At 37.9% G+C, this 144,179-nt stretch overlaps 7 protein-coding genes and 1 long non-coding RNA gene across 19 annotated transcripts; 6 read left to right on the top strand and 2 right to left on the bottom strand.

Annotated features, from left to right (window-relative positions):
- Window positions 1-739: 739 nt before the first annotated feature.
- LOC129428083 (17-beta-hydroxysteroid dehydrogenase type 6) lies at window positions 740-5,654 on the bottom strand. Its single transcript, XM_055184982.2, has 5 exons — window positions 5,356-5,654; window positions 2,816-3,130; window positions 1,865-2,123; window positions 1,618-1,781; window positions 740-1,233 (listed from the first exon to the last, which is right to left on the bottom strand). The coding sequence occupies exons 2-5, from the start codon at window positions 3,126-3,128 to the stop codon at window positions 1,022-1,024; spliced, it is 948 nt and encodes a 315-aa protein (XP_055040957.1). The 5' UTR covers window positions 3,129-3,130; window positions 5,356-5,654; the 3' UTR covers window positions 740-1,021.
- Window positions 5,655-7,936: 2,282 nt separating this feature from the next.
- Window positions 7,937-25,624, top strand: abcb11b (ATP-binding cassette, sub-family B (MDR/TAP), member 11b). Of its 2 annotated transcripts, none has more exons than XM_055183331.2 (29): window positions 7,937-8,138; window positions 8,242-8,325; window positions 8,421-8,439; window positions 8,542-8,571; window positions 8,655-8,718; window positions 8,849-9,093; window positions 12,901-12,988; window positions 13,087-13,220; window positions 13,373-13,544; window positions 14,279-14,403; window positions 14,491-14,665; window positions 14,738-14,851; window positions 15,203-15,313; window positions 15,406-15,531; window positions 15,616-15,819; window positions 15,907-16,077; window positions 16,151-16,352; window positions 19,261-19,342; window positions 19,530-19,650; window positions 19,734-19,895; window positions 19,980-20,084; window positions 20,645-20,806; window positions 20,910-21,113; window positions 22,917-23,158; window positions 23,234-23,390; window positions 23,702-23,899; window positions 23,977-24,183; window positions 24,413-24,559; window positions 24,641-25,624. In XM_055183331.2, the coding sequence occupies exons 2-29, from the start codon at window positions 8,250-8,252 to the stop codon at window positions 24,839-24,841; spliced, it is 4,044 nt and encodes a 1,347-aa protein (XP_055039306.2). In that variant the 5' UTR covers window positions 7,937-8,138; window positions 8,242-8,249; the 3' UTR covers window positions 24,842-25,624. The 2 variants fall into 2 exon arrangements, with proteins under 2 accessions (XP_055039306.2, XP_055039307.2); XM_055183332.2 differs by having other exon boundaries at window positions 8,237-8,325.
- A 7,924-nt stretch (window positions 25,625-33,548) lies between these two features.
- On the bottom strand, window positions 33,549-66,673 carry mast3b (microtubule associated serine/threonine kinase 3b). Of its 8 annotated transcripts, none has more exons than XM_073875917.1 (28): window positions 66,370-66,673; window positions 61,076-61,162; window positions 56,808-56,890; window positions 54,820-54,895; window positions 54,569-54,589; window positions 53,880-53,958; window positions 51,630-51,787; window positions 51,068-51,143; window positions 50,770-50,979; window positions 45,388-45,489; window positions 45,126-45,258; window positions 44,967-45,037; window positions 44,797-44,885; window positions 42,225-42,433; window positions 42,001-42,139; window positions 41,788-41,920; window positions 40,678-40,842; window positions 40,453-40,555; window positions 40,253-40,375; window positions 40,010-40,122; window positions 39,538-39,710; window positions 38,770-38,891; window positions 38,322-38,522; window positions 36,569-36,795; window positions 36,366-36,488; window positions 36,110-36,246; window positions 35,842-36,023; window positions 33,549-35,713 (listed from the first exon to the last, which is right to left on the bottom strand). In XM_073875917.1, exons 1-28 carry the CDS (start codon window positions 66,411-66,413, stop codon window positions 34,689-34,691), a joined length of 4,404 nt encoding a protein of 1,467 aa, XP_073732018.1. In that variant the 5' UTR covers window positions 66,414-66,673; the 3' UTR covers window positions 33,549-34,688. The 8 variants fall into 8 exon arrangements, with proteins under 8 accessions (XP_073732018.1, XP_073732019.1, XP_073732020.1 ...); XM_073875918.1 differs by having other exon boundaries at window positions 54,820-54,892; XM_073875919.1 differs by lacking the exon at window positions 54,569-54,589.
- Window positions 66,674-70,392: 3,719 nt separating this feature from the next.
- il12rb1 (interleukin 12 receptor subunit beta 1) lies at window positions 70,393-81,366 on the top strand. Its single transcript, XM_055184964.2, has 15 exons — window positions 70,393-70,802; window positions 71,180-71,306; window positions 73,103-73,275; window positions 73,453-73,589; window positions 73,672-73,705; window positions 73,889-74,026; window positions 74,272-74,351; window positions 74,445-74,667; window positions 74,898-75,035; window positions 75,113-75,211; window positions 79,030-79,173; window positions 79,330-79,479; window positions 79,622-79,706; window positions 80,217-80,292; window positions 80,577-81,366. Exons 1-15 carry the CDS (start codon window positions 70,748-70,750, stop codon window positions 80,916-80,918), a joined length of 2,001 nt encoding a protein of 666 aa, XP_055040939.2. The 5' UTR covers window positions 70,393-70,747; the 3' UTR covers window positions 80,919-81,366.
- A 1,827-nt stretch (window positions 81,367-83,193) lies between these two features.
- Window positions 83,194-104,555, top strand: homer3b (homer scaffold protein 3b). The gene is made up of 9 exons (XM_073875916.1): window positions 83,194-83,755; window positions 87,542-87,694; window positions 87,784-87,915; window positions 90,548-90,655; window positions 98,680-98,795; window positions 99,672-99,828; window positions 102,886-102,993; window positions 103,104-103,184; window positions 103,266-104,555. The coding sequence occupies exons 1-9, from the start codon at window positions 83,747-83,749 to the stop codon at window positions 103,449-103,451; spliced, it is 1,050 nt and encodes a 349-aa protein (XP_073732017.1). The 5' UTR covers window positions 83,194-83,746; the 3' UTR covers window positions 103,452-104,555.
- Window positions 104,556-106,748: 2,193 nt separating this feature from the next.
- Window positions 106,749-113,342, top strand: LOC129428162 (uncharacterized). The gene is made up of 9 exons (XM_055185095.2): window positions 106,749-106,877; window positions 107,066-107,619; window positions 110,828-110,922; window positions 111,013-111,113; window positions 111,284-111,408; window positions 111,789-111,892; window positions 111,978-112,173; window positions 112,401-112,489; window positions 112,732-113,342. The coding sequence occupies exons 2-9, from the start codon at window positions 107,115-107,117 to the stop codon at window positions 112,870-112,872; spliced, it is 1,356 nt and encodes a 451-aa protein (XP_055041070.2). The 5' UTR covers window positions 106,749-106,877; window positions 107,066-107,114; the 3' UTR covers window positions 112,873-113,342.
- A 2,807-nt stretch (window positions 113,343-116,149) lies between these two features.
- Window positions 116,150-124,239, top strand: arrdc2 (arrestin domain containing 2). Of its 2 annotated transcripts, XM_055184051.2 has the most exons (9): window positions 116,150-116,267; window positions 116,352-116,623; window positions 121,567-121,636; window positions 121,742-121,889; window positions 121,981-122,083; window positions 122,170-122,426; window positions 122,509-122,671; window positions 122,758-122,912; window positions 122,992-124,239. In XM_055184051.2, the coding sequence occupies exons 2-9, from the start codon at window positions 116,365-116,367 to the stop codon at window positions 123,043-123,045; spliced, it is 1,209 nt and encodes a 402-aa protein (XP_055040026.1). In that variant the 5' UTR covers window positions 116,150-116,267; window positions 116,352-116,364; the 3' UTR covers window positions 123,046-124,239. The 2 variants fall into 2 exon arrangements, with proteins under 2 accessions (XP_055040026.1, XP_055040025.1); XM_055184050.2 differs by lacking the exons at window positions 116,150-116,267; window positions 116,352-116,623 and adding an exon at window positions 120,368-120,925.
- A 2,869-nt stretch (window positions 124,240-127,108) lies between these two features.
- LOC141369461 (uncharacterized) lies at window positions 127,109-141,009 on the top strand. Of its 3 annotated transcripts, none has more exons than XR_012373170.1 (3): window positions 127,109-127,212; window positions 140,481-140,575; window positions 140,825-141,009. It is a non-coding gene; the product is annotated as an uncharacterized lncRNA (long non-coding RNA). The 3 variants fall into 3 exon arrangements; XR_012373172.1 differs by lacking the exon at window positions 127,109-127,212 and adding an exon at window positions 139,359-139,438; XR_012373171.1 differs by lacking the exon at window positions 127,109-127,212 and adding an exon at window positions 140,008-140,133.
- The last annotated feature ends 3,170 nt before the right edge of the window (window positions 141,010-144,179 follow it).

Here is a 144,179-nt window from a genome sequence, read left to right as displayed (position 1 = left end):
CGCGGATCGTTCTCTTCCATGAAGCCGATGTAAACATCTAAGAATATATGATAATTTCTTAGATTTATTACCTTTGTGGATTACAAATGCAAGTTGATGTCATACTGCGATTGCTTGGTGAAGATAATTTACAAACATGAGACCGGATGGATTATGACTTGCGCACAATTTTTAAACAAAGGTATGTTGTCCCGTTTCGATTTTTCATGTTCATTCTATATGCACTGTCAGCTATGATGAAGTGTAATGAATCATTGCGCCGCCAACTACAGTCCTGCGACGTCAGATATGTCTTGTCTATTTTTTACAAAATAGAGTAACGCGAGTAACAAACTCATTTAAATTTCAGTAATTGTAATTGCGTTACTTGATTTAAAAAAATAGTGAAGTTACAGTAACGCGTTACTCCCATCACTGATAGTCACTTATGATGCCAATAGTCAGTTAATAAGTTAATAACAGAGTAATAGTCATAGCGCCACCAGCTGGTAACAGGAAGTAACATGTTTACAATGATAATACTCTCTCTCTCATGCTATCTTACACGATGCTACCTCGCTGTCATTTGTAATTAGCAACAGGAAATGTGGCACATTATACTACACTTTTAAATGGTTCACCTATGTTTACATGCTTAAATGCCTATTTACTACTGTTCCCTTTAATTCTTCTCATGCCACAGCGTGGCGGTGTCATGTGTGCGAGGGCCCTTCCATCACTGCTTGCAGTTTTAATTGCAATATGTTATTGGAATTCAAGCTTAAGTGAATACGGCAAAAACAAAACTAAGGCGTGAATATTAGTGCATTTTCAAGGCAACACGTTTAAACTTGTTTGTAAGTGTGACTAATCCCGACGGCATGAAGTCAAAATAATGTGCGCCTCTACTTATAATTAAACCAGTTAATGTTTGAGAAAAGTCATCTTTGTGCCAAGTTATACCAAAAAATCTAAAAAAAAATAGTGCATGTTAGGAATGTAAAATAGCACCGCTGACCATGTTGCTAGTTGGTAGAAGGATTCATTTGGCTGATCTAATAGCTTTATCGAGCAGCAGGTAGTCAGAGATGCAGGTGGGGAGGTAAGAAAGAGGCAACCAGAAGAACTTTGCATCCCACCCTGGAGAATAACGGGTACGGGGACGGACAGCCGAGACCGCGTGCTCCATGCAGTTCACCACTTTCATCAGATCACTGTCTAGTGTCTTGGAGTACTTCTTCATCACATTTTCAACTGATTGAGAGTCAAACAATTAGGAGAAATTAAGATAATACACATCATAGCCCAAAGTATGTAGATACCTGTGAAACTGTTTACTTGCATTATTAGAAAACTGGGTCTCCGCCTAACACAATAATAAGAAGAGGGTGTCCACACGCTACTTTCGGATAACATATTGCCATCTCAAGTTCACTTATAAAACAAAAATATATACTGATCAGCCGTGCTCAGATTGTAAAGAAATTTAAGGGGAATGGTGAGGTTGAATATATTTTGGTGTGGGACGAGGTGCTTGTCATGTAGCTACATTTATGCACATTTGCAGACGCAGAATTGATTTACAGTGCATTCAAGCTATACATTTTATCAGTATTAAAAAAGTATTACAGCAACTACCTTTCTGAATATAATCATCTCCATATTCCTCTTTGACCTCCACCGGCAACCTTTCCCAAAGCTTCTTCATACCCCTCAAATGGACGTCCATGTTTGCCACTTGGGTTTTGAAGAATCCTGGTTCAATGCACAAAACTTTCACACCAAAGTGATACATGTTCCTCCTAAAACAAAACAAAAACGCAACAAAACATAAAACAACACAATGCATCGACTCTTTAGGTCCTACCACACTTTTTTGCTTTACCTGAGAGAGTCATTGAATGCCTCCACACCATATTTAGAAACAGTGTACGGTCCACTGGTAGGACTGATTCTTCCAACCACGCTTGATACGTTCACCACACGACCTCTGGCCTTTTTTATGAGTGGCAGAACGCTTAGGGTCACACCAATAACACCATAAAGGTTAACATCCAGCGTGGCTTTATAGTCTTGCAGTGTCAGCCAATCAGCAGGCGCTGATGCTACAGATATACCAGCATTGTTCACCAAAGCCCATAAACCTGCCAAACAGACAGTATAGTTTTGCTTTTATTTCAAATAAGTATGTTTCTATCATTTTAGCCAAACAGATATTAAAGGGGCCATGGCATGAAAATCGGATTTTTCCATGTTTAAGTGCTATGATTGGGTCCCCAGTGCTATCAACCTAGAAAATGTGAAAAAGATCAACCCAGTAACTTAGTTTTGGTAAACCATTCTCTACAAGCATGTGAAAAAATAGGTAGTTGAAATTTGGCTCTCCTTATGATGTCATAAGGAGCTCTTATTATAATAATACCACCCCTTAATCTGCACTATCCAATCACAGCACTGCCAATTAGTGGAGAGAAAAAGAGAGAACGAGAAAATAATTCACAGCACAATTGAGTTTCAATTGCAACAAACCACCATCATTGTGATCAATGTTTGCACTTCGTCCACTCATTTGCATTTTAAAGGACACACCCAAAATGGCACATTTTGCACACACCTACAAAGTGGCAATTTTAACATGCTATAATAAATTATTTATATGGTATTTTGAGCTAAAACTTCACATATGTGCTCTGGGGAGACCAAAGATTTATTTGACATCTTAAAAAAGTCTTGTGCCATGGCCCCTTTAAGTAGCAGATTTTTAAAGTAAAATACACTCAATTCTTTAGTTACATCAGTGTTTTATTTCAATACCAGGCCCAATCTAATTCCTTACCTTTCTCGCCAACCAGATTTTTAATAAACCTGGATGCTTTTTCAATGCTCTCAGAGTTTGTGACATCCAGATGGACGGTAGACAGTCGAGACGAACACGACTTTTTCAGCTCCTCCTCTCCCTTCTCTGTCAAGCACGCTGCCACGACGCAAAATCCACACTTATCCAGATGCCTTGCGAGAAGCTCCCCGAAACCAGAATCGCACCCTGTGATAAAAACGTATTTATTCCCTCTGTCTGGAACTCGATCCAGCTCCCTGTACCATCTCACGATGTAATACAGGACCACCAATCCAAAAATGTAGAGAAACATAGCTGTTAAAACATAAAGCAGAGAAGAAGTGACTGAGGGGTCCTGAAGGGTACGCAACACTAAACTGATCAAATTTGTAACGCAGTTATTCTTTCACAACTTTCTGATGTCATGCTTTCATTAAAAGGATTGACAACTACAATGGATTCACTGCAATGGTTCATATTGTAGGAAAGGCGAAGTGACTAAAGAAACGTTAACAGCAAGATGGTGTAACGCTGTGTTTCCTGTCAATTACCACCCTTGTGCTACTTATACAAACCACAGAGATAAGCACAGTTATGATTTTCAAATATGTGGGAGAATATGAATATTTAATATATTGAATATATATATTTCAATAGGCAGCACATGAATTAAATGAAATCCAAACAAACATAAACAAATTTATAATGATATTTTTACTTTTATATTGATTTTAGACATAATTGGGTGACCCTGTCTCTCATTTATGTCACCGTACGGTGAGTGTTGGCTGTAACAATTACAAGAATGAAGTAAGATGATTGTTTTATTAAAAACAGTGTATGTTTTCCGTACAGATAACAGTTAATAGGGAGGGAAGTAGCGGCTCATTTGCATTTATAGAAAGACACACAAAAACACTTTTTCCTGCACACCCAAAAAGGAGCAACATGGTATAATAAATGAGTTTTTAAAACTTAATACAGGATTTTAATATATTTACAGAAAGTAAAGGACTTAATGTTAATCTATGCCTTTGTGTTTTCAAGATTAGATTATTGCAACTCACTTTATGTCAGTGTTTTTCATTCAACTTTAAATCATTTACAAGGAGTACAGAATAATGCTGCAATACTTTTGACTGGAACCTGTAAATTCGATCATATTTCCCCTATTTTAGATTCTCTCAGCTGGCTTCCTATTTCATTGAGAGTGGATTTTAAACTTCTTTGCTTTGTTTATAAGTGTTTAAATGGTCTAAATAATCTTCCACTCCATATTAGATCTGCCCCCACATTAGGGTCTTTTAAAAACTACCTAAAAATTCACCTCTCAAGTGGAGAATCTGTGAGTTGAGATTGTTGACTCATGTGTGCTTCTCTTGTATACTATTTTGTAATGTTTTATTATGCTGTGCTGTTTTATGATGTTTATGCTGTGCTGTTTTTGTACCCTTTTATTTATTTATTGTTGTATGGGTGTACAGCACTTTGGTTCAACTTCCTGTTGTTGGAAATGTGCTCTATAAATTAATAAATGAAATGAAATAATGGACACTTCATAATTTTGAGACAGTGCAGTAAGATGAGAGATGGTAACACTCCATATATTGTAAGCGTAAAAAAACATGATCTTAAGTTCTAAATGTTATTTTTACTGATTTAAATTGATAAAACATATAGGCTACAGGTCAGCATAACAGCAGTGCATACCCAAAACAGGTGCCGGGATTTAAGCTCAAAGGATCCGGGCACAAATTAACCCCTTCAGGTGATTTGTGAGAACCACCACACGCATTAACAGTGCTGAATTTGTTTAAAAATGACTTTTTAGTGTGGACAAGCACAGAAATAGGCGTAAGATCATCTAAACTAATAGCCCCACAGCGTCCACTGCACTGAGCAATTTACTTTGTATTTAAATTAAGTCTGAATGGGTGTAGGGTATATTTACAGAGTTTAAATGGCATATTTACTTATACCACAGGGCTGTTAAATGCTTCATTATCATTGGTTGAAAAACATTGTATGTGTGTGCATTATTTTTCAGTAAATGCACATCTATAAAGTAGTTCCAGGTCTGTTGACTGCATTACAGTTCACTACACCAACTTTAAATGAAATAACATATTTATTCAATTTTAACAAATAAAACATAAATATATGTGTGGTAGCGAAATAAATGAATAGAAAAGAATGAATGAAATAATAAAAAAGAAAAAAACATGAATACAGTAAATTAACACGGATTACACTCTAAATATGCTGGGTTATTTACAAAAAAAAAGGACGAACCCAGCCTGTTGGTTTGTAATTTAAAGGTATAGTTCACCCAAAAATGAAAATTATGTCATCATATGTCACACTCTCATGTTGTTCCAACCATGTATAAATTCAAGTTCAAACACGGAGGACTAACCCTTACCCTTAGGCTACATATAAATCCTATAAATATTTTATGTTGCGTTTTGTTATTAATTTTTTAAGATTGACACAAGCCCAAGAAAACTGAATTTATATATTAGAGAATAAACCATATCCACCTGTCAAATTATCCTTGGAGAGTCAAGCCTTCCCGATGTGTTCAACTGCAGAAATCTTGCAGACTGTTAACATGTAGTGAAATATTCAAGCAGCTTTTAAAGTAATTTTAGGAATGCGGTTTTCAGGAATGTCCACATTCATATCTGATGTCCCAAACCCTCTCAGTGTGCGTACAGACCGATCGACGAATGACAAGAGTCCCTCTGCTCAGCGCTGCATGAAGTTCATTTAAAGGTCTATACTGTAATCAAAAACTTCTCACAGACTGAGCTGCGATGACGTATAGAAATATATATATCTGTGACGTCATGGTTGTTTTAATACGCATGCGCGTAAAAGCGGGGTTTTTTTGGGACGCTCAATCTCATGTGTGGCAGCAGAGGGCGCAATTGTACAAGAAACTGTTTTAAAGACTTCGCAAATTAATTAAAAGTCATCCGTGGCAACAGATGAATGAAATAAGAAAATAATAAGTAGATGCGTTCCTTAAAGTAGCACAGAAACTCGTCGGTTATAATGTTTCTTAAATGCATTTATATGAATGGTCAAGGTTGCTTAAATGTTGAAATCATTATAGCATTTCTAAGAAACCCAAATAAAACACTGTAGTATTTTACAAAGCTGAATTTCTTTATGGATGTGTCCTTATTTACCGCTTGACCCATCCCTGCTGCAAAAAAACTATAAAACCATTACAGAAAATTCTAATGGTTTCCATTAAAACATCAATAGGAACCATTAGCTTTTACCATTAAAACCACTACACTGTAGTGTGTTTTGGGCCATATTGCATTAGAACCAGTAAAATTCCCAATAAAACCATTAGAATTTTCTGTAATGGTTTTATTGTTTATTTCAGCAGGGATATGATAAAGTTATTTGGAAATGTTTGTTTTAAAGGGGACTTATCACGGAAATATGACTTTTTCCATGTTGCTGCCTTCACGTGCTATCGTAATTATGGTAAATACCAAAATCTCACTTGGAAAATGCACATGAACACCCCTCATGTGCTATTTTCCACTGGGCAAAATATTTTGATGCCCGAGTTGCCGAGATTAGATTACCTTTGACCTTTTCAAAATGGCGGAGAGCAGCAGCAACGTCGTGAATGGTTGAATGACAACAAAAGCAATGGTAAATACCAGTTCACAGATGGAAAATGCACTTGAACGCAGCAAACTGGTAAATTTTAGTTCACAAATGGAAAATGCACTTGAACACAACACGCTGGTAAATACCAGTTCACAAATGGAAAATATCATCTTTCCCATAGCACGTGAAGGCAGCATAAGTGCTATAATTGGGTCCACAGTGCTTCTATCAACTTAGAAAATGTGAAAAAGATCAACCCAGTAACTTGGTTTTGGTGAACCATTCTCTGCAAGCATTTGAAAAATAAAGATGTCAAAAGGCGATAATACCGCCCCTCAATCTGCACTATCCAACCATGGCAGTGCCATTTAGTGCATAGATCAACTCATTGCATTTTAAAGGACACACCCCAAAATGGCACATTTTCCCTCACATCTACAAAGTGGCAATTTTAACATGCTATAACAAATTATCTATATGGTATTTTAAGCTAAAACTTCACATACATACCCTGGGGATACAAAAGACTTATTTGACATCTTAAAAAAATCTTGTGAAATGTCCCCATTAACTACTAAATGTAGTGTCCAAAGTCATTATTTTATTTTTAATACCTTGATAACAGAGTTTGACAGTATCAAGTTTGATATAAACATTGAGTAGCAAAATACGTCACACACACAATTAATAAAGAAAAGTGAAGAATAAATGATTGAATATTACATTTTATAAAATACATTTATCACGAATTCTGTGTAATTAAAATAAATAAATAAATAAGGCTACTAACCAACAGCACTACTTTGTATAATTTAAAATGTTTTGTTTAATTACAATTTTAAGTTTTAGAACTGGGTTTTGTCATAAAAAAATTTTTTGGGGGGGGGGCGCAAAGGTACACATGGGGGGGCCGCATGCTGAAAAAGTTTGAGAACCACTGTTGTAAAGTAATTGCACACACTCCTCAGATGTACTTGACTATCACCCACATCATCATATTTATATTATTAACATAGGCTACAATATTACATTTTTTTGCAAGGTTTGTTTGTAATGCTCACAGGGGAAATAATAAAGTTCAAGTAACTTCCAAACAAAGTGCATGAAAGTTTAATTATGTTCCTGCAGGACAGAAACATGGTAAGGGCAATGACCTAACAAGCCTTTACCTTACTATAGTCTATCAGAGAAATCTGGTCACATTTAGACATCTACCATGGCCTGTAATATTATGGAAAATTGATATATTACATATAAAGTCACTATGGCTTGATCAGTTTCATCATAATTTAGTTATAGAAATAACAATTGCCCTTTATGACCATACACTTTAAAGACCCCGTGAACCATGTGGCTGAATAGTTCACTTTATTTTTTTGCTACAGTTATCTCGTGCCAGTGTTTGTATAAGGGGTTCATTCACCCTTTGTAGCAGAACAAACCTGCAGGACAGTTACCTTAACCAACCACCAAATTTAACTACACACATACTATACTGTTGGTAAAGACCGAGAGCTTTTCCAGTGCATATCACTCCAGTTCATTCTGGGAGCTCAATCCAGATTTCTTCAAGAACATGCCTGGATTTTAGGAGCATCCTGAGAAACTTTTTCACAGCAAGATAATCTTTTCAGCTGTACCAGATTTGGCACAGTTCCCTAAGAAGTGTCACATTTGGATCAAGCAGGTAGGTTTTGATTTGAGTTGAAATTTGAAACGATACATGTGATGATTTCTGTAACATTTGTCACTTTATTATGGCATACATTTCTTTACAATTTGGAGAATAGTGAAAACAATGCCAGGCACTGTAAAGCTGCGCAGCGTCAAGAAATTGGGACAAGAAAATGACAGCTATGAATTTTCAGATGAGGGTAAGCTAATCTTCTGTTTTAGTTTTGTAATCTTCAAATATATTGTCAAATAATTCATGAAACGCAGAGAATAATGAATGTTTTTTGTGTTACAGAAAAGAATGACGATTATATGTACGTTCGGTTTTTCAACCTATTCACATTTATTTACTGATAGTTTGTTTCTTTTACATTTTTATGTTTCTTTAACTAAATGTTTTTTTTTTTTTAATACAGGACAATGTCGTCGTCTAGCAAGGATAAGAAGTATGATACCTTTATCTTTTCATGATTGAAGTTGGTTGATTTCTCACTTCTTATCTGAGCAACACAAACTATTTCTTTTACAGGTCCAAAAATGGCAAAAAAGAAGAATCTGAAGAATCTGCCATTCGTGTTGGCTTCTTTCAACTGGTAATACTTCTCACCTAAAGTTTAATCATTCATAAGGAGAATAGACTATACCTTTAAATAATCTAAATTCATTAGGTACAATGTTTTGTGATTGTTCTATTTGAGGAATGATATTGTTCCTCTCCTGTAGTTTCGCTTTGCCAGTGGCAGAGAGATCTGTATGATGGTCTTGGGAAGTGTGTGCGCTGTTTTGCACGGTTCGGCCCAACCGCTGGTGCTGCTCGTGTTCGGCCTGCTGACCGACACCTTCATCGCCTATGACATTGAGCTCAATGAGCTTAAAGACCCAGAGAAAGAATGTCGGAATAACACCATTCAGTGGCGAAACCTGACAGAAGAAGAAAACTTGTCTCTAAACATGACCACAACATGCGGGTGAGAGAGTACGATAAAACAAGGTCAAATGTCACACACTTTTAGCACATTTTATTTCATTAGATAGTATCACTTTATTTTTCATATTCACGGCTACTAGTTTTAAATGGTAAGAACTTCATCCCCAAACAATAACATCCATCATGTATTACCAAGAAACAATACTTTTTGCAGCATTTATGTCCCCGAGTTTATAAATAAAAAATAATATATATTTTACTGTTTACTGTTAATGTTTGCTTATAATGCATTAAGTTAATTTAACAAGATTATTCACGGGTTTGCTTTAACATTTAATCAATGAGATAATATGATAATGAAGCATATTTGGGGGGAGTGCTTCGAGGACTCCCCTGTCTTTAACTGGGATAGATGTACTAGCTAAGAGTGATGCAACATGATCCCATGGAAAGTTGTGTTATAGTCACAAAAAATTTTATTAATTTATTTGTGTCCATGGCACGAAATTCTGCTTTTTTACGTGCCTTGAGCATGAATGTCTTTTTCGTGTCACTTTCTTTCGTGTTGAATTTTTATAAATAGTTTTTCATGTCTGTGGCACGATTTGGGGTTTGGTTTAGGATGTACTTTTATGTATTGGTTTCTACATGTTTTTTTTCCGAGTTTATAACTATTCTCGCCTGGAGTTGGGGTTAGAGTTGGGGTTTGGATGTCTAAAATTGTAACAAAAAGTGATCTAACCCAAAGCACCAATGGTAAAAAATAGGAAAAAAACAATGAGAAAACAATACATAAAATGACACGAAAAAGAAAATTGTCCCACGGTCACGAAAAACTATTTATAGAAATTTGTGCGACTGATGCGAGAAAAACATTTGTACTCAAGGCACGTAAATAACTATTTATAGAAATTTGTGCGACTGACACGAAAAAGTCATTCGTGCTCAAGGCACGTAAAAAACAATTTATAGAAATTTGTGTGACTGACACGAAAAAGACATTCGTGCTCAAGGCACGTAAAAAATATTTTTAGAAATTTGTGCGACTTAAACGAAAAAGGCATTTGTGCTTGAGGCACGTAAAAAAATTATAGAAATTAGTGTGACTGACATGAAAAAGACATTCGTGCTCAAGGTACGTAAAAAACTATTTCTAGAAATTTGTGCAACTGACACAACAAAGACATTCGTGCTCAAGGCACGTAAAAAACTATTTACAGAAATCCGTGTGACTGAGACGAAAAAGACATTCGTGCTCAAGGCACATAAAAACTATTTACAGAAATTTGTGTGACTGACACGAAGAAGACATTCGTGCTCAAGGCACGTAAAAAATATTTTTTGAAATTTGTGCGACTTACACGAAAAAGACATTCGTGCTCAAGGCACGTAAAAAATATTTTTTGAAATTTGTGCGACTTACACGAAAAAGACATTTGTGCTCAAGGCACGTAAAAAATATTTTTTGAAATTTGTGCGACTTACACGAAAAAGACATTCGTGCTCAAGGCACGTAAAAAACTATTATTTATAGAAATTTGTGTGACTTACATGAAAAAGACATTTGTGCTCGAGGCACGTAAAAAACTATTTACAGAAATTCGTGCGACTGACACGAAAAGACATTCATGCTCAAGGCACTTAAAAAACTATTTACAGAAATTTGTGCGACTGACACGAAAAAGTCATTCGTGCTCAAGGCACGTAAAAAACAATTATTTATAGAAATTTGTGTGACTGACACGAAAAAGACATTTGTGCTCAAGGCACGTAAAAAACTATTTACAGAAATTTGTGTGACTGACACGAAAAAGACATTCGTGCTCAAGGCACATAAAAACTATTTACAGAAATTTGTGTGACTGACACGAAGAAGACATTCGTGCTCAAGGCACGTAAAAAATATTTTTTGAAATTTGTGCGACTTACACGAAAAAGACATTCGTGCTCAAGGCACGTAAAAAACTATTATTTATAGAAATTTGTGTGACTTACATGAAAAAGACATTTGTGCTCGAGGCACGTAAAAAACTATTTACAGAAATTCGTGCGACTGACACGAAAAGACATTCGTGCTCGAGGCACGTAAAAAACTATTTATAGAAATTTGTGCGACTGACACGAAAAGACATTCGTGCTCAAGGCACTTAAAAAACTATTTAAAGAAATTTGTGCGACTGACACAAAAAAGACATTCATGCTTAAGGCACGTAAAAAAATATTTATAGAATTTCGTGCTAAGCAGACAAATAAATGAATCAAATATTTTGTGCCTATAACACGACTTTCCATGAGATCAGTATGGAGTGAGGCGATGGGGTGGAGGAGGGATGCTGCAAAAACTGTCACTAGACAGAGGCGAGGGACGGCTAAATATAGAGACCTCTTTGAGCTGATTGCTCCTCCCCAACATAGTTAAATAAGCTTAATTAAATAAAAAAGCAAAAGCATTTACACTCAAAAACACTGTAAAAATTTTGTATATGGGCTACTAATAACATAGTGTGAATAAATACATTAACACTAAGCCAATTGTATCATCACAGGTAATAATTTGTTAAAATATGCAGTGGCGGTCCTGGCTAGATTTACGCCCTGGGCGAACCATCCCTTGGCCGCCCCCAGAAAAAAAGAATTACCCCCAAATCCTGCCACCAACATGTATTATTTTATTATATATAATCTTAAATACAAAAAGGTAACAAGAACAGAGAAAAACAAGATAAATACATGTAATACAGTATATAAACACACACACACCTCATCAGACTCCACAACCATGTCTGTGGCGGTTGTGGAAGTATCTGACTCCTCATTTTGGCCAGTGGGTGCTCTAACTCAAAAATATTTCAGAAATGCCCCTGAATTTACAATTAATATACAATATGTAAGTTAGATACACTTACATCAAACATGCATCAGTTACCCAATTAAAATGACCATAACACACATTTTATTAGTTTATAGGATGTTAACAAATGCTAAGCATACACTACAAATTACTTAAAAAGCTATATCACTGTGTAGCTTACAAAATGGCATGTCAATTTTTATTAGAAGTTATTTAAGTTCACATATAGCGTATAGCAATAAAAAATGACACAGTCAGGAGGTCTGTGTGAGTTTGCACTTGTTGTGTTGCAAACACAAACTAGACTGTGTGTTGCCTATGGGTGAATTTAGTTGCATGACATGGTGCCTCAATTCTAATAGTTGCTAGTTCAGCAAAACTAAAACAAAACAAAAAACAGTCGTGTTCTGTGGCTAATAGCAACATATTAGCAAGAGAGCGAGGCTAATATAAATAACATTAGCTCGTAGAAATCGGCATACCTTTATCTTTTGCCCATTTTTCCTCATCTTCTTTTCTTATTTTTCTGATCTGGGCAACTTATGGCTTTTTTGGTCTTTTAATTTGATCCATGGCAGGATGATGATGAAGACTCGACATCATTAACTTTGCATTACATTTTGCCAACAACAACGTCCGTTCGCCCGTCAATCAACACGTAGATGACTCTACAGATTTTTTTTCTCACAAAATCCAATTGATAACATGTTCGTAGGTATATGGGTCTATGTTAATGGTGGTTTCCCCGCCCCTTTCTCCCGTGCCTCTTCTGACACGCACACAACCTGTGTATGACTCTCAGCACTAACTTGACATGGAAATGAGCGTTTGTCTAAAAAACCGCTTGGATTTTTTTTTTTTTTTTTGAGTGCGCTCGTGCGCCCTCACATAGATTGCGCCCTGGGCGTTCGCCCACATTGCCCATAGCAAAAACCGGCCCTGAAAATATGTCTACAAAAACGCATGTATTAATGATGGCATATTCTTCTATTTCAGGGTTTTGGACATTGAATATGAAATGACCAATTTTGCCTATTATTATGTTGGCATCGGGGCGGCCGTTTTTGTTCTTGGATACCTTCAAGTAAGTTTCCTTTTGTATTGTTTTCTTTGAGGGTGGTTTTTTTACCTTTACATGACCTTACAATATTGCTGAAGTAGTAAAACTGTGGTTTGGCCCAGATATCTCTGTGGGTAACTGCGGCGGCACGTCAGATTCAGAACATCAGGAAGATGTATTTCAGAAAGGTCATGAGGATGGAAATCGGTTGGTTTGACTGCACCTCTGTGGGGGAGCTCAACACACGCATGTCTGAGTACGTATACATCATGTGTGCATTGTGAAGAGTGCCATAAAATATATAACCGACTTGACTTCACTTTACACAATAAAACCTTCAACATTAACATAAAATAACTGCTGTTGTAGCTTCTCATGCCTGCCTCTGTATTATAATCTTGCCTATAGTGACATCAACAAGATAAATGACGCTATTGCGGATCAGGTGGGGATTTTCATCCAGCGATTCACCACATTTGTGTGTGGTTTCCTCTTGGGCTTTTTGAGGGGCTGGAAGCTAACGCTGGTTATTGTCTCAGTGTCTCCTCTGATCGGGATCGGAGCTGCTCTCATGGCTCTGGTGAGAAATAACATGTGCTAGAAACATGAGTATAAGTTAGGATCAGAAAGAAATATGAGTGTATGTAAACATGTACACCTTCACACCAAAGGAGTTCATATTAGTACCTCAGATATTAGGGGTGGAACGGTACACAGAAGTCACGGTTCGGTTCGTACCTCGGTTCAGACATCACGGTTCGGTTCAATTTTGGTACAATGGAGGGAAAAGCAAAACAAAGTAAATATAGTCCCCTTGGTTACTTTCAATAGCAGAAGACTATTTTCGGGCAGTGCGTATTATCACTACGCCTCCTGCAGCCATGTTACAGCAGCAAAGTCCTTGATTATTACGCCAGTTTAAGAGTATAGTTCCTAGCAGTATCTGCCTGGAAGGTCCCAACTTTTGATTTTCCGTCTGTCTCGGTGCACGGTGTAACTGCAGAAGAGTCAAGTTTCAAATAGGAAAATATTAAAAACTTTTTAGTTATGTTTTAGCGTGATGCTAATGGTCTAATCAGATTCAATGGATTGAGCTAAGCTATGCTAAAAGTGCTAGCACCAGACCCGGAAATCAGCTGAATGGATTTCAAAACGGTAAAAATCAAATGTTGAACTCTAGAGGAGCTGGAAAATTAGCTTTTTTTTTTTTTAAAGTGGAGAGTCCCTTTAAATAGGGCTACACATGGATCATTGTCTATATTCGTATTGAGATGCTTATATTTTGACATTAACTGTTAACATGTGCTTGCCCAGTTTGTGGCAAAACTAACAGGAAGGGAACTGCAGGCGTATGCTAAAGCAGGTGCAGTGGCCGATGAGGTTTTGTCCTCTATACGAACAGTGGCAGCATTTGGCGGGGAAAGGAAAGAGGTGGAGAGGTACCTTACACTCATCTTTATACCTTTCATACAGTTAATTGTAATCGTGTGCTGTATATTACCTTTTTCTCGTATTTCTTTCTGCAGGTATGATCGTAATCTGATCTCTGCCCAGCAATGGGGCATCAGGAAAGGTCTGATAATGGGCTTCTTCACAGGCTACATGTGGTTTATCATCTTCCTCTGTTATGCATTGGCGTTCTGGTATGGATCCAGCCTAGTGCTAAATAGTCAAGAGTACAGTCCAGGAACATTACTACAGGTAAACACTTGTTTGGATTTCCTCAAAACCGTCTGCGTGTAAGCAATCACATGTGTTTTGCGTGTACTTCAGGTGTTTTTTGGAGTGCTCATTGCTGCTATAAATCTGGGCCAAGCATCTTCTTGTCTGGAGGCGTTTGCTGCTGGAAGAGGAGCTGCTACCATTATCTTTGAGACCATAGATCGCGTAAGAATCCCACACACGTACTGAAAACACGTACAAAAAACTGGATTGATGTTATAAACATAATTAGGTGTCATATACTGTACAGTGGTGTCTAAAATTTGGAGGCAAAATAATACATATAATAGCAAGGCCTCTTGGACCACTCTCTATGCAAAAAGAACAACCCTAAAAGATAGCAGACCACACAAAGATGGCAAAAAAGTGTAAGAAAATTTAAAAGTTAAAAGACTCTCTGCAAACTAAATAGAAGAGAATATAAGAAAACAGCTGTATTATTGCATGTCTGACACCACAATCTATACGAGACCTTCTCATGGTGATGGATTGAGAAGAATATTGTCTGATTTTCAGGAACCAGAGATTGACTGTTTCTCTGAAGCTGGATATAAGTTAGATAAAGTAAAGGGAGATTTGGAGTTTCATAATGTGACATTTCACTATCCATCCAGACCTGAAGTAAAGGTAACATTTATTCACACCAATACAGTCCCATCTGCTCTTTCACCGTCTGGTCCAGATGGCTCTCTGCAACTCTTCTCACCTCCTTTTCACAGATCTTAGATCAGCTCAGTTTACAAGTCAAGTCAGGAGAAACAACGGCATTTGTGGGTCCCAGTGGTGCCGGCAAGAGCACGACTGTCCAGCTCATCCAACGCTTTTATGATCCGAAAGAAGGCATGGTATGAAAACTCACTTCTGCTTGACATATAATTGATGCATACAAGAAGTCGTTGACCTGTATGGGTTTTTGTTTTTCAAATCAGGTTACATTAGATGGTCATGATATCCGAGGTCTGAACATCCAATGGCTTCGATTTCTGATTGGAATTGTGGAACAGGAGCCGGTTCTGTTTGCGACCACCATTGCTGAAAACATTCGGTATGGGCGGCCCGGGGTCTCGACCGATGACATTATCAATGCAGCCAAAGAGGCCAATGCTTACAACTTCATCATGGACTTACCACAGGCAGGAGACCACCTTACATGTAAAAACATCTTTAAAAGGACCATTTTGAATGTTAGAACTTGTTTTCTGTAAATCTGCTCTTTTTAGAAATTTGACACTTTGGTAGGCGAGGGTGGAGGCCAGATGAGTGGCGGGCAGAAACAACGAATCGCAATAGCCCGAGCGCTGGTGAGGAATCCCAGAATCCTCCTTCTGGACATGGCCACATCTGCTCTGGACAATGAGAGTGAAGCTGTCGTACAGGAGGCTTTGGACAAGGTCAGCATCACAATCAAACATGTAAACAGATGCGGATGAATGTGAATTTAGACTAGTCAATCCTCTGTTGAAGGTCCGATTGGGTCGCACCACCATCTCTATCGCTCACCGCTTATCGACTATAAAAAATGCAGACGTGATCGTGGGATTTGAGCACGGCCGTGCTGTGGAACGTGGAAAACACGATGAGCTGTTGGAAAGGAAAGGTGTCTACTTCACACTGGTTACTCTTCAGAGCCAAGGAGACAAAGCACTCAACCAGAAAGCCAAACAAGGTAAATCCCTCTTGCTCCTCAGCTTTTGGTCCTCGAGGTAAAGCCGTTTCACATGAATCGTGTCAATGTTCTCCGATACATTGAACTCTGTGGATCGAAAGCTACAATGTTTAACAAATGTCAACTTTGACCTTGTTTGCCACTTTCGAGGCTTATAACTGGACAATTTGTATCTGTCCTTGCACTGACTGAACCGACTTTAAGCCCAATTTTGTAATTTGTACCTCACAAATTATATCTTTTAGGGGTTCTCAAATTATATCTTTTAGGGGTATCAGCCAGGGGGTTTCAAACTTTTTTGTCACCCCCTTGACCTAAATGATTTAGTAAAAGTACCTTCTGATATTTTAAGTAAATATTTCAATAATTTAATCATTTTAGATAGCAAATCAAATTTATAAATACATCTTGAATGCCTTATTTTCTCTATTTAACATCTTGTATAAATTGTTAAAGTCCTTTTTTTTAAAGTCCAACTTTACTTCCATATTTTTATGTATTTCCCAATGAAACAGAATCTCAAAGTGAAGAATAGTGGGTGTGGTTTGTGTTTCCCACTGTGAATTGATTGGATATCGGAAAGTAGGCATTTTATGCAGAAATAGAACTCGCAGCAGACTAACAGTTGATGGGGGCGGGGTTAACGGATGCTGACATCATCAGAGAAGAATCACCATAAAGGGCCATTCACATTATAACGATAACTATAACGTTAACTATAACTGTCCGTTCACACCAGCCGCGGTAGAGGCGCCAAAAATGCACTATTCACGCGTAGGATGCTTGAACATTTTGAGTTTACTCACTTCATTCGCGCGGGAAATTCTAGCCATTCGAGACATTCACGTGGAAATTCGCGTCATGGGAGGGGATTCTTAGACTCCGCTCGCTCCCTGTAATCACGTTAACTCCTGATTAGTTAACGTGCCGTGAATTTCTACCAAAGTTCAGAATTTTTAACTCGCGTGTTTTCCGCGCCATTCGCATCGTGCCATTCGCGCACATCGCACAGCAGGATGCCTATTTGCGTCTTTGCATTGACTTAACATGTAAATCACATAACGATAACTATATTAGCGTCCACATCACTGGACAATAATGATAACTTTATGCGAATTTGCTCATGTGTCCGTACTTGCTCAAATCACTAACCTTTAATGGCATTAACTAATACTGTATATTGCTTGTAATAAAAACTTTTGCAATTGTTTATATGTCACTGAATATGTAAATATGTTGTTCTTGTTGCATTTACACAGCGGGTAACCAGCAGATGTCCTCAACACGCTGCATTTTGCGTAACTAAACAGTGAATCTAGTAGTTTGTGCAATAATATCTTACCTTTTGGTGTAGTCAATGTGGTAGTAAAAAGCGCTGGATACCTGAAGTAATTTTATGTTATAAACCTCAGCAATGAGCTTCTCCACTGTCATTTCAAGTGCGCGTGCACTTGAAGTTCAAATAGATTGATTGGCTGGAGTTTATCGTTCATCAGGTGGGGAAAAAAGCTCAGAAAGTGATCCCAATGATTTCATTCATTGTATCGTTATAGTTGTGGTGTGAACTCTGCTATTCTCTTTAATATAAAAAAATTTAAACTTTATTTTTTTATAGTAGTTATCTTTATAATGGGAACGGCCCTTAAAGGAATATTCCATTTTCTTAAAAGAAAAATCCAGATAATTTACTCACCACCATGTCATCCAAAATGTTGATGTCTTTCTTTGTTCAGTCGAGAAGAAATTATGTTTTTTGAGGAAAACATTGCAGGATTTTTCTCATTTTAATGGACTTTAATAGAGCCCAACATATAATACTTAACTCATCACTTAACAGTTTTTTTAAACTTAACAGAGTTTCAAAGGTCTACAAACAATCCCAAACGAGGCATAAGGGTCTTATCTAGCGAAACGATTGTCATTTTTGACAAGAAAAAGAAAAATGCTCTTTTAAACCACAACTTTTCGTCTAGGTCCGGTCCTGCGCAACGTAACGTAAATGCGTAGTGACGTAGGGAGGTCACGTGTTACATATATAAAACGCAAATTTGCGGACCATTGTAAACAATAAACTGACACAAAGACATTAATTAGTATCAGTTGACATACAACAACGTAGGAACGGTCCTCTCTCAACAAACTTGTAAACACTGGGGCGGAGTTTCGCGTTCGTTCTCTGTGACCTCTTGACGTGATGACGTATTGCGTGGGGTCACGCTGGCGCATCACGACTGGATCTAGACGAGAAGTTGTGGTTTAAAAGTGGATATTTTTTATTTTTCTCGTCAAAAAATGACAATCGTTTTGCTAGATAAGACCCTTATGCCTCGTTTGGGATCGTTTATAGACCTTTGAAACTCTGTTGAAAAAAACTGTTAAGTGTTGAGTTAAGTATTAAATGTTGGGCTCTATTAAAGTCCATTAAAATGAGAAAAATCCTGCAATGTTTTCCTCAAAAAACATAATTTCTTCCCGACTGAACAAAGAAAGACATCAACATTTTGGATGACATGATGGTGGTGAGTGGATTGTCTGGATTTTTCTTTTGAGAAAATGGAATATTCCTTTAAGAGTATTATGTTTTCAGCTTTTATTTTTTTTGTGTTTATTAGACTAAAAATAATGACCCACCAGATAAATTGTGTATAATGAACAGTGCAATATTGTTTTAAAAATAAGAATTGTCAGTTTTGATTTCATGGGGACATTCTGATCTTTTATTGTAATCCAATGTTAGTTCGGCCTTCTGAAGCTCAGATACAAATGTAAAATCATTTATCAATCTGCAAAATATTTCAGATTAAGGTCAACATGATGACTGACACCTCGCCTTTAATCCTATTTTAATACATTATTATGCAAATAAAGAATCAAATAAAATTTTCAGTTTTCCACTGATTCTTCTCAGAAATGGAGGAAGCTATGAGCAGTGATCCAGATGCAGAGAAGAAGAGCCTCAATAGAGCAGGAAGTTATCGTAAGAGCTTGAGGTAAACGTAAATAAAAATGCATTTCTTCCTTACATTTGTGCCATTTGCACTTCAAAAGCAAATTACAGTGCATTCAGGCTTTTTACGTTTCTTCAATAGATGCACTTTCTAAGATTCAAACCCATAACTGTGGTGTCGCTAGCACTTCTTCATCTCTTCACTTTCCCCCCTTATCTTTACAATTCAGGGCCGCTGTTCACCAAAGATCTCGATCTCAGTTGTCAAACATTATACCAGAATCCTCCATGGCTATTGCTGGAGAGTTGGGTCCTCGCTCGTACTCTGAAACCCGTGTTCCCGATCTCAAGGTTAGCATTCAACAACACACCACGATATCATTTAATATTACAGACGACCACGTGAGCATCTGTTTGTATCTGTGACTATAAAGGACATACTCCCTGATGATGAGGAGGTTGAACCAGCACCCGTGACCCGTATACTTAAATATAACATCCCTGAATGGCCCTACATGCTCTTTGGAAGCATTGGAGCGGCTGTGAACGGAGGGGTGAACCCGGTATATTCTCTCCTCTTTAGTCAGATCCTGGCGGTGAGTCTTTGTTGTACTTTTCTCATCTCTTCTGCTCAGTTTAGACATCTTCAGGTGTGTGATTTTTATCTGTGTCCCTTCTAGACCTTCTCTATGCCTGATCCTGTTGAGCAGAGGAGGGAAATCGATGGGATCTGTCTGTTCTTTGTGTTTGTTGGTGTGATTTCGTTTTTCACACAAATGTTACAGGTATGTCTTCTCAAGATAGTTATTTGAAAGGGATAGTTCATCCACATAGGATTTATTCACCATTATGCCATCTCAGATACAGTATGACTATACTTTCTACATGAAGTCACAATGTTATTTTTTATATGGGGGTCAACATGGTGAAGCTCCAAAAAGCACATCCATCCATCATTAAATTAATTTAAATGAATCTAGAGGGTTAATAAATGTCTTCTAAAAAAAAAACACAATAGTTTTTTTTGTGATGTTTTATCTTATTTAGTGATCAATACATTGCATATCCATGAAAGCATACAGATTAGCACAGTAAGTTTTAATATGGTGGCATGTTGATAACGCCAAATCTCATTGGATCTTGTGTGTCATGTGACCAAACATGCATATGATAACTAGGCATGAGATACACAATAACCATTGAGTTAAAAATCACTAAGTTTTTGTTCATGTACAACTGAGACCTATTTCTTTAAAGGGCCCATATTATACAAAATCCACTTATACAATGTGTTTGGACATAAATGTGTGCTGGTAGTGTGTGAACTTAAAAACTTTTTTTTTAGGGTTATTCATTTTCTAAATCTGGGGAGTTGCTAACTCGCCGATTGAGGCGACTGGGTTTCCATGCGATGTTGGGTCAGGAGATCGGTTGGTTTGATGACCATAAAAACAGCCCAGGTGCTCTGACCACAAGACTTGCCACAGACGCCTCACAAGTTCAAGGAGTGAGTAAAAATTATTAGCATTGACTTGTCAAACTGATTCTTCATTACAAATTTCAAAATGAGGCTGAATTGCAGTAAAACTCTGACCGTTCCATCATCCCAGGCCACAGGTTCTCAGATCGGCATGATCGTGAATTCTATGACCAACATCGGTGTGGCCATTATCATCTCCTTTTACTTTAGCTGGAAGCTCACGCTGGTCATCCTATGCTTCTTGCCCTTCCTGGCTCTCTCTGGAGCATTTCAGGCTAAGATGCTCACCGGATTCGCAAAGCAGGACAAAGAGGCCATGGAGGTGGCAGGGCAGGTGAACCCACACTGACCTGCACTGCAAATAATGACTTTCTTAGTTAGTATTTTTGTCTTGTTTTCAGGAAAAATATCAAAAAATTCTTCAATTAAGATGTATTTTCTTGATGAGCAAAATGACATAGGAAAAAAAGTCTAGTTTGTAGACAAAAAATATAAACTTTAAGGGGCGGTTTCCCGGACAGGGATTAGACTAGTCCTAGACTAAAATAAATAAAAGAGTTGTCCAAACTCAAAACAACTTGCACTGGCATATCTTAAAATACATCAGTGCCCTTTGTTTTGGCTCAAAATGCACATAAGTAATGTTTTTAGTAAGGTATGTTTGTTAAAACAAGTTATATTTCCCAATTAAACTCAGGTCTAGTCCTGGCTTAAGATAATCCCTGTCCGGGAAACCGCCCCTAAAGGATTAGTCAATTTTCTTAAAAAAAATAACAGATAATTTACTCACCACCATGTCATCCAAAATGTTGATGTCTTTCTTTGTTCAGTCGAGAAGAAATTATGTTTTTTGAGAAAAACATTCCAGGATTTTTCTTATTTTAATGGACTTTAATGGACCCCAACACTTAACACTTAACTCAACACTTAACAGGTTTTTTAATAGAGTTTCAAAGGACTTTAAAAGATCCCAAACGAGGCATAAGGGTCTTATCTAACGAAACGATTGTCATTTTTGACAAGAAAAATAAAAAATATGCACTTTTAAACCACAACTTCTCGACTTCCTTCTTTTGTGTGACGCGCCAGCGCGACCTCACGTAATACGTCATCACATCAAGAGGTCACGGATGATGTTTCGAAACTCCACCCCAGTGTTTACAAGTGTGGAGAAAGAGTACCGTTCCGACGTTGTTGTATGTGGAATGATACTAATTAATGTTTTTGTGTCAGTTTAATGTTTAAAATGGTCTGCAAATGTGCGTTTCATATATGTAACACGTGACCTTTCCATGTCATTACGCAATAATGTGAGGTCGCACTTGCGCGTCACAGATAGACGAGAAGTTGTAATTTTTTATTTTTCTTGTCAAAAATGACAATCGTTTCGCTAGATAAGACTCTGATGCCTCGTTTGAGATCATTTACAGTCCTCTGAAAGTGCAATTTTAAACTGCATTAAAACTGTTAAGTGTTGGGGTCCATTAAAGTCCATTAAAATGAGAAAAATCCTGGAATGTTTTCCTTAAAAAACATAACTTCTTCTCGACTGAACAAAGAAAGACATCAACATTTTGGATGACATGGTGGTGAGTAAATTATCTGGATTTTTTTTAAGAAAATTGACTAATCCTTTAAGTAAATTAGTGCTTAAAACAAGCAAAAATAAATCTGCCAATGGAATAAGATAATTGTTCTTGAAATTAGTGTACTTTTTTTAATAAACACTTAATTCAAGAAATTTTTTCTTATTTCACTGGCAGATTTTTTGCTTGTTTTAAGCACAAATTCTCTTCAATTTTATATTTTTTTTGTCTAAAAACTAGACTTATTTTCCTAGGTCACCAAAAAAATGTATTCATTTTTTATATTTTTACTCAAAACAAGACAAAAATAATACGCAAGAAAGTAATTTTTTACTGTGTGGTGTAAAATGGCTAACTTGTATCATACTGTAAAATACACACTGTAAACCCAAACAGTACCATGTACTCAACTGTACTCAAACCTGTTAAGTTTATTCAACTTAAAAATGTTGAGTTGGTTTACTTCAATGTTTTTAGGTTATCGGTTTCCAGAAAAGTTTTGAGTACTCTGAAGTTGTCGTGCATTTGAATGCCTTTCTCTCTGTGTGTAGATATCTGGGGAGGCTTTGAATAACATCCGCACCATCGCCGGCCTAGGGAAAGAGCGTGATTTCGTGGACATGTACGAGGCGCAGTTGGAAGCCCCGTACCGTGCGGCAAAAAAGAAGGCTAACGTTTATGGCGTCTGTTACGGTTTTGCCCAGTGCGTGGTCTTTATGGCAAATTCTGCATCCTATCGGTTTGGTGGATACCTGGTGCGCCAAGAGGGGCTACACTTCAGCATGGTTTTCAGGTAGGATGTACACCAAACAGGACATTGGTGATTTACATAGTGTGGAGTTTCTAAGAGTTGTTTCTGTCACCGCAGAGTGATTTCAGCCATCGTAACCAGTGGAACGGCTTTGGGTCGAGCCTCATCATATACACCAGACTACGCCAAAGCCAAGATCTCCGCTGCACGATTCTTCAAGCTGCTCGACCGCGTTCCCAAAATTAGCGTCTACAGCGATGAAGGAGAAAAATGGGTAATTCAATATATATATATATATATATATATATATATATATATATATATATATATATATATATATATATATATATATATATATATATATATATATATATATATATATTTATTTATTTATTTATTTATTTATTTATTTTTTTTAATATCCTCAATGTTAGTCAAGAGATAGAGAAGACCTTGCTCTAAAAGGCAGTTGTACAAAAAGTCTTATCAGAAGAAAGTTGACTATTGACTTTATTCATAAGTCTCCTACAAGACAGAGGAAGTATAGTTGTTTTCTTGAATTCTCAGTTGCGTTTTCTCTTTCAGGATAATTTTAAAGGGGACATTGAGTTCGTAGACTGCAAGTTCACGTACCCATCCAGGCCGGATATTCAGGTTCTGAATGGGTTGAATGTAAGCGTCAAGCCTGGCCAAACTTTGGCCTTTGTGGGCAGCAGTGGTTGTGGTAAGAGCACCAGCGTTCAACTCCTGGAAAGATTTTATGATCCTGATAAAGGACACGTGGTAAGACATCTCACGGCATTAGCTGACAGTGAATAAAATCCTTCCCTTGATTCTAACAGTTTCCCTTTATTGGTTAGCGCATCGATGGGCACGAATCCAGTCGGATCAACGCCGCTTTCCTCCGCTCTAAGATCGGCATCGTCTCCCAGGAGCCGATTTTATTTGACTGCAGTATTGCTGAGAACATCCGTTACGGAGATAACCAGCGAGAGCTCAGTATGGATGATGTCATATCAGCAGCCAAAAAGGCTCAGCTCCATGATTTTGTGATGTCACTTCCTGAGGTACAGAATTACAAGGGTTGGGTAAAATATGAAAAAAAATGGTTTACAATAATCTAGAAAATGTTCATATTTGACTCAAACATGGATTGAAATAAAAATACTTTGCTATATTAATTCTCATCTATATGCTTTTGCATTAAAAATAAATATTAAAATAATGAGTAGCTCAGATGCGAAAGCCCCTAAATGCCACTTCAAAAATAATCGTTTCTATTTTTCCGTAATGCAGAAATACAACACTAACGTTGGTTCCCAAGGCTCCCAGCTCTCCCGGGGGCAAAAGCAACGCATTGCCATCGCTCGGGCAATCATACGAGACCCCAAAATACTCTTGCTGGATGAGGCCACTTCAGCACTGGACACTGAAAGTGAAAAGGTAAGCGTGACAGCATAAACTAGAGATCTTTATTAGTCTTTTTGAGACCCTAAAACTGTGTTTGTTTGTATCGCATGTCAGACTGTACAGGAAGCTTTGGATAAAGCACGAGAAGGCAGAACTTGCATCGTCATTGCTCACCGGCTTTCTACAATTCAGAACTCTGACATCATAGCTGTGATGTCACGGGGCTACGTCATCGAGAAGGGTACTCATGACTACCTCATGGGCCTTAAGGGAGCTTACTACAAACTCGTCACAACTGGAGCACCCATCAGCTAGTCTCATTGATGAGGATATACAGGATTCAGAACCGAGGGGTGCGTTTTCCAAAAGCAACTGTGGTCACAAGTTCTGTCGTGACCAATAAAGTTCAATGGTAAAAACGACTATTAGTTAGCTAACGATGCTTTTGGGAAACATAACCCGGAATGATGTACATCTTCTAATGATAGACTAATATATATGCTAGATTTGGTTGATATACCTTGCCTGTTTGGCACAGAAATTTTTATTTAAATTTTGAGTAAATCCTGTAAAATTATTTAATTTATATCATTATTTTTCAGTAAAATGATTATGTGATCTGAATGACTTTGTACTTGGCTTATGTGAATGAGGTTATGCCATTTACAATTAACAGCGTGTTAATGGAGTTACAATTTAAAAACATAAATATATTTGGTATACTTTATGTACATTAAAACACAAAGGAATTAAAATGTTTTTTTAAATAATAAAATCGAAATTAACATCTAAATCTGAAAACAAGGGAATATGTTAACCAATCTGTGAAAAATATTTTTTTATTGTTTAAAACAAAAATCATCCTACATGATGTAAAGAACAATCAGTGAAAATATACCCTTGATATCTTTAATATTGACTGAGTGAGGCCACATCAAAAATTGTAATCAAACTTTTATGCTCCTAATCTCATAGCTTGGATTTGACAGACAGGGTCACAAATTAAAAACAAGAACTTGCACGTTTGTATTCATTGCCAAATGAATGTATTTATGTATTGTTGTGTAAAGCATTTATGAATAAAACAATACTCTTAGACTGCCGAGTCAGACTCAATACATGACAAAGTTTGGAGAAAATCTGTGAGTTCATGGGATTGACCCCCAAGGAATACACATACTGATAAAATGCACTGTAAGTTTGCTTTTGATAAATGCAAGACAAGCAGCTGTCAATTTTTAGCAAAGGACACCAATTCCAGTTGGCTAATTCTTATGAATTTTTACAAAGTTCATTGTACAAAAACTTATGATTATTATCATTTTTAAACATTTCAAACCATGAAACCCCACCCTTAACCCCAAAATCAGAGGAGCAAAAGCAAATTGTACAAAACTAATTAAAGGGATAGTTCAACCAAAAATTTAATTTCTGTCAAAGATTATGGGGGTCCCCTAGCAAAGCCCACCCACTCGGCCAAGCCTCCGTCATCATAGGGTCGCTGTGATTTCATAAGGCAAGATGTGATCCTTGATCAACATTTTTTTATTTTAATGTTTTAATCAAAGCATCCCGAATTTACCCTTAAATCAAACCCTAACCATTTGTTACACCTCAAATTACTGTGTAATAATAGTTTTTTAAAAAAAATTTTAAAAGCCCCTAACCCAATCCTAAATCTAAAGTGTGAGGCACACTTGAGAGTTTACATTTATTTCAGACAGAAATCTTTTAGATTAGTTTATTGCGAAATTGGGACAAATAATGGACAGTTTCGCTTTGTGGTAGGGCAGCACAAGAATTTTAGATTCAGGTAGTATTTTAATACAAACCCTTAATTTATATTTTTGTGCTTTATAGGGGGTCCCTCAATGCTTATAGGAGGTCCGGGACCACACCAGTCCCCCCCATCAATTTTAACAATGATTTACTCATCCTCATGTTGTTCTAAACCTGTATGAGTTTCTCTATTCTGTTCAATACATAGTTGACGGTACCATTGACTTCCATATTATTTGTTTTTCCTTCTATGGAAGTCAGTGGGTATCGTCAACTGTTTGGCTACCATCATTTAAAAAAATCTTCTGTATTCAACAAAAGAAGGAAACTCGTTTAGGTTTATAAGGGGGAATAAATGACAAACTTTTCATTTTGGGGGAACTATCCCTTTAATATGAATAAGGCACCTCGTAAAATATGTACGAATTGCCACTGCATTGTGAATACATCTACTAGGAAGAAACATTTACTTGCTTGTTATTGTACAATAGATGTAGAATAACCTTAAAGGCCGACACTCCACTTTTTTGGAAAATATGCTCATTTTCCAGCTCACCTAGGGTTAAACACCTGATTTTCACTGTTCTGGAATCCATTCTGTTTTGGATCTCTGGGTCTGGCGCCAGCACCTTCAGCATAGCTTTTAATATCATTGTGGCTCGTGCAGTCATGTTACGGCAGCAAAGTTCTTGATTATTACGCCAGAATGAGAGTATAGTTCCTAGACATATCTGCCTAGAAAATCGCAGCTTTTAGTTTTCCGTCTGTCTTTATACACGACAGAAGAGTCAAGTTTTAAATAGGAAAAATATCAACACTCTTTGGTTATTTTTTAGCGCAATGCTAATGGTCTAATCAGATTCAATGGATTATGCTAAGCTATGCTAAAAGTGGTACCGCCAGACCCAGAGATCAGCTGAAAGGATTCCAAAACTTTGAAAATCAAGTGTTTAACACTTAGCGGAGCTGAAAATTAGCATCCTTTTTTAAGTGGAGTGTCACTTTAATATCAATGAATAATAAAATGAAACATGAATTGCCAAGGTAGCAGCTCATTTATTCATTAAACATCAAGCTTATTCATCAATAGACATTAAATCATTCAGTATTTGGTCTTGATACAAACTCAACTATTTAAAGGAACAGTATGTAGGACTGTGGCCAAAACTATTGCAATCACAAAACTTGTGGCTAAAACTGGTACTGCAATCACACAACTGGTGGCCAATACACAAAATGACAACATCAGTTGAGGGCTGCAACTGCAATTTATAAAATGACAATATCCTGGCCAGACCACTGTTGTCAGTGATATAAGTATTTGAAATGAAAGTTATTTCTTATTGTCTAGTGACATATCAGGGCCATTTTATGATTAATTGATATAAATTTCTTACATACTGTTCCTTTAAAAATCTGTTGGTACAATAAAAATTAATAGGAAAAAAAATTAAATGTGATATTTTACTGTAAAAAAAAGTTGGATCAACTTAAAAAATAAGTTACCAGGTTGCCTTAAAATTAAAACAAAAACAAAAAAATATTACACAACTTTTTGGATCTACTAACAAACTTATATTTGTAAGTTAAATTAACCCAAAATTTAAAGCAACCAGGTAACTTACTTTTTTAAGTTGAACCAACAAATCTTTTTTACAGTGCAGTTAATGTTATCTGCTGTTCTCTGTGCAGTTCAAACATGTCTCTCTGGAGTAGCAACTGGTCTAAAATATGACTGGTTTCATCAAAAAATCTTTCTATGCTTCTGATATTCTGCGCTGATAAAATCCGAGTCATGACCGCAGTGGCAATAGCCTGCGATTGACAGTTGTTATGGACCACTCGGTGTCGAACCTTCATGCCAGGCTCAAGGATTAAAAATCCTGCCCGAACAGGAGGTCCTTGCACGGTTGTCCGCTCCTTCACATTATTCCTCAGGTAAGCCGTGTACAGCTGTATTATTCGGGCAAGGCCCGTCCTGTAAGAGAGCCTCAGAGATTCAGCTGTGCCTTTAGGTACCGATGCCAAACGGATCCCATGGATCCTCATATGCAGGTGGACGGCTGCTCCGTTGATCCACTGCTTAACACCGGAAGTGTTCAGGTCATGATACACAGTCATGCTCTCGTACAGCTCGATCAGAGCATGTTTCAATTTCTGGTCATAAAGCTCAGTTATTTCCCCCATTTGCTCCAAGTCATTGGCATGTTTCGACACCAGTTTGAGGTATTCATTTACAATACTACCGATTTCTGTAGAATTGTCTGATCCGAAATGGTTCCTGGTGGTGCCATCTGCAATGTTGGACGTGAGAGCGTTAAGGAGAAAAGATAAAGCAAGTGCCACTACTCCAACTCCACCATAAGACACGCTTGCGCTCTCTCCGAAAATAGAGGTCAGGTTGGTGTCCAAATTCGCAAGTTGGCCCGTGGTCAGGTGCTGCTGGATTGAGGCGTATTGGAGGTTAAGAGCAGTGCTGGAATTGAGGGACAGAAAGTTTGCCATGGTGTCGTCCAGACTGATGTCAGGGATCATCCGGTGGTCTTGAGCAACCCTGTAAATACTGTCTATAGTTGCTGGTGATGGGGTACAGGGATGATTCCCCATACTTGATCTCTTTTTTAAGTCTTTGCAGGTGAATCAAACATGGAGATATCAGAGAGGACTCTTGCGGTTGAGAATAGCAAATGGTCAAAAAGGATGGTGCTAAAGTACATGTACAAAAGCAAACATTGTGTCAAGGGAGGTTAAACATTAACACAAATTCAACATTTTAAGGTTACTAAATGAATAGTCTAAAGGAATTTAGGTAATTGATCAAAACATTTATATTAAAGCCTTGTTCATTAAAATATTTTCCATTGCAATAACAGCTGTGCTTTCCTACAGCACTTCACAGAGGTGTTGATCAAACTGTTCTCAGAGCAGCTCAACACCTCCAAATAAAGCATGAATAATTCTGTTTATTAATCATCCTTTATCATGCAATTTCATGCTGTTTTGTCTAAATCGTTTGTATTTACCAGTATTAGATATGTATAAGATAAGCACAAGACTACACTATTAAAATTTCTTCAATGAAAAAATAAACTTGAAATAACAATTAATTTCAATTTCTTGACTACACTGTAAAATGTAAAAGGATCAACTTTATTACTTTTTTTGGTACTAACGCCTAAAATGTTACGTTTTTTTTAACTTTTCAAATTTATAGCAACTCCTCATTATACTGTAAAAAGTGAAAGCTGCTCTACTTAAAAAACTTACTTTAATTGGTGACACCTAAAAGTTTTATAAACGCATATTTACTCACTATAAGTGAAGAATTTAAGTTAAAAATGTTGAAATATTTTAGGTGTTACTGTTTTAAATAATTAAAAAAACAAAAAAAAATTTAATTGAAGTGAGAAAATTACAAAACTTAATTTTTAGGTGTTACCAATTAAAGTAAGTAGAGCAGCTTTCACTTTTTACAAGGGGCGTAGCCAGAATTTTATTTTTGGGGGGTCCTCCTTTAAAGGAACACGCCCACATTTTGGGAATTTAGCTTATTCACCGTATCCCCCAGAGTTAGATAAGTCCATACATACCTCTCTCATCTCCGTGCGTGCTGTAACTCTGTCTGACGCAGCCCCCCCCCCGCTAGCTTAGCTTAGCACAAAGACTGGAAATGCATGGCTCCAGCTAGTATACTGCTCCCAATAAGTGACAAAATAACGCGATCATTTTCCTATTTATGTGTTGTGATTTGTATAGTCAAACCGTGTACAAATAACAAGGTGATATGAGACACAGCGATCTTTTAACAGTATACATACTGAGAACTATATTCTCTGAAGACGAAGCCCTGCCGCATGGGCGGAGTGATCTGCTCGCAGCACACGAGAAGCCCCTGGTGAGGAGCAGAGAGTTCGGTCAGATTTGGGGCTTTCATTAAAAATACAATTATACATTTTGAATTTAGTGAAAAAAGTTGAAATACAAATCTAAGCAACAACAAAAATGTCATATTTATATAAATATAAAGGCCTATTAAATTTAATTTAGAAGTGGATGAAAAAAGACAAGAACAGGGTATTGAACTTTTACAGGCATAAAAAGGTTTGATCAACTTCAAATGTTGACTAATGTACTTCAAGGCTGGTGTAAATCTGTATTTGTGACCCTGTCTGTAAAAACCCAGCTAACGTCATATTTTTGTGATTTACTGTTTTCTTTATAAAATTATCCTACATAATGTAAAAAACATTCTGTAAAATATATAACTTTGATATCTTTAATACTGACAGAGTAAGGTTATGTCAAAGATTAAAATCTCATCTCATCATTATAAGACTTCAACCTGGATTTCACAGACAGGGTCACATACTGCATAAAAAACTAAATTGACCAAGATCTTCCCTCTTAAATCAGTGAATGGTTTATTACAAAACGTAAGACAAACAGTTATAACAATATTAAAAAATATTTATAAAAACTTTTTTTTACAAACACAGACCAAGAATGAATAATTCTTGACACTTCTGAAAAATGGAAGAAAGCACAAGAGAATATAAAGATGATGGATATCTCACTGCTGTGAATGTAACAACAGTGGGTGTGTCAGACAGTCCTGTCTAAACAGGTTTAGAGTGGTTTTTAACAGTATTGTAGACAGCAAACACTTCATCCACAGAAGTCTGTGATTCCAGAGGGATAAGATGTCACAACAGGGTCTGCATGACATTAAGCTTTTAATCACATTACTGTAATTCAAAGAGTTGGTTATACTTAACCACTGAACACATATTGCACTCACGTTGCCATGCCAACGCTCACCGTGTATTCACTTAACATGCAGCATGCAAACGATTGTCTGACATTCAAATATAAAAAATACATCCTATTAAAAAATCTACAAATTAGCTTGCGAATACAGCAGCCTAAAGTTGCACAAAGAAGGATCCGAAACGGTCGCATTTAACAAAAAAACTCAAAAACAGACAAGAAATGTATTGTTGAACATGTGCCACAGATTTAAAATAAATAAACAGCATCAAGTCCTGACAAAATGACATCCAATGCATCTTCTCATGCAGCTTATATGTGCAATAAAAACACTGTCCCGTTTTAGGCCCAAACAAACATCATAAAGAAACAAACCTTACACCCTGAAAATGTATAACTATTTGTGTTTTGGAAGCAGATCATGCATATAATTCATATAAAAACACGGTCTAATAACAAAAAGCCTTCACTCTTAACTTGAACATAACAATACATCTAAAGCATCTACCCATCACCTCCAGTTCTGCACAGATTTGTCAAGAACATAAGAACAGTGGTCATACAGATCCATTCACACAGTAGAAATCCAAATGTATAAAAAATGTAAACATCATTAATTCAGGTACAAAAGCTTGTGAGAACTCCATTGAAGACTATGATGCAGTGAGTTTCAGCTGATGTGAATGACTGCAGCTTCAGGTATGACATCAGAATTCAGTGTCTGTGAAACTGTTCATCTTAGCACCCGTGAACGTTTGATTTTTTAAAAGATATCAAATAAACTTAAGTACATAAATGATTTTGAGGGGGAAATGCAACTTTGGTGTGATGAAAAATAGTGTAAAGAATTTACAAAATATTTTGGTCGCAAAAGTAAATTTTTACCAATTCACAAATCTAAGACGTGAAATGCAACTGCTAAATTTAAATCAACAAAACATTTGCACTTCAACAAGAAGCATTAAAGGGATCGTTCACCGTCCAAAATGAAAATTTGTTTTTAAATTTCTTTGAAAGATATTTTGAGCAATGTCTGTAACTACACCGTTTTTCTCTACTCTTCTGTAAGTCATTAGTGTTTCCTGTTTGATTACAAATATCTTCCTTTGTGTTCAGCAGAACAAAGAAATTTAATTTTTGGGTGAACTATCTCTTTAACAAGAAACTTTTACTTTTAAAACAAATCCATATTAAAAAAGTAAAATATAAACTGGTGTAAAACTGATCACCTTTTTGGACACTTTTGGGCCAATTTGCAGTACAACTTTTAATGATTTGTGGAGTTCCCACATTAAAGCAATACTCCAGCCAAATATCAAAATTACCTCATGATTCACCCTCAAGCAATCTGAGATGCACATGTCCATCATCTTCAGACAAACCCTTTATTTAAGTAAATATCCCTGCCCCTCCAAGCCTACAATGGGAGAAAACAGGGATCAGGGAACAACCTATGACTTACTTTAAACCCCAAAAAAGTGCATTCACAGATGTAATCCACACGGCTCCAATCGGTCAACAAAAGTCTTTTGTGGGTAATCGATGTGATGCACATAAAATGTCCATATTTTAAACTTAATAAACTATAATCTTGAATGGGATCTTACGCCATTCACTGCACAACGTACCCATGGCAACGAGCGCTACCCAAGATGGCGCCGTTATCGGAAGCTACTTATTATAGTAGGCTATATAAAGTTGAAAATATGGAAATTTTTCTTACATAATCACATCGATTACATGCAGATGTTTATTATCCAATTGGAGCCGTGTGTATAACCTCCGTGAAGGATGGATGCACTTTTTTGGTTTTCAAAGTCAGAAGTTGTTGACCTGATCCCTGCTCTCCGCCACCACAAGCCTGGAAAAGCAAGAACACCCACCAAAATAATGAAAGATGATGGACATATGCATCCCAGACCGTCCGACGGTGAGCAAATCATGGGGTAATTTTGATATTAAAGAATTAGTCAATTTTCCCAAAAAAAAAAATATCCACATAATTTACTCACCACCATGTCATAAATTTTGTTGATGTCTTTCCTTGTTCAGTCGAGAAAAAAAAATGTTTCCCGAGGAAAACATTCCAGTATTCCTCTCATTTTAATGGACCCCAACACTTATGCAGTTTAAAATTGCAGATTCAAAGGACTCCAAACGATCTCCAACGAGGCACAAGGGTCCCACCTATAGCGAAACGATAAAAAATATGCACTTTTAAACCTTTTTTTCTTCCTCCAGCTGTGTGACGCGCCATTTGCAGACCATTTTAAACAATAAACTGACACAAAGACATTAACTAATATCATTCCACATACAACAACATCGGAATGGTTCCCTTTTTCACACTTGTAAACACTGGGGCGGAGTTTCGATACGTCATCCTTGACCTCTTGACGTGATGACGTATTACGTGAGGTCGCGCTGGCGCGTCACAAGACCGGAGATAGATGAGAAGTTGTGGTTTAAAAGTGCATATTTTTCTTGCCAAAAATGACAATCGTTTCCCTAGATAAGACCCCTATGCCTCGCCCGAGATCGCCCAGAGTCCCCCGAAACTGAAATTTTAAACTGCATTAAAACTGTTAAGTGTTGGGGTCCATTGAAGTCCATTAAAATGAGAAAAATCCTGGAATGCCCTCCCCAAAAAACATAACTTCCTCTCAACTGAACAAAGAAAGACATCCACATCCTGGATGACATGGTAGAGAGCACACCATCTGTTTTTTTTTTAAAGAAAATTTACTAATCCTTTAAAGCTGAAGTATCTCTTTAAGCCCAAATAGTAGACACACTATTTTAATCATCTATAGTTTTTTTAAAAATGCTCTCTTAACTCTGTCACATGGTCTTTGTCATAATAATCCACAGTAGGGCTAAAAAATGAACAATTGCGACCAATCATTTGCAGAACAAAAGTTCCCGTTCACATCATATGTGTGTGTACTGTGTATAACAACCACGTACTGTATATATAAATGCACACACATGCATGTATAATAAAAATAAATATTTATATACTAAATATTTATATATAATATGAATTATATATAAATATAAAAATGTATATACACATTTATTAAATATATACTTGCATGTGTGTGTATTTGTAAATATGTATATACATACATAATTATTATACACAGAACACACACACATACATTTATGATTCAAACATAAACTTCCATTCTGCAAACGACCAGTCACGATTAATCGCCTTGCAGCCCTAATCCACAGTATTTAAATTAAATTCGAACACCATTTAAACTTGCAGCTTTTAAGATAGACGCAGCGTCTGTGCAAAAATGAAGAGCTTGAGCTCTTGAAAGATTAAACGGATTTAAGCCTTTTCATAAAAAATTAAGTAATTCAATGTCCCTCCTCAGCAGCAACCACAGCGTTTTCTTTTTTTGCTTGAGAGTACATCTCTCCAATAAATAAAAAAACAAAAAACAAATATTCCCTGCTTAAGACTAGCTTACTTCACTTTACATGTAACAAAATAAAGCATCCTCTCTCTGTAACCGTTTGAATTCTGCGTGGTAACAAATCACACAAATGGTCTCAGCAGGTGCACGAGACGCCAGAGCAGATGAAGCCCTGCGATAACAGACTTTCACTTGTTTATCTCTCTTTCAATTTGCCCTTTTCGTTTTTCTGGCTTGGATGCATCTGTATTCGTCTCAGTGGGCTCATGCAGGGCTGCTGAGGAGAATTGGGCGTCCCCGTCCATGCTGTGAGCCCGAGGGTCATCCTGACTCAGAGTCTGTGAGATGTTTCCTTTTTCATCCGCCTCTTCCTCATCCTCCTCATCTGAACAAAGCTGCCATTCATCTGCCTCTTCACTTTCAGATCCCTGCACGGCAATTTGGGGAACCAGCGGGTTCCTCCTTACCTCGCACTCCTCCTCTGACTGCATACTGCCCATCATCCACTCAGTCTGCTGACTGGGCCGTGCGTCGTTCTGCGCTGAACTCTGCGGCGCCCTGTCATCCGGCTCATCAAAGCTCACTTCCTGTACAGCTTCCTGTTTCTTAAAGGAATCCCGGCGCTCGGACAGATTCAGTTTACGCATTACCACAATCTGCTCCATGCGCTCGCCGGACCAGTCTCTCAATCGCTGCCCGCACAAGTACCCACCGAGTCTGCCGTGATCCAATGCGTACGCCGTCTCCGTTTCAGCTTCCCCGGGAACGTCCATCTCGCCGTGAGGGACCTCCAGCGTGTGCCTGCGGGGTGCGTGCGGCTTTTTGTCAGCGTACAAGGCCCCCGATAGTTTTTCGGCGGATTGGACTCTCTTCAGCAGGGGGGAACGTGGAGGTTCCGCACTTCGGGGTCTGACCACATGCCGGATGATTGTGGGGGGCGAGAGGGTCTTGCCATGGAAGGAGTGGTGAAGGGTTTTGGAGATGCTGGGAAGGGGGGAGGGGGAGCGCTGGGGGGATAGGGCCTGCTGCGAGGACGTACATGCCAGGGGAGAGGGCGGGATGCTGCTGGTGGACTTCCGTCTCACTACTTTAGTGCTGTAGCGCTGGTTGGCAAGTTTTGACCCGAGGCCGTGCAGTGAGCTGGGTCGCATCTGGACCGCCGTTGAACTCGGAGAGCTGGAACAAGGAGGCGCGTTTTGGGAAAGGCCGGCATCTGAATGAATAGAATCTGTTTGTGAGAGTCACTTTATAATGTGAAATATAACATTGATATCTTTAATATTGACAGAGAATGGAATTAATGCAAAATCAATGATTAAGATCAAAGCAAGGAGGTCATACCGACTGCATGATCTGGAACAGGGCTTCGGCAAGGTGTGGTGGGTCCGGAGGAAAGACTGTGGGTGGGAGATCCCGGCAGACTCTCGCTGGACGACACAGAGTGATGCAGACCAGAGGAGAAACTGCGACTGCTATGCATGACTGTGCTCTGTTTAGACAGCTTTTTCAACACGCCGCGCCTCCTGGGTGAACACAACATATTCAACAGGTTCACATACATGTACAACAACCAACTCTGAATGAAACTATACAGCAAAACTATGCTGACCGATCTTGACTGTCCTTCCATCTGCTTCTCTTACAGCGTCGGGCCATTTTTCCTTTACAGCTGCTCTTGCGTGCCGGCCCGACCTTTATAGACGTGTCCTCAAGGGCGATAGTCTGAAGGGACACCTGGTTCCCACTCTTCACATCATATACATAAATAACTCAATTTAAAGAATCAAATACATACAGCAATTTGTAATCCAGTGAATTCTGGAGTGTCAAGCATTATTGTTTTGAATGCTCTGCACTGCCAGTACCTTCAACAGGAGCTCCATCATATCTGTGTGCACCAGACCCTGTACAGACTCTCCATTCACATGTGTGATCAGATCTCCCGCTCGCAGGCCAGCTTCATGAGCCGGACTGCTCTCCTCCACACCCTGATAGAGAGAATTTGTGAAAATGTCACTTTCAAAGCTCATTTCCTGGAAGTTGTACTCAATCACTGTGTGCCACTCACCGAGACCATGTGGTGTATTGTGTAAATATCACTGGTGCCCATGTACACACGAATGGTCTGCAGGGTGAAGCCGAATTTCTTTCCAGAGCTGTGGATGATGATTGGGGGGCGGAGCCTGCTGATGCTGAGCGACAGGTCACGGTTGGGGGAGGAGTCTCGAGATGATGGGTTAGAGGAAAATGATCGGGGCGAGATGGAGCGTGCGTGCAGGCTGCCACTCCCATCATCTGGGAAAAATGAAAGATAAAACATTTCGGTTTTCTATAATTACTTTTTAAGTTTGTTTATCACCCAGGGGATTAAACCCATGATCTTTGCATTCCTAAGGAACATTCATACCAATATACTTGATAAATACACTCTCACTTAAAGAATTATTAGGAACACCATACTAATACTGTGTTTGACACCCTTTTGCCTTCAGAACTGCCTTAATTCTACGTGGCATTGATTCAACAAGGTGCTGAAAGCTTTCTTTAGAAATGTTGGCCCATATTGATAGGATAGCATCTTGCAGTTGATGGAGATTTGTGGGATGCACATCCAGGGCACGAAGCTCCCGTTCCACCACATCCCAAAGATGCTCTAAAGGGTTGAGATCTGGTGATTGTAGGGGCGATTTAAGTACAGTGAACTCATTTTCATGTTCAAGAAACTAATTTGAAATAATTCGAGCTTTGTGACATGGTGCATTATCTTGCTGGAAGTAGCCATCAGAGGATGTGTACATGGTGGTCATAAAGGGATGGACATGGTCAGAAACAATGCTCAGGTAGGCCGTGGCATTTAAATGATGCCTAATTGGCCCTAAGGGGCCTAAAGTGTGCCAAGAAAACATCCCCCACACCATTACATCACCACCACCACCCTGCACAGTGGTAACAAGGCATGATGGATTCATGTTCCCATTCTGTTTACACCAAATTCTGACTCTACCATCTGAATGTCTCAACAGAAATCAAGACTCATCAGACCAGGCAACCTCTTTCCACTCTTCAACTGTCCAATTTTGTTGAGCTTGTGCAAATTGTAGCCTCTTTTTCCTATTTGTAGTGGAGATGAGTGGTACCTGGTGGGGTCTTCTGCTGTTGTAGCCCATCCGCCTCAAGGTTGTGCGTGTTGTGGCTTCACAAATGCTTTGCTGCATACCTCTGTGGTAACGAGTGGTTATTTCAGTCAAAGTTGCTCTTCTATCAGCTTGAATCAGTCGGCCGATTCTCCTCTGACCTCCAGCCTCAACAAGGCATTTTCGCCCACAGGACTGCTGCATACTGGATGTTTTTCCCTTTTCACACCATTCTTTGTAAACTCTAGAAATGATTGTGCGTGAAAATCCCAGTAACTGAGCAGATTGCGAAATACTCAGACCGGCCCGTCTGGCACCAATAACCATGCCACGCTCAAAATTACTTAAATCACCTTTCTTTCCCATTCTGACATTCAGTTTGGAGTTCAGGAGATTGTCTTGACCAGGACCACACCCCTAAATGCAGTGAAGCAACTGCCATGTGATAATTGCATTAATGAGAAATTGAACAGGTGTTCCTAATAATCCTTTAGGTGAGTATATATACTGCATACTATATATACACAATGCATACATATATATAACGCATAAAATAAATACTGCATTGAATAAAAGCATCCTACTATCAAGTCGTTTTCTGTATAATTTGATTATAATGGTGCAAAAGTAAGGTGGAGGAGAAGAATTTTGGCAGTGTTGCCATGGTAACAGTATTTGGGTCCTGACCTGGCGTGATGATGAGCGAGAGGGTGGACACTGACGCAGACTTGGGGACTTTGCGTCCTGGTGAGAGACGCTGCCTATCGGGCGTCTCCAACTGGTTCCCAAAGCACGGAGGACTTCCTTGTTCCCTTGGCGACGAGTGTTTTGTTCCTGTGCTGTTGCTACGTAGTCTGATTCGTCGCAGGTTGGATACGACAACCTCAGCTGCAGAATTAAAGGGTTGATCTCAGAGCACGACCAAATTTAACCCAATCACTGTAAAAAATCTCATTGCTAGAGAAAACAAATGATCTGGTTTTCTTTTAATATTCCATAAAAAATAACTTCTTATCGTACATTTAAAACCCTAATGTCCTGGTGATGATCCTCTCAAATACAGTACATTTTAATACAGGCACCATTCTTCCAGCTTTACTTGATGTGATTGACATAAAGATTAATACAAACTTACCCTCATCATCTGTGGACAGGGCGAATCTGGGCATAGCCTCCAGACTGTGTGTGCTGCTCGCCACTAGAGGGCTGACAGCACGCTCGGGCTGAGAGGAGCTGGAGGAAGCTCGAGGGCGCAGGCTGCTGAAGATCAAACACACATACATGTGACTGCTGCCCAATAACATCTACTGTCATTTTGTCTGTATGAATTATATCGCAAAATCAACCCATCCTTCTTTGCCAAATGCAACACATGAGGTGCCAGTTTAAATTGAGGGTCAACCTTTCAGTCTCGGTAATGAAGCCAACACTTTAGTGACTTTAAGGAATACTCCACTTTCATAAAAAAATTATTTTGTCAAAATGTCTTTCTTTGTTCAGTCGAGAAGAAATTCAGTTTCACATTCCAGAATTTTTCTCAATTTAATAGACTTTATTGGACCCTAATAGTTTACAGCAGTGGTCACCAATCCTGGTCCTGGAGGGCCGGTGTCTCTGCAGAGTTTAGCTTCAACACTAATCAAACACACCTGAAGCAGCTGATTAAGGTCTTACTATGCCGACTACAAACTTCCAGGATGGTGTGCTGAGGCAAGTTGGAGCAAAACTGTGCAGGACAGCAGCTCTCCAGGGTCGAGTCTGGGCATCCCTGGCATGTGACCAAAGAAAATCCTTATGTGGTATGGAACAACCAAAGTGGGAATGGATAAGTTTCTCATTTCTTAATAACTTGTAGTAGATAAAATGTATGAAAATAATAACAGTATGAAGTGCGTGCTCTCACCCAGCTCTCTGAGCAGAAAGTCTCTTGTCTGAGGTGGAGGCCTGCCATTGGATCTCTCCAGGGCAGTTAGCGTCTCTCCCTTCTGCTCGGTCCTCTATCTCCTCACTATGACTGCGGTCAGAGGAGAAACTCAGGTTGGATGGGGTGGCCAGATGCTCGGTGCTGCTATACACCTGTAAAATGATGGATGAGATGCATCACAGAGAAAAATTATGGCCATATAATTGTGCATCAAGTATACTTTTTTGTGTATGTTTGGCTGGTCTATTCAACAATAGTCTTGGATTTCATAAACAGCATTGTAGCATTTTTTTTATCAAAATTTAGCTTTTCATGCACCAAAAATGCAGTCCGACTAGTGGCTGCGAGTTCATCTACAGTCTAGTTTGGCTGTAAATATAACCTTGATATCTTTAATATAAAGATATGGTCCTACATAACATTGAGTGTAAAGACGAAGAAAAACCCCAACCTTGCTAAACCGATTTGACCAAGATGAAAACCTGCGTATTTCAAGGGAAGACTCTTCATCGTTAGTTTCATCATCCTCATCTGAAGCCAAATGGTGATAGCGTTCAGATCGAGCTACACAAAAACACAGGTCAACGGAAACAAGTAATCTTAGTGGATGAGCTGGCAAAACAAGTTGACATAACAAGAGCTCTCGGCTCCAGGCGTATACATAGAGAGTGTGCCGAATTCATCCGAGACTCACTGTCAAAATAACTTGTGTCATCATCTGCCTCCAGCTGAGGGATGAATTCGGCCTTCTGACGCAGGAGTCCGTTCCAGTCCAGTCCATTGAAAAACATGTGCTGCTTCACCTCTGGAGCTCCACCTACATACATGCAAATTTCTTAGACTAATTTATCTAAAAAATGTTTAGCGACAATTGTCAAAAGCTAAAAAAAGTACCTGTTCCAAGTCTCTCCAGCGGGCTTTGCTTTAGTAATCGTGTGATCATGTCTTGGGCGTCTACAGGAAGGGCATCATCTCCATCTGGCCAGATAATCTCATCTGCATACAGAAGATCAAATCCTATTCAAGTTTCATTAAAAAACGGTCAGGGTAAAGCTTCCTGATCCTTTTATTGGAATCTGTGTCTCAACGGCTAATGATGAAGATTTATATGAACTCATCGCTCACCACCTGTCCAAACAGCTCTTCGGGTGTGTCTCCGAAGAAAGGAACGCATCCCACCAGGAACTCGTACAGGATGATCCCCATAGCCCACCAATCCACAGGTTTTCCATAGCCCTGTCGCAGAATCACTTCTGGTGCGATGTACTCCGGAGTGCCACAAACCTATAGCACAGTAAAAACAACATAAATCTAACAGTAAAACAGGTTTTAATAGCATTGAGAAAAATATAATATTTACTCTTAAAGGGGAGGGCAAAGCGCACGTCTTAGATATACATGCACAGGAAGTGCACTTTACCCTCCTGCTCTATAGGTGTGTACAGGGTTCCCACACCTTAGTTAACTTCAAATTCAAGGACCTTTCAAGGACTTTCCAGATGCAAATCCCCCTCAAATTCAAATACTAAATGTGGGGACACATTTCAAGTGAGAGCAGGGTTACATTGTGTTACCTTTTAAGATACATTGTTACAGTTCCCTTTCGAGGGAACTCGCGCTGCGTCACTTTAATGACACTTTGGGGACGGCTCCAGGGGTAAGTGCGTCTGAATGTGTACATCAAATTCAACCAACGGGTAACGACAAAGATAGGGAAGTATATCGCTATCTAAAATATTGCCAAAGACGGGGTTACAGGGAAGCAGGAAGTATGGCAAGGGAGACACAGCGTCTTGTTCCCTTCTCAGGGAACAACAGTTAACATACGTAACCCGAGACGTTTTCATTTGTCAAACACAACTATGCAAAAAAGCTTTTTGGTATGAATCAACATTCGCATACAGAAGATATAAGCATTTAAAGTGAACAGTTTAGCACGTGTGCTTAAAAAGTCTACAATTTTTATGATATTATCCTACACTACACAGGGAATAATATGGATTTTTTCCAGAAAACTCCTTGACCAAAATAGATTCAAGCACTTTCAATGACCTGTATTTATGTATGTATATTTTTAAAAACTTCCCAGGGCCTTGAATGTTTTCACCAAATTCACAAACTTTCAAGGATTTCAAGGACCCGTGGGAACCCTGTGTGTATAACACAGTATTTGGTTCTGCTCTTATGAGCGATACAAGATGGACTTAGTCTTATTAATAAAAATCTCACCTGCTTGTCAATGAACTCCCTGGTGTCCTTCTCTATGTGGCCTTCATACAGATTGGTGGTCATATTCATGAGGCCGATTTTGGAGAGGCCAAAGTCAGTGAGTTTAATATGCCCCATCGACGTAATTAAGAGACTGCAAAGTGACATCAGAACTATTTAACATCATTTATTTTCACATTGATTCTCACTACATGTTTGTCAAACTTTTCTCACTTGTCTGGTTTGAGATCTCTGTGCACAATGCCATAACTGTGGAGGTACTCGAGTGCAAGGACCGTCTCTGCGAAGTACATCCTGGTCATGTCCACAGGAAGTGGTCCCATATTCTTCAGCAGCGTGGCACAGTCTCCACCTGAGGATCATATTAAACAAACAGTGTTTTCTGCTTTTACTGATTCAGCACTCGATAATAATGATAATAATGTTCAGTGCCTGACCTTCTACATACTCGATGACCATGCACAGGTGTCTGCGTGTCTCGAAGGAGCAAAACATGCTAACTACAAAGGGGTTTTCTGCAAACGTCAGGATGTCTCGCTCCACAAACGCCTGCTGTATCTGGTTTCGCAGAATCAGGTTTTGTCTGTTGATCTTTTTCATTGCGAATCGCTGGCGAGTTTCTTTATGCCTTACCAGATACACGGCCCTGCGGGAGAGATGGAAAACATAGCAGGATACATCACAGACCTTTACAAACAGCAGGCTGCTTGAGCAGTTCTGGCAGCTACCTGCGCTTGAAGATAACAAGATGATGTACTGAGCTTGGATAAGATTAAAGCTGGAAGATGAGAGTCTCTGCCTCAGATGGACCGCTCACATTCGCTCACCATCTGATTCATGTTGCACACAAAAATGGCATGCGCTGACTGAAATTGACAGCTCTAATCTGATTGGTTAGCTTTACAGAACTTCCCGGAGTAAGGAAGTTACAAGGTTTTTATGACTTTGTATGGAAATGAAGGAATAACTAACCACTGAATTTGGTTAGTTAGTGTGTTCGGTTTGAATCACAAATAAATTATATATACTGCATGTATAATTTATATATAAAATGTATAGTTTGCTTTGTTTAAAGGGACACTCCACTTTTTTTGAAAATATGCTCATTTTCCAACTCCCATTGAGTTAAACAGTTGATTTTTACAGATTTGGAATCCATTCAGCTGATCTGCAGGTCTGGCGCTAGCACCCCTAGCATAGCTCAGCATTATCCATTGAATCTGATTAGACGATTAGCATCGCACAAAAAATAACCAAAGAGTTTCAATATTTTTCCTATTTAAAACGTGACTCTTCTGTAGTTACATCGTGTACTAAGACCGATGGAAAATTAAAAGTTGTGATTTTCTAGGCAGATAAGGCTAGGAACTATACTCTCATTCTGACGTAATAATCAAGGACTTTGCTGCAGTAACACAGCTGCAGCAGGCGCAATGATATTACGCAGTGCCTGAAAATAGTCCCCTGCTATTGAAAGTAACCTTGGAAATAGGAAAAATATCAAAACTCTTTGGTTATTTTTTAGCGCGATGCTAATGGTCTAATCAGATTCAATGGATTATGCTAAGCTATGCTAAAAGTGGTACCGCCAGACCCGGAGATCAGCTGAATGGATTCAAAATCAAATGTTTAACTCTAGGGGAGCTGGAAAATTAGCATATTGTCAAAAAAGTGGAGTGTCCCTATAATGAGTCACGTACTTGACAAATCTTAACCTTTTCGCCGCCATTGACGAGATATCTCGTCAATTAAGAGAAAACGCTTCCCCGCCAATGACGAGATTTTCCGTCTTTCCACAATACTGCTATTATCAACCAGGTGGCGCACTTCCGCAACTTATACAACCAGGAAGTAGGGCATCACGTGAAAGAGAAAGAGCTCCGTGTATGTTTTAAAGACCGCTCTGAATCTGATCTCTATCAAAAGTCCTTCGCAAAAATGGAATTATCTCAGCTTTTTGCTCAAAATTGGGTGTTTTTGAAGAAACCTACCCATGTTTGAGAGGTGATTACAAGAGAACTACCGAAGGTAGGATGAAACAGGTTTTTTTGTTTGAAAGCAGAGGGTCTGTTCTTTCATCTGATATATTGTTTGTAGGGCTGTCAAAAGATTAATCGCGATTAATCGCATCCAAAATAAAAGTTTGTGTTTACATAACATATGTGTGTGTACTGTGTGTAAATATGATGTATATATAAATACACACACATTCATGTATATATTTATGAAATATTTGCATTTATATACTGTATATACATTTATATAATTTATATAATATAGAAATATAAATATTCTATATATAAATATTACCAATTTTTCGTAAATATATATATTATTCTGTGTGTTTTTATATATACATAATATTTACACACAGTACACACACAAATGTTATGTAAACACAAACTTTTATTTTGGATGCGATTAATCGCGATTAATTTTTTGACAGCCCTAATTGTTTGTTTATATATTTAAAGAAGAACATTTTCTGGAAGGCATTAAACTTTTGTGAAAATCATGAAAAATGCTGGCGCTGGCTGGCAACTTTTTTTAAAACCGCTGGCGGGGAAAGAGTTAATGCCCATAATTGAGTAATAATGTAATGAATTAAACTCATCTCTAAACAGAATTTAAAAAGCAAGACTCTGATTGGTCATTTCAGAAGTGGTCTCGAAATATACTTTATGATGCACTCAAAAATGTGCTTTAAATCATATCTTGCCAACTAAGAGGTTACCCTTATTTTGCTTCTTAAAGGCGGAGTCCATGATGTTTGAAAAACGCGTTGGAAAAGGAGACGGGCCGATTACCAAAACACACTTATAGCCAATCAAATCAAATGCCGGGTTGCGTATGTGTGGGGCGGGTCTATCAACAGAAGGTCCAGATTCTATTGGGGTAGGGGCGTGTTTGTTTAGGTGATTTCAAATATCAACATTGGCTTTCAAACATCATGGACTTCGCCTTTAAGTAATAATTGTAATACTTTGAGCTATGATGTGATTCGCTTACCCATAAGCCCCATTACTGATGAGTTTAATGGTCTCAAAATCACTCTCCAGAGGTTTCCTGCGTGCTGGTGTCGGTACTGATTTAGTTTGCTATGAGAAACAGGAAGAGGTTTAATGTTAATCATATCTCATAAACCTTAGTAAAGCCATTTTCTGATTTAAGTCGCGTACCTCTGCAGATTCTTCGGAATCAATCGTCAGTGTGGGACCTGAATCATACTGCTCTTCTAACTGAACGACTTCTGTCATAAAGATAAGAGACACAAGAAAGTAAGCTTGCAAAGGTTTTGCAAACAAAGAATATCATGCAATGAATGACAGATATCGCACCATCAAGGGGATCTCGGTTAAGCCCCAGCTGACTGATGATATATCTGGGAATATCAGTTTTGATGCCCTGGCCAACCTTCGCGTGACCTTCTGCTGCCTCTAGTAGATGGTAGAACTCTTCAGGGTCAAACTCCTAGTGAAAGATTTAAGGAATATCAGGAAAAAGACTCTTTAAATAATCCCAACTGGCCATATAAGACTGCTTAGGAATATTAAGTGGAGGTCTGTGAAGAAGCAGTGTATCTGTTTTGCACAATCTTACCAAACACTCCAGCAGTCGTGCAGGGCGTGAGATGATAATCAGGATCTTTTTCACAAGTTGAGTGATAACTGAAACCTCTTCGCTCTCCGAGCGCTCCAAAGCCTTGACAAACAAACACACCCAATTACATAGGCCCATGATTCTTTAATAATAGTGTGCAAACATTCCCAATGCAAAGCTCTTTGCAAGCAAGACTATGAAAAATAAAAATCAATTTTGCTATTGAAACTGAAATGTGGTTTTGACATCAGAACCATGATCACGTTAAAAATGTAAGAGTTCAAATGCAAAACCCTCTAAGTGCATCTGACATGTTTACTTGTAAATGAAGATTTTGTTTATCAGGCTCTTATGTTTAGGTTCTTTAATTTCACATTAGTTACATTGTGTTACCTTTTAAGATACATTGTTACAGTTCCCTTTCGAGGGAACTCACGCTGTGTCACTGCGGTGACACTTTAGGGACGCCTCCAGGGGTAAGTGTGTCTGAATGTGTATATCAAATTCAACCAATGGTGAGGCTTAATGACAAAGACAGGGTGACACGGAAGCCAGGAAGTATATCGCTATCTGAAATATTGCCAAAGACGGTTTTACAGGGACGCAGGAAGTATGGCAAGGGAGACGCAGCGCCTCATTCCCTTCTCAGGGAACAACAGTTACAAACGTAACCCGAGACGTTTTCATGTGTCACAACTATGCAAAAAAACATTTTGGTATGAATCAACATTCACATACAGAAGATATAAACATTTAAAGCGAACACTTTAGCACGTGTGCTTAAAAAGTCTAGAAATGTTATGATTATCCTACACTACACAGGGAATAAGATGGATTTTTTTCCAGTAAACTTCTTGCATAAAATAGATTCAAGCCTTTCAATGACATGTATCTATGTATGTATATTTTCAAAAACTTTCCAGGGCCTTGAATTTTTCCACCCAGATTCACAAACTTTCAAGGATTTCAAGGACCTGTGGGAACCCTGTAACCAAGCCAAAGTGAGGTGAGCTGACCTGACCCAAACCAAGCCATGGGGTACGATGCGATGGAAAAGCGCCAATATATTACATCTTGTAAAATAATCATGAACAACGGTGTGAACTTTACCAGGATGCATAGGAAAGCCAGTCATAATAGAGGTCCTGTACATTTAAAAGTCTTATGGGTACCGCGGCAATTTGTACAGCTTTAGGAGTCAGAGAGAGGGTGGATAATAATGATTATGTAAAAAGGCGAATAAAAAAGTGTTTTTGTCTCTGCAGTAGATGACTAACATGAGCAGACTCCAGGGAAAAATTTAAATGCTGATAATGTGCCCTGTTTAACCTCCCTGCAAATACCTGCCATATTAAACCAATGCACATCATTACAGATCCATTAAAAACAGCATAATGTGACACTCATCAAATAAGCAAATGACACCATGTCTTATGAACACAGGAGTTTTCGGTAAGGACTGGAATGTTTTTCTTGTTTAAGTAAGGGATCTGCTGGCTTGTGGGATGTGGGTGTGGGAGGTAATAACAACTACATGTGCACTGGTGCTACAAGATCAAAATCCAACCCATGCACTGTGTGAATTTTAATCAACTCTGCATACTTACTGAATACATTTTATTTAAAGGGATAGTTCATAGAAAAATAAATATTTCGGAAACATTTATTAACTGTAACATTGACTTAACATCTTCGGTGATACACCGAATGAGATGTCAAGCATACAGTTGTTAGGAGCAGACAATTCTATTCTCAATCCACTTTCATTGCATTGGATAAAGGTGAATGGTTGGGTGATTCTCACGAAACCATTGAACCACCACGGCACTAATGATTTTAGCTTTAAAATGTGTAATATAGTAACATTAAAAAGCATCAGAATTAACACAATACTGTGTTCTACCTTGCACAATGTGTGATTTCAACATAAGAATTTATAATTGTAAATTTTATCTCATTTTCTGCTGAAATTCTCATTACCGCAATGTGTTCGGCTGTGTTTGAACATGCGTTATGTTGTAATTTAATCAAATTAACACAAAAATATTAAGAAAAAAAATAAATGGATGTTTTGCTAGACTACTTTAGATGACAGAAAAAATATTTACTGAATATTCATGTATAATGATAATGAAGAAAAATTTGGAAAATGATGTGTCCATGCCTGATGTTCTCATCCTCCGCAACACTTTTTGAGAACAGTTTAAGCACACATACAGAATTTGAATAAAGTTTGATTTTGAGTGACCAAGCACATGGACCAGTTACTTCAAGATGGCTACCAGGTAAGATCATTTTTTTACAGCTAATTTGAAATATTGTTTTGTCAGAATGCTTACACGACATTTTGATTATCATTACCGTAACAGATGCTTATTAAATGTTTATTTAATTAATAGAAGCATAATACTTTAATTTTAAATGCATGTGCAGAATCTCCAAATTATGTTCTTTCAGGTTTGTCATGTCATTTTGAAAATATGTCAGTGTTGATGTTTTCTGACTGTTGCGGTAATGAGATTTTTTAGGACTAATTTTTTAAATTATATTACAAAAAGTGTTAAATGATAAGTAAAAGTTTTTAAATTACTGTTCCCATTTACTCCAGACTTTGTTTTTCAATGTCTGGTGGGAAAAAAAGTAAATTTAAGCAATTTGTTTTCGTGAGAATCACCCGGTTACTGTCTGGGGCTGTCAGTACCAAACATCTTTTGTTGCAGGTTTGGTACAACATGACAATGAGAAAATGCATTAGATGCAAAAACCAAAGACGTAGACATCCGATTTAATTTATCCTGAGCTGCTGTCTCCTCATGTAATGCTGTTAAGGAGTAGGGATGAGTACATGAGATGACGCTGGGTCAGGCGACTCCTACGATAAACTAAAATTGCTGCACTTTAATATATTTGACGAGGCTGAACAAAGTGAAGGAGACCTGCCACCATATCGGCATTAAAGAGCCTTAAAGCCCGATGAGACATATGACTCATGTTTTGCAGACATCCAAATGCCACTGGAAGAGAGAAATGCCACTGGATGCTTCTACTTCGACATCAAAACAATGAACCGATTCTTTTTTTAGCAATGCAGTCTTGATGGCATCCAGTCAAGCAGATGGCAGCTCGGACTGCAAGTGCAATGACATGTAGCCTGGCTTTTTTAATGAGGATGAATGTCATGGTCAAAACTTACAATCAATACAATCATATAACATAAATAACGGTATTTATAGTAAATAATTGTATTATTTAATTGACATTTCGTTAAAATATTCATATATTTGACTGTTTAACTGTCTCATTACCTTATTGATTTTTTAAATTGTTATTGACTGACACAAATGGCCTTCCATAACAACACAAAATCCCCATTGTTGAATGCAACATATTTTGTATTAGCGTTAATAAAACTTATACTTGTCGACGACAACATAACATTCTCCTCATAAGAAGAAGAAAACCTTATAAGGGATCTAATAAAGAGTGAAAGAGGAACAGACTGATACAACCACATACCAACACAAAACCACAAGTTTTGACTATCAATCACAACACGTTCATGACTGAAGATATAACAGCAGCATGACTGCAGAATCAGTGGCCCTGCCCCTGGCACCGCTGACTAAGGCTATGGGAAACACTTTAATAGCCTCGTCCATGAGCACGACATCCACAGCGCACCAGCAATCTGACAGCGTGCCGAGTCTTGCCTGGGGCTGAACGCTACATACAGGGTGGGCGTAAGGGTTGCTATGGAAACTAACACCCTGTAGTTGCAAAGATGAGCACGGCTCCTGAACGAGGAGATCTGGATTTCTAATCAAAACCAAAGCTGCAGGGTACGCACGCGTACCCGAAACGACACGTGCGATCACGCCCGCACGCAAATGCTCACGTGCATGCAAATGGGCAAACACAGCACTTGGGGAAATCAGTCGCTGGAAAACACCAATAATAATAAGTAGATGCTATTTTCTTTGCTGTAGCTGAAAAGTATTTATAGTAATGGGGAGTTTGGGTACTCATAAGGTAAAATGGTCACATTACTGTTAAGAATATGGGATTTTATTTGACTAGTAAAGACAGCAGGGGCTGACCAGCACATCTCCGCCCCACCGACAGAGCTTATTTCACTGTCAACTTGATCCTTCTGCCTTAAAGGGACATTCCACTTTTTTTAAATATATTTATTTTCCAGCTCCCCTAAAGTTAAACATTTAATTTTTACCGTTTTGGAATCCATTCAGCCAATCTTCAGGTCTGGCAGTACCACTTTTAGCATAGCTTAGCATAATTCATTGAATCTGATTAGACCATTAGCATCGCACTAAAAAATAACCATAGAGTTCCGATATTTTTCCTATTTAAAACTTGACTCTTGAAATTACGTAGTTACGCAATGATATTACCCAGTGCCCGAAAATAGTAACCTTGATAACTTTCAATAGCAGAGGACTATTTTCGGGCACTGCGTAATATCATTGCGCCTCCTGCAGCCACCATGTTACGGCAGCAAAATCCTTGATTATTACGCCAGAATGAGAGTATAGTCCTAGCCATATCTGCCTAGAAAATCGCAACTTTTAATTTTCCATTGCTCTTAGTTCACGATGTAACTACAGAAGAGTCAAGTTTTAAATATGAAAAATATGAAAACTCTTATTATTGAGCGCGATGCTAATGGTCTAATAAGATTCAATGGATTATGCTAAGCTATGCTAAAAGTGGTACCGCCAGACCCGGAGATCAGCTAAATTGATTACAAACGGTAAAAATCAAATATTTAACTCTAGGGGAGCTGGAAAATGAGAAATTTTCAAAAAAAAGAGTGTCCCTTTAATGGGACAGTTCACCCAAAAACTTTACGAGTTTCTTAATTCTGTTGAACACAAGCAAAGAAATGTTAATAAATGATGGTAAGCACATGGTTGACTTCCATAGTAGTCAAAAAAAAAAAACGGTGGTACCATCAATTGTAAGCTTACCATTGATTTTGCCTTAGCCGTTTATTACAGCTCCCCGATTTCCCAGGTTTAAATGACCGTACACTTTATCAGTTTATCAAGCGTAATCAAAGTAATGCTATATACACCCCAGAAGCTATTAATACTATTTGCTTGAGTAGATTACATTCAATCAAGTCAATGCAAAGACACAAAAAGACATGAATTTGTGCAGGAGGATATGAATGACGAAAACTGGCCCGCGTGATTGCCGCAAACAATCGCTATTCGCCTCAAACGCAACTTCCTGAAATATTCAACTCAAAAATTCACATGACACAAAGTTAAATCCCGCTGGTAATCTAGAGCGAGGAATGCAATTTTTTGTTTTTGGTGTGTAAACGCACTCCCTAAATTAAACCCGTGATTTCTCCCTTACCTCGTGCAGCAACTTTTCCAGTTTATCCTGCAGCTCTATGAAGTACAGAGATGTAATGAGACCGTTCTGGGATTTATCCAGACAGTCTCTGGCCAACTCTGCAAGCTGGTGCTGAATAAATCCCAAAACTCCATCGCCCAGCGGTAGCATGCTGTCTGGAGAACAGTGTCTGATGATGTCAAACAAACGCTCCTCCATTTGAGCAGTCGCCTGATGGACAGAAAGTGTATATTCAGCAATTCTCAAACAAGCAATAATTTGAAGCAATAACTTATCTAGCAAGTTTGGTACCACATACCTTTGGAAAGCGCTCCTTGTAGACATGGTTCATCATTATAATTTCATTATCGAATGAGCCACCTGTTCGTCCAGGACTAAAACAAAAAGGAAAAGATAAAAACTTTGTTTAGCATTAAAATAGTGTTAATCATACACATTATTATTCATTATTGATGTGAGGATAACATATTGTTCAGGTGCTTATATTTTATTGGTCAAGCAGGATTCAGAGACAGCGTTTATTTAGTATAACAGCACTGGAACATTTCATCATTTTAACAGATTTCTTCACTTCTACTTCTGATTTGTCTTGCTTTTCACCACTGGCTGGATGCAAATTTCAAAAGCCCTGTGTTCAATTACATCATAGTGAATTCAGTCGCATGTTCTGTGACTCAGCCCTTAGAAAAGCTCTTTCACAAAACCAAAACACAGGGAATTCATTATAAGTTACAAGTTTCAATAAAAATTCTAAGTTTCTCATGAAATCTAAACTTATGGATCTGATAAATGATCTAAACCTTAACAACTAATGACCACATCGCATTTTACAATCCACGTGGGTGTTCATGTTTGTTTACCTGAGGCTACGTGACCGAGGTCGAAATAATGTGGAGGGCCGCCCATCTTCATCAGTCATGCTTTCAGAACTTCGGAAGTGTCTGAAAAGGAAATGAAGCTCGTCCTGTGTAGGCTGGTATGGAAGCTGGTGGAGTCGTTCTTGAGACGATGAAGACGACTGTGAAACAACAACATTGACTGCATTACTGCAAGTTAAAAACGGCTACAGGCAAAAAGGCTATAAACCTTATGTCAGTGTTTTAGTCTAGTCCAACTCGAGTCAGAGTCAAGACCAAGACCAGAGATCAAGTGTCAAGTTTGAGTCAAGACCAAGTCCAGAGATCAAGTCTCAGTCAAGACCAAGACCAGAGATCAAGTGTTAAATCTGAATCAAGACCAGAGACCAAGTGTCAAGTCTGAGTCAAGACCAAGACCAGAGATTAAGTGTCAAATCTGAGTCAAGACCAAGGCCAGAAATCTAGTGTCAAATCTGAGTCAAGACCAAGACCAGAGATCAAGTGTCAAGTCTGAGTCAAGACCAAGACCAGAGATCAAGTCTCAGTCAAGACCAAGACCAGAGATCAAGTGTCAAGTCTGAGTCATGACCAGAGATCAAGTGTCAAGTCTGAGTCAAGACCAAGACCAGAGATCAAGTGTCAAGTCTGAGTCAAGACCAAGACCAGAGATCAAGTGTCAAGTCTGAGTCAAGACCAAGACCAGAGATCAAGTGTCAAGTTTGAGTCAAGACCAAGACCAGAGATCAAGTCTCAGTCAAGACCAAGACCAGAGATTACGTGTCAAATCTGAGTCAAGACCAAGGCCAGAAATCTAGTGTCAAATCTGAGTCAAGACCAAGACCAGAGATCAAGTGTCAAGTCTGAGTCAAGACCAAGACCAGAGATCAAGTGTCAAGTCTGAGTCAAGACCAAGACCAGAGATCAAGTGTCAAGTCTGAGTCAAGACCAGAGATCAAGTGTCAAGTCTGAGTCATGACCAGAGATCAAGTGTCAAGTCTGAGTCATGACCAGAGATCAAGTGTCAAGTCTGAGTCAAGACCAGAGATCAAGTGTCAAGTCTGAGTCATGACCAAGACCAGAGATCAAGTGTCAAGTATGAGTCAAGACCAAGACCAGAGATCAAGTGTCAAGTCTGAGTCAAGACCAGAGATCAAGTGTCAAGTCTGAGTCAAGACCAGAGATCAAGTGTCAAGTCTGAGTCAAGACCGAGTCCAGCTGAATGTGGACAATCGATCTCTGGTCTCGGACTTGAGTTGGACCCGCCTACAACACTTCCTTATTTTATTAAAATCAATCTCAAATTTAACAATGACTGGAAATGTATGTTCTATATTATATATTTTTAGATTTTTTATCTAAATCTTTGTTCTTTTATTGTTAAAAGGTGTTAAAGGAATAAGTATAGACAGAAAAAAGACAGGAATTTCTTTGTGCTTTACAACAGCTTAAATGTAACTCTGCTTCACTTGGAATATGTGGATCTATGAATATGCAAATTATCCCCCACCTCTACTCAATTGCACAGTTTGGACCATAGATATGAATATGCAAATTAGTCTCCATCTCTACTCAATCACACCACCTCGGACCATAGATATATATGTAAATAGATGCTACGATTTCGTGATTAGTAGTAAATCGCCATCACCTGCATTCAGATGGAGCGGCATTTACTACACAGAGACGTATTTCACAGAGAAGCTCTGCAAAATCGCATACATTATCAGAGACGATTTGTCCACAATTATGAACGCTATTTTGCCTAGCTTCTCTTCATATAAACAACAATAAACTGGAGACACAGAAACTTTAAAACAGGATTTTAAGAAATGTCTTCTTTCGTGCTTCAAAATTTCTTGGATGCCATCAGAGTGACTGAGAAACAACAGGACTTTAAATATAAGGTCAACTATCCCTTTACAACTAAATTACACTGCTTTCGTTTGTGGCATGTTATGGCTTCGACGTGGCCACCAGAGCTGATCGCAGCCACTGTTCAAAGATTGTGTTTATACCATCAAAGCAGCAGAAAGCGATATAACAATCTAGTCAACTTAACCATGGTAAAAAAAAATCAGGAAAAACATAAAAACAACATAGTAGGGGCAAATCTCATGGTCTCAGTTGCTTTGTGTCTGAAATGCTTGTGTGAGTTGGCACAAAAAGCTTGTCGGAGCTGTACGTGTCGCAGACATGTGCAGTGTAAATAAGGGGTAGGCCACAGACTATTATAAAGTATTTAGAGATACATACTGAGACAGTTGAGCTAGGAGGATTGGTCCCATAACCAGAGGATGGAAGTGAAGCCAACGACCACCTTCTACCTTCTGCTCTGTATATAGAAAACAAAGAGCATTTTACAATAAAGAATTATATTATATTGTTATTTATAATATGTCTCCACTAAGCCAGACCACAACACTGAAAAAAATTATTCATTGAATTTAATAAATTTTTTTAAGGTAAGTGGTTGCAATAAATTTCATCATCATCATCATCATATTCTTTATTCAGGACAACATTAAAAAAAAAAGGTCCATAGCACTATACAAACACACAAAAATACAAGATACAACACATACAATAAAGAATAATGACTACAAGAGTCAAAATTCCAAAAATTTATTTAAGCTACATTTAAACAAAAGTTTTATATTTTTTTCTTTTTTGTTTAAATGTAGCTTAAATAAATTGATTGCAACCACTTATCTTAAAAACATTGATTAAATTCAATGAATAATTTTTTAAGTGAATGAGAAATGTTTATTTTTTTCTGCATCACGCAAACAATCCCATTTTCAAGATGTCAAGGCTTGCATTAGTCAGATCAAAGGGTGATACGGCATATTTTCAGGTACAGTTTAATGTAAATACAGAGTCAGAGGAATATGCAGGGTGATTGAAGCATGACTAGATAATAGTGTGAAAAAGAGATTGGCTACCTGTCAGCTCGAGCCAGGTGGCTGAGAAGAAATAAAGAGAGATGAAGTGAGAGAAAAGAGACGATACGCTTAGAGAAAGAACCACTTAATAAGTGTCAAATATATAAAATGGTATACCGAGTCAACTCATATAAAGACCCTGACAGTAAGCAAAAGTTGATAAAAAAATACCAGGAATGATGGTTTAAATTCATACAATTTCAGATCTGTCTTCTATGAACTAAACCAGAAGAATATAAAGGTTTGTCTACCTGCGGGCGAAGGGGAAGTTGAGGGAGCAAATAGCAGTGGACACATTTCGTGGGCTGTCCAGAGGGCTGCTTGCTGCTGGTAGAGGAACAAGAGGACATTTCAACACAAGGACAGTGTTATGTAAGTTGCAGGATTTAAGAAACGCCACAGTACGGTCAGATGTTTCACAAATTGCACAATTTAAGATATTTATCTCCTTTTGAAATAGATAAATTATAACTACTACTGAAAACACTCACGTACACATCTTTACAAAATACGTTCTCTTATCCCAAAGACATCTTTAAGTAAACCACTCAAGTAAAACCATTTGTCAATTTAAAAAAAAAACAATCACAGCAACACAATAGTGCAAGAGGCAGATATGAGGGCTTTTAGTCTATAACTATTAGCTCTGAAGCCATCTAAGGTTACATGTACATAACAAAAAAAATCACATCCACACAACAGTGTCAAAAAAGATTCACGTTTTACAATGACTAAAAATGCTGTTTTATGCACGCCAAGCCAGTAGATGGCAATGTTACTTTGTAAAGAAACACTACACAACTGCGCAAATACACATTCTTCTACAGAGCAAAACACAAACAATTATGGCGGCAAAACAATAAGCAGTTTTGTTTAGAAGGAAACTGAGGTAAGTTTATTACTACAAGTAACCCTGGACTATAAAGCGGCAGATTTTGTTAACTTTGCTGGAGAATTGTTATTAATTTAGTATCTTGAGCAGCAGCTGCCATTGTTTTGGTATATTTATACACGCCTATTATAGACTGAAGTAAAAAAAATGTCACCGTTACCACAGATTCGCGTTTACACGAAGACGACAAGTCGTCAGTCTTAAAAACCTGCACTTTAAAAACTTGCATGACTTTAAACGTTTGCATTTTTTAGGATCCCACTGTCATGTAAACAAACAGCCAAACTGCATAAAAACTTGATTGGTTCAAGTCGAAAATGTAGCCAGGTAAACAGTCCCTAAATTGAAGTGCACATCTAAATGCTGACAAATGCATTTTAAGCATTGGATTTTAAATAATCACTTTAATTTCACATTTAAAATTATTTCACCGCTAAGAACATGTACTAAAAACCTTGATGCCTAAAGTGCAATTTACACTTCTGCATTGATTGTACGGCGTAACCTACACATAGACGGGAACCCTACCGTGTAGCGTGACATGCACCCATCGAAAAATGTACAACGCGTCAATGCTAAGCGAACCGCAAGCTCTCTGATTGGTCTGCTAGAACTCCTCCCCCCTGGTGCGCATTTCCGTTTGTGACTTTAAAAACAATGATGGTCCAAGTTGAGGAGCTATATTTAACAACTCAGGCCACAACAAAAGTCTGTTTACCTCCATCACTGCAAACGCTTCACCAAAAACATAAACAATCTGCTGCGTGTGTGGACACTGCCTACTAGAGATCAGCATATGTAACGCACATCAATGCGAACAACGACGCTGAAGTATAAATGAAAACTGCCCCATAGCCTACACAGTGTACAGGCTACACACACAGGCTATGGCATAGGCCATGTGCAGAAGTATAAATCCAATGCAATAATTAACAGCACAATTGAGTTTTAATTGCAACAAACCAACATCATTGCAAATCAGTGTTTGCATTTCATCAGCTCATTTGCATTTTGAAAGAAACACACAAAAACAGCACCTTTTTGCTCAGGCCTACAAAGTGGCAACTTGAACATGCTATAATAAATTATCTATAGAGTTTTTTGAGCTTAACTTCACATACGCACTCTGGGGACACCAAATACTTTTTTTTACATCTTTAAAAAAATCTCATAATATGACCCCTTTAATAGGGACATGAGTCTTTAAGTGATGAGTGATGGTTACAGACACAGGGGGAAGGGATGGAAAACCTTGTATTCCTACAGATACATCAAACCTCTCAACAGTCACTGCCCAGCTCTATGTCAGCTGTCCTAGCACAGGTATCATGTGACAGCGAGTATTACCTGTGTGGGCAGAGAGAGGTGAGAGAGGGCGGGTTGGTGACGGCGTTCCAACACCAAGGCTCTTTCTATTACTGCTGCGACAGCTGTAACACACACACACACACAAACATGGGGAGAGAGGGATTATTACAAACCTTACATTATAATCCAGCAATGATTGTTTAAGACGTTGTTATTAAAAAGGAGTCAAATCAACCGACAAAAGATTTATAAAGCAAATGCAGCTTTCAGCCTCTCAAGAGGGTTACAATTATGTTGTTCTGCTGGTTTAGAAAAACAAACGATGTCTGCAAAGTCTACAGACACAGCCTGGTGTGGCAACACTTCAGACTGCATTGGGATTTTAAAGATTTGGCCAGAAAAGCAGGCATCCTTCATCACAACTGTCATTTGTATCAGCCAGGACTCCCTGATGAATCATGTTATGCATGTATTATCTCATTTATTCATGCAACACCTCTTGCACAAGTCATGCATATGCAACCTTCATTTCTCACATCAGTCTGCAAACACAGATTTTGATCAATGCATGCGCACAGCAGTATTTACCACCAACAAGGGCATAAAATCCCCCCAAATTGAGTAAAGCATAGGGTAAGGCATGCGATAAAGCTATACGACAATCTTCATAATCTTTAGACCATTATAATGCATCATTATGAATAGATGCGATGCGACAGATACATTTGACACTGACACATCTGATTTGGACGCATCTATGATGGGCAGCTAACTAACGTTACGTCATATAATTACTATACGCTCCACTTTGTAATTACATAAGCTGACCAATAATTATCCACGTGGCTACTACAAAAGTTGAGGCATTTACGTTACCTTTTTGATCGCTTGAGCATCGCACCAGTCACAAAATGAGCTTTGCTACTGCCAGGCACAGCGCTCCAGTAACTTGGATCAGACATAATCGCGTACGATTAGAGTGTAAACTGTCCAAGAAACACCGAAATACAAAAGCCAGGAGAAGTGTCGAACCACGAGCCGATTCATAAATCCGCGGGGGAGACGAAGGGAAACGCGTCTGGCTCACAGTGCTTCATCTCGGCTGATGCGTCTTTGTGCGACACGGTGCTGGTTGCTGGACTCGCGGTGCAACTTGCTTAAAGTTGATACGTCTTCATTTTGTTTAAAGCTTCAAAAATTGCCCCCAGTCGGTAGAAAGTTAATTATTTGCCTCCTTAGATTTAAAAAAGTGTATTGTGTCGGATAACAAAATAAGTCCATGGTTTTGAGTAAGATGCTTGTTGTGTTGTGGTTGTTTCTCTTGTGTTGATTGATTGCCGGGTGATAAGCTAGGGATGTACCATTTCTTTGTGAAGGGGGGAGATACATCTTAGTTGGCACTACTACTACAACTACTACATTTATTCTAATTTGTTTTAATGGACTGACGTAGTTGGAAAAACGAGATTGTCATTTAACAAGCAGGTAATTTTTTACATGTGAGTTTAATGAATAATGCATCATGTTTTACGGATGGTGTGATCTAAACCAAGCGTTTCCCTGGTGACGTCAGACTCTCACACGAGAGCTAACCAAAACAGAGGCTGCTTTCAAATTCCCACACTTGCGGTCTTTGCACTTGACCACTTGACTACTTATATGACGTAATTTCCTGTATTTGGCTCAAGCCTTTTAGTGGGCATGAATGAAGATCCCAAGGCTGCGTCAAAATACCCACACTTGCGGTCTTCGCACTTAAAAACTTGACTACTTAAATGACGTATTTCCTGTATTTGGCCCAAGTGTTTAAGTGGGCAGGAAAAAATAAAATAAAAGTAGATATATAAAGCGAATATTACATTATTCATTCTATACATCTTCTTGATGTAAATTTTTCTGGACCATTTTTTTGGACAATATTCATTTGAAGAGAGCATGGTTACTCCCTGAAAAATTCTGCATTTCTAATAACATTAAAGAGGTCATTTAAATTTTTACATAATGTCTATCGAACTCTCAAATATCTCTTTATTGGATCTTTCTTACTTTTGCAAAGTTAAAGAAGAAAGTTTACTACATTATTCTATTATTGCAATCAGGTTAAGTCTCTTTGGGAGAATTTAAGTGGTTATTTATATTCTTTTATAAAAGGTAATTTAAAATTCTCACTAAAAGATATATTTTTGTATTTTTCTGGTAGTAACCATGCTGTTGATCTTGTTGTTATTTTCAATCTAGGTAGTGGCAGCAATTTGCACCAAAATGTATTCGTTTTATTTTTAGTCTACATAACATTATATACTTAAAGATTATTATCTACACTTATCTGAGACTTTCAGAATTAGGATTCTTGGCACCTGCTGTGAAAAAAACTTTTTACACACAATATTTTGTGCATGCAGCTTTATTAAAGTTTATTGTTTATTCAGTAGTCCCTGAGAAAAAGACACAATTAGTGTTGTTTTAATATTGTGTTGTTTAGTACAAAATACATACATAAAAATGCTTGTCCCAATGAAATGAGGAAAACTTTCCACTTTACTATCAAAATGTAATATCCATTTATTAACTTACAATTAAGTTTCCACGACATCTCACAATTTACATCCAGAACATAATGCATGATGGGATACGCTTAGCCTTGAATACCACTCCAAATCGGTATTCGAGATTGGTTTAGTGTGGGTTAAGGGCACTGAACTTTGCCAGTTTTAAGACGTGGGACAAACTTGCGCACTTACTTCCTGTCGCATACACGCGCTCTCGAGTGGCCAAGACCGCAAGTGTGGCCACATTTCATTGGTGCAATCATTGTTAGGTATTTTGTAAAACATCTGCAACTGCTGTTATCACATAATTAGAAACAACATTAATTGTGTTTTTTATAGGATCACTGAATAAACTTTTATAAAGCTGCATGCACAAAATGAAGATTTTTTACGGGTGTAAAGATTTCTGCTTCTGAAAGTTTCAGATAAGTGTAGATAATAATAATAATAAGTTCAGCAAATGTTTATTTTAGAAAAAAACTTAAAAATATATATTTTAAGTAGCCTAAATAAAAAAAAATACATTTTGGTGCAAACTGCTGCAACTACCTGGATTGACATTTTTACTTATATGCTAAGTATGTCCAATCTGGTGAATAATTCTACATGCACGCTTAGGATCTTCACGCCCACTAGAACATTTGGGCCAAATACAGGAAATACGTCATGTAAGTCAAGTGGTCAAGTGCAAAAACCACAAGTGTGGGTATTTGGATTTAGCCAGAGCTTCAAAAATGTACAATAGCGCCTCACTGCAAAACATTTCATCCAGGGGGGTGGAGTTGTATCCAGATGCAAAGGGAAGGGCTGGGTCCATATCCAGGGGTGGAGCTCTCCTCCAGCTGCATTTTGATTGGTCGGTGGTTTTACCACAAGACATGTCAAACTTGGGTTGTTGCTCTACCATTTCCGCATAACTCATAACTCATAACTAAATCAATACTCAATACTCATAACTTGACAGAAAAACAAACTTTACTGTGATTATGTTTTGGAGTAAAAGTATAACAGCCTTATCCGGGTACTACAAGTCATCTTACCAGGCGCAGTTTAATACCTATGAATAAATACATTATACATATGCATAATTAAACACATAAATAAGATTTAATTTACAAATGAATAAACTGAATGTAAATCTAGTTTGGACTTTGAACTTGTTTTAACACGTCTTTGCTTACAGGTTTCCTCGCAGAAGGTTTACTTTTCTTACAAATGAGCAAATTAAAAATATCAGGTAAAACGACTCGTATAGCAAATAGCTGTCTAATAGGTGGGATAATGTACAAGCAGCCGGGCTGTTATCACAAATAAATCTCTTCAGGGTGATATGATATCACGCAATAACAACCACAGGGGTACACTATATCTATCTCAACAATATTATTAATCAAACGTCGAATTTATTGATAAGTGCAAACAACCACAGGTTGCAACTCATTGCGGGCTGCACCGTCGCAAATACGCTGGTTCATCTGGTCGAGCAAAAGTATATAAAGTGGGAGGAGTTGGATCAGGATCCAACCTCACTCCCTGGATGTTGTTGAGGTTGAGGGCCATCTCAAAATGTACGAGTATATTATGCACACTTGTGGAGGGCAGTGTAAGCCAAAAGAAGATGCATCGGTAATCCGTATGAATTATAAGCATATAAAATGACCTTTACAAACATGAGTGTATTTCTCCATTTAGTGAAAAAACAAATCAATGAGATGTGCATCTCGCAAGGCATTATGACATGTGGATGGGCTGTCTTACCTCCAGGGATGAAGGGATTGTAAAGGACTGCAGGGGCTGCCTGGGCTGCATGGACTCAGGATGATGGGACTCTGGCTGGGTGACAAACTGAAAAGCAAGACACGTTTACATGCATTAGCGCTCTGACTAAGTGCATGTGGCCTGTATGTCACTCTGCTGGTGTGTCCTTATGCTCACTGTCTGTAGTGAAAATCAAAGTGCTTTGGAGATTTAGTTAAAGGTCACCTAATATGACAAATTCGCTTTTATATGAGGAGATATATGCAAAAATTAGATAATGCTATAAACTGAAAACTCTTGGCACCCTGTATGTCTACACAACCACCCTGTAATGATAAAACATTGACCATTCCTTTTTTAAAATCCCTGTAAAACCTCAACAGTCTCATGGGACAAGCTGATGCCATTTTCTGAGCAAAGTGACATCTCTTTTTGCAAGCACCGCCCACAACTGTCCATAGGCCAATATTAGGTCATACTTTCTATTTTAAATCTTCTTTACATTATTTATTACCGCACAGGAACAATGAAGTAAGGTCACTGTCTTATTAAAATGTTTTCTAAAATGTGTGCAGCAGCACTCATGCAGTTCAGTTTCACCTTTTGGATTCAATAATTCAATCATTCCTTAGAATCCAAACAAGGATGAATTTAGAAGCCACCAATCGCCACGTTTTATTTTGTGCCACCATACTTACTCGTGTAACTACTCATGTAACAGTCTTTAAATAGGGAAAACATGGAAGTGTTTGGTGGCTTCTAAATTCATCCCTGTTTGGATCCTAAGGAATGAATGGAGCTAGGCTAAATGCTAACACATTCACACCGCGCTGTACAAAGATTAAGTTCACCCATTGAAAAAAGATAGCTATGTATTAATTCATCTAAGTTGAGGTAAGAACATAGTAAAATATTGAAAAACTGTGGTGTCTTCCTTTAAACAGACACGCACACAGAAACAGCACTTTCTAATGCGCATCCAAAAATGGGCCTTTTCAACATGTGCATAAATGCTCTATAGCAGTGGTTCCCAAACTTTTTCAGCGTGCGGCCCCCCTTGTGTCTGGTGCATTCCTTCGCGGCCCCCCAAAGAAAATTTGTGACAAAAAACTGTTCTAAAACTCAACATTTTAATATAAAAAAACATTAATCTATACAAAAAAGTAGTGCTTTTGGTTAGTAGCCTTATTTTTTTAGGTTTAATTACACAGAATTCATGATAAATTCATGTATTTCATAAAATGTCATAAAACTGGGGCCCCCCTGGCACCATCTCGTGGCCCCCAGTTTGAAAACCACTGCTCTTTAGAACGTTTCATCGGGCGCATGTGCGGTGACGCGATAAGCGTCTGGTCCGAACTTTACTTCCGGTTTCTGTTTGTTTAACTCTTTCGCCGCCATTGACGAGATATTTCGTCAATCAAGAGAAAACGCTTCCCCACCAATGACGAGTATTTCCGTCTTTCCGCAATACCGCTATTATCCACCAGGTGGCCCTTCCGCAACTTTTAAAGCTGGAAGTATTGCCCTATGGCAAGCAGCTGCATGTCCGTGTCTGTTTTAAAGATCGCTCTGAATGGGAACTCAATGAAAAGTCTGTCACAAAAATGGAATTATCTCTGCTTTTTGCTCAAAATGTGGTGTTTTTGCAGAAGCCTACCCATATTCAAAAGCTGATTACAAAAGAACTACTGAAGGTAGGATGAAACGTTTTTTTTTTTGAAAGCAGAGGGTCTGTTCTTTCATTTTATATATTGTATGTTTATATATTTAAAGAAGAACATTTTCTGGAAGGCATTCAACTTTTGTGAAAATCATGAAAAACACTGGCGCTGGCTGGCAACTTTTTTTAAAAACGCTGGCGGTGAAAGAGTTAATGGTCTGACTAGTTGCTGAAACTGAACTCTTAAACAAATTCCTCGTTGAAAATAACAAATGTTTTGGGTTCCTATGTAATCTACGTATAGTTTATATTCCTTGTTATATAAATAAACTACTTTAGAAGGACTTTGTTGTTATTTTTTCTTCACAGAGTTTACCGGAAGTTACGTGATGACCACGAAAGCCGCATATTTATGTTGTTACTGCTGAAACCATCTATATTGTTCTTGGACCTGAAACTTCACAGGCACATTCTGGGGACACCTAAGACTTGATAAATTGCCATATTAGGTGACCTTTAAACAGCATCATGGTGCTGCAGCACATGACATTAAAATGACATAAAACGAATGAACAATGGATGGATGAATGAACAAACAAATGAATGAATGAATGAATGGAGTTATGTAAGGTGTATAATGAATGTTGTAAAAAAAGAATCCTAAAGACAGATGTGCTGAGAAATCTTGTCTCTGTGACAGCCCTATACTTTTTTGGAGGCACCTCCCTGCCTGTCAATCATTTGCGTCATGTTCGGGTTTTCCTCAAAGGTGCAGTGTGTAAATTTTAGCAGCATCTAGTGGTGAGATAAAAGGTAATAAAAACATAACAGTTCATTATAAAAAGGTCTTTACACACCCCTGATAATATAGTTTTGTATATTATTTTGCATTTCTGTCAAGAGATTCTTCTAAAAATTACACACTGCACCTTTAATATATTCAGAGGTTATGTTTAAATAAAGACATGGCCATGGGGCCCTATTTTAACGATCTAAGCGCAGCTCTTTTTGTCTTCTAACGACTCATAATTAGTCCTCATTTATGTCCAAGAGACTCAATAATAATCTATTACATTCAATCCTTTAATCTTGCATATTTAAAAGCGTTTTTGTGCTGCTGTGCATTCATGTATGAGTTAAGCAAACCCGCGTTGTCGACCCGTTTAGGCGCATATTACTAATCCGCTCTTACAAAAAAAATATTCCTATAAATTTTATTTGCATCAAAATAGCAACGCGCCAACAATGCCCCTCAACACACCTCGTTTTCAGACCAGAACGCCCATGGGCGCAAAAGGGGGCGCAAATGCATTTGCTATTTAAACAATGTGGCGCTAAACGTGAAAATGATAATTGTGCAGGGTGGAAACTAGCAAAAGACACTTGCGTCGCGCATTGCGCTGCATTGCACCGGGTGTAAGATAGAGCTCATGAAGTCGTCTAAATCAACAGCTAACTATTAGGTAAGCTAATAACGCTAGTAACGCAGCAGTAATAGTAACAGTAGCTAGCTATAGGTTACACAGATAAAAATATGTAATCATAACTTACAGTATACAAAAAAGATGCTTGTATGTGAAATGGCTTGTATGCAACATGATTCATATAATCAGACAATTGGTAGCTTTTACTTTAGATTATTAGGAGTTATATGCAACACAAAATCTCAAATTTCCACTGTTTCATCAACAATTTTTTATGTGGTCTCTTATGTGGACCAGGTCAACCAACGCCATTTCAGTAAATCATTTCTATATTTGACTTTCAAAGTTCTGTTTACACCCATTATAACTTTCAGTTCCACTTCTTCGACCAATGCACTGGTGACATCAACATAAAAGGCCAATAACAGCTGAAACCAGGAAGCACTAATGTTTCCTACATACCATGCAATGTTGTCATCAGGCGAGCTACACACACAATATGTAAGCTTAACCAAGTGTTAAGTGCAAAATCACGGTTTAGGAACAAACTATAGTAAAAGCAGATTTAATGAAGCAAATAAAATGAAAGCACACAGTGTTTTGTGATGGTTGATGGCACGTTGTTATATTGATTATTGTGTCCTGATGAGGGTAATGTCCTATGTACTATTGGCACGGCTAGACTATGCACTAATACACCCTGATGTGTTCCAATGAGTACAAAGCGAACTTTGATGAACTTGGTTTGCATAACAAATTAGTAATGACCTAAAAGCTATCTGTAATGTTAAATTTGCATGTCTGTACAAATAGGGCTGCCACCGTCTGGCAGTTTGTATATTCTCACATTGCAACGGATAGCAACGAGTGCTGCAAAAGTGTGAAGATGTTGTCATGGTGAGAAGAGAGAACTGGAGATGACCCAACTGTGAACACCACCCCCCTGCGCTCAACAATCTGATGTTATGCCATATCTATCTATCTATCTTTTTTTAATGCATTTGCCTTCAATGTGTATGCACTTTATGCATCAGAGATTACGAGCTGCTTTATATTTTGCAATAGATTTGTGTGATGCAATAGGACAAAATCCCTATAAATCAGCTGTAAACCATGATCATTTTTGGAAGCGTTGTCCAAGAAAGGCTCCGGATGTGCGCTCCTACACATTAGGATTGAAAATGTGGTGGGCTGTGCTGGGGTCGGCTGCATTCACTCCGAGCTCGGAGTGGGAGGAAAGGGTTGGAAAGCTGCAGTGATCATTTCTGAAGGCAGCCAGGAGGGAAGTGTCAAAAAAGCAGGAAAACATTAGCGAGAACGACACGAAAGCGATAACCAAAGTGTGAGGACGCTTCGACTCTTGTTCTCGCTCAAAGGTTCGAACCTCATAGTAGGATCTTGAAAGTGTGATTCAAGAGTTCACATTCGTAGGTGCCATTGAACTTTAATGTGATGTCTACATTAGGGATGTGGTGTGATGTGGAATTAATCCAGAAAAATGACAGATGGCAGTAGGGGGAAATAGTAAAGGCCATTCCAACAGTCCAACTTATTTGGCAATGGGAAATATTGTGCAAACATAAGGCTGAAACACAAGAAGCCAAGTTAAAGAAGCCATAAAGTCAAAGTCAAACAGATAAGCATGGGTTGCCTTAATCGACAAAGGACCTATTGAATGTTAATGGAAGGCTTAGGTACTGCGCATGAAACAAAAGCGAGGTTGTGTTTTTTAACACAAAATAACACATGTACTTCACAACTGATCTATTTATTTATTAATGTAGCTACCACATAATGCTTTCCTTTGGGATAAATAAACACTTCCCTTGGGAAAATTAACCATTGTTTTATCATAGTAAAAGTGTAACAACCATGTTTTTGGCAGATTGATTTATCATACGAAGTATCATGGTTATAATTATTTTATTATTTGTGGTTACTTTGGTTTTACCACAGTCAAAATATGTTACTGTAGTAAAATCATGTTCTGCGTTTTAAATAGTTAACTTAAGCCGTTACTTACTGTCATCTGTTTATGTACATAAACACAAACAGGGACAATAATAAATCATTTGATAGCTAAGCTTTGTAAAGAAATGTCGCTTGTGGCTCATCTCTCAACAACTCGCCAAGTCCGAGGGGTTTCCCCAGCGCGAGTCAATAATTCATCACAACATTTAAATAACGAAATAAATATTTCAGCTTACTCTAAAGTGAGGGAGGGGATTTTCAGTTTGTCTCTTCTCTTCATCTTTCCGCAATCAGGTGGAAGTAAAAATCCTTTTTCGGATCTTAGAGACAACACCAAGTGCTGTCAAAAATCGCCCAATGTTTACACATCCGCGTGTTTTGGTCTGATGTAACGTTACTAGTGCTGGTACTCCATTAAAACCAATAGTAACTGGCACGATAGATTAACACTTCTTGTTGAAGTGATGCGATGTTTGTAAGCTGAAGTGAGTGAGTGAGGTAGGGAGTGAGGGGGGAGAGAGAAAGAAAGAGAGTCGTGTGTTCGACTCAATATGTCGCACTGCGCAGAACTACGGATTCAAATTACCGCGAGAGCGATTTAATAGCACATCTTTTCAATCGCTCTCGCGGTACTTTGATGTCATGCGCCGAACAGTCTGCGCAGCGCCGATTGCAATCGATCACATTGAATGGTGCGGTCATCTGCAGTCTGATCACAAAACACACCAAAAACACATAGAGACCACTAAAATCTGCACTATTGAATTATTTGTGATACGCGCTTTAGTATGCTGATATTATAGTTCTCATATTCAGAGGAGCTTTTCTTGACCAATGAGCTGCTTGCATTTTCTGGCTGCGTGACAGCACTGTGCTGGCAAATGTTAAAAAATATTTCTGGAAAAAGTACTAATGCGGACATTACATTAATGTATTTGTAAATGTAACTTCTTATAGCATTATGTTATACCAAACAATACTTACAAACGTAACAAATGAAGTTAAATATAATTAACATGCTAAATAATATGTAAGAAAATAATTAACATCAAAATTACTTCTTAAAAAGATCTTATTGAACAATATAGACTTGGCTTTGTTGTTTCCGTCGGCAGGAAATATGGTAAACATTTGGGGCTTTCCTTTTCGCTGTCTTTCTCATTGTTGAGAGCTTGAACACTGCGAAATAAGAGAGAGCCGAGGTCTCTCAGTTACCATGGTGATGACGAGGACCTACCTTCTCCTCTCTCTTTCTTTTATACTGATTATAAACAGAAGTGATCTCAGCAAACCCACAGAGTGACAATCTCTGTCAAAACCGATTTGTTTTTGAGATTATAAATGAAACGTGTAGTGCAATACCGCACTGCAGTGATTATTATACACACACACACACGGACGCACACACACAAATACAAATAGGTATTTCGAATATGCAACTAAAAGCCTTTATTTGTCCATATTAATCTATGACATTCAGCAGGTGTTAACATTTTTGTATATAAAGGTACACATGTGGCAAATTACACATTTGACCAGAAGATGGCGACAACAAGCTTATAATGTAATAGTGTGACGGTATTAATGTTTATGTTAAATGTTTTTTTTACTTGTATGATTTTTTAATGCACTGCAAATTATTTTGAATGAAATAAATGCGAAAATACACATTTTATTTAATTTAATTTGATATTGACTATGATTTGACACGGCTAATCTTCTGTAGACGTGTGTGCAAAACAAAAAAGCGAGACCATAGATTAATACATGATAGTAATATATCAGTACAAAGGATCTGGTGAGATTCTTGAGGGATTTTTTAAAAACTATTTTTAAATAAAATAATAAACAGTACTGTGCAAAAGTCTTAGGCCACACCACCAGCTTTGTTGTTTTAACTAAGTTTTAATTTCCATCCATCCCATCCATATTTGTTACATATTTTCGCTCTTTTTAATAAGATATAGAAATATAGAAATTAGATTATATAGATTATATAGAAAATATAAGAAATATGTACACAAAATTAAAAACAAAACCATTTTCAGAACTAAATGTCTTCTTCAGGCATGAGAAAATATTTAGTGTGAACTCTCTTGGCACATCTTGAACTTTTTTGAGGACACTAAAGTAGTTATTTGATTACAATTAGAAATTAGGATTTAATTTAATTTAGGTTTAAGAGATCCTGCAGTTGCCTGCTATTAGTCAAGTTGAAGGTGAGTTTACCCTAAATACTTCATCTTAAACTACTGGCATATATAAAGAATAGTAACAATATATATTTTTACAGTATTTTAATACAAATGAGAATATCTAACACATTTGTACTTTATCCTTTGAGGAAATTCGTTTTTTCAGTCATTTCCAGGAAGCTATAGTGGCCTACTTACAAATGTCAACTCATCTTTAAGTCAAGACATAAAAGCATGTTTTTCTACACTACTTTTTTCCCATATTTATACAATGTCTGACGAAGTTTAGAGAAGTTGAAAAGTTCTGCTTAGAGTTTATAATTAATAATTGTATATATACTGCTAGTTCCACTGTTATTAACTAATATTAACAGTAAAGGAAGCAGTTAATATCACTGTAACAGTAGCACGGCAAATGCGGTTAATCTGGAGCTTTCACTTTTATCTCACCCACAAACTCTCAACAAAAATGCCCCTATAGTTTAGAAACCAGCATATTTGACTAAACATGTGCAATTTGAGCAAAATACGTAATACTGGGGAATTTTTTCTAGGACTATAGAGGTTAAGGTGTGACTCGCATTAAACAGCCTTTTCAGCAAAATTAAATCAGCATAATAATTCTGAAACACAAAACAATTTATGATATATGTAGATATGTAAAAGCTAACATGCAAAAATATTAAACAGATGCTTTGGCCAAAAAGCCACTTTAATGAATTTAATAAATACATATAAAAAAATCAGATTCACACCAAACGCTGTAGAGGCGGCAAAAATGCGCTATTCACGCATAGTTGGACACTTGAACATTTTGAGTGTATTCGCTTCATTCGCGTGTGAAAGCCGCGCGTGAAATTCTAGTCATTTAACATTCACGTGGAAATTCGCGTTATAAGAGGGGCTCTTTTAAGACTTCGCTTGCGTCCTGTAATCACCTCACTACTAGAGCAAGCTCCTGAATGGTTAACGCGGCACGATTTTTCGCCAAAGTTGAGAGTTTCCCGCGACAAGGCTCAATTCGTGTCTTTCGTGCATCAAGTCGCGCGAAGACCCGCAAATGAGGCGAATTCGCGTCTACCGCGCCACGCTAAACGCCTCATTCGCGCAGCGAAACCTCCAGACGCACGTAAACGCGTCTTTGCAATTACTTAACATTGAAATAATCCAGGGCATCGCGTTACACGCTTTAGATTACTCGCGGGATTTAACTTCGTTTATATGCAAATTTTTCGCTCGAGTTGAATATTCGCGTTTGAGGCGAATAGCGCGTGTTTTCGCGGTTAACGCGCCGCCCATATCGCGTCATTCGCATCGTCCCACGCGAGGGGCCGAGATACAACAAATTTGACAAACAAAAAATCTAAATATTTAGAAGTGTCCAAAATAAGGAACTCCGTACGTAGCACGTAATGATAAAAACATTTTCGATATATTTATTGTAGAAAATGTACAAAATTTCTTCATTGAATATGATATTTACTTGTTGTTAATGTTAATCTTTATCCTAATGATTTTTGGCATAAAAAAAATCTATAACTTTGACTCATACAATGTCTTGTTGGTTATTGCTACAAGTATACCCGTGCTACTTATGACTGGTTTTGTGGTCCAGTGTCGCATATTTAAACTCTGAACTGACATTTAAAAAAAAATCTTGGCAAATGTATATAGTTAACCCTTGCCTGTATTTATAGTGTGGTTTTACAGTACTTGTTAACAAACAGCTATAGCAAAAATATTTTATTGAATGTAAGGTGGTAATTCCTTAATAAAAACTGAATGTTTGACACCAGCTTATAAAACTGGTGAAAAGAAAATGTGCTTTTGGATTTTTGACTAAAATCTAAAGATACAGCTAAACTTATCTTGCGTTCCTTCTACATACAGTACTTCTGAAAGGTTTGGTTCAGCTTTTAAAGGGTGGTGTGTGTTTAGAAAGAAGGAGTTGAGGATGTAAATGAGGATCTAATATGATGTCAGTTTAAGGAATCAAATCCTGATTACTTAAAAAAAATATTTTACCCAAAGCCGCCCACGTCATGTTAATGATGATATGTTTGAATAGAGCCATCAGTATATCAATTGAGTTTATGATAAAATAACTAAAGTCTATCACAACTCTATATCTTCTACATTCAAAGGGTTAAGACGTGATGTCGTTCTCTGTGAAATGTTTAAAGGTGTCTTTTCTCATGAAGTGAGACTGTTGCTCTCGTGTTGTGGTTTGTGGTGATGCAGTACTTGACACCTTATTCTGCCCCAGAAACAAATACAGAGTTAAACTCTTGACGTTTCTGTAGTCTTCACGAGTTACAGCCCAGCAGTTGAGCCTGCAATGGAGATTTTAATCTTCCCAGAAATTCATTATCTTTTATGAATGTGCTGGTTTTCAGGATATGTATGAACACTAGTCGTGATGGAGATTAGAGTGGTTTGGCTGTTGCTTATGTTTTCTGTCAGTTTGGTGGAAGGTATGTATGCGTCTCTTAATTTTGTCGGCCATAATCGATGGTATCTCTGCCATTGACACATATAGAACACCGCAGAGATGTAATCTAGATTTTCTTGAAAAGTTTTAAAGATGATGATGATTATTTCGATAGTGCTCGTGCAACACCCCTGTGAGAGATGGTGCGTAGATTTTATCAGAGCTGTGAACTCATCAGACGTCATTTTGCAAACCGCCATTAAACAACTATAAACCACAGGATGTAAACCAATTAAAGGAACACTATTTTGTTTGGATTTGCTTTTAAATGACACGTGCAATTGTGCCGTTGTAGTGAATATTGGCATTCTCTGTGTGTGTGTGTGTGTTAAAATAGATCTTTGTGTGTTTTCTTTAAAGCTACAGGATGCTTACCTACAACCAACCTGCAGTGTTACAAAACTGCAACTAAAGATGATGAGGACTTTATGTGTAACTGGGAGGATCCAAACATGGAGAAAAATACAAGATACACCCTTTACATGTGGTGGGTTCATCCAAAAATTAGCATTTTAGCAAAGTCATGAATGTGTAATTCCTCATAGTTCCTTAAAGGGATAGTTCACACAAAAATGAAAATTTTGTCATCTACTTAACCTCATGTTGTTAAAAACCTGTATTTTATTAATTTGTTCTGCTGAACACAAAGGATGATTTTTGAGCAATGTTTGTAAGGAAACCATTTTTGAGCACCACTGACTTCCATTGTAGTATTTTTCAACATATCCTCCAACCTATACGATTGCTGTGGCCGTTTATCCAATTTCACCAAATACGACCAATAGATGCATTTACTAAATTAGCGCCTCTACCGGCAGCTGGTGAAACTTAATATATTAGGGTATAAAATTATATTTTGGGGTATAATTTTGCTATGTACAGGAATGACATTTTCAATTTAAACCGGCAGGATTAATTGTATTTTATTACACATTACACTATTCAGGCATTTAGTGCAAATAACGTACCCATTTATTTATTATATGATATAAACACAGGATACAAAACAGTCACAACTTTTTAAAAATGTACTTAAAATATACCAAGTGTACCGAGGTCAAACGACATCCGGACGTACACTGATTCAAAAACTGTCGCAAAATGCTACGTCTTCTATGATTGTGAAAAGGCATTGGCTCTCGTGTGTCTCGTGATTTATTGCATCATTATAGCTAAGAATGTGAAGCGTTATTAGCTCTTGTGACCGACTACACTGTAAAACCTAAAAGTTAACTCAACTCAAACCATTTAAGTAAACCGGTTGCATTAGTTTTAAAAGACATACATTTGAGTACTGTGAACTAAACAAATTGAGTGATATGCAGTTATGCACTTATATTTAAGTTCACACTACTTAAATATAAGTGCATAATTGCACATGACTCAAGTTCACGGTACTTCAATTTATGTGTTTTAAAACTTAAATGGTCTAATGCAACCGGTTTACTTAAATGGTTTGAGTTAAGTTAACTGTTAGGTTTTACAGTGTACGTCATGCTGGTTTATGTTTGAATGAGATCTGACTGTGCGTTTTGATCACAAAGTTCTTCATATAAAGAAATCGTATGGCTTCAGTTCGCAAGGATTGCAACGCAAATTGTTTGTAATACTTTTATACTGTTTTATGCAATAAATGCCTGACTGTACTTTTACTTGCATGTTGTGTTTAATATGGTTGGGTTTAGGGTGCGGGTGGGGTTAGATGCTTCAAAATATCTTTTAAAGCATAAATGTTTATGAAAACATTTCTACATTTACAAATTCATAAAATTAAATGTGTCTAATCTGATGTATAAGGCAAAAAACTTAAAACGTAACAACAGGTTGTATAAGCTACTGCCGCTAAAGGACCCTAATGCCTTAAAACGTCACTTTACGTCGTAATAAGGTGCTTGCACAAATGACTTATGAGGTCGTTTTTTTTTTTTGGAGGACAGTCTCTTTTGCTGCCACACAAATAGGGGCATTTTGGACATGCTATAATAAATGACCTGGGGGGTATTTTGAGCTAAAACTTCACAGACACATTCTGGGCACACTTGAGACTTATATAACATATTGTAAAAAGGGCATAATTTGGTGTCCTTTAAAGCATCTGTAAACATCAGAGCTAAAGAAAATACTGAATTTATATATTTTTTGTATTATGCAATATTTATTGTATACTGTATGAATTATGTATTGTGACAAACAAAACACACAAAAAATATGTTATCAAAAATAGATATTGAAGGAGACTGTTTGATAAATCTTATTGTCATTTCTTCCTCCTGCTATGTATAGGGACATTGAAAAGAAAAAAAATGTTTTCAGTGAGACCACCAACAACACAAATTACTACATTATTTTGGAGAAACTAGGAACAATCTTCAGAGAGAGGGAGATATGGGTACAGAAAGAAGTAGACAATGTTGCCTGTAATTCTATTAAAAACAAAGTCATCCTTCAATGCTTAGGTAAGATATATCTATCTGTCCGTCTGTCTTTCTGTCTGTCTGTCTATCTATCTATCTATCTATCTATCTATCTATCTATCTATCTATCTATCTATCTATCTATCTATCTATCTATCTATCTATCTATCTATCTATCTATCTATCTATCTATCTATCTATCTGTCTATTTGTTAACAGTCAAATATAGTGAACCCCATATTACCAGCACGTCAAGGTCAGCAGGCATACTGAACCTCACACTGGACAAACCAAAGGATAACAGAAGTGTTATATACGAGATCAGATGGAGGGAAATCGGCTCTGAATGGCAGAATGTAAGACATTCAAAAAAATCTTATGTTATAATGTCCTGAAGTGAATCTGCTATTGTGCTAATATGATGCGCTATAATTGTAGGCCACATTTAAAACTGAGGACAACACTTACCAAGGTCAGAGTCTACATGTTCTTATTTTGATTTACAAAACTATATTGATGCATTTTTGTTATATGGTCAAAATATCTAAATGAAACTAAAAAGTTTTTTCTGATGCAAAAAAATCTACCTGGAAATGTATGACGTGAATGTGTGTCCATCCTCCTTAAGCATAAACACTCACTTTATTGCCTATAGATTTCTACACGCTACAGCTACAAAACCAGACTGTTTACCAAGTCCAGCTGCGACGGAGGGCCAATGCGCTGTCACCTATTTGTGATTCACAAAATGTCACTTGGAGTGATTGGAGCACCATTGTGGACGTTCCCTTAGGTTCGATTTCATTTTAATTCACAACGGAGCAACAGACATCTTGGTTTACATGCCAGAAGGGCTTTTCACACTTAGCATCAATGATATTAGATATAACAAGGTTGTGCACTGCTTATTACTATGAATAGGGGGATGCAATGCTCAATATGGTCGCATTTTCCCATTCAAGTAGATAAGACTTTAGACGTATTACTGAAATCCAGAACCAAAGTTTGTCTGTTAACAAATTTCACATCTTTCCACAGAAATTCGCTCTGCACCTAAAGTTAGCTATAAATTATGGAAACATCATAATCATAGCAGGGATTTTAATCTCACCTGGGATGTAAGTATTAGAAAACCAGAGAAAGGTAGACATGTTCATTATTGTTTGGTGCCGTATACATTGGTATTTCAATAACGCGCAAATTTCTCTTAGGCCCCACCCGCTGAAGAGTCTGTTGGAGGGGTGACGTACAAACTGAAGCTCTCAGTATGGCCTTGTGAAGACCCTAAAAAAATTAAACCCATAACTGTCACTCAGACCTATCATAACATATCAATAACGTTTTCTGAAGCCAATGTGTCCATCATTGCAGAAAACAAAGTTGGGAATTCACCAACTCGGTCAATCACAATTCCTGCTGTCAAACATTTTAACAGTAAGTGTATTTGTTATATAGGTGTAACTCATGTGTTAGTTTGTGCATAAGTGTTGTTTTTTATGTGTGAACGTGATTATGTGTGTGTGCTTATCACAGGAAGAAAGTGTAGGGTGTGGGGTTTTAGGTGATGAAGAGCAACCAAAGTAGAACACAACACATTGTACTTCCGGTTACAGCTAGAGCAAATAATAGAGACTGTCCCCAAATATATCTCTTACTATTTTCAGACTGCCCTAAACATCAAAGTAAAACAAACGCCAAACCCAATAAAAAGTGCTTGGAATGGTACAAACTGGAAGATGGCGAGACGCGATTGCAGGCCGCAAAAACCTCAAACAATAAAACTTTCCAGGACATTGAAAAAAGTAAAGACACTTTAAGTCGGTCTTTCAACATAAAGACTGCCATGCACTTGTTCACACTCGTCTGATTTTATTTACAGGTGTGGAAATGTTTGTACGTCATTATTACTTTCTTCACATCAAAAAGAAAAGCAATTTTCAGACTATTGCCAGGTGTCCTTTCTACTCAAAGGAGGGAGGTACGTGTAGACTATATAGATGAGTAGAATATTAAGGCCTCAGTACACTGGGCCAAAAAATGGTCCTAAACTGTCACTGGTGCAATACCCTTTCAAAAGGTCCTAATACATTTTGGTACCAATATGTACTTTTGAAGCTCATTGGTAATAATGTATGTTTACCTCTCAGGTAATAATATGCACTCTTTGATACTAACATTTACCTCTAAGGTACCGATATGCACTCTTTGATAATAATGTGTACCTCTCAGGTACCGATATGCAGTCGTTGGTATTAATGTGTACCTCCCTGGTACCGATATGCACTCTTTGGTATTAACATGTACCTCACAGGTACCGATATGCACTCTTTGGTACTAACATGTACCTCTGAGGTATAGAAATGCACTCTTTGGTCTTAACGTGTACCTCTCAGGTACCGATATGCATTCTTTGGTACTAACATGTACCTCTCAGATACTGATATGCACTCTTTGGTACTATTGTGTACCTCTCAAGTACCGATATGCACTCTTTGGTCTTAACGTGTACCTCTGAAGCACCGATATGCACTCTTTGGTACTAACATGTACCTCCCAGGTACCGATATGCACTTTTTGGTATTAACATGTACCTCACAGGTACCGATATGCACTCTTTGGTACTAACATGTACCTCTGAGGTATAGAAATGCACTCTTTGGTATTAACATGTACCTCACAGGTACCGATATGCACTCTTTGGTATTAATGTGTACCTCCCAGGTACCGATATGCACTCTTTGGTATTAAAATGTACCTCACAGGTACCGATATGCATTCTTCGGTACTAACGTGTACCTCTCAGGTACCGATATGCACTCTTTGGTCTTAACGTGTACCTCTGAGGCACCCATATGCACTCTTTGGTACTAACATGTACCTCTCATATACCTATATGCACTCTTTGGTACTATTGTGTACCTCTCAAGTACCGATATGCACTCTTTGGTCTTAACGTGTACCTCTCAGGTACCGATATCCACTCTTTGATCTTAACATGTACCTCTAAGGTACCGATATTCACTCTTTGGTACTAATGTGTACCTCACAGGTACCGTTATGCACTCTTTGGTACTATCGTGTACCTCTGAGGTACAGAAATGCACTCTTTGGTCTTAACGTGTACCTCTCAGGTACCGATATGCATTCTTCGGTACTAACGTATACCTTTCAGGTACCGATATGCACTCTTTGGTACTATTGTGTACCTCTTAATATGCACTCTTTGGTCTTAACATGTACCTCTCAGGTACCGATATGCACTCTTTGGTCTTAACGTGTACCTCTGAGGTACCGATATGCACTCTTTGGTATTAACGTGTACCTCTCAGGTACCAATCTGCACTATTTGGTCTTAACGTGTACCTCTCAGGTACCAATATGCACTCTTTGGTACTAACATGTACCTCTCAGGTACCGATATGCACTCTTTGGTCTTAACATGTACCTCTGAGGTACCGTTATGCACTCTTTGGTACTATCGTGTACCTCTGAGGTAGAGAAATGCACTCTTTGGTATTAACATGTACCTCTCAGGTACCGTTATGCACTCTTTGGTACTATTGTGTACCTCTGAGGTACAGAAATGCACTCTTTGGTCTTAACGTGTACCTCTTAGGTACCGATATGCATTCCTTGGTACTATTGTGTACCTCTCAAGTACCATTATGCACTCTTTGGTACTATTGTGTACCTCTCAAGTACCGATATGCACTCTTTGGTCTTAACGTGTACCTCTGAGGTACCGATATGCACTCTTTGGTATTAATGTGTACCTCCCAGGTACCGATATGCACTATTTGGTCTTTACGTGTACCTCTCAGGTATCGATATGCACTCTTTGGTACTAACGTGTACCTCTCAGGTAACGATATGCACTCTTTGGTCTTAACGTGTACCTCTGAGGTACCGATATGCACTCTTTGGTATTAATGTTTACCTCCCAGGTACCGATATGCACTATTTGGTCTTTACGTGTACCTCTCAGGTATCGATATGCACTCTTTGGTACTAACGTGTACCTCTCAGGTACCGTTATGCACTCTTTGGTCTTAACGTGTACCTCTCAGGTACCGATATGCACTCTTTGGTCTTAACGTGTACCTCTCAGGTACCGATATGCACTCTTTGGTCTTAACGTTTACCTCTCAGGTACCGATATGCACTCTTTGGTCTTAACGTGTACCTCTCAGGTACCGATATGCACTCTTTGGTCTTAACGTGTACCTCTCAGGTACCGATATGCACTCTTTGGTCTTAACGTGTACCTCTCAGGTACCGATATGCACTCTTTGGTCTTAACGTGTACCTCTCAGGTACCGATATGCACTCTTTGGTCTTAACGTGTACCTCTCAGGTACCGATATGCACTCTTTGGTCTTAACGTGTACCTCTCAGGTACCGATATGCACTCTTTGGTCTTAACGTGTACCTCTCAGGTACCGATATGCACTCTTTGGTCTTAACGTGTACCTCTAAGGTACCGATATTCACTCTTTGGTCTTAACGTGTACCTCTGAGGCACTGATATGCACTCTTTGGTACTAACATGTACCTCTGAGGTACCAATATGCACTCTTTGGTCTTAACGTGTACCTCTAAGGTACCGATATGCACTCTTTGGTACTAATGTGTACCTCACAGGTACCGATATGCACTCTTTGGTATTAACATGTACCTCTCAGGTACCGATATGCACTCTTTGGTCTTAAGGTGTACATCTGAGGTACTGATATGCACTCTTTGGTATTAATGTGTACCTCCCAGGTTCCGATATGCACTATTTGGTCTTTACGTTTACCTCTTAGGTACCGATATGCACTCTTTGGTACTAACGTGTACCTCTCAGGTATCAATATGCACTCTTTGGTCTTAACGTGTACCTCTCAGGTACCGATATGCACTCTTTGGTACTAATGTGTACCTCTCAGGTACCAGCATGCACTTTTTGGTACTAACATGTACCTCTGAGGTACCGATATGCACTCTTTGGTACTAACATGTACCTCTCAGGTACCGATATGCACTCTTTGGTCTTAACATGTACCTCTGAGGTACCGATATGCACTCTTTGGTACTAACATGTACCTCTCAGGTACCGATATGCACTCTTTGATATTAACGTGTACCTCTCAGGTACCAATATGCACTCTTTGGTACTAACATGTACCTCTCAGGTACCGATATGCACTCTTTGGACTTAACATGTACCTCTGAGGTACCGATATGCACTCTTTGGTACTAACGTGTACCTCTCAGGTACCGTTATGCACTCCTTGCTACTAACGTGTACCTCTCAGGTACCGATATGCACTCTTTGGTACTAACGTGTACCTCTCAGGTACCAGTATGCACTCTTTGGTACTAACATGTACCTCTGAGGTACCGATATGCACTCTTTGGTCTTAACGTGTACCTCTCAGGTACCGATATGCACTCTTTGGTACTAACGTGTACCTCTCAGGTACCAGTATGCACTCTTTGGTCTTAACGTGTACCTCTGAGGCACCGATATGCACTCCTTGGTACTAACGTGTACCTCTGACGCACCGATATGCATTCCTTGGTACTAATGTGTACCTCTGAGGCACAGATATGCACTCCTTGGTACTAACGTGTACCTCTGAGGCACCGATATGCACTCCTTGGTACTAACGTGTACCTCTGAGGCACTAATATGCAGTCTTTAGATGCAAAGGTGTACTTTTTAAAAGGGAATTACCCCAGTGACAGCTAGGGACAATTTATTCTGACAATGTATGACTGATATAACCACTTGAACTTTTGGATTTGTTACAGCGCCTAATAAAGGTCCAGACAATGTGTTGCATTTCAATGTGACCCATGAGTCGGCTATGGTGAGCTGGCATTTCATTCCTGTGGAGAACCAGCGAGGGTTTCTGCTGCAATATCTCATCTGGGTATCTGGTGGAGAAAACACAAGTAAACTAAAAGTTTACAGTATTGTTGATGGTGTATTATATAAACCAGAGATATGGCTGATATTAAATGTTTTGTACTGATTGACATCAAACAATCAGTATGAACTGAAGTTATAGCCAATAATGCAACTAATGCTCTCTGTTCCTCTTGCATCAGCGCTTTATCGGTTGCCAGCAAATGAAAAAAGTTTCTTTATCAAGAACCTTCACCCAGGGACTTCCTACACTGTTTCTATTGCCGGAAGAACAAAAGCTGGTGAAGGACCGAACTCTACTGTGAACTTTGAAACACTGTCAAAAGGAGCTGGTATTGAAACTCACATTTGAATATGCATAATTTGATTATGTAGTACTGCAAGATGTACAGTATTTAGGTTGTCTGCTTTATTTTGAATGAACGCAATAAGGTGTAAGAAAGAGCCTGTGTGTTTTTCTTTTCTTTCATTCAGCCTTATCATGGCAGGATCAGACTATACTGAGTGTCTGTGTGGTTGCCGTCTTGTGTACAATAATCTGCTCAGTAGCTGCCAGGAGGTAAGCAGTACCCTTTCAAAAAGTACACCAAAAGCACCTAAAGAGTTCATATAAAGGTACCTATTTATGGAATGCCAAAGCTATATATGAGGAAATGTAAAAATATATACACTGTTAAAAAGATTCTGTAGAAATTACAGTTATTACTGGGTATTAGTGGCAACTAGCTGCCAGTAACTTACTGTAGATTTTACATTTATGTTATTTACTGGCAACAGTTTGTTCAAAATTAAATGAACATGATACATTTTCAGTCTTTTGCCAATAAATAACACACATGTAAAATCTACAGTATGTTACTGGCAACCAGCTGCCAGTAATACTATAATTTCTACAGATTTTTTTTTACAGTGAAAGTTACTGGCAACCGGCTGCATTTACAGCTAATTCATGCAGGCTTTATATTTACACCACTTGTTTATTAAAACATGGCCAGTGGTTTTATCTATCGTATGTCATATAAGGGTATTGTTCATGTGTAAGTTTATCTGTTGTCTATTTGTGTCCTAGATTTAGAAGTAAACTGTTACCAGTGGTACCCAGTCCTGTGATCCCTTCAACGGACTTCATTATTCCACATAACCAGGTTAGCAACACAAACCGCTGAAAAATCTAAACCTCAATACATTTTAAACTCTTCGTTTTGACCGTGTTGCATGACTGTGACCCAAATTTTGAAATCCTCCAACACTGCAAGCAGACAAAAATGTGGTAAGGTCGAGGTAACAACCAAACATGTCACATCAGCATATGACATACATAGCAGAATCTACTTTAAGTGAGAAAATGATAAAGCAAAGCTATGTTCCAAAATCAAATGAAGAGAGTTGAATGGTGCATACACTTGTTGACTGTAAGTTTATTGTACAGGACATGAGTCAGGTGAAAGAGGAAGTGCATGAAGTCGTCCTTCTGCAGCTTCAAGAGCTTAGCAAACCCAAACTCAGCACAACCCCTGAACGGTGCACTTTACTCCAAGACTTTGGACTCGTCGTCTTTGAGGAAGAGGAAGATGACGAGGAAGGAGTTACTGACTTAAGGCCTATGAAATCCTGTTTCTATCCGAATCCTAGCTACAGAGGACAGGTGATCTGTCTTCCAGAGCCAATCCTCACATCAGAGAGCATTTATAAAGAGAACGACACTGAGTCCACATACAGAAATGGCTTGTTCTTTGAAACAGTCCCAGAGTGTGATGAAACATCACTATAGTCATGACAGGGCCTTGTGCATACTTTTGGACAAATAAATAGAACAAACTTTATTAATCTGCAATATGTGTGTTTTTTAACTATCTAAAGTCTGTAGCATTTTGATTTCTCCTTAACCTATAGTACTTTAAAAACATTTCCTGTTCTTTTTCATTGAGTTAAACTGTACCTGAGACTTAACACTGGAAATAACCCATTTCTGAGAACACTGTAAGATTCTCGGCAGTTACTAAGGTTGCAAGTGCCTCCTCACTTTACGGCTTTGTTGTGGTTAAACTGACGTATACAGAATTTCTTATTATGTCTACAGTCTTATTATATTGGATTTTCATTAACGTTTGGTTAGGGTTAGTATGGGTCAAGTATGCTTGTCCCATAATTGGTAATTCATTTATACATAATGCAAATAGCATGTATTAATATAAAAAATACATAGTTGAGACAGTCCCTATATATTACAAGGTATATTTTATATTGAATAATTATATATTTTATATAAAATGACACAATTTGAATATCAAATAAGCCAAGATTAAATAAAATTACATTATTGTCACATCAACACACATGTAAGGTGAGGGAAAGCTGACATATGATGCATATATACTGTACATTTTACTACAATACCTATAATTTTACATTATTCAAGCATTAGTCAGATCGGATGTATGCATTACATTCAGAAATTGGGAAAATAAATTGTGTACTGTATTAGGCTTTAAAATGTGGTAATGCTTTGATCAGAAAGCATGTATGGTTGAGGCAGGGTTTGCGCAACTTGGCACATAAATTGTCAGAGGTGGAATTACATTTCCTCACGTTACTGTAATTGATTAGTTTTTTGTGTACTTTTACGTTTTTGAGTAGTTACCTGCTGTGCTGACCTTATATTATTTTTGCTTCAAAAGTGCATAACTCACCTGTAGAAATCATTAAACAATTCCATAAATGTTTCTTAGTTATAAAAAAGCTTTTTATTTTATTAACTTTTTGTTATTGCACTTTAGTTGTATTAGATGTTCCTACAATTAAAAACAACTAGTTTGAGATGGATATTCCCTTGTCGTTTTTGAACTATACTAGAATCCTCCACCTCCCCCGCTGTAAAAAAAAGTAACTTTACTCTGAGTAAAGTTAAAATGACTTACTTTTTACTTTTACTTGAGTAGATTTTTAGACCAGTAACTTTACTTTTACTTAAGTAAAATATTATTAAAGTAACTTTACTTTTACTTAAGTAAAATATTTTATTACTCTTTCCACCTCTGTACATTGTTTATATCATTTACCATCTTGTCCACTAGAGGGAGCAAACACCTCGTGAGTCGTGACAAACTGCTTGAATTTGGATGCAAAGTTCCTTTAAAATATCAAACAGTAAATCAGATAAACAAATAACAGCACAAAGCAAGATTTGTATGTGTAGTTATTACAGTTACGTTTACATCAGTTAACTATTTATTTGTCAAAAATGTTTATTATTATTATCCTAAAACCAATAACTGTACAGGAACACTTAAATATCTGGTATTTTAGCATTTCGTATTTTAGAGCCCTTCACATTTGAAGTAAATGTATATTTCATTGACTTATTTAAGATGCACGTGCTCTTCTTTATCCACCAATATATTGTTTGTAATATTGTGCACTTTTAAATATTTTTTCAGACTGAGGCCCCTGAATGGACAGAGAGGATGAGCAAGGAGCCCATCAAATTAAGACTTGATTTATATACTTTGTTGTTATGTTACAAATATACAAAATGATCATTTTTTTCTAGTATTTTTTTTTATTTACTGAATAGATTTTAAGGGGGGAACCTTTATTTTAATCAAGTTTTTTAATTTCTGTTATTAGCCTATTAATGCATTTTTGTTTTATGCCTAATTTCCCCTCAAATAATTATTTTGAATTCAAACAATATTTGGAGGACCCACCACGTTGAAGGTCCATACATAATACAATTAAGTGCAGTGCAGCGCTCCCTGTCTTTCACAACAGTAACTGTATGAGTTCACATTAACGTTTAGTACTCTAATTGTCCACAAATAAATAAAAATCTTTACCCCTTTATTTAAAAACGACTTGACACTGTGTACATAATTTTAAAAAAGAGTAATAAATAATTTAAAATAGAGTACAATAATGGATCAAGATTATTGCTTCAGTGAAATGACCTAGTAGAGCCTTTAAGTTGCTATGGTAACCATAAATCCGCTTATCAAGCTGTAGTTACACAGTAACTGTTGCTACAAAACAAATTTAAAGTTGTTACATTGTTTACAGCGCACTTACAAACCATACGCAATTTCTCTCATAAATGAGAGAGTTTATGAAAATAAGGTTTTTACAATACACGCGAACAAGGTACTAGCGCGTGCGGTCAGTGGCCAATAGGGGGAAGCAGATTACATTAGCACGAGGGAGTGGAGTGGGTCAGTGTAAGTGAACACCGTAGTATTCGGGGGTGCACATTACTTGAGGAAAATTACTATGAGGACTCTACAAAATGTAACATCAGAATTGCATGTTTACTTCGTGTCTTTGAGCAGCTGAGGAAGCTACCGTTGCTGAGAAACTAAAAGGACTATGAGGGCGAGAAACCGACAGACAGCAGGGACACTAGACAAAGGAGATCTCCATTTCCATAAAAACACTCCATAACGGAGCAAAGAAAGCCAAACAACTGTTCTGACAGCTGCGTTGCTGTCTGACTATCGCCGTACAAACGGGACATATCGGACGAAACACGAGCCATCTGTGGATCAGTTGGAGAAGATATAAAACTGGAGTGCTAAGAATTAACTAACTGACAGACTTGTGTGCAAAATGGGGGAGTTCACTTTCACAACAGCTTTTACTACAAATGTTCAGAAATACGACGACGATTTGGTGTTAAACGGCGCGATTTAACTAAGTTAGTTATTTTTTCACATTTAACACAAGTGTTTAAAGCTAACAGTTGTTGTCAATTCAGTGTGACTTCAGTTTAGGTTCGCGTTTGGACGGGATAAGTTACGTTAGTTTGCAAAGGGCGAATGTGAGCTCAGATAACTTACCAGCGGTGTCCCAACATCTAGTGAGCTACCTAACTAGGCAGCATTTTTGGTCCCTAAAATATCAACAAAGTCAACCAAAATGTCTAAAGTCGTGTCCAAAAATACGCTGCACGCGCCGGTAATGCTGACTAGATAGGGATCTTCTGGATTTGAAACACTGTTCTGTTCATACCATCTTTTCTAATTTCAAACATCTGTAAAAAATTATTTGTGGTTTTGTGTTGTAAAATAACCTTACTGCTCTTTTAGTCAAGGCTTTCCAGACCAAAATGCACTGCGACGTTATTTAAGCGACCATTTGCCAGATTTTCCATATAAACATTTGCTAAAAGCACATAACTCCTGCTTTTGAACCACTAACATTACGACCTCCAGAAACGTTTTATCTTCAAAACCCTCATTTATCTTGTGAATAACCTTTCGCATTACAGAGAAGAATCACCTTGAAAATCTGCAAATATGTGTAGTATTCAAGTTGGGTATACTTGGTATAGGGATGCATATCAATTAATCGCGATTAATCTATAGCAGAATAAAAGTTTTTGTTTACATCATATATGTGTGTGTACTGTGTATAATAACTTTGTATAGTTAAATGCACACACATGCATGTATATATTTAAGCAATGTTTACATATGTATATACATTTGTATATTTATGTATAATTTATATTATATATAAATATAAATACTTAGTATATAAATATATTTTTTTCTTAAAATTCTACATGCATGTGTGCATATTTATATATACACAATTATCATACACAGCTCACACACATATATGATGCAAACAAAAACCTCCATTCTGCTATAGATTAACCGCGATTAATTGATATGCATCCCTAACTTGGTATAGTGTTAGTCTTTATCGTGCAGACCTCTGGTGCATTTCAACGTAGTATTTATAGAAATAAGCTTTATATTAGAACAAATTTGCATTTATTCAGTTAGCAGATGTTTTTATGCAAAACGACCTACAACTTGTAGAATTCAACATGTTGTCTCTTGAGACAAGAATGATCACTTCATCAAATCATCATAACACGTTTGATTCATTTGAGTATACGGCTGCCATAAAGTCTGGATTCAGATCCCCTTTTTCTGCAGAGGTGGGAAAGTGAACTGAAAAGAGCTCAAAGTGCAATACATTGTGTTGCTACTACACATTTACTGATAATTGGGTCTGAGGATCACATAAGCCAGATGTGAAATTACAGTACTGTGTGCTATTACCCAGCAGGTGACTTTAGGAGAAATAGAAGACTGGCAGTGTCTTTTAGTAGTGAGTCCCTTTATTGTTTTATGACATTATGATGTCTCTACTAGTTTGAGGATTTGCCAGATTTGTCCATATTCAAGATGTAAAAAGACGTTGTTCTTGTTCAGCTGTGCATTTGGGAACAATCAAACAGACTCAGTCTGGTGAATAAGAGACCTTGGAAAAGCTGTGCGAATGTATTTGTACCAAAAGTGCTTAATAAACAGTTTCTGCACCTGCATTGCCTTTTCTGAGTTGTTCTGTCCCAAATAACCTTGCAAAATGTCACTTTGGTGTCTAGGGGGTTTAATTCAGGATGTAGGGATGGGCTCAGATTTTGCTATGGAGCCACAACGCTGTGATGACACAGGAGAGGGCTGATGTGTCAGAGCCAAGCCTGATATAAATCTGATCACCTCCTTGGACAGAAGGGTGAAATTCAAGGAGAGATTATGAGATGTACTCACTTGATCACTTGCCATTAGCATCAGCCCATTACGTTTTGGCAGTGTCTGCCATGCTGGCAGGGAAAAGGGATAAAGAGGTGTTATGGTGCACATATCCGAGTTTACACTATGCCTGAGAACGCTCCAAATTTGTCAATTTCAGTGATAATGGTGTGTAGGACGTAGAGGAAAAGCGCAAGATTTTGCAATTTTGCAGAGGCGGAGTTACAGCACTACAGGTGGGTCCAGTAGTGCTAAGATCTAATTCGCAGTATTCCCAGTGATTCACCGACTTGGCACTTTACATGCAAAAACAGATTATTTGCATTCCATATTCGAGATTTATCTAACGTGTAATAATCGTAATACATTAAGTGTCAAATGTAATGCTTGGACAATACTTGGCAACTGCGTGCTTGGATGCTTTGCTTAGATAAACCTCAGTACTCTATGTAGCGATTGAGTTACCTTCACACGCACTATGGGATTTTTTCCAAGACTGAGAATGCAATGTGTACTTGAATTGCGTAATGAATTGCATTTTGATATGACAACATTGTGAACTTTCTAATTGAGCTTGCAAAGCAAGCTAGGAAGAAGTGTTTGAATTGAAGTATTAGAGCATGCAGAATGTTACGGCCTTGTGATGCGCATCTCCTAGGCCCTAAGGTGTCTGAAGTAGGGAGGCATAACGATTAATCTATAGCAGAATAAAAGTTTTGTTTACATCATATATGTGTGTGTGTGAACTATGTATAATAACTTTGTATAAATAAATGCACACGCATGTATATATTTAAGAAATGTTTACTTTTGTATATACATTTTATATTTATGTATAATTTATATTAATTGATATTATTACTTAAAGCTGCAGTGTGTAATTTTTAGAAGGATCTCTTGACAGAAATGCAATATAATATACAAAACTATTTTATCAAAGGTGTATAATGACCTTTCATAATGAACGGTTATGTGTTTATTACCTTAGAATGAGATGTTTTTATCTACATACACAGAGGGTCCCCTTACATGGAAGTCGCCATTTTGGGCCACCATGTTTCTACAGAAGCCCTCAACGGACAATTGTTTACTAAGTTGTCTCCGATGATGACCTGTTTGTCCGGTGGTGGCTACAGTAGCTTCTCTATGCGTTTCAAAAGCCTGGGGTGAGCAGTGGACTGAGCCGATGGTTGCAATTCACAACCTCTGTAAAATGTACACATTGCACCTTTAATATATAAATATATTTTTGTCTCTTAAAATTATACATGCATGTGTGCATATTTATACAAAGTTATTATACACAGTTCACACACACACACACACACACACACACACACACACACGCATATATAATGTAATCAAAAACTTTTATTCTGCTATAGATTAATCGCAATTAATCGTTATGCATTCCTAGTCTGAAGGTTTGTTTGAGACTTTGAGTCTCTATAAAACCAAGCAATCAACAAATGGTTTTGTTGCCTGTCATGGTCACAGGTGGCAACTTAATTACTAGCCATGATGAGCTATATCCATTTTGAGACAACATGAAACAAGCTTATCACTGTCTTAGGTTGATTTAGTATCAAGACAATGTGATGAAGTGTCGGCAAACCAGCCAGAACCATTCTTCAGCCCTTCACAATAGCCGTAATCCTTCATAATCACATCTGCCTGTGATGTCCCACACTTGACCTTGTATTAGGTGCTCCTCATGAGCTCTACTGTTTCTGTGATCATACACCTGATGTACAGTAATAATGCTCCATCAGCCAAAGAATGATGGAACTGGTGGCATCCTAATGCTGAATTGAATAATGCAACGTGTGTCATAAATATTTTTCCTCAAAGGGAGCAGCCACTACTCAGCATCAAGGCGCACGTTTTCCAGATCGACCCAGCCACTAAACGTAATTGGATACCGGCCAGCAAACACGCCGTCACCGTCTCGTTCTTCTATGATGTCGGCAGGAGCGTGTATCGCATCATCAGCGTAGGGGGCACTAAGGTGAGAGGCCACATCTATGGGGAATCTAATATCAACTCAAATTCGTTCATTTTTTGAGATACGTTTTCTGTAATTTTCTGTTAATACAGGCCATTATAAACAGCACAATTACACCAAATATGACCTTTACGAAAACATCCCAGAAGTTCGGCCAGTGGGCAGACAGCAGGGCGAACACAGTTTACGGCCTGGGATTTGCCACAGAGCTGCAGCTACAACAGGTGAACGCGGCTTGATTCAATGCCACTGACGTAGGGGTTGGCGATAAATCGCCTGCGATTCTCATGCTTATCTTATCAGTAAAGCCGGTTTCATGATTAGTAGTAAATCGCCATCACCTGCTTTCAGATAGAGCGGCATTTACTGCACAGAGCCGTATTTCACTGAGTAGCTCGGCAAAATCGCATACAATATCAGAGGTGATTTGTCCACGATTATAAACGTGATTTTGCCTAATCACGAAACCGGCTTTGTGGATGAGATACGCATGATAATCGCGGGTGATTTATCGCCCACCCCTACAGGGACGATAATTCAGACTTCCGTTTAAAGGGGTCAGATTATGAGATTTTTTTTGAAATGTAAAATAAATCGTTTGTGTCCCCAGAGTGTGTTTGTGAAGTGTTAGCTCAAAATACTCCACAGATAATTTATTATAGCATGTTAAAATTGACACTTTGTAGGCCTGAGCAAAAGTGTGCCATTTTTGGGTGTTTTCTTTAAAATGCAAATGAGCTGATAAAATGCAAACACTGATCACAATGATGGTAGTTTGTTGTAATTGAAACTTAATTGTGCTGTCAATTATTTTTTCCTTCTTTCTCTCTGCACTAAATGGCAGTACTGTGGTTGGATAGTGCAGATAAAGGGGCGGTATTATTGTAATTCGCCTTCCTACCTACCTCACAAAACAGGCGAAATCTGAACGACCTAATTTTTCACATGCTTACAGAGAATGGTTTCACCAAACAAAGTTACTGGGTTGATCTTTTTCACGTTTTCTAGGTTGATAGAAGCACTGGGGACCCAATTATAGCACTTACGCATGGAAAAGTCAGATTTTCACACTATGACCCCTTTAAAAAAACAACAGCGCTACAATGGAAGTTGCATATAGCGCTTAAAGGGACACTTCACCCATTTGCATTAAGCTTTGTATAGTTAGAACCCCAGACATGTTTTTGAATGGTCATGCATAATTTTCTCAGTTGCCGCCGAGACAGGAGAAATACAGATTTCAGTGTTGCATTTCCTTCTTACAATGATGTAAAAATCATCATTTTGCATCATTGAAAGAAGGAAGTCCAATATCTTTGTTGAGGGAGTGAGACTACAAACACATATTTTCTCGGTCAAATAGGCACCAAATTCAAAATGTATGTTAAATTTCACCTACAAATATAACACACTGTTGTAAAAAATTGCTGCCGTTTTGCGTTGTGCATGTCTCATGACGAGTTGTCATATGCATCGTGATGAAACAAATGATCGGGAACTAATGATCGTCTTACGTACTGACATAGAACTATTTTTAATCCAGACGTGTTTACGTTCAAACAGTACTGATTGCGAAATACTCTCAAAATACAAATAGTTACTCTCGCAAACGCTTCGAAATAAATATTTTATAGGTTAGGTATTAAGGTGGGTAAATTGTAGGCTAATTTTCTTGATCAGTAAACCGTACCCCGACTATTAATACTTGTATGCTTTAATACTTTGTATTTGCCTTCAACTACTAAAACTCATTGAAAGCAACACATTAAAGAGCACCTATTTTCTGATTCACTTTTTTTTACATTTCCTTTGGTGTGTAAGTGTGTATTAGTACATGTTAACGATATGCAAAAGGTACAAAGTAGTAAACAATGACGCAGGGCTTAAAGTTTTCCGGCACCGTGCCGGATTTCCGGCGTGCGCCGTTGGGGACGAATGTAAAAAAAATCAGTTTAATTACATGCGTTCGCCTACAAATAGTATGAGAGCCACACATATTTCACTCTAACAAACTAGCCAATCAGAAGTAGGATGGGGCGGGTCTTTGAAGTGTGGTTGAGAGCCAGCTGCAGATGCGAGTGGAGACCGAAGACATTTGCTTGCTGCTTTGACCATAGATATGGCTTTGACTATGTAAATATAAGGAGTGTATAAAAGCGTTACAGGAATTCTCGTCGAGCTGAAATGCTGTCTCGCGATTTCAGTATAAAGTTACGTTTGTGTCAAAATGTTTGCTTGTATTATATTATTCTGTAACGCGTTAACGTACGCAGCCACGCAAACCATCACCCTGACGAACACACGCATACATTCGCGCCTCTTGATGGTTCGTTATTATGGTGCGTGCGTGCATGCGTTAGTGCATGTGATTACAGAATAATATGATGACAAGAAGCACGCGGAGCTCTTGATGCAAAAGACAAGTGTACTTGACTGGCTTTCCAGACACCTTGGAACGTTTAAGTCAGCATTACCTTCGGCATCATCATCCACATTGTCTTTCTCTGTCATCACGTCTTTCTCTGAAAAACTGTCGAGAACATCGGGGGGTCGGCAGCTAGGTTTGTAGCCCAAAATTTGCACTGACACCTGCTGTCTGTGTGCGTTAATAACTCTAATTTTCTGTTTCACATAATTTTATAATCTACTGATTGAAGACTTGTTTAACACATTTACCCCCTGTAGTGTTAATAGAACAGGTTTTATTGCAACCATTTGACATCACGTATTGTGATGAAAAACATAATAGCAGGCTGCAGCCTCTGATTAAAAAAGATTATTAAGTTTAAATTTGAAGTTTATTAAGTTTAAAACTCATTGTTTGTATTAATTGTGTGTTTGTTATTGTCTGTGCAGTTTTCTGAGCAGTTTAAAGAGCTGAAGGAGGCAGCGCGGCTCGTCCGGGATAAATCGCAGGAGAAGTTCGAGTTGTTGAGTCCTGCTTTAAACATCACGGCTCCTCAGGTAAATCGTAGCTTAAAAATGATTTGAGCAGAACATCAACTGTTATCTGTGTGACTGACAACAACATAGTGGTGAAGTGTAATGATTATAACTTAGACGTGTAATAACTTGTGTCATAATATCTCAGCTGCTCAGTTTAGATAATATGCCATGATAACTGCACTAACAATAGAGCTGAGGATGGTTTGGCATTTGGTGATATGACACCTAATGCAGCTGTCCTTTTGCTTGGTACAGTGTGTCAGGATGTGAATATGAAACTAAGTGCTTATGTAGAATGTAATGGCATTTCTGCAACCGCTCAGCAGTATTTGGTTACAGCATTCTGATTAGAAAGACAAAAACTGTTACGTTGGGATCAATATAGTCGTTAATTGCTCATGAAAATAAGACATTATGTCATGGCTTTGCTTGGAAGACCAAATTGATCCTGTAGGAGAATGTTTTATTGTGTTCATCAGTGTTTATTGCTTTGCTGAATGCTTGTGAAGCGTGTATGTGTGTACAAGTCTTCACATGCCAGGAGGTGACACTGGTTGTAGCCCATGTTCAGGTTTAACAAGTTCAGATTATGTCTTATGTCTGACTTTAAAAAAGAAACAAGAATTGAAAAGTTTGGTTCCAAAACGCGATAAACGCCTTTACCGGCAAAATCAGTATTGTGTCTGGTCAGTATTAAAAAGTAAGTTCTTAATTTTGTGCAAAATCTGATATCCGCCGTGTTATTCTGTCATCTTTTCTCCCCTTTTTCCCAAAATGCGATAAACGCCAGTCCTCCTTCTCTGCAGAATGCAATAAATCCGCTCAACAAATCACTGTAAACGATAATGGCGGCGCTTTGAATACACAATCCTAGTTTTCCTCATCTACTTTGTACTTCATGATCAACAAACAAACAAAAACAAAATAATACTTTGATGGCATTGATAAACCTGTGGTGGTTTTCTTTGGCGGGGAAGAAACGTAAGCCATCAAAATCGAATAATTTACGTGAGAGGCACTCGGGAGACGGAAAAATGCCGGCTGTTGCTTGTTCTCCCGACAGCATCAAGCTTCTGTCATGCTAACACATTGACCCCAGGGGATCTTATGAAACACTTTCCATTATTTTACTCAAAGTCAATGAAAATCTAGCAGGACAAAAACATCTTACAGCTGATCGCTGCAAAAAAAGTAAAAATAATCAGTTTTATAATAAATCTTTGAAAATCAAATGATGGATTTAAATGTTTAATGTTATTAAAAAAAAGATGCTATGTAAAAGTTTGTAACATAATATAGTGGTTTTCATCTTTTCACTTATATAGTATAGAAAACACGTTTTTACCGAAATTAGTCAAAATGGATTTATTGCGTTTTGGAACCAAACTCCTCCCATGAGATCCATAAGCTCTTTCGAGTTCAAATGTATCTCTCTAGACCTATATGAAACAGGTCACTGAGTGACACTTATTCATTATTTAAACCAAACCTGGGCGTTCAGACTTTGAAACGGCAACAATGTGCTCTAAAGAATGCTGCACTTATAAATGTATAAAATCTTTCAGATGGTCTTCTGTGAAACCAGAATGATTGCTGAAGCTCTGTATTGAGTCTGATTTAAAAGCTTTTTGGACAGATCTTTGATGTTTGCTTGTGTACCAGCATATTTTCACTATTAAACATTCATGAATGCCTCTCATATGCTCTATACCCAAATGTTTGTGGGTTGACTTTTTTATTGACTGTACAAGTAATTTCTTCAAGGAACGCTATAGCATTCAATGACATTCTAGAAAATTAGATTTGTGCTTTTTCTGAAGCGCTAGGTGGTTGCTCAGGTGCTATAATTGGTTATTTGGTTGCTGATTGGTTGTTAGGGGTTGTTGAGGTGTTATAATTGGTGGTTATGTGGTTGCTGAGGTGTTTTTATTGATTTTTAGGTGGTTGTTGAGGTGTTTTTATTGGTTATTACTTAATAGGGCTGACGGTTGTCATGACCACCACACCACAGAGGTGGTGCATCATTGCGGTGCGGATGTGCCACCTGCGGTAGTGTGTACGTCACAAACTATGAAAAAAAAATGAACCATGTTGCCCAGCGAGATGTCTATAAGTTTGTGTGAACACAAACGGCCAGAAGACTAATGCTACGTACACACCATACGCGGGGCATAACGTTACTCACTTTAGATTACTCGTGGCATTTAACTTATTTAATATTTTCAACTTGGGCAAAGACGATTTTAAGGCGAATAGCGCTTGTTTTCGCGGCAAACACGCTGCCCATATTGCGTCATTCGCATCGCCCCATGCGAGGACGCATCTGATCGCGTCTTTGCATTGACTTTGTATGGAATCTACTTGCGCAAATCGTTGAACTTGCATCTGGTGTGAACCCACAGTAAGTGTTAGTGCGCTATTTGCAAGGCGAGGCAACTGATATCAGAGATGACCCACTGTCTTAGAGGCGGAACAATGGCTATGTTTACACAAAATTTTGTCAATCAATTCAATTGAATTTAATACGATTGAAGGTTACGACGATACAGTTTACATGCACCCTAAAGATTGCAATCTGATTTAAATGTTTGTTTACATGTACATTCTATAGAATCCGAACCGAACGTCTGCGCAAGCGCACAACCAGGGTTACCAGTTTCGCATATTAGAACCATCCCAAATGGACATTCAAAACTATAAGAGTTTAATATAAGAACAAGAGTTCAAAACTATAAGAGTTTAAACTTGAGAACAAATGTTCTGCGCATATGCACAATGTATTTTTTGCATCAGATTGAGAAAATACTACGATTCACACGTTTACATGCGTACTTTTCTCCTGCGGATCGGATCACAGATCGGAGTACACCACCCCCTTCTATATGATCCAAATTTGCATCCGATCGTCCTCAATTGTATAGACCAGTTCAAAAGACGCAAACAACACTGGTCCAGAAGCACCTCCTGTTTCCGTTTTTTAACACTAGATAAACGTTGGGATAAAATAAACCAACAGAACATATAAACCTGAATTAACTGAAGTTAAACAAACATCTTAAATATAATAATATATTTAAAATAAAAAAATAAGTGTTACAAACTGTAACAGGAAGTGTTTCTGGACCAGTGTTGTCTACATCACCTGAACTGGTCTATTGATTAAGGTGTTAACATGAAGGCTTTTCAATAGGATTGAGCCATCAATACGATTAAAAACTGATTATTTGGTTGCATGTAAACGTAACTATTGAGGCAAGATGTTGTCTCTTGGTCAAGGTTGCAAAGAAGTATCAATCTGCACTACCAGTACGTCATCAGAATCATTATAACCCCAATAGGTTCCTCACTTGAACCGTTTGTTGTTTCATGGATGGAAGTGCTACAATAAACAAGCACATATGTGCCGATCTCGTGATGGCCAAGGGCATATTCTCAATTCATTTAAATCAAAAACGCTTTTGAAATTCGGGAGCCTCTCTGATTTGTGGATCTCGCGAGTTGCAATATCTATAGTGCTTTAATGAATAAGCTAAATAAGGGGCGCTTCAAATTTCGCGTCTAAAACCATGTGAAAAATGCAACCACACCACTTTCCTTCTTTTCTAAGCCCTTGGGCACTCCAGAGCATCTGCTAAGTATTGCTTGATGTTATGACGAGCTACCACTAGCGGAAAAAGAAATGACGCCTATGAACCCGCACGTTTGTTAAAGGGATAGTTTGGCCAAAAATTATATTATACTGGCCAAATATAATATTATAGCCATTTACTTAACACCAAGCCAGTTATTTTATAAAATATCTTAGATCTTTCAGTTGGTAAAAAGTTAATGGGGTCCACCCCCTTCAAGTCCAAAAAATGCATTTATCCTTCACAAAAGTATTCCAAATGGCTCCAGGGGGATAAACAAAGGCCTTCTGAAAGTAATCTGCATACACTCTCGTCTTCAATGCGGTGTTGCCAGAAGATTTAACTCAGCACTTGATTCCTTTTTCTGGTGATGGATGAGTTTTAAACAGGCAGCCACTATTTAGTGCCATTACTAAGCTGAGAAGAACCAGGATATTATATAATATAACTCTAAATGTGTTTGGCTTAAGAAAGGAAGTCATATTCACCTAGGGTGGCTTGAGGGTAAGTAAAAATATGAGCCAATTTTTAATCTGAGGTGGACTATTCCTTTAAGGCACCTCCGGGAAACAAGTTTCAGAAGCAGCATAACGGAATTACATTTGAAATATAAATAGCGTGCACTTTGGTGATAACTAATCGAATATTTAAAAAATATGATACCAATTACTTACTAGAAATGCAATTGAAAGTTGCTGAAAGTGAAAATAAAGTTAACATTTATACAGAAACCGTCTTTTAGCCACTTTCTTGGGCGCCAAGCAATCATTAACACATACATCTCAGGAGACAGAAAGTAAAACAATCATTGCATTTGGCCAAGCACCACCCATTTACAGATAATTTATATGTTAATCATCTTTTAATGATAGTTAGATTTGTATAAAAACGTTATTATTCTTTCTCTTCATTGTGGTGATTGGACTGTGTTTTATTAAGCTGTCTCAGGTACAGGAAGCCGTCGACTCTACCACATGTATCTATTTTCACGTGGATTGGCATACTTGCAGCCCACTGCAGTTCTCCACTTGACACAGAGCTGGTGCAGTTCTAAGCCTTTTTTTAGGAAGACTTCAGCATTGCAATGCTCTCTTCACATCCTCCTCACTGAAGGCTAGCCTATTGACTAAATTGCCTTGTAGCAGATATATAAATTTAAAATGTATAAGTGACTCAGGAAGAACAGACAAAACATTTGATGCATTTTGTCCAAAAAAAGCTCTAAGGAAAAGAATGTCCCACTAATACCACTACTTATGACTGCTAATAACCAGTAGCAGAGTTTCACGGCTGTGATGTAAACTAAAAGCAGATTAATAAAAACAAAAAGCGCCTATCTCATAAAATTCCATAAAATTGCAAGAGTGCCTTTTGATTGAAAGCAAACACGTCCCAGAATTGATCCCTTAATCGATCTGGGAATATGGACCTGGTAATATTGCTGGGATCAGTCCCTGAACATCCCCTATGTGAATAAAAGGCAAGAACAATGCCATACGGGCTTTGTTGTAATGATCAGTTTATTAACTCGTTGGCCGATGGTTTTAAATGCAGATCTATGTTCATGACGAAAAAATGTAATGTCAAGCAGCAGAGCCATTTTCCTCGTCAACTCTGAAAGAAAATTGGACTTATCAAGTAATATTTTACTGAAGTCAATAATAAAATTAATTAAAGCTCTTTCTTACAATGTTGCAATGTCGTCCAATATCTGTTTCGTTGGTCTGTGAAGCAGTTTTAGTTCATGATGAAGGAGCACGCTTGAGGGATCTGTGATCCCTCATTTAAAATGCAGAAATCTGCAAGATGCATTATTAAAGAATTCAAGCTTTCAAGCTATCGACTGTGCAGTGAAGTTGGCTTCTCTTTGAATCTTTCTGCTTTTTTAAAATATATACACAGAGAGCTTCATCTCTCAGCTATAGAGAAGGCAAACAAGCCATCGGGCTGAGCTGTCGGATTTGAAATGGAGCAACTTTCTGTGGGGAATACCGAGTTTGAGATTGCTGAATTATACAAGCTGTTCTGAGTGCATGGGTGTATTGCTCTTCACCACAGTACAGTTAAAAACCAAGTCGGTGTTTGCTGGGATATACAGAGTAAGAAAAACAGTTTTTTTAGTACTGTTCAGGTTAAAGGGATAAGTTGAAAAATTTGTCATCATTTACTCATCCTCATGTTGTTCTAAACCTGTATGAATTTCTTTTTTCTGATGAACACAAAAGAAGATATTTTGAGAAATGATGGTAAACGCACAGCAGATAGTGACCATTGACTTCCATAGTAGGAATAAAAAATATGGTGGAATTTAATGGGTACCGTCAACTGTGTGCTTACATTATTTATCAAAATATTTTCTTCATCATTTATCACAATACTTTCAATTTTTTTACTACTATGGAAGTCAATGGTCACTATCTGCTGTGTGTTAATCATCATTTCTTTAAATATCTTCATTTGTGACAAAATGTTCATTTTAAAGTGAACTATCCCTTTAAGCCTAGATGAAAAGCAGGTTGAAATAAACTGATTTGTTTTCAGCTCCGTGGTTGTCTTGTACTCAATGTGCTACAGACTGCTCAAGGTTTTCTTTTTTAAAGAAATTGACTAAGAATGTCATGTTCAAAGAAATTTTGTTTTTTTCTGTGCTGTATACAGTACATAGCAACACAGTGTAAAAACTAACAAACTATAAAGAGCTCAGATGCAAACCCTTTCATTGAGTCTGGAATATGTTTTCTTGTAAATTAGCATTTTCTTTATAAGGCTCATATGTATAAGTTCAGCAGTTTTACTTTAAAGGTAAAGTAAATGTTATTTATTAGTCAGTAATTGAAATGCCTTGTTTTCACAAATGTCACTTTAGTCATTTAATTGGTATTTAACCAATTTTGCTGCAAAAGCCTCTAAGTACATACAAAAATCTCTACTTCTAAAAAAAGTCTCCAGTCACTCCTCACTGTCCTTTCTGAATAAATGTAAAAGGCTTAAAAATGTAGTCTATATCCTATTCTGTAAACCAGGGGTGTCCAATCCTGCTCCTGGCGATCGACTGTCCTGAAAAGTTTAGCTCCAAATCAAATACACCTAAAGCAGCTAATCAAGGACTTCAAGATTACTTGAAAATTGAAGGCAGGTGTGTTTAATTAGAGTTGAACTCTGCAGGATAGTTGATCGCCAGGAGCAGGATTGGACACCCCTGCGGTAAACCTTCTTTAAAGGTCCAGTATTGGCTTTTTAGCAGCATCTAGTGGTGAGTTTGCGAGTTGCAACCAACCTAAATTTCGAAACTCATTGACAAGCTACGGTAGTTGCTACATGACAGACATGTCGTCGTCTGAGACAATGTAGGGAACTGCGTTAGAAACATGATGGCGACTTCCATGTAAGTGTAAGGTAATAAAAACCATACGGTTCATTATGTAAGGTTTTTATACACCACTAATAATGTAGTTATGTAAATTATATTGCATTTCTGTCAAGAGATCCTCAAAAAAGTTACACCTTGCACCTTTAAGCAGGTAAAAACTTTTGCACCTTGATGTACATGCGCTGTCGTTCATCCAATTCGTCTTCCATTCACTTAAAGGACTTTACTATAAAATCGTTATGGTGTTTAATGGATTCTGCGAACAAACCGGTGTTTCTAAATGACCTGATGCCAGAATTAAGCAGATTTAAAGTGAAACTATTTTATGCACATATACTACAGTACATGCCGATCGCAGTCAGTCAATTTTATTTTATTTTACGCAGGTGGCATTTAACAGCTTTTGCTTGTGAGCTCTTCAAATATACTATATACATTGTGTGTGATATAGTACAAAATTATGACAACTATTATGTAATGTAATGCCAGGTTATTTGCAGATAGTTTATTTACAGAGGTTATTTACACACAGTTTAAATATTTGCTCTGAAAAAAGTTTTCTTTTTTAGTTGGATATTATTTGCTTAAGTCACATTGATGTCGGAAGTTCTTGAACTGATGACAGAACTGATATTATTACTAATTAGGGGCATAACGATTCTCCAAATCCTCGATTCGATTACTGTTTTTGGTTTCCCATGTAAAGAGCAGCTTGTGTGGTGTCTCCTGCATCTGCCATGTTATCTTTTGACTGGCTGTAGCTAGCGATTTAGAGGAGGTTGACTCGCAGCACTCAACACGTGTTTTTTTTTTTTTTGCTTGGCAAGCCGATTGGATGTGACATGGGGGCGTGGCAGCATCGACGATTCCATTTTTTAATTGGAAGTCCGAGGTTGTGACTTAATTTAAATCTATTTAAATTTAATATCGAAATCGTGACACCCTTATTACTAATAAAGTGTGCTTCCTTAATATGTTAAATCTTTTGTTAGCAATGGATTGTCGGTCATGGTCTGACTGATCCATTTACGTCTGTAATACAGGCTCCTCCACTTCTCGATGTCAATGGGTCTACTGAGGACAAGCTGTTTCGCAGCAAGAGTGCTGATATGGAGCAGACCACTGAGAAAGAGCAGATGCGGAAGATGCTGTCTGAAGGGTAAAACATTCAGATCTTCCTTACACCCATCTTATTGCCATCTCACACTTTGTTGTTTTCTTTGAGGACACTTGATCTCCCCCTATTCATAATATTTAATTTCTACTATTTATCTAGAAGAGAAATTGGCTAGTTTGAAACGCATAAAATGTCTATACTACTTTTAAAATAGAGATTTTGGTGTTCGTCAAATTATCAGGCAACTTAAGCATCCAAATATTTGGTATCGGTTATAAAAAAATTAGTATCAGCCCATCACTTGTTTAAACTTCATGCTGCATTGCTGTATTTCTTACAGTGATATGATTACATTGGGCGTATAATGCTTGTTGTCTGTGTTTTTGAAGATATGAATATAAATCAGCTATAATTTGGGGCCAATTACAACAGATATCTTTGAATTAAAAAGCCCTAGTTGTATTTGTAAGAATATTCTCATAAAGAGTTTACTTGGCCCGAGTGGTTTCTAGCAACTGGATCTTGATGCTTTGGAGTTTTCATCATTCTGTACAAAATATCCCCAACTCAAATAAAGCTTTAAACACCACAGGTTCAGCTGTCAAGCAGGTTCAAAGCAGACCATTCAAGTTCTCATCAGTACATGCCAGCCAAACAAACAAAACAATGTGAAAATCACCAAAGAGCCACAGCGCTTGTATGTGGGAAGTCAGCCCACTTTACCTTTCAAGTTAAAATAGAACATTAAAATCTGAAATGAATCCTTTGCACACACTCAAGTTTTTGTTACTTAATAGCAGCAACAAATTTCAGCCATATGTGCAGTGTTTACCATCTGCTGCTTTGGACCAAAATGTGAAATTTGATGAAATAATTAAATATAACTGAACTGAATACAAGACGTTTGTTTGTTCACAGGTCGATATGTGAGATGAACTCGGAGGCTGAGCTTTTCGCTCTCCGGGAAAGCAACGCTAAGTTGTTAGCAGCTCTTCACGAAGCTAGCGGCAGCATTGAACAATGGAAAAAACAACTAGCTGAGTATCAGGAGGAGACAGATCGACTCCGAGAGCAGGTGAGGAACCATCAGTGCTTGCTTTTGGCTAAGAAATGTTAAAGGCGGGGTGCATGACCTCTGAAAGCCAATGTTTACATCTAAAATCACCTAAACAAACACGCCCCTACCCCAATAGAATCTGGACCTTCTTTTGATAGACCCGCCCCACACATACGCCTTCCAGGCAACGATGACATGCACTTTACTGCTGACTGGCTACAAGTGTGTTTTGGTCCTCGGCCCGACGCCCTTTTCCAAAGTGTTTTTCAAAAATCATGCACCCCGCCTTTAATGATAGTAACTACACAGTTGTCGTCCATATAGTATTTTTTTCCTAGTATGAAAGTCAGTGGATGCCATCAACTGTGTGTGGTTACCATCATTTATCAAAATATCTTCTTTTGTGCTTAACAAAATGTTCTGGTATCGCAATACCTGCTAGATGAGGTTTAAGTCAGAATTAATCTTACTTATGTCACATATCATCTGAATGTGGTATATCTCCTCCAAACAAACAGGTCAGACTATTTATCTAACATACTTGACTATGAAAACATTTAAGTTTAGTTTTTGTTTGATGTGTCATTATTCCCAAGAACGGCAGTTTTTGTAACTTGCACAAATGAAGAATTGCTCACACAAACCAACTATTTACCCTTAGGCACGCTTCAGTGTTTTACATAAATATACATAAATGATTCTGAACATTGCTTCGAAGATCTGCTCAACCGAACATCAGGAAGGTGACATATGTAGTTCAGGTCTACGGGGACTGCATAGAGGATATTTATAGGAAAAGACAATGCGCATTCATTGCCCAGAACAGAAAAGACAAATGACCGCTGGGAAAATGAGACCACTGAGTTTCTAACATAAACAAAAATGTAGTTTTGCGTCATGATGGTGCTAGAACTTCACAGTATGGGGATGGCCTGGTTTACTTTCATTAAGGGGGTGAAGTCACCTGTAAATTAGAGACCTCTGAAGATCTGCAAAGCTCAGAGACTGTTTATATACCTGGTCATTTGGATTACAAGTGGATGAGACGGACACATTCATGTTTACACCTGGTATTTTAATCCGTCTTTTTTGTCCACTTTCGACCACTGATTAATTTTTAAGGGGTAGTCTGTGGGCGGGTCAGTTTGCTTTCGTTTAAACACGAGCAGAAAAAATGGCGCGCTTAAATTGACGCAACTAATATTATACTATGTGTAATTTTCAATAGTCCTTTAGGATTGTTGCTTGCCACACTGTGCGATCAAGATCGTAATTAAGTCCATGTCACACTGAATGATCTCAGTTTCCATCAATGTCAGACTGTAGGAGTTTAAAGACTTTAAAAAATCGTCCATAGTTTTACGTCATCGATCGGTGATGGCTGGGCGAACCATAGACGATGGATGACACAGTGTCGCCTCCCTCCATTGTAATGAATTGAAGCCAAAAATGTCCGACCATGGTCGCCGCCATGTTACATAAAAAGGTGAGTTTGGAGCCCAGACATGCGCAGAAGAAATCATCCGTGGAGCCGGAGGCGGAGCCGCGGTATCAACCTTTGCCCAAACGCTTGCGCGCCCATTTCAACCACGCCAATCATAACAACACGGCCCGTTTCTATAACTTCTATATATAGTGATAACAACTACCTGAAAGGACCAAAACCATCTTTCGGAAACTTTTATTGGAAGTGTTAAATAAAAAAAAAAATTTTTTTAAAGAAGAGGTCAATTTGTTTGAATGGAGAGGGAGGGGTTTATGACTTGTACTGCAGCCAGCCGCCAGGGGGTGATCAAAGAGCCAGAGGCTTCACTTTTCAAGACTTAAGCCCGATTTATAGTCGTGCATAAGCTCTACGCTGTAGGTTATCTGTAGCCTGTGTGTAGCTCTGTGTAGCCTGACGTGCACCTCGCAAAATTTTTAACAGCGCGTCAGATCTACGCGGACCGCAAGTGCAGAATTGCTCCACCAGAACCCCTTCTGTCAGGTAAAAAAAACCTGTGTCATAGGTATTTCCGTTTGAGCCAAGTTGAGGAGTGATTTAACTCAAACTGCAACAAAAGTCACTGTTTATTTACTTCCATCATTGCTGGTCTTCTCAAATCATACACAACAAGTTGCTGTTTCTTCTTCGTTTTTGGGTTAACTTGCCAAGCTTCTTCTTTGATGGTCGCGCTGCTACTATGGTTAAGCGCGTGGATACTGCCTACCAGCGGTCTACAACTATAACGAGCCCTTTATGAGGCAAACACATGCTGAAGCGAAGGCTAGCAAACCAAAACAACATCTAGCGTTAATTTTAATCGTGGCTTGTCTTGAGCATAAAAAGAAGAATAAATGAAGGAGACGAGTACCTGGCATTTTTATTTCCAGTGCGTATGTCCACCTGGATCTTTTCGACATTTGTCTGCGTTGGTTTGTTGTTGTCGCACTAATTGCGTCAAGTTCTATGCTTTTATTGGTTCTTGATCTGCCAGTTGTTGTAGGGAGATGTCACACAGCAGGATTGTGTCTCAAAATTTCTGTCAGAGGATCATTTTGATCGCAACTGCCATTAATCAGCTGTCTGTGAATGTGTCAGACTAGCGATTAAAGACGGCAGATTTTGGCCTAGGATATCAGAAATCTTTTAGAATTTCAAAGTTTGTCCCAGAAAGCTAAATCGTGGCTGAAATCTCACAGTGTGCACCGGACTTAAAAGCTTGCTCTGATTTTTCAAAGCAGTTGATGAAATAAACTTGCGCAACTTTCACACGTTCCCAAATGAAACAAAAATGACAGAGGCGGAGAGCAGCCGCTTCAGTTTTATCAATAAAAGCCTAAAGATGGCGCTGAACACGGTGGGTTCGCGCTAGAATCAGGTCCGACGTAAAAACATTATGCTCGCTTCATCAGATTAGATCAATAGACAGAGAGAACGTAGTCTTATGTGGCTGCTTGAACACATTTGATCACATGTGCGTTGTATGATCAGGTTTCCCTAAATTATAACAAAGCATGACACATTCTAAACATCGCACAGATTTTATACAGTGGGGGTTGAGGTTTGAACAGATAGATGGTTTTATGTTTCAGGTTGCAGAGCTGGAAGCTCAAAATGTGGTTCCAGGCCCGGATAGAGAGGGCGAGGAGCTCGCACAGTCTTTGGCAGAGATGGAAGCCCTACTAAAAGCTAAAGATGAGGTACACTGTCCAATGTCATAACACACTTAAAATCATTCAACCTTTACCCTTTAAGATAAATATGTTAATAAAAATACTTGTTTACGGTCAATATTATTATTATTATACAGGAAATTAAGATTCTGCAGGGCAAGAAACCAGACATTACAGAGCTGGAGAAAGAACGAGAGGAGGCCAGTAAAAGGGTGCAGGTAAATCTAACTAATAAATATTATTTATAGCTTCATTTTTCTAACATGACGTAAACTAAAACTCATTTGCCTTGGAAATAGGACTTGGAGGAGAAGAATGCAGAGTTGAAGAATCGTGTGCAGTTAGCAGAGATGGCTTTAGCTTCCTCATTGGATGCCCGAAACAGGGTGGAGGGTGAGGTGCATAGAGTCGTCGAGACTTTAGATGTCAAGATCTATGATTTGAGTGACCTCCGACAGAACTTAGCCAAGCTCCTGGAGAAATGACCTCGGTAACAACACCAACAGCTGCGGTTGGATGCCGCAAAGCCACTACAAAAACACTATTACTTTACAGGAATCTTCCCCAGCTGCCCAACTCAAAATTTAGTGGTTTATCATGGTACTAGGCTAGTAGCAAAACATTAAAAGGTATTACATTGCATGACACTATCTATGTTTAGGACTATGTTTATCATTGCTGCACAATTACCAGAACTTTCTGGCCCTAAATAACTCAAATAATAGCAACGAGTGAAAAGACTAGAGCTTTTTCTAGGTAGGTTTCAGACCTGATGACTGGTACTAGACGTCAATACTATTCAGATTAAACATTGATTTGTGACTAGTTTTTGAAATTAGAGGCACTTTGAACGGAACAATTAGTAGAAATAAGCTATACTGTTCAATGTATTTACCAGTATTATTGTTAGATGCATAGAATTGAGACACCAGCATGTCTATTGGGAGGCTCAGTATGGACTTGAATAGGCTGTTATTGATTTAATGGCGTTTTGAATTACTCTGGCCATTAGCTGCTTCTTCTGTATGGCTCATAAATCCTATATAAATCTTTATTGGGCTACAGCAATAGAGAAACTTAAGCACAACGCTAACAAAACATGCCATTTCTATTAGTAACAAACAATAACAAGAGTGAATGGTTAACATAACTACTTTATTAACTAATGTATTCATTGTTTTACTGGCATCCTGTGTCTGGATATGTTGCATAAAATCTAATGCGTTCATGCAACCTGGACAAACTATTTCATTTAATAGCCAAATGTAATTTCCACAACTAGATTACATCAGTTTAATATGACCCACTAAACGCAACAACCCTTTAGGAGCATCACTTTAGACTTTTTATAGACCAGAGTTGTTCTTTCGTCTTGCATGCATCTTTATACTAATATTTATACTATATAGTTTTTCCTTTTTGTTCTGTATTTAGGCTTTACATTTATTGTAACTGTTGAGATTACACCCCTTGGACATTGCTTTCATGTACTCTCAAGAACATTTGCACATATGCTATTTTTCTATTGCGTGTCTGTTGTCAGTGATTTTATATGAATTCACAATAAAAGTGTTTGCTTAACGTAAAAACACGTCCTCTGATTGTTTCTTAGACAATTATTTAAAGCCCCAATGTAAACTTTAAAGATCCACTAAAGTGTCTTGAAATACGAAGCTTTGTCTGATGGATTGTGTAACTTTTAAAAAGATCTCTTGACAGAAATGCAATATAATATACATAACTTTATTATCAGTGGTGTATAAAGACATTACATAATGAACTTTATTGTTTTTATTACCTTGGAATGAGACGATTTATCTACATGCACCGCAAGTTCCGCTTACATAGAAGTTGACATCATGTTTCTACAGTAGCCCTAAACGGACAAACTGCTCTATAAAGCGCATTTCGTCAATACGTTGTCTCAGACGATGACATGTTTGTCCTTTAGCGGCTACCATAGCTTTTCTATGCGTTTCGAAGCTGTGGACTGAGCCATTGGTTGCAATTTAGAGTCCCACCACTAGATGCCGCAAAAAATCTATAAAGTGGACTTTTAAAGGTGCTCTACGCGTTTTTGGCCATAAAATATTTTTTTTCATACAGTAAACATCTCCTCACTATCTGTTAGCTGCCTGTCCTCTGAACACACTTTAAAAAAACGCGGTCTGTGTAGACAGCCCAGGCTTCGCAAACTGCAACAAAAACAAAGTGGTCAAACCTACCACCACGAAACATGACAAAGTGTTCCAGCCAATAAACAACAAGAAGGATTAGGGAGTGGGGGTTGGGGGCGTTCATGACTCTTTCAGAAAGCACGGAAGGGAGGGGGAGGAGTTAACTACGCTCCGTTTTGTTTGACAACACTTCGAACGTCAACAAGAAGTGATGTCACAGAGATTTGCTTAGAGCGCCTTTAAGGTATGTTTTCTGTGCGTTCACACCAGACACGTAAGAGGCAGCAAAAACATGCTATTCGCACTTAGTTGGACGTAAACATTTTGAGTTTACTCGCTTCATTTGCACGTGAAATTCTAGTCATTAGAGACATTCAAGAGAAAATTCAGTTAAGATTTTCAACTCGAATCATGCGGCAACGCTCAATTCACGCGAAATGTGCCATTCATGCTTTCCACGTCTCAGGATGCCTATTCACGTCTTTGCATTGACTTAACATGTAAATCACTCGCGCTTGTTACTTTGCTACCACATGAGGCAATGACTCCGGAGACATCCTTCAAAGGCATAATGGAATTCTGTGTAAAAAATAGAAACAGTGAGTGCCTTTGTGATCTAATTGAATATTTAAAAACTACAATACTAATGTCTAGCTAGCAATGCGATCAAAAGTTTCAAAAATGCCTAATTGCTAATGAAAACTATGCTCCAGCCGCTTTTTGTGGCCGCCATTTCTTTCTTTTTTTTTACTCGACCAGTCACATTCCCTGTGTACGCACACGCATTTAACTTTCAATGATATATATGCTGCCTTCAATAATCCACCTGATAGATGTATAGTGGCATTTTAGAGCTTTGAGACGCAGACGTAATTTTTACTGAAACTGGAAGTAAAGGCCGGGCTTACAGATTGATTCCTCCCTCTTTAAAAAACAGCCAATAATGTTTAGTTTACCTCACAGCCTGGAATCTGATGACAAGCTGAAGTGCAGAATGATGTCATAAAATCATTGATTAGTATTTGCATGCAAGATCATAAGTTTTAAATGCTCATGTCTACTAAATTACTACATTTTGTCAGTGTTGGAGCACCAGGTAATAGATATCCTTAAGACAAAAAAAACTTGATTCTGGTTTCATTTACACTTGGGTGAATTAATAAATAAATTAAACGTGCCCCGTTGTTTACTTGAGCTATTTTTATGTTTAATTATGTTAATGATGCTGCATTTCTAAGTAGTGTTGTTGTGGTTTTGATGAAAAATACTACTTTGAATTGTAAATCTTGGTAAAAACTTTGTTTGGGGGTAGCATTGACTGTCGACAAAAAATGAAAACGCAAAGATACAATTTCCCAGAGGAAAATAAAGATGAAAATGACATCTAACGTCTATATTATGCATTCATTAGAGTGGTTTACTGAGTAAACTTTACTCTCTACCGCCACCTGGTGTCGAGTTAAAAAAGTTCCGTAAAAGCGTTATTGCTGTATTTACTGCATACTAAAAGGTAAAAACACTTCAGATATGTAAACCAAATTGTAAACTATGATGACATTTAACAGGATGAACGTTTTATACTGTAAACATCATAATATATGAATAAAGACTAGCTACATACAGTGGTTGTCTTGGGAAACCTTTAATAATTAATGTCTCCACAACACATATTGAAAACTCTCAGACCCCCTTGGTTCTCCGGTCCGCTTGGTCAGAACTGTACAGGAACGTGAGGTAAATATTGTGTTAATCTTTTTATATTTTGATTGAAATGATAACGTCATTGATATTGTTTACACATAAATTCCACGTGTGTGATTCTATGTCGTCATAAACGATTCCTTTGGATGTTTATATTGCGAGCTTCAATATAAGTTTGATTTCTACGTAGCAGTTTCAAATCGATTTCCTAATTTTTTAAGGTATTTAAAACAAGAAACTGGTTAAATTTGCTACACACCGTTAAAGCAGATGGAGGCACATCGCTCCAAAATATCAAATGTGCCGTTTTGGGGTGGATTTGGCAGTGGCGGATCAGATGGGATGTACGAAACGACTTTCCAGAAGCACTTTAAGTGTTTGGAAATCACCCTGCCGAAGACGAAGACTGGCCCTTCTGTCTCATCACCAGACTTCACACACAGAGATCTGAAACACATCAGGGAACAGCAGACAGAAACTGCATCCTCCTTTCCCACACATCAACCGATCCCTGTCATTCAACCCAAGCAAACCCGCTTCACAGCAAACACCACCAACTTCAAAATGCATTCAGATAGCAAGAGTGCAACATTTCACACCACCAATTCTGATTATATCCAGCACCTGCAAACATCTGTGACCAAGCCGTTTCTTCCTGTCACATCAGTTAGGACCAATCTACAAAAAGGCAAATATCCAGAACCCACCTATAGATCGTGTTATACGCCGCATGAAGTTCTTCCAATACTTAAAGTAAAGCCAACGGCAAACACAGGTTAGTGCATTTATGCATTCAGATGCGTATATTCAACGTGACTTTGGATATACATTTTATCACTATGTAATTTTGTTTGTTCCCTGTGATTCAAACCTGTGACAAACTCCATTGAGCCATATGAACATTAATTAGAAATCACTGCAAAAATGACTTTCTTCATTTTTGTCATAAGTATCAGTTTTATCTAGCAGTGGCGGTTCTAGACCATTTCCACTTGAGGGGGGGGGCAATCTGGGGCCAGTTGTACTGTTAGAGGGGCCAGTTACATTTAGACCTTATTCTTGTCATATCATTTTCTGCACTGCACTAAAGGCATTAAAATGCAAAATACCATGTTTTTAATCATTCAACAATGTATTTGCATTTAAACTTTATTTTTTTCTTTTGCATTACAAAATTCAGTATTAGTCACATGAAATTGCATTTTAATTATATTTTTATGTTTTCATTTCATATTAAGTATCAGTCACAGTAACTAAGAACATTTACTCTGTTCTAAACCTGTATGAATTTATTTTATCTTATGACCACAAAAGAAGATATTTTGATAAATGATGGTAAACACCAGAGGTAGACACTACTTGAGTATTTTAGTTACATTTTCCAAGCTTCTTTGCTTTATCAGAGTGTTTGATTTGGGAATTTTTTTACTTTTCTTTACAAAAAATTGTTCACTACATTCTAAAGCATAGAATCATACTATGTATTCATTATATGTTGCATATTAAATTTGATTTAATGCCTAATTATACTTTTACTTTCTTGAGTAAAAAAAGTTAAAGTACAAACAATTACTAGATGTTTAATGTACTTAAATATTAAATATAAACCAAAAACTTGACATTATGAAATGCAGTGATAAGTAATGTAGTCTAGAGTAAAAATTATGATAATATGTTTTGGAATGTTTGTTTTCCAAAGGAAAACACTAATAAAATACGAATAATTGAAAATTAACTTTTATGTAGAAAGTAAAAATACTTAAGTACTATACAACTCTGGTAAACAGATAGCTGATAGTGACCACTGACTTCCATAGTAGGAATAAAAAAATATGATGGAATTTAATGGGTACTGTCAATTGTGTGCTTACCATCATTTCTTAAAATGTCTTCTTTTGGGTTCATCAGAAAAAAGAAATTCATACAGGTTTAGAACAACATGAGGATGAGAAATTGACAGAATTTTCATTATAAGGTGAACTATCCCTTTAAGTGCACTTATTACTTTGTCTATCTTAGTATTTTTCACTTTTCCAATATTTGCTGATGAGAATAAATTTATATATTTATTTAACCACCTTCATTTTTACACTTTGTCATGTCTTTATGTTGTTGTTATTACTACTGTTTCTGTTTCGCGTTGTTTTCTGTTGCATTCTCACTGTCTATTAATGGATATAAAAAACAACGATCGCAATTTAAAAAAAAAAAATTTCACACCCCACATTTAGGGGGGCCACAAGGGAGTCCAAGCTTGTTGTCACAGGGGCACTGGCCCCCGCTGGCTCCTCCCTAGAACCGCCACTGTTATCTAGTAATTTGATGCTATAGAAACGGGGCGTGTCGTTATGGTTGACATTTGTGATTGACAGCTTCTCTGAGCGGACTGTCGGAGCTTCGAGGGAATATAACGAAGATATTACGTTAACTAAATATTAATTTTCGATTTCTGTGTATTTGTATTTCACTTACCTTATTTTAGCAAGCCAGTCAAATGAGTCGGTCAAGGGGCTTGATTGAATTGGGCGCTCGAGTGCTTGGGCGGAAGTTTGATACCGTGGCTACGCCTCCGGGCTACACGGACGATTCCTTCTGCGCATGTCCAGGCTCCAAACTGACGTTTTTGCGTAACGTGTCACCGCCCATCGTAGTACAGTTTACATTCAGTTACAATGGAAGGAAACTATGGAGGACGAAAAATAACTTAAGTGTATATAAATAAATAAATGCATAAATAAATGTAGAAATACAGAAATAAATAAATAAATAAATAAATAAATGTAGGAATAAATAAGTAATTCATTAAATGCATAAATAAATAAAATTTACAAACAGCCAAACACACAAAGGTGTGCTGCACGTGCTGGAAAGGCTGTAAACGCAGTCCGGGCACGTGCGGCAAACGCTCTTCGGACAAGCCTAACGCTAAACGCGTTGCTCACGCATGTGGATCCCGCGCTGTATGGCTGTTTCTCAATTCCAAGAACGCAAAGAATGGACTTGCGTTCTTGTGGAGATCGGTCTTGCTAGGCGACCTTTGGAAGAACGAACTCAAAAGGTCGCGAGAGAATTGAACTTCGACAGTTAATGATGACGTAGAGCGAGAACACAAGGACGCAAGATCGCTGAAGAACGCATATTGAGAAACAGCCTATGTATGTAGCCGAGCAGCCAAGCTGCAGTGAAGCCACAGCCACAACAATCTTTTTTAACCAATCCATGCATTGATAGAGGTTGGGACCGCCTACCTTATTAACATACGGACAGAGAAATACATAAATAAATAAATGTAGAAATGCATAAATAAATGTGAAAATAAATAAACGTAGAAATAAATAAATACACGTAGAAATACATAAATAAATGTAGAAATAAATGTAGTGGTGCAAAAATAATAAAATGAAAAGATGATACTTTTGACAAAACAATACATTTATTTATTTATGTCTGCATTCATTTCTGCATTTAATTAATAACTTATTTATTTATGTATTTCTACATTTATTTATTTATGCATTTATTTATTTATGCATTTCTACATTTATTTATTCATGCATTTAATTAATTATTTATTCCTGCATTTATTTATTTTTGTATTTCTACAGTTATTTATTTATGCATTTATGTATTTATTCATTTATTTTTTTATATACACTTAAGTGTTTTTTCATCCTCCATAGGAAGCTTCGCGTCGTCCATCTTTTTTTTACGTTTTTATGCATTTGTGTCTTGTTTTAAGTACAAAGAAAAAAATCTTGAAAGAAGTTTACATTTTTCTTAAACACTTAATACACTTAAACTTATTTTCTTAGAACTTATTTTCTTAGGACATTTTGCTTATCAAGAACATACATCTTGATTAAAAAAGTGTTATATATCTGTACTGAAAACAATAGAAAAATACTAGGTAAGAAAGTCATTTTTTTGCAGTGATGCATATGTGCTGCTGACCGTTTGATATTTTGTTTATGTTTTTCAATAAGGTGTAGCATCAACACTAACTGGGGACAAAAGTAGCCGATTTTTCAGCTCCAGCTATAAGGAGCAGTTTCCAAACAAATGGTGTCCTCCACTTCAGGTAAGGGCACCCCTCATCTGTAAAGTGGCAGTGATTTCAAAAAGCCGTTATTAGTTTGCTAAAGCACATGTTTTGTGTCCAATTTTTCAGCCACTGATTCAGCATTCATCTTTAGTGATGGGAGACCAAAAAAAGATATCCGACAAACAAACAACTTATTCTTCTTCCTTCACACAAACAGGCGTCCACAGGTACTGATGTCTCTGTGAAATGATATAATTTTATACTTGCACTTGTCACCATTTGTATGAAACTTTTAAAACCCAAAAAAGAGCTGTGATGGGAGTTGTCACTATTAACAGTTATATACAGTGATATAAAACAGTATGAAGAATTAGAAACGTTTTTTATTTTTTAACAGCCCTACGATACTCAAGGATCATCTCCTTTCCAAGATAAAAAGACCTCAACCTATCACCCTCCGAGAGCTTACTGATGATAGATGGGACACGACCACATCTGAGGACTTTCCTGCGCTCAAATGTGGTATGTACAACTTGTGTGCCATGTGCTTTTTGTTTTACCACAGGCCTAAACCGTGTTGACAACTGTTTGTGAAATTTTCCAAGAATAGGCGTAACAGATTCTTAAAATTCATCCATCATGCCACTGTTATATATTAGTTACATAAATCAAGGTAATTTGATGTGTTGTATTTAAAGTTGGGCACTTTTTTATGAACAGTGTGCGCAGCTTTCTTTGTTTAGTGGGCTTGCAGCGTGAAGCTTGAGCCAGCAGATGGCACCACCACAAATATTAATTGCTTTAAAAATAACCAACTTTAATATAAACGCTGCATTCATAACATACTGGGCAAATTAATATTATGAATTATCCATCAGATTCGTTGTCTCTGTTGATTCCAGATCCCATTCATTTAGTGCACAGGGATGAAAATCTGAGCTCTGTGTTCAAAGGTGAAACGCAGAACCAGAACAATATGACAACAAACCAGTCCTTCTTCCCAGAGGTTTGACCCTTCATCTAACGTTGTAACTTATTCTTGCTTAAAGATCTAAATGAGATTACTAACTGTGAAGTGTTTATCTTCTCAGACTCGTACAAACCACATGCATTTTCCAGTGCATGTCGATGGAGCAAGCATCAGGACGTTGAGCAATGTAGAATTTGGGAGGCCCAATCTGGCTGAAACGTTCTACAGCACGACATCACAAAAGCAGTTCCCACCAAAAGCAGTGGTCCGTCCCAGACCACACATCTACCCATCGGGCCATGTGCTGTATGAGCAAGGTTGTGTTGATTTAATGACTTCCAAGATCTAAAGGATTGGCCGCAGCCCACAACTAGACCCTTATTTTTACTTCCCACATTTCTTAACTTTAACGTTATGTAAATACAGAAACTTCTGCACAATCTGACTGATATATTTTTTTAATACATTAATATTAAATATTTAGTCATTCAAGTCAAACCGGTTAACTTAATCTAATATTTCTCTGAACTGCTTTTGTTTTTAGAGCCGGGTCCAGTGCGTACAACTGTGCAACATGATTATGTCCCCATAAACTCTAGGAGACAGGAACTAAGCCCTGGCCAGCTTCAGCAGGTAAAATATTAACATTCCCCTTTTTTCCAGCTGAATAAATCAAATTTAAACATAAACATTAATCGGATTTGTTTATGCAGACATTAGATTAAATTAGAGATGTTTGATGCTTACAAATGTTTAGAAATTGTTTCCCATTTTTGGAAGAATGCTGAGTTTCCATCGCACACTCCTCTTAATGATCTTTTTTTTATATCTGTGACCAAGTACCTCATGAGCTTTTTGCTCTTCACTTTGTCTAGGTAAAAGAGAGTCATATCAGACCCCAGCTGAACACACGGGACTTCAGGACGACCCACAATGAAGTTTTTGTGCCCAAACCCTATTCCAAGGCATACCTTGAAAATCCACCCTTTCAACACATCAGCCATATGTGCTTTTGACTTGTCAAAGAAATATAAAAAAATGCACGACTGCTTTGTTTTTGACGGTCCATTCCTATTTCTGTCATGCCCAAAATGTTAATTGTGCACACGTACCGACTCAAGATATAGATGTCATTCTTGCCATAGCCAGGCGTGATAATAGTTTTTATCAGAGGTAGAGAGCGTTTAAGGCGTGTTATGACAACAGAAGATGTCCTGCTTATGTTTGATAGTTCTCAAGGTTAAATTGCAACTCATGTCTCCTGTTGGTAATAATGACACAAGTCTGCAACTAAATGACTTTACACAGTCCAATTGAATGTGCAAAATGTCATAGGAGAGTGCCAGAGGTTTTGGCCCTCGACCTTTCATTCTCACATGCATTTAAAACAAACATATTCCGCTATGGTGTAAACTTGAACTAGATCTGGTGGTGCACAAATATCAATTACAATAAATTAAAGGTTGAAATAAATTTAGGTGATGTATCTTTTGATGCCTCTATTATGACTTGGTGAATAACTATGTTATTACAATGTCATTTTAGTAAATATTAAAATATTGTCACTATCATCCTGTACAAGCCATGCATGGCTTTAAACAACAAAGATTTGTTCATTTATCAAATATATAAGGGTCATTCTACAGAAACGTCCACTTTTGGTATGTCAAGATGTCTTAAAATTGATTTCTTTTTCTAACATTTAAACTTAGACCACATTATTAGATTACTCTTTGACTATATGAATACACATAAATGACAGCTTAATGATTTTTTATTTTTTGTGTGCATGTACTTAAATATTTTTTCGTCACTGGTGTTACCTTACTTCTTTAGCAATATTAAAGGTGTTTATGAAAAAATATTTATAATTTTTTCAGCTTTAAAGCTTAACTCTTAAGTGTAGCAGAATTCAATGCATTTAAAATTATCATCATGTCACATGCGAAAGATTTTATTTAATGTGAAAAGAAAAAAAACACAGTAACACCAGTGACACAACAAATCACCAGTCACTGGTGTTACTGATCTTCACTGGTGTTACCCATAAGGCAGGTAAAACCAGTGACAGTAACACCAGTGACAATTTTCATGAAAATTGGATTTTACAAAAAGTATCAAACCACATGTTGTTAATCAATGTATACTCACTAAATAGTTTAATCCATTTGTATTCTAGTTTTTTTACAATTACCAAACAATAAAGGAGGTCATACCAGTGACTTAAACTAAAAGCTTAATGTGAAATCATGAGATAAATGAGAAAATTTCTGATAAATGAAAAGAGACAGTGGACTTACCATGGGCTTCTCTTCATAGATCTTCAGGAAAATGAAAGAAGGAAGTCAAGTGATGTCATCAGTGTGATTTTTTTTCAAATAAGAGCTTTTTTGTTTGTTCTTTAAACGGACACAACTCCAGGGACTGAGACTGTGGGGACGAGCACTTCTGTGGTGCTTGGAATTGTAATTAATTAATAAAAATCAAATATTGCTACATTGATGGCTCAAGAAGGTGTAATTTTTCAAATAACATTGTTTCATTTTAAAATATAAAAAAATGTAACCCTAAAGTGTTTTTCAAGTCTAATATTTCTGTAAAGGCGAGGGACGGAAAATGGACATTTTTGTAGAATGACCCATAAATTAAATATAAAATTTGTAGTAGCCAAAGTATTTGGTATTATATCCTAGTTTTTGTCGCCCATGGAAAAACTACTATAATATTTATTAATTCTTAGATAATAGTGCATGGATCCGCGGTGGTATTACTGGGGTCCTACAAATATTTTGGGGGGATGAATAAAATTAGGCATAAAACAAAATGCCTTATTAGACTAATAATAAAAAATATAACTAGGATAACGTTCCCACAATAAAATGTATTCAGTTAAATTCAATTGTTATGTAGTATGCCAAAATTGTTAGTCTTTGTAACGTAACCATTATAACAAGGTGTTATAAATGATAATAAATTCAGCCTTAAAGCGACATTCCACTTTTTTTTTAAATGCTCATTTTCCAGCTCCACTAGAGTTAAACATTTGATTCTTAACGTTTTGAAATCCATTCAGCTGATCTCCGGGTCTTGCGCTAGCACTTTTAGCATAGCTTAGCATAATTAATTGAATCTGATTAGACCATAAGCATCACGCTCAAAAATAACCAAAGAGTTATGATATTTTTCCTATTAAAAAGTGCAGTGTGTAATATTTAAAGGATCTCTTGACAGAAATGCAAAATAATATACAAAACTATATTATCAGGGGTGTATAAAGACCTTTTCATAATGAACAGTTATGTTTTTATTATCTTAGAATGAGACGTTTTTTATCTACATACACAGAGGGTCCCCTTTCGTTGAAGTCGCCATTTTGTGCCGCCATGTTTCTACAGAAGCCCTTAACAAACAAACTTTTTTTACTAAGTCTCCGTCAATTACATGTTTTTCTGGTGGTGGCTACCATAGCTTCTTAATGCTTTTCAAAAGCGGGGGGTGAGCCGTGTACTGTACCGTTGGTTGTAATTCACAACCTTACCACTGGATGCCACTAAAATTTACACACTGCACCTTTAAAACTTGACTCTTAGTTACATTGTGTACTAAGACTGATAGAAAATTAAAAGCTGCGATTTTCTAGGCAGATATGCTAGGAACTATACTCTCATTCCAGCGTAATAATCAAGGACTTTGCTAATGTAACATGGCTGCAGCAGGCGTAGTGATATTACGCACTGCCCGAAAATTGACTTTTTCAGCCAGTGCGTGGAATGTCCCTTTAATTTGATAAATGTACTGGGGGTCCCTGCTCCTCCTCTTTATCCATTTAAGGGTCCTTGGACATAAAAGGTTGAAGACCTCTGCTATAGTGTTTTTGAACATTACTATAGTAAGTACTATAACACTGTAGTGGTAATTAAACTTTACAATAGTTATTATGCTATGCTATACCATATCGGTATACAATTTCATATATAGTGTTTTTTGAACCTTACTATAGCAAATACTAGGACATACTGTGTAATATACTATAGTAATTAAACTTTACAATAGTTTGTATGCTACACTATACTACAATATAATACTACATATACACAATAGTATACTAACTGTAGTATCTGTTCATATGGTGAAAATATCGAGAAATATCGTCTCTTCAAAACACGCATGCATTTCGGACTATCTTTAGTTGAGCAACCCATTACACGCTTGTTGAAAACATCTGTTCAGAGCATATTTACATTGTATAGTGGGCGTGGTTACCGTCACAAACAGGGCGGGGTTACGCGTATGTCTACCTCTCATTGGGGCAAACTCGAAAGCGGGCGTTCGCTTAAACAACAAACGTAATAAATTTCAGCCTTGCTCTTGGTGTGTTGTGAGTTGTGGTCTGTTACTTTGTGAAGTGCAGGTGAGTTTTTTCTTCAACTTTTCCGTACATTTCATAAATATATCAATCGGTATATTTAAACCAGTTTCTAATCTTTCTAAATAGGCGCACACAAATAATGGCTTTCCAAAGCATCAAACATTTTGCTCTCGTATTGGACGGTCCAGATGATGCTGTCTACAACAGTGGTGAGATGGTCACTGGCGTCGTAGTTTTGGAGCTCAACCGGGACATCAAGGTTCGAGCTTTGAGAGTGCACGGACGAGGGGTCGCCACGGCTCATTGGCTTGAAAACCGCAGCGTTGGCGTGAACACCGTCTACAACGATTATACCTCCAAGATTACTTATTTCAGGAAGAGGCAACATCTTATTCGAGGTATGCTTTGGTGATTTCGGTTTGCATGGCTTTATTTACCGTCTGTATTTGCAGGAGTGACGTAATGAATTTCAAGTCGTTGTTTGGTCATCAACAAGACAATCAGTCAGTGTGTGTGTGTGTTCGTGCAGAAACGCATATAGTGCACGTGCAAACGAGTGAGGACGCGGCCCGTGACAGCTGGCACAGGACTGATAATGCTGAGCAAGTGTGTAGACTGCTTAATCATTCATCTGTTTAAACTGAAATACAAGAACGAACAAATGCTCTTTCAGTCGTTTGTCATTACAATATAACTGAAATGAAGTGCCAAGTGTGAAGTATATGTTCATATAACCATGTTTAAAGGGACTGTTCACACAAAAATGAATCTTTTGTCATTATTTACCCACCCTAATGTCCTTTAAACCCCCAGTGTCTAGCTTTGAACCCAAGTGTTGCCAGCCTTTCATTGCACATTCTGTGTCTGAGCTGTGGTTTATGCAGTTTTAGGATGTTTACTTTTAAATAATGTCCAACAACTTTTGAAAAATGTGCAATAGCGATATCTACAGGAAAGTATAGGAGTAAGAGTCTTCAGGACACTAAAAAGACCAACTCAGTCACCATCCACTCCCATAGAAACCAGAAACCCCCAAACAACACTTTTTACAAAATCTTCTGCATTTTGGGTTCTGAAGGGGTTAGCAAATAATGATAAAAGTAAAAAAGTGAACTATCCCTAACCTAAGTCTTGAAAATTAAGTGAATAAATGCTCGGTTTTATATTGCTTTATTATTTCTTATTTCACTATCTGTGGAAAGTACCAATAACATTTAAAGATGTCTGTTTCTTTACACTTCAGATAGAATCATACAGGAAGTAGGTGTGAGGCAAAGCAGGAAATGAAACACTATTTCTCTAAAATGCCTTTTATAGTTTTGTCATGCAGTGTTAAGTTGGTAACACAAACATCTCGCAGTGACCCGAGTGAGAACCTACACAGATGATTTTTATCTTGGACCACGTGTTGATTTTTGGATTAAGGATATTTAATCACAAATGTGACCTCGTGCATGCTCACATTTGCTTCAGTGAGCTGTATATAATGTAAATATTGCTTAACTTATTGCTGAAATAAATACCTTGTTATATCAACTCCAGGTTTTGCATAGGGAGCCAAGCAGTGATCACCAAATTAATTCTGTAAAACTCAGTTTTTGTATTCTTGCAAACAAATGTTCAATATCCTGCTTTTAGACTTCTCCAAGAACTGCAAAAATGTTGAAGTGAATTGCTCTTTATAAAAGTGTTGAATCAGCAATGTTGATGCAAACGTGGTCAAAGGTTATCAGAATGTAAACAGACTTCGCTCCAACATTTGAGTGTTAAAGAGAAATGAGGCTAAAGATAGAATGAAAAATGGGCCATCACAGCAAAGGCTTTGTCGGGCATGAAAACTTAGACTCACAATAATGTAAAGTTCTCCAGGGAAAATTATTTATTATTATTATTATTATTATATATTTATTACTAATTTAAGACAATGGCTTGTGTCTGCTAGTCTTATCTTTGTGACAGGTCAGGTTGATTAATCAGATTTTATTCTAACCATTCTAAAGATGTCAGCTAATATCTATCTGGTTGATCTTGTGACAGTCAACAAATAATAGACAATGTCCATTTTAATTTCATAGAGAAATCAGAGTTAAATAATATGCTGTATCAACCAATTATAACTACACTTGCTTTCATTTATTTTTAAATTGGTCGTCATCCTTTCTAGATATCTGTATTATCATCATCATCCATATAGAAATAAATAAAGTGGGGTTGACCACTAACTACAGGGCTCAACGCAAATATTTTTTTATACTGGCCCGGTCAGGCCAGTGGTTCAGGTTTTCTGAAAATTTCACAATACTCTCATCAGGGTCAATAGTTTCTGGTATATCAGGATCAACTGTGCAAAGTAATGGAGAACTCCTATCAAAGGAATCTTGTTGTAAGAAAGATAACGAACCAATATTAATAAAACAGTGTTATTATTATGCTGTGCTAATGTCTCTCAAAGCGCTTACATTATTTTAAATTCTCGCCATTTAAAATGCTAAATAATTACGTTTTCAATTGGCCTCATAATTAGCGTCTTTACGTCTATTTGCTCTACCAGCTGACTTAACACGCAACACATGCAACCAATAAAACCCCATGACATTGCAGAGAAAATAACGTTTCGGGACGCTTAAAATGTGTCTCACTGGTAACATTGCATAAGAATACAGACAGACAAACGGCCACAGGCAGAAAATATATTTTAGCAATTGGGGCGAAGCACTGGCCCTGACTTTCACAAGACTTTTTTAAGATGTGAAATAAGTCTTTGGTGTCCCCAGAGTACATATGTGAAGTTTTAGCTCAAAATATCATCTAGATAGTTTATTATAACATGTTAAAATTGCCACTTTGTAGGTGTGAGCAAAAATGTTTTTGGGTGTGTCCTTAAAATGCAAATGAGCTGATCTCTGCACTTAATGGCAGCACCGTGATTGGATAGTGCAGATTAAGGGGCAGGATTATCCCCTTCTGACATCACAAGGGGAGACAAAATGTCAATTACCTATTTTTTACATGCTTGCAGAAAATGGTTTACCAAAACTAAGTTACTGGGTTGATCTTTTTCGCGTTTTCTAGGTTGATAGAGGCACTGGGGACCCAGTTGTAGCACTTAGGCGTGGAAAAGGTCAGACTTTCATGATATGTCTCCTTTAACAGAAAAGTGATGCATGGATCTAGTCCCATTGTACATGCTAGTTTATGACTACAGCTTCAAATGAATTTGCATTTAATAGATTCATGTGGAAATGTTAGAATTATGTTGTTTAAAAGAAATATGCAGTATTTAATGAAAGCATTGCATTGATTTTTGTTGTTAAAGGGAAAGTTCACACAAAAATCTCTCGTGTTGTTACAAACCTGTATTAACTTGTTTGTTCATGATGAACACGAATGAAGATATTTTGAGAAATGTTTTGTAGTCAGTCCACATTTTTTTCCTACTATGAATAAGGCTCGCGAACGGTTTAGTTACAAACATTCCTTAAAATATCTTCCTTCATGTATACAGGTTTGTAAAAACATGAGAGTGAGTAAGTGATGATAGAATTTTAATTTTTGGGTGAACTATCCCTTTAAGATAAGTTTGTCTTATTTTCTGCAAATAAATGCAAATTAAAAACAATATTTGCGAGATTGTTTTCACAATTTAATTTTCTCATTTTAAAGATAAGCAGTGTTATTTGTTGTTATCTAAATTAACAGCCTGTTTCTTGGCACCACTTTGAAGTTGCAATTGAAACATTACACCACTAGAGGGGGAACAAGCCGCGTCGATACCTTGAAGACATTTGAATAAATACAAAAACTAATGTAGCCAATCTTTCGTAAGGGGGCGATCGTTCTTGTTTTTCTAAAGTTAACAAAGAAACAAGTTGTTGTTTGTTTCTTGTAGTTGACAGTGCTGTCTTTTTGAGTAAATAAACTCTTTCGCAATTTTATTTGATCCATAACAGCGTTTGATTGCGCAGCTCGTTTCTTTAAAAAATGTTTTTTTTTTTTAATTAAAAACACTATTTATGTAAGCATTATGAAAAAGTAATGTACATGTGTGCATCATTCAAAAATGAGGCACACACCTTCACACGACAGCACGGACGGAATGAACCCGTTGTTGTTTTGCTCAACTTCACGGGGAGGTTCCAGAGTTTGGGCATGCTCAGTCAGCTTGTTTTTGTCTAAGAACCTGTAACCATCAATCACCCGAGCTCCCCATCCACACCCAATCAAGCTGTTTATGAGAAGGCAGCGATTTCTGCCATAGCCCTTACATAATAAACTCATAGAGACCGCCCACAAGAGTTAAAGGCCGCTCTGCTCAGTGCAAGCTTCAGTTTTGTTTTGCACCGCACGCGAACAACTTCACTGCACCTCTCGCTCTTTGTTCGACTTGACGGTTACAGTTAGGAAACTTTTGCAAGATATTGCCAAGATGATTTTCGACAAATTGAAAAAGATGGACATTGTGTTTGACTCCCCGGAGATGGACAGTCCTCCGGTGTTCAGCAGTGGAGATGTTGTATCGGGGAAGGTTGTGCTGGAGCTCTCGTCAGAGAGTAAAATAGAGTCGTTAAAGTTGCACGCGGAAGGTTTCGCGAAGGTACACTGGACCGAGTCACGCAGCGCCGGGTCCAGTACCGCTTACACGCAAAATTACAGCGATGAAGTGGAGTATCTGAACCGGAGAGAAGTGCTGCTGCAGGCAGGTCAGTCATTCAAAGAGGGAGACGCTCTTCGGTGTGTTCGACTTCATGGAGCGCTGCGCAGAGTGAGCTGTGTATGACATCGAAGTACCGCGAGAGCGTTTCGAAACGGCTTTCTCGCGGTGCTTCGATGCCATGCACCGTTCTCTCTGCGCAGAGATGCATGTAGTTGAAAATAATTCAACCATGTTTTCCAAGCTCACTCGACTAATAATTTGGAGAAACTCAAGGTGCGCTTTGGTTAATATGTTATCAGGTTATTATAGTCAGCGTTTTTTATAGTTTATGAACAAACCAGTCGAGTTATAATACAATACAACAATACATCCGCATTTGAATGAGGACTTTATGTTCCCTATGTGTTTGAATGACAAGCTGAAAAACAAATAATCTGCTTTTATTTCAGACAATATTCACATTTTTCACAAAAAAAAATCAATAATAATCAAAGTTTCACAATGATCTAAATTTTAAATTTATTTGTGTGTACATGTCAAACATTTTATATTGAAATGCTTGATTATAATATAAATGCCTCCAGAGATATTATTTATTGAAAATGTGATACTTGATGATTTGTGTTAATGCATTAAGGAAGTTTTGCATTTATGGTCAACTGTTTTATTTTATTTTGTTCCTTCTAGATAATGGTGAACTAACAGTCCTATCTGCTGGGAGACATGAGTACCCTTTCAGTTTCCAGCTTCCAGAAGAGTAAGTTATTTTATTTCATTTAGTTTAATAGAAATGTTATCCCTGCATTTTTTTAATTTTTCGGTAAAGATTTGCAAAGATTAATCAATCTGTTTTGTCTGTCAGGACTCTAGTGACATCGTTCGAAGGCAAGCACGGCAGCATTCGCTACTGGGTGAAGGTTAAGCTCCATCGGCCGTGGTCCACGGTGAAGAAGATCAAAAAAGAGTTCACAGTCATCGAGCCCATTGACATCAACACACCCAGTTTACTGGTAAGATTACAGAACATCAACATTTCTCATCTTCACGTCCATCTATCCGTGCACGCCACATTTCCAACTCCGCTTTTATTATATTTCACAGGCTCCTCAAGCTGGAACCAAAGAGAAGATGTCCCGAATCTGGTACCGCAACTGTGGGCAGGTGTCGATCACTGCAAAGATAGACCGCAAGGGCTACACGCCTGGTAAGGAAGCAGAAAACCCTCTGTCACATTTGAGATGCAATCAGATTTTCGCAGTGGAAAAGCGAACCATCCCTGTTGCATTTCAGGTGAAGTCATTCCCGTCTTCGCCGAGTTCGATAACTCCACGTCTCGATCCGTGGTGCCCAAAGCTTACATCACGCAGACGCAAACCTTCATAGCCAGGGGTACCATGAAGCAGAAGCGAGCTGTGGTGGCCACGCTGTGTGGTGATATAGTCGGTGCTCACCGTAGAGAAACGTGGCATGGTCGAGCCATCAAAATTCCACCTGTCGGTCCCTCGATCTTGCAATGTCGCATCATCAAAGTCGAATACATGCTTAGGGTGAGTTGGTTGACCTGAATGCGTTTATATTTAAATTTCTCCATTTGATCTTTTCATTAACTTTTTTACCTTTTTATTTAAGGTGTGTGTGGATGTTCCTGGAACGTCTAAGCTTTCTTTGGAGCTTCCACTGGTGATGGGCACCATCCCTCTTCATCCATTCGGCAGTCGCACGTCCAGCGTCAGCAGCCAGTATAGCATGAACATGGAGTGGATTCGTATGGCCATCCCAGAGCAGCCCGAGCGTAAGTATCTTAAACCCTTGTTTTTTTCTCTTTGTTGTACTTTTTTGATCTGTCACTCACCTTGATCTTACTTTTTTCTCATATAGCTCCTCCAGAATACAGTTCTGTTGTTACGGATGAGCAAGCGGCCCAGAACTCCACAGCGATCCAACAACCAGAAGACCTTAGTGGAGTATTGGAGCGCCCCTTCATGGCATATGTTCAGGAGTTCAGATTACGCCCACCTCCAGTGTACAGCGAGGTAAGCAGACGGTTACATAAGTTTATGGTCACTTGGATAGCATTGCAAGTTTTCTCATTGATTTTAATTTTTTCCTCAGGTGGACCCGAATCCTCAGCCCTTAACCATGCGTCCTCGTTGCATGACTTGTTGAACTGTTTGCAAGCTGAGCATCATGTGATGTTTGAAACAAAACCTGAGATATAATTCTCCTTGAAGCCTCTCTGAGATTGGTACTCGTTTCTCGTTCGAGCTGTTCACATCCAAATAAGCCATCTGTGGCTACTGCAGAGGGCCGTAGAAAGGGGATGCCTGGACTGGGCGAGGCAGAGCGCTTTCAAAATAACAAAGAGGACATTCAGTGCCGGGCAAACAAAGATTTTGCCCATGTTTGTTTCCCAAAGAGCGATCCAACTCCAGTCTGTGCCTAGAACGGATTTTGACCACCCCTGAACATAGCCGTGGAAATTTGGAGATGATCGCTGGGTGAACGCTGAACTGAAACGCTCTTTGCAGAAGCCATTTAGAGATGCTACACATACTGTAGTGCCTTACTAAACATTGTAAGACTTAATGTTTTCCTGGGTTTCCTGTGAAGGAGGACTGACTTCCTCCTAACCAACTGCAGTCTGCCACCTTAGATTGGGATGCTTATAAATGTAAAGGCGTCCTTTCCCAAAACGCTGTAGCATTGTTTATCTCATTTGGTGCTGATTCTAGCCTAGAGATAAGAAACTGATGCACAGATTCAAATTGTTTGTTGGTGCATGCGGGAAATTCTGTGTATGCAAAAGGGAAAACTAAGCTTTAATGAATCCTCGGGGAATTGCAAAGAAAAGTCCTGGAAGTTTGCCCTTTTGGAGTGGTACAACATCGGCCCTCCATCTTATTGTTGGTAGAGAAGCCTTCATCTGGCTTAAACAAAGGTCAAGCCAGTGACCTGAAAGGTCTTAATGCCTCGCTGAATGTATTACAGATAACTTTACTTTGTGCAAAAATGTTGCCGTATTCCTTTCAATGTAATGCTAATGTTTGCTTACATAAAATGGGAAACATACAGAGCCATGCATTTTTGAGGTGCCTTTTCGGTCGTTTTTGTGGAGACCGTAAATGATTACAGGGATTATGTCAAGTAAAGCTTTTCTAGTCCTATAACTACCTGAAGTGACCTGACACATTCCAGAAACAACATTTTCTTTATTTCCATATGATAAAGTGTAACTTCAGGTTGAAACAATGTTACTGGCATTTGTTTTGAATGTATTTGATACAGTTTTTCGTGTTGAATTTACAAGTGTATTTTTGTTATTCACGTTTTTTAAATAAAATGCGGATAAATTGAAAATAAGTCTTGTTTTAATTTTTTTATGTGAATGTTTAGGTAGAAACATATTTAGGGGTATAGGCTTATCATAGTCCCAGACTAAAATGCATGTTTGAGCTGTCTTACTTCAAAAACATCTTAATATATATATTTTAGATGCACATCAGTATTGTTTTTTGTTAGGTTTGTTTGTAAAAACTACTTAAATGTCCGAAGGCGTAGTCCTGGATTAATCTAAACCCTGGAAAACCGCCCCATCAAGGTTCAGTATCAGCAAGGTTTCAAAACGCCAGGAGATAATGTTTTATTAAAAATGGATTACTCATAAGGTGTGTTCAGAGGTTTATAGCTCTTACATGGACATTTTACTGTAAAAACTTTTTTGTTTTGTTCAAGGTAATGACGCAGAAGTAGAGCTTGGGGGATGTTGTTTTTACTATGTTTAACATATTAATACCCCGAGGCGTTGAATGTACTTTTGACTCCTTTGTTGTTTTTCTGAAAAAAATTGATTCCTACACAATCCCGTAATACCAAAAAAACCTATGTGTTTTAATTCAGATCATTTAAACCTAACAAGATAAAGAAAGCTTTATTAAACAGTGTTAGTTAAGGTATTATGAAATTATTTTTTGCATTAAATTAAAATAAACATTCCTGTTCTTCATATCATAAAACGTATATCATATAATATAAACCTGCACAAAAATATGAAACAAGGAAACACTAAGCATGCTATCATCAATTTACCAGCAGTATTTGTCAAAGAGTATTTTCATGTTTTTACATGTTTTGCACCAAATATATCCTGTCCTTCATTTTGCTCCAGGGTAAACTGTATCTAAACAGTTTTGGCTGCTGGTAAAAACAGACGAACAGACTGTACAAAACATGTAAATCATAACTGCGTTCATCAGTTGCATCTAACACAGTACGCTTATGCAACTTTTTCATGGCTGGGACCCCAAATATGATGATCCTTTAGCGAGGAACTATATGTATATATATATATATTAAACTGTGTTAGATAAATAGTAATTATGATATAAAGACAGCAAATTGTATAAAAACTTAAATATTTGGCTACATAAAGACTTTTTGTTGTCTTTTATCTGTGTTTTTTAAAACACTTGCATTAGAGGAACCAACCCATGACTTCGGGCCGGATAAGCACCTGAGCTGCTGTCTTCAGCACGGATCCGGCCCGGAGTCGTCTGCTGTCTAGGAAGGAATTGTCATTTTAACATGACTTTATATCAGGGTCAAGCAACTTTGGAAATAAAGACGTGGCACAAGTTAATTTTTATTATTTTAAAGACCTTTAAACTTATTTCTAACAAAATTATGGGAGGTCACAGATCTGTTTTGTTGTATCTACAATACACCTGCGTGTTTGTGTATGAATTTCACTGCTGATTAATCTGTTAATCATCTGTGACTGCATGTATATGTGAATGTGGTCAATTTAGAGACCATATAGCTAATAATAGAACAACATTAAGACCAATAGTTCAGTCTGCGAGCAAGAGAAACCAGATGTTGTGCTGTTTTCTAGATAGATATCTATATAGTATGTTTGGTACAAAGAAAAACTGCAGTTGAACCGGTACTGACAGGTAGTTTCTTAAGGAATTGCTAACTTGAATGTCATGTTTTTATGTCTGAAGATAATGTCAATATCAATTTTCAATCATTTTAAATTCAGTGCAATATGAATGAAAATACAATTGAAAAAGGTTTTAAGGCCACATTTAAAATTGAGTATTTAATGGACAAATAAGGAAGCATTGTATGGAAATTCTTTGGAGTTCTTGTAAGCTCAATTTGTGTAAATGTTGCTAGCAACGCCAGCATCATTGTTTCAAATATCAGGAAATACACAAATGTATAAAATATATACCTTGAAAGCACTGGTAGTCGCTAATGGATAGCGTGTAAAGGTCACATTTCCTTCTCAATAATCCTAAGATAACATGCTGTCATTGAAGCCAAATTGTCTTGCTCATACTGTTATGCTGATAAGTCTGTAATAAAAAAGTAATGATTTAAAACATTGCACTGTACAGAAAAATCAAACAGTTGTTTTTTAGAGAGCTTTCCCTACATGGAGACATGACGTTCCAGGCTGTGCATGTGGGTGTGTGACCCTTGTTGATTTCATACGGCGGGATCAGTTTGCTGTGATCTGCTGTGACTTCATGGAAAGCAAGGCAGAGACTTGCATTATGGCCAAGGAACCTCCAGAAATATCTCAACATACTCGCAGACTAAAAAACAACAATCTGAACTTTACTTGACCTTGTTTATGCACATATCGAAGACTGCGGAGAGATGAAATGCACTTGTTTTGGTTTGCACTATATCTTGAACAAATTTGGAGGCTCTGGGAGAGATCGAAGGCCGGGGTGTTTATTGCATATTCAAGCTGTTTGCTTTCTGCATTTCCTTGCCAGCGCTCAGTTTAGTCCAGTTCCCGAAAATTATGCTGAATCAAAGACTTAGCTCATAGCCAAATAGTTTAGTAACACATTTCCCACTAATGTGGTAGCCTAGGAGAGGATTTAGTTGTGTTTGTCATGCAATACTTAAAGGAGATGTTTAATTTAAGATTACTGGAAAGAAAAACGGAAGCAGCACATTATGTTTATGCATCTGGGAGATTTACTTTACATTTCTTTTATCAGCAATTTAACTTGTGTGTGTGTTCTCTGGGATCAAACCGTGAGCTGTGCGTTGCTAACTTCTACTGGGACACAGCTATAAGTAGTAGGCAACGCATTATTAGCAAATAACATTCAGTATTTCAGTTTACAACTTAAAGTAAACCAAGAAAGAGTCACATCGGGAATTTAGAAAAGATTTGATATTTAGACGCAGAGTGCGAAATGCGTCAAAAGCGCGTGAGTGTTACTTCCCCTCAGGCTGCGCTGCACGTGGATGTGTTTTGCCTCCGCTCTTGGCTTGCGTCCAAGTATCAGAAAGTGCTGTGAAGTTAAGGTAAACATTATGAGGAATGTATGGAGGGGTTGAACAGGGAGTTTTCATGCGAGAATGTGGTAAAAACAAACAAAAGGTTCAGACATATTATATGTGTTTGTAGTTGCACAGTTACATTACGAACACGATGTTCTCCAGGATTGTTTCTCCTTTTGTCTCGAGAGGTCCTGGTGGAACGTCGATGAAACCCACTGTACTGAAATACAACCACCATTTCCTCCAGGAATTCTTGTGTCGGTGCTGCTGCTGCAGTCAGTGGCCGTTTCTCAGTCGGCTGCAGCCTCCGGAAGTCGCATTTGCAGGCTGCATACGTCATCAAGGCGTTCTTATTTCAGAATGTAAACAATAATAAAGTTGACTGTTAATCTTAGTTAATCGTTAGTTGTTGTAATATGTTTATGACTTGCGAATGTAATGCTCAGTAAGCTTAAATAAATCAAGCTTGATTTAACTTCCGGAGGCTGCTGCCTGAAACGGCCAGTGTTGCGCTCTTACAGCATTAAAATGATAGTTCACCCAAAAATGAAAGGGATCATTTACTCTCCCTCTTGTTGTTCCAAACCCGTATTGACTTCCATTCTTGTGTGGAACAAAATTAGATGTTTTTATAAATAAAATGTACATGGTGACAACGGCTGTCCGTGGTCCCCATTCACTTTCACTGAACACTTTCAAACAAAAGGGTCCCAAAGCTGTTACTGGGGCAGTACCCTTTAAAAAAAATCATATTTAGTTATAAAAAGTATAAATTTGGTACTAGAGGTACCTCCGAAGTACTAACATGAACTCTTTGAGGTGGTTTCCCGGTAGGGTGGCATTCGTGCCAGTTCCGCCGGACACATCTCGAACATGTTTTCGGGTTTGTTCTCCAGAAGTCGCGTTGCTCGACTGCATACGTCATCAAGGTTTAATATTTCGGGGTTAATTTCAGAAAAGCAACCGTTACATTTCAAGGTAAGAATGAAACTACAATGATTGTATGTCTTAAAATAACGATGGCGTATGCGGTCGTGCAACGCGACTTCCGGAGAACGAACCCGAAAACATGTTCGGGACGTGTCCGGCGGAACTGGCACAAATGGCCACCCTATTTCCCGGACAGGGATTAGCTTAAGCCAGGACAAGGCCTTAGTTTAATCATGAAATATAACTAGTTAACGAACATGCCTGTCTAAAAACATTACTTGTGTGCATTTTGAGGCAAAATAAAGGACACTGATGTATTTTAAGATATGTCAGTGCAGGTTTTCAGTTTGGACAGCTCTTACCCCTGTTGAAAAAAACAATAAAACCATTACAGAAAATGTTAATGGTTCCCATTAAAATAATAATAGGAACCATTAGCTTTTACCATTAAAACCAATACAATGTAGTGTGTTTTGGGCCATATTCCATGAGAACCAATACATAGAACCAATACATACCATTAGAGACCAACAAAGACCAATACACTGTAGTGTGTTTTGGGCCATATTCCATTGGAATCAATAAAATTCCCAATAAACCAATAGATTTTTTGTGCTGGTGTCTAATGTTTTTTTTTAGCACATTTTGGTCACTTTTTAAGATGGTCTGGCTGGACTTAGGCTGGAAGACCAGCTGACCCACCAGCTTTGCCAGGCTGGGAGGACCAGGTTAAACCAGCTACTGCCACCTTAAACCAGCTTATACTGGTCTTAGCTGGATTTTTCAGATGGAAGGTGTACTTTTTGAAAGTGTAGGACTCCAGTGACAGCTAGCAACACTTTGTTTGACAATGCATGAAAAATATCAGCGTCTAAATCTGCTTTTGCATTCCAAGAAACCGATAAAAGTACTTTTGTAATTAAATGTGTCTGAAGCGTGCAACCGTGACTTAGTACACAATGTAATAAATCTCCTTAAGAACAACAGTTGTCCCTCTCTAGACCGACATCATCTGTGCCATATGGGTGTGCGGTTCCCACTTTGGCCATTAGGAGGAGTTGCCATTTCCACATGGGATTTTCACACATAACCGGGTGTTGAGGATCCAGTTTGTTTCTAGTTTGTCAGTGAACTCTAAACACCTCCAGTTGTTAGCGGAAGCTGGTCATTAAGTCAGTTGTTTTGTTTCCAAAATGCTGAACTGTGAAGTTTTGACTGACTCACATGCGTACTTACTTCAGTAAAGGCGTCTTTCTGGTCAGCTCTTCCCTTTTGAACTTTCCCCACAATCATCATCCCACAACAATTTATCATGACACATTAACCCCTGACACATTGAGAAAGAGAACAATTCGGGTAATAATCGGTAGAATAAAATGCACACTAAACCATAACACTTCACTCGCACCCGGCAGCAGATAACAGCACAGTAAGACAAACAGGGAGGTTTGGGAATAATGATGCTTTCTTTTCACATTTCTCTCAGGAGACGGTCATATCTCCTTGCCCTTCTGACGTCACGCTTTATGTACAAGTAAACAACCAGAACCGAAGGGAACGGCCAGATATAAACAGTTTTCATAGTGACTGTCAAGAAGATTTACGATGTTGATAAGACACTAGATCCGAATAAAAAGGAAAAAGAAAGGGAAAATGGGAACAAAATATGTTTCAGGATGAACACTGTAAAAAGTGAAGAGTTGGGTCAACTTTAAAAAAAATACTTCAAAATATATTTTTTTAGCTTGAATTTTCTCACTTTTTTCACTTTGAAAACGTTTTTTTTTAATCCAATTTGACCAAATTTTTTACATTTTACAGTAAAGTTATGATGGGCTGAATGAATAAAGATTGAAGTATAGACAGAGAGAAAGAGAGAGAGAGACTATGTAGGTCAGTGTATATTCTAGAAGTGGCTGTAAACTCACTGGCCCTGCTACCATTAACTGGCACTCTGCCTTGGCATTGACAGCTTCTACCAGTTAGTTAAGCATCACACTGATTCAGGTTTCACTTTGGGAAATGTTTGTCATGTACTCTGTTTAAAATACTTTGTGTTTAGCACTAGAGAGCATTGAACCTAACATTGTGTCTTTGCTTAATGCGATGGGATGATATGTTCTGTATGTTTGTTTCTCACATGCAATGACAGATTAGGCCCCTTTACAATGTTTACTAGTGGATGTATGTGGCATGCATACATTATAGGAGGCACTTGGCCTATGATTTTGAATTAAAAAGAACTTGCAAATCAAAACAGCACTGATTTTTGAGACGACCAAATATAAAATTATAAAATCATAGTTGCGCAAGACATATTTTGGGATGTAGTCTTTATAGAAATACAGATGAATGTTTGCTGAACACACTCTGTGGATTGAAATGCCTGCAGAGAAATAATCAGGTTCTTAACATTATTCAAAGTGCTTTGTAAATAAGTTATCCCTGTCTTGGCCGTACAAAAGACACTACAGGTTTCTCATGCTGTTTGCTGTGTAGGTCAGATAATCGGGGGAGGTTTGGTTGAACCAAAACAGACTACACCTTCTTTTCTTACAGTCGGCTCTGGGTTACACAAAGCGTGGGCAGGGACAGAACATCTCTTCCTACAGCTGACGACGTGATTTTTCTCAGGTCTCGCTCTGAGGTGTCAAATTACTGCCTATAGGCTGAGACTTTTATTTTGCGATAAATAAGACTGGGTTGGTCTCTGAAAACACTGCCTGAAAGCTTTAGGGATTATGTGTTTTTATCATTTTATTTGAAAGGTTACTGCAGAAAGCATTCTTAAATAGAGATGCATTTACTAAAGAAGATCAAGATCAAGTTTTGATTTCTGACAAAAATGATCAAAATCAAGTGAGTTTAAAACAAGAATAAAATATCTGCTAGTGGGGTAAAATAAATAAGTAAAAAATTAACTTAATTCAAGTATCAGTTTAATTTATACAGGGCTGTTGAATGCTTTATTCTGATTGTTTGAAAAATGTTCCATGAGTGTTGATTATTTTCTTGTAAAACGCACACCTAACTTGTCAAATGTCTTTAAAAAAAATAGGCACCAGAGCAATGTTTGTGGTAACCGTGGTGTAAGAGGAATAATTGACTCCGGTCCTTTCAATTATTTAAAAATAATGCACACCCGTGGTGTAATGGCACTCCACTTCGAATAATTCAACGGCCCATCATCAATTATTACTTAAATAAATGCATTTTTTCTAGCCTGGGTGCCAGCCCATCTTAGCCCCGCCCACAAGATTTTGTAAACGGGAAGATGGGTCTGGGGTTTCTGCGTTGAGGAGCTACTATTTTAGGACAAATGCTGGTCGAACCAATCAAATTGTCAGGGCGGGCTTTATACGATGATGGACAGATAATCAACAGTAACGTAATGAACCACGTCACCAAAGAGCGCGTGTGTTGAATGGCTGCCGCTGTAGAGTTCAGATGTGTGGATTCTGACATTGAGTCTGTACTAAAAGATATCGACAGAGCATTGATTTTAAAAGAGGAACAGAGAAACGCGAGCAGGGCATTTGTTGATGTCCTATTCGGCAAAAGTTGGTCGCAACTGAAATGGCTAACGTTATCACGGCGATGCAACTCAGCGTGCACGACGAGATGGATATAATTAGCGGTCGTTGCCAGCTTCTTTTCGGAAGCCCGGAATCGTGGTTGCTGAAAAAGTGGAGGGACGTGCTAGGCTCCAATATTTTCAAGCAAACGTAATGGGTATCGTTGTGGATGAAGTTCACCTAAGGTACAAATGGTAAGAGATAGTCTTACTCTATGACTTAGTAAATACTTCATGTTGTGATATAAACGAAATGTTGTAAACATAATAGGTGTTGATGTACATTCGCTAACTCGGTATAATCACAATGTTAGTGTCATTGTAGCGAAATAACTACCAGTTCGGTCAGGCTGCAAAGACGTAATTTCAACATACGTTACACACTCGGTTGCTCTGATTGGTCGTAGGTCTATCCAATTGAGTGCAGAGGCATTTTTCGGTTGAGACACGCCTCATAATTATAGCTCAATGGAGCGGTATCAGACTCAAATTCTGACTAGAATTGAGTATGGCAACGTCAGGCTACATTTTTTCAGCTATTTATTGGAAAGCAAGACAAACTGTAAAAAAAGGAAGTGTTGTCTTAAAAATTTGAGTTAATGCAACTTAAAAAATATTACATTTACATTTAGGCAATTTACATTTATTATACAACTTTTGCCGTTATTACACAACCTTTTTTAAGTTGAATTAACTCAAAATTTTAGGGCAACGGTGTAATTTACTTTTTAAGTTGAACCAAACATTTTTTTACAGTATGAGCATTGTCCTCCATTTCAGATTTCTCTGCATTTGCATTCTGCAATTTAGCATTTTTCTTAGTTATACGTTTAACTGCAAGCATAATGTTTTTCAATTTTTAAATATCAAAGATTTTTATTCCTAAAATTCCATTTTAATATGATCTCTGATTAATCAGTCCCTCCAGAAAAACGCAATTGTGCGATCGCGCGATATATTGCATAATCAGCCAAAGTCCGCATATTTATGCGGGGCGGCATTTTTTCCAAATACGACACACTTTCGCCGCATTAATTACATATTTCCGTGCACAAAATAAGCGGGGCTTGCATGATCTTAACATTTTAAACAATACTCAAACGTATCAACAAGTAAAAGAAAATAAAACAACAAGTAAAAGAAAAAAGTTTTGATTAAACTATATCAGAAAGTAGTAAGTACCCATCCAGATAGTTTTATCCATTGTGGTAGCCCTTGCTTATAAAAAGGTTGGAGACCCCTGACCTACAGTATAGACATAGAGGCTGTTTCCCAAACAGGGCTTAAGTCTAGTTCAAGACTTAAATGCCTGTTTGAGTTTTAGTTCTTAACTAAAAGTAGCTTGCACTAACATATCTTAAAATACATCAGTCACATTGTTTTGTCTCAAGATGCACACCTGTACTATTTTTGTAAGGTATGCTTGTAAAAACTACATAAACATCCTAATATAACTAAGGCCTTGTCCTGGCTTAATCTAAACCCTGCCCTGAAAACCACATCATACTGCATCTTGACAACTCAGTATTAAGGTAGATCACTTGTTGGTCATTCCCCTTTTCTATATTTTAGATCTGTATAATTCCCAGATTAACACAGTGGCTATCAACTAATAATATTAACCTATAAGATTAGCAAATCCGGTTTATGTTTACATTTATGTTAACACACACATTTATCTTATTTTCTGGTTAAAAGTTTATTTTGTCAAAAAAATCCTTGGCTAAGGTTTCTATGTGAGCATAGAAATGCAAACAGTAAAATGATGTGTTTGTACTGGAAATGTGTATGTGTATTTGCACAGTGAATAATGAATCAGGAAGTCTTCATTGTAAAAAAATCTCCATTCCCAAATGAAAATTTTCTAGTCCCATATATGACACACAGGGAATACAATGGAATAGTGGATTGCAATAAGTAGTATACAACCTAATAGTTAAATAATATTTTTTTAATCATACCCTTATTGGGGGCTGAGCCCCCCTAAAATGAAAATCCTAGAATCGCCCCTGCTCACAGCCTGTAAATTAACTCCTGTTAGCATTGCGTTGTGCGCAAATCTTTCAAACATGGTAAGGAGCGTCACATTTCCAGCTGACGTCAGAGGTATTCAGGCCAATCACAACGTACAGATTAGCTGGCCAATCACGGACACAGAGCTTTTCAAATCGATGAGCTTTGTACAAAAACCATAAACCACGCAAACACACAAAATAACGTTGTTTTTTAGCAATGAAATAGGTGCTCTTTAATATGAACTCTTTAGGTGTACTTTTTGAAAGGGTTCCACCTTAGTAACATAAAAAAAACATTTTTTTCTGACCATGTTGAATCTTTAATCTTTGTCCTAGACTTTAAGTCAAGTTCTGGATTTCTTCCTTTAACAGGTAGGTAGAGTAAGGATGTTATTCTCTAACTGTTGTTTCTCAAGACAGAGCGAGCCCAGAGTCTGTGATATCTGCTCACAGCAAACTGGCATTTCTGTGAACAGCTTGCGGTGGTTTGAAAACAGCCTGTGATTCCCTGCTGGTGTCAAACGTGACAGAACACTACACTTTTTCCACTGGCTTTCCTCTTATTTCTCTTGGGCAACATTTATCTCTTTCACCTGTGAAGGAAATTGTGTTTTTTCGTTCATGTTTTTCAGCAGAAGGAATGTTTTGATGGTCTCCCTACCTTGAAAGAAGGTCTCGGGTTACAAAAAAACAAGATCAGTATATACCGAAAGTACAGACAATAGCAGAAACTGTCCGGACCAGACTGAAGCTAAATGCACGGAAAGGTCACATACTGAGGAAAAGCATATGTGACCCCATTGTGAAATTCAGTCTAAACTCTTATAATCTAATCAAGTTTTATTTCACTTTCATTTCAATATCTGACCTTACTTCGTCAATAATTAATTAAAGATATCAAGGTTATATTTCAACAGAATGAACTGTATGATGATTTTATGGAAAAAGGTAAATCACAAAAAATGACATTGGCTGGGTTTTCAGATCAGGTCACAAAAGACTAGATGCATATTTTTCACTAAAAGATTTGCCTCTCGTGCATTAAATCCACACAAGCTCGATCCAAAAACATGAATCATCTAATTCCCTTTTCTTCTCACGCAAACCTACCCACACGAATTGTTGTTAGGATTGAAATCAGGCTTTTCCCTTTAGTTCATCTCAAATAATTACACCACTGTTGCATCATAGTGACACATCCAGTCTGGAGTTTCCCAATAGCTCTTTATGCCATTCAAACGTAGTAACCCCAGTTAAATTTGACACATTTTCGGCTAATGTGTAGTTAGGGTAAATCTCCCTTAGCCTATATCAGCATCTGACTCCTTATTGCACTATGATTAAATCAGCTGACTGATGCACGTGCCTGCTCCTGTTTGCACTTCTCTTTCACGAGTCTACTCGTGATGTCATAACTCTAAACCGCATCTTAATACAAAGTGTAAACAGAACCTAAGAGTTTAAATTGTTTAGTTAAATACTTGTTTATATAATATCTCTGAATAAAGTGATAATGTTTGCTATTGTTTTGTCTGCTAATGAATCTAACGTTTTGTTACTGAACCTTTTGTTTTGACCGCAAAACATATCAATCCCACCCCCAACCTTTTGTTTTGACTTCCTTTTGGGAGGGCTTGAGCCCTAATTAGGGTCTTTATGCATCTTGGTGCTGGTTCACTAAAGGTCACAACATTACTTTACTTTCAGTAACTGCATAGAGAGACCTGCAGAAGAGAGTCACAAAGTCCCAAAGCTTGGCAGGGATGCTGTAATTAGTAACCAGACAAACCTGACAGGCTAGTCTAGTTTTTGAGAGACAGACAGGTGGGGAGAAGTCACTGACTGGAGCCGAACGGTACGGAGATCTGGTGCCAAACACCAGAAGGCCAAAAAAGTGGCACAAAAGGCCTATTGTGTGCTAAAAGTCACAAACACCAGGACCATGTGGGACGAGGACACGAGGTCAAATCTTACAGTTCAACACAGCAGAGGCTGAACTTCGTTCAGTTTTGAGTTGCACGGCCTGAATTTGTGCATTATGCTACCAAATTTGTCCAAGACATGCTGTTGTTTGTTTGCATGCGGGTGACAAACAGCAGCGGAGGCCCGTGAGGTCACACAGCAGTGTGTTCGCACAGCTGATAAGTTATGGGAGAGCAAAGCAAAACAAGCTGAACTCAAGGGGTTACTGGGTCACCTTTAACACACAACAGGGGGAGAAGTCGAAAGAGGGCAGGAAAGGGCACAGCTGGCCTCGTGCACAGAGAACGCACTGTGGCACGAAACATCCGGACTAGTGCTGTTGTGTGCCTGATCAGGAAACCACAGGTTTAACATATGGGAGGGGCTACCGTTCCATGCTCGACTCTCTGATTGGCTGTCCTGTCTCTAGGCATGCATCTGCAAGAAAAAAAAGTAAGCGGCCAATCAGACGGAGGCATGAAATTCCCTTCTTGCTAACACTTCAGAAAAACTTAAATTAAATGCCGGTGACATCAGTGGGCCTTTAAACCAAACCACAGACATTTAAAAAACAAGCATGTGGTTGACAGCTTGCATCTGCTGTAAGGTACACATCGTCTCAGTGAAACATTGCTTGATTTCTACCCACGCTTTTTAATGCCTGATTGTGTTTTATTCCAAAAACTTAAATAAAAACTCTAAATAATTTTTTTATATAATAAATATATTTTGTGCATTTACTTCTGCATGATGCATTTCAGGAAATTGGAATCATTTTAAAATCCATTAAATTGTTATTTTTATTATCTCAACCAATTATTTGCTATTAGTGAGACTTGCAAAAGTGATAACAGACATAATGTTGAAGTTGTTGCATGACGTGGAACGTTATTTATCTGTGTTTATTCTTTTGGCCTTTTGTTTGGTCTTTATGCTCACTGTGCAAAGACTAAAAAATGTATGAGTGCGGGGGAAGTGCGCACTATCAGTCAGCTTTTCCTGTTTGTGAGAGATTGGTCAAATCCCCTGAAACTGTTACCATGCAGGAAACAGAGAAAGTAAGATTCAGACGGACTGAAAAACGCTGAGAACGGTTTGTTTGCACTTAACACCACTTATAAATCACTTTTGAGGAGGAAAGAAAAGTTGAGAAGTTTTGTGACAGCAAAAACACAGTATACAGAGAAATTGTAACATGCACAAGCCTGAACTTTAAATTTAAAATTGCTGTAACTTTTTGGTTAAAAATAAACAGAAGTCATTATTGAGCAAGCACACTGAAATCAGAGTTAAAAACCCTTTCCTTTCACTTCACAATGGAAAGTTTATAATAATGATTTATGATTTGAGTGGTCGGGTATGATTTTGGGGGTAATGTCAGCTTGACTTTATTTGACTTCACAAACAATCACAAATAACTTGCAATTTTATGTTTCAAACAGAGATTGCGATAAAGAGGAAAAAGTCAGCCAAAATGAAAATTATGTCATCATTGGCCCTGTCCCAAATGGCCCATTCCGGACTTTGATGACATCATGTAGTGCAGACCTTAGGGACCCTTGACGCAAGTCCACGAGGGTGCACCGGAGTCGTATTTTGGGACATACTCCAGCGCCATGGCGGGAATAGGAAGAGAAGTTGCCCATCAGTGTCGTCTGATTCGTCTAATTTTTGCAAGGATTTCTAGGTTGGTAAACTGCATGAAGCCTGAAGCAGTGCGGCCTTCGCCGAAGACCACATCAAGGGTGCAAAGGGGGCACTGATGAGCACACTGATGAGCTTAAAAATGACAGTTGGGGCACCCTATGAACTCGTAGACTAAGCGAGTGCAATTTAAGGCCACGAGACCAAATGTCCATAAGAAGTGCACCATTTGGGACAGGGCCATCTTCATTGGCCCTGTCCCAAATGGCACACTCCAGACTTGTGGACCTCCTCAGAGTCCACACTTTGATGACATTGTGTAGTGCAGACCTTAGGGACCCTCGACGGGAGTCCACGAGGGTGCACCGGAGTCGTATTTTGGGACAGACTCTTCACGGCGGAAATAGGAAGAGAAGTTGCCCATCAGTGTAAACTTCTCACTTCCGTTTGTCTGATTGGTCTAATTGCTCTTTTGCAAGGACTTCTGGATTGGTAAAGTGCTTGAAACCTGCTGCAGTGTGGGCTTTGCTGAAGACCGCATCAAGGGTGCAAAGGGGGTGCTGATGAGCACACTTTGGAGTGTAAAAATGATAGATGGGACACCCTACGAACTGGTAGATTAAGCGAGCACGTGCAATTTAAGGCCACGAGACCGAAAGTCCACATGAAGTGCAAAATTTGGGACAGAGCCATCTTTATTGGCCCTGTCCCAAATGGCACACTCCGGACTTGTGGACCTCCTCAGAGTCCACACTTGGATGACATCACGTAGTGCAGACCTTAGGGATCCTTGTCGCGAGTACGCGAGGGCGCACCGGAGTCGTATTTTGGGACAGACTCGAGTGTCACGCCATCTTCATTGGCCCTGTCCCAAATGGCACACTCTAGACTTGTGGACTTCCTCAGAGTCCACACTTTGATGACATCTTGTAGTGCAGACCTTAGGGACCATTGACGTGAGCCCACGAGGGCGCACGGAGTCGTATTTTGGGACAGACTCCAGCACTATGGTGGAAATAGGAAGAGAAGTTGCCCATCAGTGTGAACTCCTCCCTTCTGTCGTCTGATTGCTCTTTTGCAAGGACTTCTGGGTTGGTAAAGTGCGTGAAGCCTGAAGCAGTAACGGAGTCCACCAGGTTGCACCGGAGTCGTATTTTGGGACAGACTGGAGTGTCACGTCATCTTTCTTGGCCCTGTACCAAATGGGACACTTCAGAATTGTGGACTTCCTCAAAGTCCACACTTTGATGACGTCATGTAATGTGGACCTTAGGGACCCTTGAGGCGAGTCCACAAGGGCACACCGGAGTCGTACTTTGGGACAGACTGGACAGAAATAGTAAGAGAAGTTGCCCATCAGTGTGAAGACCGCATCAAGGGTGCAAAATGACTGATCGCTTAGACTAAGCGAGCATGCGCAATTTAAGGTCACATAAAGTGCGCAATTTGAGACAGGGACATTTACTAACCCAAAAAACAAACATTTTATCTTATCATTGACTGACATTGTCTGGATTTCAATAAATACATTTAAATGAAATAAAGTGCATGTGGTTTAGTCATCATTTACTCACCCTCAAATTGTTACAAACCCTTTATAGATTTCTTTGTTCTGCTGAACGCAAAGGAAGATATTTGTAATCAAGCAGGAAGCAGGCACAGCATTGACTTCTATAGTAGGAAAATAAAATACTATGGAAGTCAATGGTGCTCCAAAACTCTTTGCTTTCAAACATTGCTCAAAATATCTTCCTTTGTGTTCAGGAGAACAATGACATGTTTGTTTGTAACAACTTAAAGGTAAGAAAGTTATTTGGTTGAACTACCCTTTAACTAAAACACATGCACTTTATTTTATTTAAATTAGGGTGACCAAACATGCTATTTTCCCCGGACACGTCCTGGCCAGGATTTCGGTGTGTTGCATTTGTCGACCGCATACGTCATTGAGGTTTAAAATTACATTTCAAGGTAAGAATAAAACTACTATATGAGAAATAAATCTTACTTTTATAATGTTTTTAACTGAAATGTGAGTACCTTGATGACGTATGCGGTCGACAAATGCAACTTCTGAAGGACACACCTTAAATCCTGTCCAGGACGTGACCAGGGAAAATGGCATGTATGGTCACCCTAATTTAAATGTAGCCTATTCATTTAAATCCAGACCATTTCAGTGGTCAATGATAAGATCCGGTGTTTGTCTTAAGGACTTTGATTCGAATCCGATCTGAAAAGTAAACGACACAAGCAAAGATTTATGAAGTGGTATCAATACCAAATCATATTGATTTGGTCTCTACAGTATTATAAAGTTGTCATTGTTATCTCTGTTAAAAATAGACACGTCTTGGCTGTCTGAGTTTTCAAGGACATTAAGTCAAGTATGAAAATCACATAATCACCAAAACTAGCCACAGGCGGAGTCCTTCTCGCTATCACAAAGCCTAAACCAAATATTACAATCCCAGCCCTGACCTAAATTTACACAGACTGTTTGTGATCAGTGTCCTCATTGAACCGGCTCTTAGAAGAGTTCATATCAGTCCTGCTTTTTATAGAAACTGACCTGAGCAAACCAGATTGGTTGTTAAACAACTATTCATGCAGGGGGATGCCTGCCAAAAGAAAAAAAGTAGTGCAAATCAGACTTTATACCTGTTTATTTAAAGGCATCAAATCTATATGCTCCTGGGATCAAACCCATGACTTTGCATTGCCAGCACAATGCTTTACCAAATGAGCTACAGGTACTGCATTATTACTCATGAGGGAATGACACTGGAACAACAGATCCAAATAGTGACTGTGCTAAAGGTGAGACATAAAGTGATACTGATGGGCATTACATCACACCATCACTGCTGTCTTTGGTGGCACTATTTTAAGAGCTATTAGCTTTGGTATGGGCAGTCTGTGGTGTAAGCAAGGGGTGAAAAGTCACTTACCAAAATAGAAGCTTGAAAACATCTTTAAGAAATTGTTTGTTCTTGATAATAAGTAACGTTCTGCTTGTGTTTCGACATACTCGATCTATGACGTTCATACCAGTGGTGTTGTTCTCAAAAATGTGTTTATAATTATCGTGCAACACACCACAAAAAGCATGTATTTTTTCTCAAATGACTACCCTGAAGTGTTGCTCGGTTGTGATTCTTTTCCAGGAAAGCATCAGAGTTGCTCCAGTACTGAACCTGATTGAAAGCAGGTGTGACAACTGAGTATAAAACTACCTCGAGAAACACAAAGACATGCATGGGTGAATATTTTTAATATAGTTGTTAAAATATATTGGTCACTACCACAGAACTACTATATAATTTCTTCTGCATGTTCATTTCAGCATTTTAATACTTACCTCAAAAGTCGTTACTCGTAACATTATTTAATACACAGTGAACTAACATGAAAGTTGTAAATGGTGACAAACTTTATTGCTCAATGTTAGTTCATGTTTGCATGTCCTGTAAAACGTTATCAATTAATTTTTCATATTTCCCTTTTTCAGAGGAAGATCCATTCAGTCAATTTTTGGGAACTAACACAAAAGCATGACTGTTTTTGTACACAGAGATCTGAGGATTTTGGCACCAATACACAGAATAAATGAGTTCAAGAGATATTAGCACAAACTGAACACACACACATCTGTTTTATAGTAAAGAGAACGCATCAATAAACTGAGAAAATGTGCATCGTCATATCTTCATGCGTGTTTAGGGTGTCTGAGAGTGGTCGGAGGGGTTTGAGTAGTGTTTTGGGATTGGTGGGATATAAGAGAGCTCCATGTCATCATATACTGGCTTGCTCTGGTTCACTCTGCTTTTTGCTTGGCCCAGCTCCAGGGTAAGGGGCTTAAAACGGAGATGGAAAAGGTGTCCGAGCTCATATACCGTGTGTGTCCTTTACATGGAACTGGAACTGACGAGAACATCTTGGCCTGGTCTACAGACAAACTGTGTTCAGTTTGAGTTTTGACTGAAGCTGATGATGTAAAAATCTGTCCTGGTGGTATCGCTAACCTGTATGTACTGTCAGGCTGGGTACTGTAAATGATACAACTACAATTTACTTTCAAGGGTTTATATGACAAAAAATACTAGGGTACCCCTACTGGCAAGTGATTCAAGATACAGCAGATAGACGGGTAGATAGGAACTTTATTAATCCCCTCTGGGAAAATTAGTTTGCATGAGCATCCAAACATAACCTAACAATATAAAAATACACAGATATAAAATTTAAAATGTACAGCAATACACAAAATATACACAGAATACACTCTGATAAGATACACAAAATATTTACAGTATTTGTTCAATGACAAGTGACTAAAGAGCTTTAAAAAAAGCTATAAAAAGGGTGTATATAATATTCAATGTAAATTATAAAATTTATAAAATTTGATGTTCATTGCAACCACAGTAACCAGGAAAATAGCATAATTGCTACAGTATCATTAAAAGACAAAAGTTAATATGAGTACTTTAGATACTGTATGAAACATTCAGGATGTGATCACAGTATTAAGTATTTTCTCTCCACTAATTTATACAATTACGGCACCAAACTACAAAGCAAGCAATTTTGTGCTTAAAAGACACCCAGTAGCTATCCAAACTCAGCCAAGACTACTAGGATGAAACAATGCAAAATTTGTACAAAAGGAATCACGCAAAAACGTTTGATTATCATAATAGAACAACAATGAAACCCCACCCCTAACCTCAACGTCACAGGGGCAAAGGCAAATCATACAAAATGTACGAATGTGGTCGTACAAATTAATACGAATTAGCCACCTCATAAAATACGTACGAATTGCCATGAGACAGCATTGCGCTGATATGCGCAACCTGATTTTTCTTCTAAGAGATGTCCTCAGGGCAACATATTGTGAGTCTGTATGCTGACAAGCCTAATCTCACGAGAATTCATTCATATTTTACAATTTGGCTAAATAGATCGATTCGTATCGTGGGTGGTGTATTGCGATCGGTCGGTTCGGTTTGTAATATCGTTACACCCCTAATAAATACGAATTAGCCACCTCGTAAAACACATACGAATTACCATGAGATAGCGTTGCGCTGACACCATCGACCTAATTTGCTTGTGAGAGATGTGCTCAGGGCAACATATTGTAAGTTTGTATGATGACTCGCCTGATCTCACGAGAATTCGCACATATTTTATTATTTGGTTAAATAGTATAAATTTGTACAAAGTTAATCACGCAAAAACTTTGATTTTCATAATAGAACAATAACGAAACCCCACCCCTAACCTCAACGTCACAGGGGCAAAGACAAATCATACAAAAATGTACGAATATGGTCGTATGAATTAATACGAATTAGCCACCTTGTAAAACACGCACAAATTGCCATGAGATAGCGTTGCACTGACACGCTCGATCTGATTTTGCATGTAAGAGATGTCCTCAGGGCAACATATTGAGAGTCTGTATGCTGACCCGCCTGATCTCATGAGAATTCGTCCATATTTTAACATTTTGCTAAATCGTATGAATTACTATGAAGTTAATAACGCAAAAATGTTAGATTATCATAAACGAACAACAACAAACCTCACCCCTAACCTCAACGTCACAGGGGCAAAGGCAAAATGATACAAAAATGTACAAATATGGTCGTACGAATTTATACGAATTAGCCACCTTGTAAAACACGCACTAATTGCCATGAGATAGCGTTGCACTGACACGCTCAACCTAATTTTGCTTGTGAGAGGGGCAAAAGCAAATCATACAAAAATGTACGAATGTAGTCGTACGAATTAATACAAATTAGCCACCTAGTAAAATATGTACGAATTGCCATGAGATAGCGTTGCGCTGACACGCTTGACCTGATTTTGCTTGTGAGAGTGTCTCAGGGCAACATATTAGGAGTCTGTATGCTGACCAGTCTGATCTCACAAGAATTCGCACACATTTCACCAGTCAGCCAAATTTTATGAATTTGTACGAAGTTAATCACACAAAAACTTTCGATTATCATAAACGAACAATAACGAAACCCCACCCCTAACCTCAACGTTACAGGGGCAAAAGCAAATCATACAAAAATGTACAAATGTGGTCGTACGAATAAATTATACGAATTAGCCACCTCATAAAACACGTACGAATTGCCATTAGATAGCGTTGCGCTGACATGCGCAACCTGATATTGCTTGTGAGAGATGTCCTCAGGGCAACATATTGTGAGTATATATGCTGACCAGCCTGATCTCATGAGAATTCGCACATATTTTACCAGTTAGCTAAATTGTATGAATTCGTACAAAGTTAATCACACAAAAACGTTCGATTATCATAAACGAACAATAACGAAACCCCACCCCTAACCTCAATGTTACAGGGGCAAAAGCAAATCATACAAAAAATGTACAAATCAGGGCTCCAGACTGGCATTTTGCCACCAAAATTTGAGAGTGTGCCACTAAATTTTACATCCAGTCGCACATGTACAACCAGTAAATTTGACCTTTTTTTGTGATGTGACACTGAATTTGAAACAGCACATTGTACTTTCTGCATCTATCATCAAAGTATTTATGGTATGGATTTAAGGTATGTGCCCCTAAATTTTCTGGTTGCGCCCCTAAAATTTTCAGTTGGGGGCCACTGTGCTCCAAGTGAAAAAAGTTAGTCTGGAGTCCTGCAAATGTGGTTGTACAAATAAATACAAATTAGCCACCTCGTAAAACATGTACGAATTGCCATTAAACAGCGTTGCGCTGACATGCGCTACCTGATTTTGCTTGTGAGAGATGTCCTCAGGGCAACATATTGTGAGTCTGTATGCTGACCAGCCTGATCTCACGAGAATTCATTC

This window comes from Misgurnus anguillicaudatus, chromosome 14, assembly GCF_027580225.2.
Source record: "Misgurnus anguillicaudatus chromosome 14, ASM2758022v2, whole genome shotgun sequence".
In the NCBI taxonomy this organism is placed as follows: Eukaryota; Metazoa; Chordata; class Actinopteri; order Cypriniformes; family Cobitidae; genus Misgurnus; species Misgurnus anguillicaudatus.
The sequence above is the reverse complement of the archived record's forward strand: the minus strand, read 5'-3'. Positions and strand labels throughout refer to the sequence as shown.

Excerpts from the sequence above, each read along its gene's own strand:
- LOC129428083 (XM_055184982.2), bottom strand. The coding sequence starts at position 3,128 with ATGTTTCTCTACATTTTTGGATTGGTGGTCCTGTATTACATCGTGAGA. Across the intron at positions 2,124-2,815 it reads AAATCTGGTTGGCGAGAAAG|GTTTATGGGCTTTGGTGAAC; the intron begins GTAAGGAATTAG and ends TCTGTTTGGCAG. Across the intron at positions 1,782-1,864 it reads GCATTCAATGACTCTCTCAG|GAGGAACATGTATCACTTTG; the intron begins GTAAAGCAAAAA and ends GTTTTGTTTTAG.
- abcb11b (XM_055183331.2), top strand. The coding sequence starts at position 8,250 with ATGCCAGGCACTGTAAAGCTGCGCAGCGTCAAGAAATTGGGACAAGAA. Across the intron at positions 8,572-8,654 it reads TCGTCTAGCAAGGATAAGAA|GTCCAAAAATGGCAAAAAAG; the intron begins GTATGATACCTT and ends TTTCTTTTACAG. Across the intron at positions 13,545-14,278 it reads GAGCTGCTCTCATGGCTCTG|TTTGTGGCAAAACTAACAGG; the intron begins GTGAGAAATAAC and ends GTGCTTGCCCAG.
- mast3b (XM_073875917.1), bottom strand. The coding sequence starts at position 66,413 with ATGAAGAGAAGAGACAAACTGAAAATCCCCTCCCTCACTTTAGA. Across the intron at positions 51,788-53,879 it reads CTCCTAGCTCAACTGTCTCA|TCGTCTTCATCGTCTCAAGA; the intron begins GTATGTATCTCT and ends GTTGTTTCACAG. Across the intron at positions 51,144-51,629 it reads CCTCGGTCACGTAGCCTCAG|TCCTGGACGAACAGGTGGCT; the intron begins GTAAACAAACAT and ends TTTTTGTTTTAG.
- il12rb1 (XM_055184964.2), top strand. The coding sequence starts at position 70,748 with ATGGAGATTAGAGTGGTTTGGCTGTTGCTTATGTTTTCTGTCAGTTTG. Across the intron at positions 73,706-73,888 it reads TGAGGACAACACTTACCAAG|ATTTCTACACGCTACAGCTA; the intron begins GTCAGAGTCTAC and ends TATTGCCTATAG. Across the intron at positions 80,293-80,576 it reads TCATTATTCCACATAACCAG|GACATGAGTCAGGTGAAAGA; the intron begins GTTAGCAACACA and ends TTTATTGTACAG.
- homer3b (XM_073875916.1), top strand. Across the intron at positions 87,695-87,783 it reads TCAGCGTAGGGGGCACTAAG|GCCATTATAAACAGCACAAT; the intron begins GTGAGAGGCCAC and ends CTGTTAATACAG. Across the intron at positions 87,916-90,547 it reads CAGAGCTGCAGCTACAACAG|TTTTCTGAGCAGTTTAAAGA; the intron begins GTGAACGCGGCT and ends TTGTCTGTGCAG.
- LOC129428162 (XM_055185095.2), top strand. The coding sequence starts at position 107,115 with ATGGAGGCACATCGCTCCAAAATATCAAATGTGCCGTTTTGGGGTGGA. Across the intron at positions 111,409-111,788 it reads CTTTCCTGCGCTCAAATGTG|ATCCCATTCATTTAGTGCAC; the intron begins GTATGTACAACT and ends TGTTGATTCCAG. Across the intron at positions 112,174-112,400 it reads CCATGTGCTGTATGAGCAAG|AGCCGGGTCCAGTGCGTACA; the intron begins GTTGTGTTGATT and ends TTTTGTTTTTAG.
- arrdc2 (XM_055184050.2), top strand. The coding sequence starts at position 120,652 with ATGATTTTCGACAAATTGAAAAAGATGGACATTGTGTTTGACTCCCCG. Across the intron at positions 122,672-122,757 it reads CATCCCAGAGCAGCCCGAGC|CTCCTCCAGAATACAGTTCT; the intron begins GTAAGTATCTTA and ends TTTCTCATATAG. Across the intron at positions 122,913-122,991 it reads CACCTCCAGTGTACAGCGAG|GTGGACCCGAATCCTCAGCC; the intron begins GTAAGCAGACGG and ends TTTTTTCCTCAG.